The sequence below is a fragment of the Trichosurus vulpecula genome, chromosome 5 (genome assembly GCF_011100635.1).
Source record: "Trichosurus vulpecula isolate mTriVul1 chromosome 5, mTriVul1.pri, whole genome shotgun sequence".
Taxonomy (NCBI): Eukaryota; Metazoa; Chordata; class Mammalia; order Diprotodontia; family Phalangeridae; genus Trichosurus; species Trichosurus vulpecula.
In genome coordinates this window covers 6,155,721-6,299,258 of record NC_050577.1, presented here as the reverse complement: position 1 = coordinate 6,299,258, position 143,538 = coordinate 6,155,721, and the positions used below count along the sequence as shown (strand labels likewise).

Here is a 143,538-nt window from a genome sequence, read left to right as displayed (position 1 = left end):
AAAACTTCACATAATGTTGTCCATGCACAGGAGTACATGCGAGGACCTCACTAGCTACAGGGAATCCAACTCCCATCTAGTCCATAAACCGTGCTCTCTGGTTCCTCTTTATCAGCAATTTTATGTTGAGCTAGAAAGGCAAAGACCACAGACAGGGAGACTAGTTAGGGACCCACATGTAGCAGCCCAGGCTTTAAACTAGGTTGGTGGCAGTGGAAATGAAGAAGAGCCAAACTTGATGACTGATCATTTGTGAGGGGCAGAGGAGGAGGAGTCGGAGTCAATGATGGCACAAAAGTTCCCAGAGTGGGTGACAAGCAGGGTAGTTGGGTCATTGTTGTAACAATCTTGCTAGCAGCTTCTGTGGGGGTGTAAGATCCACCAACAACCAGCACCCAGAAAGCTGCCAACACAGGTTCTTTGATCTGCTTTACTAAGGAAAGCGACACTAAGGGGTTAACAATCTCAGTTTAATCAAACATACAAATATCATTCACAGTTCAGGGGGAAAAGATCAGCCCCCTGAACTTCAAGGCAAATACAAACAGAAATTACAAACATCAACAGACAGACCTTGTCCAATTCAAATCACAATACGCAGTTACCAGTACCAACATCTGGGTTGCAAAGCTGGGGGGGCAGTTTGCAGCTTGCCCAGAGTCTCAACACTCCTTCCATGAGTGTGCCCCAAAAATAAAATGCCAAGCTGTCCTCAATCATATCCAGTTTGGAGCCCTGAGGCCTCTAACCTCACCCAGGCTGGGTCTGGGAAAGTTCTCCATCCCCAGGATCACATCATATACAAATCAAGGACTCCCAGTTGTCTCAGTGCTGAGAAATACTCCAAGACAAAAAGATCCCACTTTATCTGTCCCATTCAAACAAAGGCCAGAATCCTTAAAGGCACTTAAGTGTAGAAAAGCAAAAAGTCCCACCTTAATTACTATTACAGTCATTAACAGAAAAAGGGAAGTCAGAGGGGTTCAGAGAAGGAAGGCAATTTATTTGGTTTTAGACATGTTGAGTTGGACCTCCCAATGGGACACCCAAGAGAAAAGACGCCCAGAAGCGAACCTGTTACTGGTGTTTCATTACATTGGTGAGCTCACGCAGGAATGCAGCATGAGTACTGCACAGACTCTTCATTGCCAGCTATCAGTCTCTCCCCACTCCAATTCATCTGTCAATCACCTGCCAAAGAGGTTTTCCTAAAGTGCATGACTATGTCACTCTGCTTCTCATTAAACTCCAGTGGCTTCCTATTGACCCTAAGATTAATATTATTTCACTTTCTCAGACTTTTTAACTTCTATTTTCGTAAGTTTTATAATGTACTTAATTATGAGTACAGGTTTGTAATTTATAAATGAGTAAGTAAGCACTCAATGGGGGAATACTCACTAATTTTGTTCTAATGGGGGTCCATGATCATCATGATTTGGAAGTCACTGCATTAAACCTCTCTCTAGAAGAAGGGAGTGTGTCGGGGCTCAGGAAGGTGTTGGACTGACTGAAACACTGTTTGTTCCTATCAGCCTGAAAAGAGCTCAGTGAAGCTAGACCACAGATTTTCAGGACCACAGAATGAAAGAGACCTCTGTGGCCATCTTACCCAGAGGAATGCCTTCCATGACACAGGCTACAGGTGGGTAGCTATTCAGTCTCTGCCTCGAGACCTCTGCTATTGCCAACCGCAGCCTTCTTGGCTTGAGGCCCATCTGTCATCTGTAAACTGAAAACTGTCTTAGTCATGCGGCCCACTGGAATTCTAGCCAACAGCATTTAACAAATTGTGGAAGTGTGTGAGTGAGGGGGAGAAAGCAAGCAGCATTGGCTAAGCACCTACTAAATGCCCAGCACTGTGCTAAGAGCTTTACGAATATTATCTCACTGGAGCCTGACAACAATCTCCATTTTACATAGGAGCAGACTGATGAAGGAAGAGGTTTAATAGCCTTCCCAGGGTCACTCGGTTAGGGAGTATCTTAGGCCAAATTTGAACTCAGATGTTCCACCATGGGGCTCAGCGACCAAGCCTTTGGTGTCAGGGTATCTGATGAACCACTCCTCAGAACTTTCCTTCAGGTCCAGAAATCCAGAGGTTAGCTTAGCTGTGTCTACAATCCAGCAATGCGTTATGATGGAATCTAGCAAGTTCTGTTGGCACAGAGTATATAGATATTTACTGCCAACCACACCCTGAGCCCTCACCCTAGAACACCCCCACCCACCACCATCTCAGGCACAGCACCCAAGTGGCCAATGACACCCAGACTCAAGGCTCTCTGCTCTCATTCCACAAACCTGAAGGACATCATCATCATCACAATCTCTGCCTCACCTTTAAGAGGGTTGTATGCATACCTTCCAACCACCCTGATGCCACACAGGACAGCCCTGGAAAGGAAGAAGTGGGCAGGAAAGTAGCTTTGCCTGCCTTCTCAACCCAGCATTCCCAGAGAAGACTTCCTTATTCAGTATACTTCTTCATACAGCATTCCCAGAATTGTGTGGGAAACACCAACAGCTCACCTAACAGTTGCCACGTTAGAATGCTGCTTTGGTGGCACCATTTATCAATGTTAACTCGTCTGCAAACCAGTCACCCATTAAGCATCCATTGACAGGGCTGGCCAGCACTAGGGACCCCAGTGATCAAAAGCCACTCTCCAAACCCACCGGCACTGCTGAGCTCAGGCAGTTTCAACGAAATGTTAGTAGTATGTGTCACCCAAGAGTTACAAGTGTTCACAGAAGCAAGTGGTTTTTCCTAAGTATCTTTAGTAAGTGTTTGCTGAATGACTGCCTTGGAGAGAAGGCCATGGCTACATGGTGTTTCCAAGGCCTTGTATTTGTTAGTTTTAGTTTTACCTTTTCCATCTCTAAACATGACCTAATAACACTTATTACTGATGTCCTGAGACTTCGTATGTAAATGTTAATACTATCACAATTAGGTAATGGCACATCATAAACAGGCCTGGTGAGGTGATTGTAAAACTGTCTTATTGATGAGGGCACAGTCTCTGGGAACCCCCTTGAACCTGGAATACAGTCTCTGGGAACCCCTTGAACTCTCCTTGAATCTTCCAACTAGATCTGGCCTTCCCCTAAGGCCATAAGCCTTACATTATCGTTTGGCCCAAATCTCCACCTAGCCTAGCCCACCCTTAATCCTGATCAAAATATCTATACCCCAGCCCAGTTACCCTACCTCTCTTATTGTCTGTCATCTTCAGGTAGCCTTCAGCTATTTTCCCACCCTGGAGTCTGACCTCATCCTAGTCCCTGGGGTCCCATCAAGCTCCTCCTTAGACTCCTCCTCAAGACCCTCCCTAAACACCCCCTCTAGTCACCCCAGACCACCCCTCAATCCTTCCCACAATCTTTCTGTACATAATCTCCATCTTGCCTCCATGAAGGTGCTCAGGTTCAATCTAGCTCAGCTCAGATTCAATCTAGCTCAGTAGGTTGAATCTGGCCCACTTGTGAAAACAGGCATCACAAAGGGTGGGATTTCTTAAAACAACCCATTATGGTGAATCCCTAATAAACTTCGTCTTTTCCCTTGGCTGAGAAGGCTTGAGTCAAATTCTTTCGGCAGGACCCGGCGTGTTGGTGTTTTGGGGTCTCGAGCACCCCTAAAAGCCCATGGTTTCCTACCATCATCATTTTGCTTAAACCTCTTCATTACCTTTTCTCTGACTCAACAGGCAGGTTATCCCCATAAACCTGACAGTCTGAAAGGCCTTAAGGTCTTTGGAACTTGGTTTAAATATGAAGTTCAGTACCCTATGGGACCTGCCATTTTGTCCAGGAAGGAATTTCCTTTGCCAGTGCTAAATTCAGGTCCCAGCAGCACCAGCCGTAGCCAAGCTGAGGCTAAGCCTATCTGGGCTGAACCAGGCTGGTCCCCAGGCTGTGTCCCAGGCCAGGCTGTCTCCCTAATGAGACAGAGACAGTCAGTATCCAGGCCAGAAGAATGAAAGCATTTGGGATCGTGTCCAAGGCATAGTCTCATATCAATCCTAGTGTCTGGATGGGGGGAGGGGCATATGACTTCAGTGCTGAACTTCACTCATATACAAACTAGAAATCAAAAATAAAACAGAAAGCAGTTGGGAGTCTTCCCTTTGAATAAGAGAATGGCACTTAAACTGGATGTAGGGAAAAATCATTCCTCCGCTGGGCTCTGGGGGCCAGATTCAATCTACCAAGCTAGACTGAATCTGAGCACCTTCATGGAGGCAAGATTGTAGAAGGGACTGAGGGGTGGTCTGGGGTGACTAGAGAAGGGCTTCAGGGAGGGTCTAAGGAGGACGAGATGAGGTCAGACTCCAGGAATCAAGAGAATGGGATTAAGGGTGTGAAGTAGCTGAAGACATGGATATTGATAGTATCAAGGGTAGGAAGTAGCTGGACAATAAAGGGTAAGGCTAGGTAGAGATTTGGGCCTGATGATAATGTAAGGCTTATGGCCTTAGGGGAAGGTCACATCTACTTGGAAGATTCATGGACAGTTCTAGGGGGCTCCCAGAGACTGTATTCCAGATTCAAGGGGGTTCCCAGAGACTGTGCCCTCATCAGAAGTAGTCTTGCTTTTGCAGGCCTATTGAGTACGCTGCTGCTGCTGCTGCTACGCTCCCTTTGAGTTTCGAATGTAATAGAGTTTTTAGTTTTCTGATTAAATGACCAGTGAGTGTCTCTACTAGTTAAGGGTGGCATATGACAAGAGTGGAAGCTCCCTGAGGGGGAGACTGAACCTTTGTACCCCCATTCCCCCCCACAATTCCAGGTCCATTGGAAGTATCTGATAAATCATTGTGGAATAAAGTTGGTTACTGCCCTGCAACTTCTAACGGCACACACTCAGCTACCCACAGAGGAGTCTGAGCCTCTCCCCAGGCCTTTGGAGGCTGTATTTATTCATTCTTCCAAGCCCCAGAGATAGGAACTTAATAGCTGGAAGTGAGACAATCAACCCATGTTTCAGGGATGCTGTGAGGTTCAACTGAGAAGGGGCAAGACAGCCATGTCAACAGGTCATCGGAAAGAATCATTTTGCTGCCAAGCCCTGGCTTCCTTAGACATGAGAGTGTGAGTGACACACATGAAAGATCCTGCATATGAAACAAAAATGACTCTGCAGAAATGTTTTAGAACAGAATCTCCACCAAGACTAAAGAAAACCCCCATATCTGCATATCTGGGACCGGTCGTGGGCTGTAAATAAACAAGACTATCTGAGATCCTATAGCTTACCAATCAAAACCATGGGCAGGGCCCTGGAAGCAAGGCCACATACAGCTGATTATGGTGGTGAGCCAGAATGAAGTAGGAAAGCAGTCTGTGAAAAGGTGCCATGACCCAAGAGCTTATGTCTGATGTTAAGAAAAGGAGCTTCCTGCTTAGGTGCATTCAAGGCCCTCCAACATCACACCCTCTAGGGGCAAATTCATGACCTTATCTCTCACAGAGACATCTCAGAAAGTATCTCCTAAACCCCCTCCTCCCCACCCCAGAGGGAGGGAGGGAATAGAGGAGGGAACGGAGGAGGGAACGAAGGAAGGGGTGCAAAGTACCCATGCTGTATGTTCAGAACCAAGGCTGCCGTGAAGTTGCACGATGCAACACGGGCAAACACTGCCAGAAACACCTTATTATGCCTTTGATTTAGAATTAATTTTTGTTCACGACACATTCAGAAACCTTTTACTGTTGCCATATGGGGTCTCAACCCACAGTTTAAGAAGCCTGCTTCCAAGCACACAAGGATGTGGTTTTGGGTTTTACTCAGCCTCTCTGTTCAGGGACAACGTCTTGGTCAGCTCCGTCTCTCAGCTCCTCTCCCACTCCCCGGGGAGACATTCTCTCTGGTTTTCTGTCACCCTGGCTGTTCTGCTCCAGTTTGGCTGGAAGCTAGGCTCAGACCAGACTGGGGGATCTGGAAAGATCCTTGTTTCAGAACACCTCACGGGGCCATAAGAGTTAGAGCTGGAAGTGGCTGTGGAGACTGTTGCTATTCAGTCATTTCAGTCCTGTCTGACCTTTCATGACCCCATTTGGAGTTTTCTTGGCCAAGACACTGGAGTGGTTTGCCATTTCCTTCTTCAGCTCATTTTACAGATGAAGAAACTGAGGCAAACAGGCTTAAAGTGACTTGTGCAGAGTCACACAGCTAGTGAGCATCTAAGACCTGATCTGAACTTGGGTCCTCCTTACTCCAGGGCCAGTGTGATGCCTAGGTGCCCAATCTTGGAGATGCCTGATTCAATGCCCTCATTTTGATTGCTTATAAACATTTCTTTCAATGTCTTGGGCAGCTGATTGTGAATAGAATGTCAGCTCATTGACGGCAGGAATTGTTTTACTGTTCTCTTTATATCTCCTAAGTCTGACTGTAAACTTTAATCAAGGTGATTAAACTGCAAGTAGCTTCTATGTTTCACTTTCAGGAACACTATAGAAATTAAGTATAAGACCTGAAGTCCTGATGAATATAACAAAAAGAAGCCCCAGTCATCCCTTTATCAGGTGAGAATGCCGATTTGATTACAGAATCAAACGTATGACTTGAGTGTGAACAAGGCCATGGATATTTTTATTGATCCACCAGTCAAATGTGTGAGCCAAGTATCAATGGAATGAAAGAAGGTGAATCATTTCATTGCTGAAGAGAAGCAGGTATAGCACCATGGAGAATGGATGAAACATTAAGAGAATTTAGAAGCTTGAATTCCAATAGCAGATCAGATTGGTGACAGGCAAGTCCCTAAGAGGTCACTGACCAAGAGGGAGAAAGTCTCTGTTGCATTCTCCCCTCCCATTGGCCAGAAAATGACCGTATGAACTTTTAAAAGGTCAGAAGTTGAGGACTCCCCTAAACAATGGTAGCTGTATCCCCAGAAGAGCAGCAGCCAATGCTGCTACACACACACACCCATGTAGGGAGCTGAAGACAAAGGCAACAAACACATTGAAGAGAAGCAGCTCCATGACTCTATGTGGCTCCTAGTGCTTGGGGACCAGATGAGAGCTACAGACATCTATCCAAGGAGAACTTTGTGAGGATTCCCAGTGACCAGGACCTGGGAGGGCTGCCTTTTTACCACATGTGCTCTCTGGATTTTAGTCCATTCTCTCCAGAGTCATTTTGTGGCACAGTCTGTTGAGGGGACTCTTTCTACCAACTGTTTTTATTATACCATCTCAGGAAGTACATTTTTCTAAATTATATAGCTATTGGTAATGGGGGGGGTGGTGGTGGTGGTAAAGAAGACACACCATTATGGGGCTCATGGGACACAGCATTGGAAACTAGCCCCAGTGCCTTAGGGTTACTCCCGGTACCGAGTGGAAGAATATCCCACCACCCTCCAAGGACTCAGACCATCCATGTGGGATTACGGTGAGAATTGGAAAGCAGCCCCAGAAGGAGTGATACATAAAAGCATGAGTTTTAAATTCCCTAGCCCTTTTGGTCCAGTTCAGATCCCACTGAACCTAAATCCCAAAAACATTAAAGAAACAGGGAAAGGACCCATATGTATAAAAATATCAATAGCTATTCTTTGGTTAGTGGCCAAGAACTGGAGACTAAGAGAGTGCCTATCTATCACCCGGGGAGGAATCGAACAAATCATGGTATATTAATATAATGGAATACAATTGTTCTGTCAGAAATCACAAAAGCCTGGGAAGATTCACTCCTATGAACTGATGCAATGCAGTGAGCAGAACCAGGAGAACTACCTAATAATAATATAAAGAAGGACTTGAGAACTTTGTATGATATAATGACCAACTACCATTCCACATGACAGATGACTCAGGGACCCGCCTCCTGACAGAGAGCTGAGGGACTCAAGAAGAAATATTTTTACTTGAATATTCATGTTTGTTACAAGAGTTTTGTTTTGTTTTGTTCTTTTCTTCCCTGAAATGAAAGAGAAAATAAATGATTGTTAATTTAAAAAAAATAAGATTAAAAGAACCTATAGTTGCAGAACATGATTGCAAAGACCTACATTAATTCAAAGACGGGAATTTTCTTCAACTCATTTCTCTGCCTTACACTTTACATGCTGCTCTAACTTTCGTTTAGGAAATTGTAGCTCCATTAAACTTATTAAATTACCTCCTGACAATTATTCCCAAGACTCTAAGTCCGAGGTCTGTTTAACTATGTAAACTATGGCAGCAGAAATGTTGCTTGTAACTTCCCTAAGTAAAGGTGAGGGGAAAACTACTTTTAGGCAATCCTGTCTTAATGAATTTTGCCACAAAATCCTCATCAATTTGCTGAACTCCAACCTACCCCGATTCCCTCTGGCAGAAAGGTCACAAAGGGGAGGTGTGGGGAAGCAGAACCCCAAGTCCTAGAGGAAAGGGTGTGTCCCCTTTTGCTCAGCAGACCTCTGACTCAGGAGTGGAGCCCCATCCTGCCTGGCAGTCTGGCCAGGGACAAATTGGTACAAAAAGCTACAAGATGTAAAGGTTAGTGAATGGAATCAAGCTGACCAGGAATTTGAAGCACAGTAGGTCCACTCCAGTCCTAAACAGCTCCTTCATCCCAGAATGCAGGTGTGAGTAAACCAGGAAAACACAATGTGGGCTCAGAGGCTGAAAGTAGGAGCAAAGCAACAGACGCCCCACATTTTGTGACGCACTAGAAGCCACAGGAAGTTGAGGGACAGTGACGATAGCAAGCATTTATTACTTCTTTAAACCTTGCAAAGGGCTCTATAACTATTATATCTCATTTTATTCTCACAAGAACCCCAGGAGATACAGAAACAGAGGTTCATGGCCTTGCTGAAGGCACACAGCTAACAAGTAGCTGAGGCTGGTTTGAACTCAGGTCTTCCTAACTCCAGACTGGTGCTCCATCCATTGTGCCATCTGCCTGCCTCTCAGGAAAAGGTTAGGAGAGTCTTGGAAAGAAGAGTCAGAATGGAAGGAGGAATAGAAAGAAAACGGAAATAAAACCACAGTCAGCCACAACTCAACTCTTCCTACTTCTGAACTTTTCCATGGTTTTCCTAACTTTGGGGATAATGTCCTATGTCCTATTCTTTAGCCTAGATCTAGTCTCTTATTTTGTTATGAAATACAAACTTTAAAGGGCAAATCATAGAATTGGCTTGCCCCACAATCAAACTGAGTGCCAATTCAGCAGAGATGCTCTGAAAACCTCACCGTTATCTCTGTTGAGATCTCTCCATTAAAAAAGAAAGCTCCCAGGAAGATTGTATTCTACACCAGCTAGAAATGGTAAATAGGTATGAACCAAATTAAGTTAAAACTGATATAGTTATATGGAGGGCAAGAACATAAAAGGATCATGTAAGATCAGGATGGTGGCAGCTTAAGAGCAGCTCCCTTGAATGAGGCACCAGGAATCCACCTGATGTTGAGGGATAAGATCCAGTGAGTCATTAGAAATGAATTTGGAAGGTTCGACATTCTGCTGGAAGGGCACACAGAGGTTCTGTTTCTCCAGCCTCTTCTTGCCGGCTACCTTTCACAGTCAAGCACTGTGCTTGTATCCTGCCTGCCCTTTTCCCTGCCTGGGCTGGGAGCTCCTCCACCTGCAGGCTTCCTTGTGTTCTCCCACAGGGGGCACAGCCCAGCTCCATCTGTGTCCATGAAAGGCACTCAAGGACAGCATAAAAAGAGGAAGCAAGCTCCGGTGTCACCCCACACCTGAGCCTTTACATCCTCTCCCAGCCTCCCTTCCTCTTGTAATTAAAAGAACATGTTCATTTGGCTTTTTTAGTGGCATCCATAGAACCCAGCCCAGTGCCTTGTATTTAGCAGGCACTTAAAAGAACTATGGAATTAAACAGTGACTGTGAAATGTTTTTTTTTTTTGAAAGCTATATTGATGCTTCAATCTGATTTCCAGATGCTTTGAATCTAAGCCAAGACTAGCAGAAAAATTCACACTCTTCCCAGATATGTTTCATTAACCTAAAGCTTATACAAGGCCTCTCTGTCCATTCCCAAGTTTCCACTCTGCAGACACCTCCTGGTGCAGAGTAAGTGATAACTCACCTGAGAGGGCAGCGAGGCTGTTATTCCTGAGCCTCACCCACAAGTACGTGACAATTGTACCTTATACGATACACAGAGACTCCTCAGGGAGTTTTTGTTCTAAAGAAGAAAATAAACAGAAAGGAGAACATGCATCTAAGTGAAATGTTCGGGAGCACTTACCAAATCAAGCCCCTCTCATTTCAGAGTGCTGAAGGCATGGAGGCATTTGGGGGTTAACAAAAGATAATACTGGATCTTGAAAGAAAGCTCAGAGACCCCCTGTTTGTGGTCACCTCCAGACAGGACCCTGTATCTTTGTGATACCTCATCACACTCACATGGTGTTGCAACAGTTTGGCTAGCTGCTGGTGTGGGGGTGAGAAACCAACACAAGCCCAACAAGAACGCAGCCAGCACAGGTTCTTTGATCTGCTTTACTAAGAAAAGCAACATGAAGGGGTTAACAATCTTACTTTAATCCAACATGCAAATATCATTCACTTAGTTCAGGGGGAAAAGCTGGCACCCTGAACTTCAGAGCAAATACAAATTACAAACATACATTATAAACAGACCAAATACAATTCATAGTTTGTGAGCCGGGAGGCTTAGAGCAGCTGCCCAGAGTCCTGACCCTCCAGGAGTGAGAGCCTCAAGCAAATAGTTCTGTTCTCTCTTTTTATTCACTCATTAGCCATCAGCAAACGTTATCTGAGCCACCAGAACTTAGGCTCTTACTACTGGCTCTGGTCTTAGTAACTCCCCTTAGGACCCTGAGGGCTTCACACCCACATTAGAACCTAGTAGATAGGAGTTTGGGCCTGGGGCTTTGCACCTAGTAAGGCTCAATCAAAGACAATTAATTTATCATTCTAAAACAGTAAAAAAGTCCCAACTTACAAGTGGTCAGTCAGGGCCAGCCCTACTGAGAGAAAACGCAAAGGGTGCACTTCCTCAGGAGGAGTCTACCACACTCAAGGTGGCAGGCTGCAGTCCCAGCGTTTGGCTATTCGCTGTTCCTGTGCCCCATGCCAAGTCTTCTCCTGTCATTGGATCCCTTTCACCAGCTGACTGAGGCCTCGAACCAAAACAGTGCTGTCAGACTCAAACTGACACAGGACTGGTCCCTGTGGGCTACATATTGGCATTGCCCGGGCTCTACTGTGTTTGTATTTATTTTGTTAACTATATCCTAATTACATTAAAATCTCGTTCTGTCCACTCTTGGAAATGTTGCCAGGGCAATGTGGTTGGGGCACCATGTTTGGCATCTGCAGCAGCTGCCTCTTAAGTTCCTTTCTAGACCCCAAGATGCATTCACCACAAAGTCCCCAAACCTACGACTAAGCAGCAGTGTCTGGCATTGCTATGGCTAGTCATTCTCTGTAACCCATCCCAGGCCTACAGGTCCAAGCCCCAGAAAAGGTCATACAGGCCAGGCAGAGGTCTGAGTGTTAGAGACAGGTTGTGAGGTGGTTTTGCTCATATTCTCAGCCTAACTCCTACCACCACCCACCCATCTGTTCTCCTCTGAATTTTGTCCCCCATAAATCGCATCTCCATTAGCCTGCCCTCAATGGCAGATTCCAGCTGCTCAGCCAGCAAAGGAATCATGTCAGAAAAGCTCAATGAGTCAGCGTAACATCTATCTAGTTCAGGGTCTGTCTCCCATAGTGGTACCACATGGCAAAATTTCAGGTATGATCCCAAGATCACTTCTGGTTACAGAAAACACCCTCGGTGGTGTCACAGAAGTCATCATTGCCAGCCCCACCCTTGGCAGAGCCCTCCTTATCTGCTCTGTGTGGGAGGACAGACTCCTCCCTTCCTTCCTCCAGCAGCTTGTTAGATGGATTGCTGACTGCTCCCACTTGGAGGGAAGGGGCATCGCTGCCCTTCGGAGCCCCCAGAGAGTCCCCAGAGGCCTTTGCAAAGCTCGATCATTCATGATCTCAGGTGATCCCCACCACAACTCGATGGGGGAGGTGCCAGACTCAGAGAGGGGGCCTGGTCACTTCCGATGACATCCAAGACAAGAACACTGGACTCCAACTCAGCAAGTCTTACTATGACACTGAGTTGTGAAGTAAATTCACTTAGATACTCTGGTACAGGAGAAAGGTCGAGAGCTGAGTTATGGTGAGACTAAAAAGTGGGGGAGATAGCTGGGAAGCAACCGGGATGTGCAGTGAAGTCCCAGACAGGATTTTAGAGAATAACAACCATCTCTGGCAAAGGGCATTCCAAATGTCATTGCAAGTTTTTCCTCCGGTCAAGTCTGGGAGGGACACACTGAAGGTATTATTTTACAAATGAGGAAGCTGAGCTTCAAAAGCTAAGTGAGGTGGGTGGGGGGGAGTGTCACGCAGCTGTCGAGGGTTTAATCACCAATCCCCAGGTCCAGCACTCCATCCACCTGGCCATGCAGGATGCCTCCCAGAAGCTTTCATCACAACTACTGAAACCCCCCACAAGTACAGTCTCCACACACACTTCGATATCTACTCAAAATGCTCAAGAGGAGTGGGGGAGGGGGACATTTCTCCCCTCATGCTGCTCTAACCTCTCAGAAATACCAACTTGGGAGCAGAGACCAGAGCCTGGGAGGCAACCTCCCACCTCCACTGGTTTCCAGGTTTTACCCCTTCGGATCATCAAGAGGGGCGGGGGAGACGTGGTTTTACTCACACCTTCTATTATTCCCTTTTAGTAAGAGATGCTGGAAGGAAGAAATGACCACTTGTAACACATGGAATTTGAGGTTCCTCTGCCCCCCCCCACACACACACAATGTCTCAGGAACCTTGGTGGGGAGCCCCAGGTCTCTGCCCAGTTTCTACAACCATGAAAACATGGACAAGTTCAAGGTAGTAGGGGTGAGGCCCCTTCCCGGGGGCTGGTTGTTGGCCTCACACCCTTCAGCCTGCTGTTTGGAAAGTGATCAGTAACTTGTGAGAATTCCGGCTGCCGGCAGTGTCGAGCCCCCAGGCTAGGATGGCCCTGCCCTTCACTTTCCATTATCATCAGTTTGCAGCCACGTCCGGTACAGACGATTCCTCTCTAGCCCAGAGGAAGAGAGGTCTCGGAATCCCCTCCTTTGAAAACAGTGCACAGAACTGCCTCCAATGGGGTCCCCTGACTCTTGTATTCCCTTGCGAGTCAAGGCCAGGGCTGGGGATGCAGAGAATGTGGGCAAGGGTGGGTAAGGGTGGGTAAGTCCAGGCTATCTGAGCAGAACTGCAGAGACTTATAGGCTCTTAGATTCTGATTCCCCAACCAAAAACTTCACAAACTAATAGACCTCAATTCCATTCAATGACCACTGAAGAAGCTCCTCTGTAAGGAGAAAGCAAGGAGGCATTTTTTTTTCATTAGCAAGACCTGCTCCAGGCCTGTGACTATTCTGACGGCTCTGGGTTTCCTAAATCTCTAACAAATACTTCCCCAAGGGGCATGACACCTACTGCTTCACCCTCATTCAGAATTGTGCTGGTATCAATACAAAGCTGGCACCTCCAGGCCCTACCACACCACAGCCCTAGATGATCACCGACAAAGCTCCCCCCAGGTTTCTAAGAATCAACCACTGCTCTCAAAGATTTCTTTTCAGTGGGAAGTACTTTGGATTGAAAGGGACACGTAGCAAAATATTCAAAGCAGCTCTCTTGGTGGTAGCAAGAAAAAACAACTGGAAACAAAATCTCCACTGACTTGTGAATGGCTAAAAAAAAAAATTGGTACCATCATGAAAGAGGACTCCCTGGCAGGAGTGTGGCAGGGGAAGAATCCAGAGAAGGTTGGGAAGACTCTGTGAACTGATGAAGACAGTGAGCAGAACCCAGAGAACAATTCAGACCTCCACAACAACGTAAAGGAAAACAGGACAAAACGCAGAACTCACCTAGATGCCTCTGAAGGTGGGCCGCCGGGGAGCAGGAGCAGAAGTCCCACGCTGTCAGACCCCGTCTAGGTCCCGGTTTGCTGGCCTTTGTTGAACTCTTTTGTTGAGAGCAATGATGGGGCTGGGGCGGGGGGTTATGGGAAATAAAAACGAATTTTCTTCTTAGGATCCATCAAAAAGCCTAACAAACAGCCTCTGGCTGGCAGACTTTGAGGACGAATCCAGATTGGCCGGCAGCACAGTGATCACAGCTGTTGGCAGTCAGGACATGATATATTAGGATTTAGGAAACGCAGGCTTTGTGCAAACACTTTTACAAATTTCATTCTAACTCAGCCTGGGCACCCACAAAGGCAATTATTTTTTCTCTTCCTTCAACCCTACCACCCCAAAAAGGCTAGCCAGTTCTTTTTGGTGATGGTGCCTTATAACATACTCTATCATTGTGTCAATAGTACCTGCCCCTTTCTTTCCTGCATTGCCAGAGCTCCCAAGAGCACCCCCTTCTCACTGACTCTCCTTCATCCCTGCAAAGCTGTCTAGGCTTGGGTCCCATCCCATCCTTGAAGGCTCAGCCCAGGTGCTGCCTCCTCCAGGAAGCCTTCCTTGATCCTCTCTCAGGAGAGATCTCCCCTCTGAGCCCAGAGAGCTGCTGAGTATCTACCTCACGGTACTTCACGGAATCACTGCGATTAAATTATATTGCCCATAACTGCCTCATTTCTTCTATTAGATTCAACCTTCTTGCAGGCAGGCCTTTGTGTTAATGAGTGTCTACTACACAAAGGTCACTCAATAATGATGACTTAACTGAAGAAATGACTGAATGAATGAATGAATTAGCCCTACCTGACCCAAGCAGAAATGAAGATGCCTATTTGGCTCAAAGGCAGGTAATGTAGGCAGGTGTGAGTGCTTACAATACCCAAGCCAATGGTCCTTTCTTCAAGGGTGCCTGGGGCCCGAATCCATGGCCCTACCATTCAATTAGGAATGAGCCCCTCCCCCCCTAGAGTGGCTTGGACCCTCATCTGACCTGCAGCCCCCAGGCATGGCCCCCAAGTCCTGCCCCCGAGAGGAGGGCTTTCTTTAGTGCAGAGGATGAGCTGGAAAGAAAGGTGGACAGGCAGGACAGGCTTGACTCCAGAGACACTCAGGCAGAGGAGTCTGGACTTGATCAGGAAGGTAATGGGGAGCCATGTTGGGTTAGTCAGGATGCATGGGAGTGCAGTCATGAGAGCAGTGTTTATGCTGGCCTGCAGGGGTACAGGAAAGACTGAAAAGGCCTTTAAAGACTGAAGACAGAGCAGCCAATCTGTAAGTTGAAGGAACTTGAGTATAATAATTTAATTTTTTGTTTGCATCGTTGTTGGATGATGGCCAAGGGGAAAGAGGCAGTCCAGACATGTGATTTGATCAGCAGAGGGAACTCCTGGTATAGAAAGTTATCCTACAATACAAGAAGAAGAAGGGGGAGGGAGGGAAAGAGAAATGATAAGACATTAAAACTATTTAGAGAACACAAAAAGAGCCCAAAGGAGGCACCAACAAACAGGGCCTTTGGGTTGCCAGTGTGTTAAATTAAATATTTAGCTTCTAAAAACTAGAAAACACAAGTCTGTGGTTACGTAAACGATTCTCTTTTTTGTTCTTTGAATGTTCACACGTTAACCTCAGTCAACAAAGGCTAAGTTCCCAAGACAAAAGAAAATTTAATTAAAAAAAATAGAGGACAAAAATGAGGCCTCCATCCACCTATGTGGAAATTCAGCTGTGACCCGAAGGTGCCTCAGGGCACAGGAAGCAGCAGTGACTTGCCCCAGACCATACACTTGGTTTCTGTCCCAGGCTACCCACTGGCGCCTCCATTGCCCCATGCCAACTCTAAGCACAGGAATAAGAGTTCTGAGACATTTAAAGCTTCAGAACTCACATAGCAGGTTTGTTTTGTTTTGTTTTTACTTTACAGCAAAGGACCTACCACACTTGAACTTCATCCACTTGCCCTTGAGGACTGAAAACATGGAGACAAGGGTCTGGACTAATCGGGCCATGGAATGGGAAAGGAAAGGGTGAATGTGAGAGGTGTTTAAGGAAGGGATGACAGGGCTTGGTGACCCTGAACTTAGAGGATTTTTTTAAAAGGGAGAGGAGACCATCCACGGTGATTATAACGTTTCTATCATGGAAGAGAAATAGAGGAAAGATGCCCATGGAAAAAAATGGACCGTCCAAAAGGGGGCTTAGTTTCTTCATCTGCTGAGCTGGGAGAATGAAGGCATTACTTAAGAGATATGTCACATAATCGCCCGTCTTTTTCCTCAAACCTCTCTATGGCCCTCCCAGCTCGGTGCTCTCCCCACCCCGGCCTCCTTCCTCTCTCTCCCCCTTTCCATTTCCCCCTTTATTTACCAGGAGACAGCATTTTCTCGCCCTGCTTTCTTGGGCCTGACCAGGCTCCATCTGGGTCCAGTTAGCTTCCCTTCCCCTGTACAGTCCACCCTGGTCAGGTGTCTCTCACGACAAAGATCGGTATTTCCATTTCCGAACAAGTTCTGCTCTCCAGGGCAGGTCTCACCAGAACTTAATCCACTGGTGACTGGCTCTCAAATACTTCAATTTTCCTGGGGGGGGGCGGGGGAGAGGGGAGGGGCAGAGAGGGGAGGCAGCAATGGTGTTCCTAGAGCTGTCAGGAAGTGAGCGCATCCCTCACAACAGTTATGACCCCAAAAAGAGCAAGCGTTTCTTTTTTCCCCCCTTTCTAAATGGATTTTTAAAAATCCTAGACCACGGAAGTTGGATGTGGGAAACAAAGTTGTAGCAAATCCTTTTTTACAAGCATACTATCAGCCCTCATTTGTTAGTCCAGAATATGGATATTTTAAAACACACACACACATGTATCCACATCCTCTGCCTTCAACCACTCTTCATGGAATGTTAAATTTAAGAATATTTGCCAGCTGGACTCACAGCGGGAAATTCCCCCTCTTTTTCAAGGAACTGAATTTGTTAAAGGCAAATTCACTTTCATAAACAATCAACTCCCCAGTCCAGACTCTGGCCGATAAGAACTGATATCTAAAAAGTTTGAACTTTTGTTTTGAATGAAATGTTCTTAGAACAATTGGGAAAGAATGTTGTTTTTTCTGCAGGTCCTAGGAGTATAACGCCAACTCCCAGTCCGGCAGTACTTAGACTAGCTGTACCTGAGGACCCTCCAAGGTTAAACACCCTAGAAGGCTTCTGGGAAGAGATGCCCCCTAGGCTGAATAACAAAGAAAGCTAGGGATTCCAAGAGGGAGGCATGAGGAGAGATGACCTTGGCCATATCAGAGGCAGGAGAAAAGGTGCTGAGCTCAGAAAACAGCAAGAGTCCAGTCTGACTACAAATACTGTGTGAAAAGGAAGGACGCTGGAGCCAGACTGCAGAAGCCTCTAAATGCTGGAAAGAGGAGCTATGGGAAGGGCCTTCATATTCAGGGTGCTTAGTGATTCCGAGGGTTTAGGGACATCTTTGAGTACATATGGTTGCTCATTCTATAGTTGGTTTTCCTTCTTTAAATATAACTTTCCTCTGGGGTATTGTGAAATACATGCTTAAAAGAGGGAAGCCAACCTCGGTACCCCATGGGCCACTTTGTCTACGTTTTACAAGATTTCCTAGCTGGACCTAAAAGCCAGAAGAGAGAATAATTCCCTCACCCCCACCCACTCCCGTTGTGCCCAGGCCCTTGGTGGGGTGACATAGAAGAGAGCAGCACGTGATCGACATCATTCCTCATCCACCAATTATTGTTGGTGAATGATGCGGACTGTATGGTCACAGTTCTTCCCATCAGCCTTTGGCTTGTCTACAAGTCATTCTAAGTCTTTTTTCAACTGGAGAATTCTGTGTTAAGGAGATGTTACTTTTTAATAGGGACAGGATTAAAGAGCCAACTACTCACCAAAAGAGGAAGAGCTGGCCAAAGAATGCCTCTCCCTCAGCTGAGGTGAGGAAGCATGGCAACCACACAGGTCATGACAGCCAGGAGGGGCCTGGGTGGACACTGCATCTCCCACACTTGGGAGCTGGACGAGCAGGGGCAAGTCCTGTCACTTGAGCTTCTGTTTCCTTGTCTACAAAAGGAGGACACTTCACCCCAGTATCAACCTAAGTCTGGAGGTTACTGGGAGGTTCTAACAAGCAAGTATCTGTAAAAGGGCTGGCAGATCTTCAAGCACGACAGGTAAAGATGAACCAGGATTATCACTCCAGTCAGCCCTTCAGGACGGCAAGTTTCTGTTGGAAAAACAGGCACCCAGCTCCCTACTAGTGAATGCATCAGCTTCATTTAGGCAAAAACCAAGAGACGAAGAAAGGGGGACAGTCATTCATATCAAGTGCCTACTATGTGGTAGGCTCTGGACTAAGCCAGCACAAGGAAAAAACAGGCACACCACAGCTAGGGATGAAAAGTGGGGTGGGAGATGAGAGGGTAGGCCCAGTAGTGTGGCTTGGGAATAACCCCTGAGAACACAGTGGACTCTGACACCAGGCTGGGTAGGCTCAAAGTTCACCAAGGTCCAGGGCCTCACGAGTGGGAGACCAGAACAGAGGATATTTGCAATGTACAGAAAGAGGTGGTTAGTTTGCTTTAGTGATGTTACTTTAAAATAACCATTACATGAAAGCAGTGTTCTTATGAAAAATATAGTGACAGTAGTTAGAATTGAGAGAGAAATGACAAATTTAGAAGATGCCCAGTAGAGATGGTCTCTGCCAAGAGTCCCATCTTCCAATACTTTCTCCACCAACATTTATAAGTTTTATGTCAGTAATTCTCTTCTCCCCCACTCCCCAGGTAGGGATGCTCTCCTGCTCCTTTTTTTCTTTTTTTTGGAGGGGGGAGCTGACATTTACAATTCCAGTTTCCCAACTAACCTGGGAAGCCCTGGTTCTATTTACCCAGCCCTGCAGTTCCACCCGGCCAGCTCATGACATCTCTTAAGCCAATCTGCTTTCCTGAGGAAACTGAAATGAAACCCATTCTTAGCAGACCCTTATCTATTGACTCCTGGTTTCTAAAAGCTCTCTTCATAGTGAGCGATCCATCCAATCCATAATTTTGTCAGAGATGAACTTACTGAATATTGAAATTTCCCTCCTATTATGGAAATTTGGAGTTTAATATTCAAAAAAGTCATTTCTTTCTTTGTACTTACAGCATTTCCAAATTCCTTGAGTACTTTTACTACCTGAAAGTTTAAAAGTTAACGCTGGGAAGTTAACTTTTCTTCATTCTAACATTATTTGGTGGTGACTGAAAATACTGGGTTAATAACTGTCAGAACAGTGAGAAATATCGCTTGTAGAATAAAAAGTCATTTTATCAAGAACAACGAGTAATTATTTTTTCCCTAAAGTTCTTCCAATTTTGTTTTATGAACCCACGTGAAAATGATTAAGCTGGAGCAGGAGAAAGGAAAACAAGTTTTGTAGCTGAACAGCGAATTAATTTTTCAAGCACTCAGGCCTCATGATGACTTTCCATGAAGTAACATTAGCAGTGGTGACTCTGGCCACTATTCAAAATGATGCAGCAGTGGACTGGAACCAGGTTGGGATGACAGAAGAATTCACCATGTCTCCAGAGCAGGTGGTCATGGCCTCCCTAGTCAGCCCAGGCCGGGTGCAGGGATTTGTGGGTCACCAGGAGGGTATGTGAAGTCTGTCCAATAGCACACATCTCTGCCTTATGAGGCCCCAGGCTCACCCCTGGGACCTAGGGAGGTGAACAAGAAACATCAAACACATCCAAATCATTCCAGAGTCCTTAGTGAAGGTGGAAAAAGCAGTACCCTGCCCCCTGCTATGCTCAGAGAGAAAGGTCATTTCAATGTTCATTTAGTGAATTCAGGCGGTGTCACTTACAGGCAGGTCATAGGTAGGTCTGCTTCCTTTAATAAAATGCTGGTGATCTAAGCCACACAATCAAAGGAGGAAAGACATTTCTGCACAATGTATCTTTTAAAAAGTGGGTTTTTCTTCTACGAGGACAAACTGCTGCAAAAGAGGCACAGCGAAGATCAAGGATTACATGATGATAAAGTTACCATAGATGAGATAAGGTGAAGATGAATTTGTTCACCTGGAAATAAACCAGGTGGTCAGATTACACAGCAGCTAAGAGGCTTACAGAAAGCATTTCAAAGGGTGTTGCAGGTTGAGCATTTAAATATTCAATTGTTTTATTAATGACATGTGGATGACAGCTTCCCATTATGATCTAATAGTAAGCATTAGCCCTAGCACAGAAAGTAAAAAGACTGTTCTTTCCCAGAGAGCCCCCCCCATGCCCTCTGGGATGTCTGTGGGTACTTCTGGCCTAACCTATTCTAACATTTCTCCAGTAACACACAACATACCCCAGATGACAACGTTCAGGTTTCCTAACGGCCTACTTCTGTGGGCCCCGTAGACAAGAGGCAAAAGTGGAGTGAAAGGCCAACACTCCTTCCCCAGTGACCGAGGTTGGGCATATTGATAAGAAAGTCAGTCACATGTCTATAAAAAGACATAAGGTACAAAGAACATACAGAAATTTCCACTGGAAGCTGCTGCAGTTTTAACTTTCGTTTATTTAAAGCAAGGTTCCATAAAATCAGCTGCATCACTATAAAACAAAACAAAAACCACCCCTCTAAAGTGCATTTTTGGTCGCCTTAAGAACAAACAGTGGCTGGTTGTACAAATCAAGTCTCTTTACACACAGGAGCAACAGTGATGTTTTCTAAACGCATGGCAGTTAGAAGTCATTGCTGGTTGGTAGAAAAGGATGACTTTTTTGGTAAGAAAAAAAAATCAAACCACATTTTCACATTGAAGTTAGGGGGCTTTTCCCCATTCTGGTTCCCTAGAGCACCTGCACATTTATGTAAAACAAAGTTCTGCTACAGCTTTTTTCAGATGCTTGATCATCAGATGGACTGCACCAACAAGGAACAGGCTTTTTCCCTTTCCCTCGTCCTACCCACCTAACACTGTTTGTCCGCTCTGTAAACAAGAAGGCAAGCCCGAGGGCTGCCCACAAAGCTGAGGTGCCTCCCCCAACACTGAAAAGGTAAACAAACCCCGCACACTCCCACTCCGTCAGCACCATTATCTGATCCCCGATGGTCTGGGGACCCCACAGGGCTAGTGGGCTTCTTTTTCTTTTGTTCACACTGACCCAGATGGTCCGCTGTATAAGCCCCCCACCGTCTGCAGGCTTGTGTTACAGACAGGCGTCTTTCGGGGAAAGGGGAGGGGGGCGTCAAGCAGATCGCTTTCCGGCCCGCAAATGACAGCAAGCCACCTCTTAAAGACAAAGGAGGCGTCCTCGAGGCCCCCTGGGGAGGGGCATGCGTAGCTCTTTCTAAGAAATGAGAACACTACCCACCAAAACATGCTCCGCGTCAGGGTAACTAATCCATGCGCCTCCAGAGATCCCACCTCCCACCGGCATCGGACCGGCCTGAGCGGCTGCCCGACCAACACGGTGGCGGACTTCGCAGACGGTCCTGGGATCCCACCCCGGGACCCCTCCCCCCACCCCATCCCCTCGGGCCCGCGGGAGGACCCCGACAATAAATACCAGTCTCCCGACCCCTCTTCACACTTCCATTCCGGGGCGTTTAAGCCTAAAGGCAGGAGGGCGGGCGGACAGACAGACAGACACCGTCCACAGCTTTATTTCCCTAGGGACTCGACGTCCAACGCCTGCAGCTGCTGTCTGTCTGCTGGTCAGCTCCCAGGCCGCGGAGGGTCCCGGGGCGCGCGCGCGGCCTCATCTCTTCTTCTTCTGCTGGCGCAGCATCTTTCTGCGCTTCAAGATCATCTCGTGCAGCTTCTCGAGCCCCTCGCGCAGGCCGTCGCCGATGATGGCACAGGTGGGCTGCAGGTGCCAGGGCGTGGACGCGGCCAGCTCGCCCACGGCCAGCAGCCGCGCGATCTCGGCCAGCGGCAGCGAGTCGCGCAGGTCCTGCTTGTTGGCCACGAGCAGCACGGGCACGCCCTGGTTCTCGGCCAGCCGCGTGATGCGGTGCAGCTCCGTTTTGGCCTCGTCCATGCGCTCCACGTCCACCGAGTCCACGACGAACACGATGCCGTCCGTGCAGCGCGTGTACGACTTCCACAGCGGCCGCAGCTTCTCTTGGCCGCCCACGTCCCAGAAGTGGAAGGTCACGGTCTTGGCGTTGCCCAGCGTCACGCGTACCTTCTCCGTGTTGAAGCCCTTCGTGGGCACCGTGTTCACGAACTCGTCGAACTGCAGCCGATACAGCACCGTGGTCTTGCCGGCACAGTCCAGGCCCAGGATAACGATGTGGAAGCACTGGAAGGGGGGCAGGCCGGCCAGCAGGCCGGGGCCGGGCTCCGACAGCCCATTGCCCATGGCCGAGGCGGGCTGGGGGCCGCCCCGCCGCCGCCCCCCGGCCGCCTGGTCCGCCCGCTGCTCCGCGGCGGCTGCGCCGAGCTGGGGGGGCCAAGGACACACGCAGTCAGAGGGACGCCCCGCGGAGGGCACGCCCCGCCCCCCCGGCGGCCCCCACGCCTCCCTCCGCCCCGGCCTCACCTGGCGACGGCCTCCCTCCCCGCCCCCGGCGGCTCAGCCGCGGTCCCGAGGACCGAACCCAGACAGCGGCGTAGCACGGCGTGCGCCCGCCTCGGCTCGCGAGGCCGATGTGAGCAGACGGCGCCGCGAAGCCGGATTCGGCCACCGGGCCACGCCCCCGCCTGCGCCCATTGGCCGCCGGGCGCGCCGAGGCCCCGCCTCCTCAACCTCCCATTGGTCGCGTGGCCCCCAGCGGCCCCCGTCCCGCTCCCGCGGCTCGTTCGGCTGGCACCACCTGTGGCCCGCCAGTCCTAGTACGGCGCAGATGCGCGCACGAACACCGGGGCCCCGCCCCTCAGCCGCGCACGCGCATAGGCTGCCGCCGGCACCTCCCTCCCCCGGGGCAGGTGCGCCTGCCCCGCCCCGCCCCTCCCCGCTGACTCTGTGCCCCTCCCCGCTGACTCTGTTCCCCACCTCCACCCTCTCGCAGTCTCTCCCGAACCCGCCACACTCACCTGCACCCCGCCCCGGGCCCGCTGTGCTCGGGGCCGTGGAGATGTCCGGGGCCGGCGCGCGGGCGGAGCGCCTACCCCAGCCCCTGCCCCGCGGCCCGAACCCTGCGCCCGGCCGGAGAGCGCTTGGGCAGAGGCGGCCCGAAGGGCGAGCCTGGGAGGTAAGCGAGATCCGGCGCCTCAGGCCAGTCTGCCGGTCGCCACTAACGGGGGCTACCCTGAGCCCCGCCCCTTTCGTGGCGTCAGCCCCAGCTGGCTCCTGATTGGGCGCGCCTAGACCTGTCGCCTAGCGACGTCCAAACAAGTCGAGGTTCGAATCCGCCTCGCGCCGCCGACCCCGCCCCCTTTCTGAGCCTCTGCCCCGCCCTTCCCGCCCCCAACCTCGCAGCCCCGCCTCGGACCCAGCCCCGCCCCCCTCATTCCACCAATCTCTTTCTCTCTCTCTCAATCTCAATCTCAATCTCTCTCTCAGTCTTTGCCTCCCAGCCCCGCCTTCCTGCCAAGGAGCGGCCCGTCGCCCGACTCCCGGCCCCGTTCCTACTCTCCAGTTCTCTGTGAAGCACCGCCCCCTTTCCGCCGTCCTCCGTCCAGCCTACCGGATTTGGGCCGCCGAGCGCCGTCTCCTAGCAACGCGCAAACACGGGAACGTCTGGAACGTGCCTAGTACTGAGGCCCCGCCCCCTAGGGCCCCGCCCAGCTCAGTTCTGGCCCCGCCTCTGTCCGGTGCGGGCCTTGGGGCAGTCCTAGAGCTCCGCGGGGATGCCGAGAGCGCCCGGGGCAGCCCATGCCTCCTCGTACAGAGGGCGAGTCTGAGTTACAGACTGAACTCCAGCCCCGCGAAGCGCGGGCTTCTCTCGGCATGAGAAGCAGGGTCTGGCCCGGAGGGGCTGAGAAAGCGAATTTGGGGGGGGGCTGCCTGGAGCGGAAGGACCCCCCTTGCGGGGACGACCCTGGACCAATCAGCTGGCTTCAGTGTCCTTGTCTGTAAAACGAGGGATGAGGCGACTCAGTGCCCCCCAGGCTCCTCCCTCGCTCTCAGGGTCCGAGGTTCCAACCCCCCAGGCCTCAGTTTCTCCATCTTTGGAAACAAAACCACGCCGCAAGTCAAATTCTCTAAGGTCAGGTCCATCCCGAGAGCAGTTCTGTCCGTCCTGGTGACCCGTGCCCCCTCTCATTCATCAGAAGAGGAAACTGAGGTTCTGAGTTGGGAAGAGGCGAGGCGGTCTCCATTCAGTCTTCCTCCCCACCCCGAGATCTCCGATGGATTTAAAACCAGCCCTCCTCCCCCGCCCAAACCCGGCTCTGCCGGGAGAAGGGAGCGGTGCTGAACGTCCTGGGGGGCGGGGTCTCAACCTCTGTCCCGGAGGCCCCCAGGGGCCCGGACCAGGCTTGCTGCCCCGCCCCACCGGTCACTCCGGCCGCCCTCCCAGCCCCTCTGCATTCCTATTTATCTGGTCCATAGCTTGCTTCGTAAATATGTGTTTCTGGTTCGCTTGTAAACTCCCGCAGGGCAGGCACTTGCCTCTTTCTGTAGACTTCTCCCCCAGCTCTGTTAGCTCGGGGCCTGGCACTTAGTAGGAGGTTGGGAAATGTTAATTTACATACTGCTTCGAGCCCCCAAGAACCACTTCGTGGGGCCAGATCTCTTCAGCCCCGGAATTCCCACCTCCTCCACACCCCGGCCCCCTCAGTGCTGTGGACCTTCCCCCTCCCTACCCTCTCCTTCTGTGCTTGTCTTAGACTCCAAGAGTCTAAGAGAGCAGGCAGGGCCTCGGTTCGGTGACACCGACTGCCTCGCTGACCTGGGACCCTGCCCCACTCTGACAGTGCCCCAGGCGCCCCTCCCCGTGAGACCAAACAAAATCTCCAAATGCTGGCGGGTCTGCCGAACAGGACCCCCCGACTGGATCAGCCTTCCCTCCAGACACCTGCTGGGGTGGCTCCCATCCTGAAGCTGGTTGGCAGAAGCCAGAGATGGGCCCTCTATGAGAAGTGGGCTATGTCATAGACTCATGGAGCTGGCTCAAGGACCAAACTGGGAGTCCTGTTGTTCTGTGTTCTAAGGAGCCCAAGGCTTGAGCTTGCTCCCAGTGACGGTGCAGGAAATGCCAAGCTGAGCTTGGCTTAATCACAAAATCTCAAGGGACTGGACAGCCAGGGAAACAGATTATCCTTCTAGGCTTTACATCTCCGAAGGCAGCAGCAGGTTGAGTAGCACATCTGGGTCTCCCAGTGCCTGTAAATCCAATCCAGATCAAATCAACAGGAACAGAGGACCGTGAGAGCAGCCAGCACTGTGGCTAGCTACCTTCCTGGAGCTCACATTCTGGAGGAAAGGACTGCGTATACTTTTACCAGTAAGTTAAACCTAAATGTCCAGCCCTTGCATGGGCTAGAGACTGAAGAAGAAGAAGTTACTGACCCTCTTTCTGAGTCCCATCTTCCTGTAGGTGACACCACTTTTCCCCATCTCCTTCCTCAGTGGTCCATTCTTGGGGAATCGCCTTTCTGGCCATGCCCTAATCTCAGCCTCTCACAGGAAGGATATTCCTTTCAAGCCCACCATGGGAAGACTGGGGCACCGCTTCCATGTTAGGTCCTGTTCTGCCAAGCTGCTTATTTTGTTTGCATAGAGGAGATCTGGATCCATATTTGTCATTTCTGCTTAAGGAAGTAACAAAAATACAAATCCATAGTTCTTTTTTTTCAACTCAAGCCCCTAGACATGATTCCCCCGGCAAACATCTGCTACAACTGTAAGATCCATTTCTCTATCTTTTCATCTCTCTCTCCATCTTTCTCTCCTCTTCCATCTGTGTGTTTTGCAGCCTATTGCCTCTTCCCGGTTACATGTGAGTAATGAAGTGCATACAGCAGCAATGCAGTGGTTATTGACATTATCTCAGAGAAACCAGTTTCTTTTGCAGTTGTTAAAAGGAACTCTTAAAAATATTGGGAAGAAGTCCATCTGCCTCCTAAGAGAGGAAGAGTGCAGTAAAGGACAGGAAAGTGAGTAATCACAAATTCTGTTGTCAGCTGCACAAACTGAAGCAGCCTCTTGCTCGCTGGTACCCACTGACCATGCTCCTTCTCATCCATGCTTTCCCTTGTGTTAGGAAGTGGAGAGTCTAGGGTGTGGGTCACAGGGTCTCTCGGTTCCCTGGGGGAATTGAGAAGAGGAACAATAGGGAATTCCCTTATCAGTGGGCACTGGTCTCTAACATCCTTTTACAAATGCAAAATTATTTTACTGTAAGGCTAGAGCGCTTTTTCCAGGTGGAAAAACAACAATCAGGGAAAGCTCCTCAGAGGAGGTATCCTGGAGCTGAGCTGTGAAGGGACCTAGGATGTCCTTGAGACAGAGTAGCCAAGATAAAACAAGGACAGCCTGGACAAAAGCAACAACATAAGAAGTGCAATCTCATGAGCGGACACAGCGTCAGCAGCCATGGGGAGTGAATTGGAAAATATGGATTAGAAGCAGATTATGGGGACTTTAAAAACCAAAGCAAAAAGCTTATATTTCATCCCAGAGGCAATAGGGAGCCAGTGGGGTTTCTGGAGCATGGGGAATGATGTGGTCAGACATGCACTTTAGATAAATCACTTTGGTAGCAGATGGAGGACAAAGCAAAGAGGACAGATACTGAAAGCAGTGAAACCCTTTGGGAGACTTGTAATAGCCTCCTGTAACATAGCGCAGATGAGAGGTCAAAGAAAAAGGTGGGGAGGAGGCAAACTGGGATGATTGTGGTGTAAATAGGAGATGTGAGGAAGCCATGCTATGAAAGAAGAATGACAAGACACGGCAAATGATTGGAAGAAGGAAAAATGGGGGTGGTGGGGGGGTGGTGGTGAGGAACACCAGCCTGGACCATGGAGAGGACAAGCACTAGAACTGAGCACAGACAGCTTTACCATCCCCATCTCATAAAGCAGTTATGGAGGGAGTCAACAGTGGAAACAGTCTCTGAACCTAGGCCCGCTTCCCCTCTGTGCTGACTCTCAATAACGAGCTGCGCCTCCCGTGCAGTTAGAGCTGTGAAGAGCATAGTATTTAGTAGATCTCTGATCTCCCAACTTTTCCTTCCATAGAGGCCCTATCCAACATGGATACCAATGCAAGTACTTTGTTGTCCATTCTCCCTCTTCCATCCTCTCTCTCCCTCTCTCCCCCTCTCTTTCCTCTCTCTTTCTCTCTCTCTCTCTCCCCCCCTTTCCTCTCTCTCTCTCTCTCTCTCACACACACACACACACACTCATATTCTGTCTGTCTCTCCCCCCAACACTGTCATCACCAATGGCAACATACTTCACCATATTGACACATCCCAATTATCAATGATTGGAATTCTACAGAGATTGGGAGGCTGCTTGATCTGTTGCCATGGAACCTAACCTAGAGAATAAGTTTTAACAAGATGGTGGATTTGAGTGTCCTTCCTAGGACTCTATCATTGCTGAAATATAATCCAGACTCCTCTTCTCTTGATCCCCTTCCATGTACATGAAAAGCTTATCCCAGGCACATGCGCCGATGGACTGACACAATGGCTGGCCCATCCAGCTCTGACCTCAGATCAAACCACTGAGTCTTTTCTCTTTGACTCACCTTTGTGAGGGATTGAAGCTCCCTGGGAAAAGCTGAAAGGCTCCTAGGAACTTCTATTGGAATGAAGCCATCATGGCTGTGCTCATTCACTAATCGGGAGGCAGATTATGGGATGAGGACTGAGGGCCCAGGCAAGAAAAGAAGTTTTCAAATCTGTTTAGTCGAGTGGAAATGGCACTGAGTCTAGAAGAGAACTCTCCCTCTGGCTTTGTGGGGTGTTTTCTCTGGAACTCTGGGTAATCACTTCATTTCTCTGTGTCTTAGATATATGAAAAAGTTCAACTAAATAACTGTTTCAGTCCTTTCCATTTCTGAAATGTATGAGAAATCATACGTGAACGAGATAATCCCATCTCCTCAGGTCTCTAGGAATTGCCTAGCTTCCTTCTGCGCTTACCTCTGGTGTCACTTCTTAGGCAAAGACTTCCCTGATCATTATACCAATAACAAGCATTTATGAAGCCCCTACTATGTGACAGGCACTATGCTACATGTTGAAGAAACAAAGACAAAAACCAAAACAGGACTGGCCTTCAAGGGGCTTGGTATTCTATCAGAGGAAAGAATATACACATATAGGCAAATTGAAAATGGATCCAAATAAATCTAGATAAATTGGGGGTGTGCTGGGGGGGGGTCTGAGCTCAAGATTCCAAGAGGAACAGGTGAGAAGGGAAGGCATTCATTCTAGGCGAAGGGGAGAGCATCTGCCAGGGAGAGGAGGTAGGAGATGGAGAACTGTCTGTGGGGATCGGAGAATAGCCCTACCTTGCTGGAATGGATGATATGTGAGAGGAAATGATAGGAAATGGAAGGAGTCTGGGCAGAGAGATTGGAGCCAAATTGTGAAGGACTTTATTTTTTTTTAAGTGTTAGCAATGCCTTAAGGCCATTAGGAAAGGCAAGAGAAGTGGAGCCTCTTGATATATTTGGGGAAACTGAGACTTGAGGAAATGGCTTTTTTTCCCCCGAAGCACTCAACAAGAATAGATTTAGCCTCTCTCTACAATGCACTCTGTCTGGTCCTTTAGAGGACCCAGAGATGAGGGAAAGAGGATGTCCCCCTGCCTCTGAGGATTGTGGTCAGGCTGGGGATGTGGAGAGAGACTTGAGACAGAGAGACCATTTTGGAGGAAATTTCAAATGATGAGGGCCTAAACTTGGGCTGAGGCTGTGTGGGTGTATTAGTAGAGTACTTGGTGAACTGAAGCCTCGATGCCGAAGAGAGAGCCTATTTAATGGGGCTCATAAAGCTGAAGACTATTACAGAAAATTCCTGGGTAGCTATAAACATAGAAATCCTATTAAAATTATTCCTCTATAAAAAGAGAGTTTCTAAAAATAAGACATAATTATTTGTGAAAACAGCAGGCTAACAGGTAGCTCTCCTGGGCCTGGGGGCCCTTCTTGGCAGCAGGCCAGGCAGACCCCCCAATTCCTAGCAGAGAAGAAGAGAAGGAAGGGGATGAGGGAGAGGAGAGAGGATTGGTCCTTTGTCATCAGAAGATGATGGCTGACCCCAGAAGAAGTGAGGAGCCGTGCCATGCCTTCACTCTGCTCTGCAGACAGACCCAAGCCCCAAGGCTCATTGTACCCATTCTTGGGCTCACCCACAGGAGGAGTTGACTTCTGTCCAAGGGGATGGAGAAAGAATGAATCAAAGTGATACCTGAAGAAAGAAAGGTGCCTCAGCGGCCACACTGCCCCTACTGGCTGGTTCATTGAGAGCAAAGTTCAGTGGGGAGGGCCTTCTCCCCTTCCTCTGTGGGACAAGAGATGAATCAACTTTGAATCAAGAGATTACGTCAAGCCATTTAACTTCTGTGCCTATTTTTCACCTATAAAATAGGGCTGGCCTAGATGGCCTCTAAGGGCCGTTCTGGCTCTAAAGCTATGAGGCAGCCAGGTAGGAAAGTGGATGGAGTGCTGGTGTTTGGAAGGTGTGAGTTCGAATGTGGCTCAAGCCAGCTGTGTTACCCTGGGCAAGTCACTCCCCCTCTATCTGCTTCAGTTTCCTTATCTATAAGACGGGGATAATAACAGCACCGACAGCAGGGCTGTTGTGAGGATGAGATAATTGTGAACCTCATTATAATCTCAAAGTGCTAATGTAAATGCTGGCTGTCATCATTATCCTTCCCCATTCTGGACAGAAAGTTGTTCCTCATGCCCATTGGCCTGTTTTGTCAGGGCCCATCTTACTGACTGGAATTGTGTATGTGTGTGTGTGTGTGTGTGTGTGTATGAGTGTATGTGTGTATGTATATGCATAAGTGTGGTCACACGGGCATACACACATGTGAGGGAAGTAAGGGGAAGTATTCTCTCCCATTTCCTTTCCAAGTAGCTACAAAGTCACTGGGTGTCAGTTAGCTGCCATATTTTCAAGGATAGCTAAGCAGGATAGCTCCTAACAATACAATTAAGGTTTACCCTTCTGAACTAAACACTTTACAAACTTGAGTACATTTATAGCTGATGAAGCAATTTCCCATTCTTGGAACTGAAAGGTACTAGACTTTTAAAGGTCAGAATTCTAAAGATCGATCACCATTCACTAGTTTGGATTCTAAACTCTAATTTTAAATGTTTAGAAAAAGAAGCAACACTGATTTCTTTTGTTTATATTTGATCTATAATTTACAGCCTGTCACATCATTGGAGGGATGATGAGGTGATCAGAGATCCTTTAGAGCATTTGAATTTGAATGTGCAGAATTAACCCAAAGCTTTCAGATAGTTCAATTTTGTTTAGTTTGTTTGTGTTTGGTGGAAGAACCTGACTTGAAGAAAAGAGATCCCAAATTTTAGAATCAAATATTTCAGAAAATTTGACATGAAAACAGTTGTCAGAGACATTTGGTTTTCAGCATGGTTCCTGGAGACATCATGCTTGGTGTTGTCAGAGGAGCTGATGTTTAGAGCAAACCCTCTACAGTTTGTTGAGTTTCAAAGTCTTGCCTAGTTTATGACCCAAAATACCAAGGCGATGTTATTTGGAGTTGCTGGGAACCCTGAAATGTCAAGGTACAGGGCTTTGTCTGCCTGGAATGAATTCACACATTCAAACCTTCTTCCAGTCAAGGAACAGATTATGGTAGCTCCAATAGGAGTGGGTGAGATTCCTAGTGAATCTTCACCTTGATGGGGGTGAGATTGATACTTCCATACAAAAAAAAAAAAAGACAAGATTTGGATGGGATCAAGGAGTGGTAAACAGCTTGGGGTGGCCCAGGTGCCATAGTAAAAGCAGCTAAGTGGTCTGGGGCCAGTCCGAGAGCCACAATGAAAGGACTACAGAGCATCTAGGTGGGCTGGGATGAGCCAGATGCCTTGGCAGGGACCGCTGGGATCTGGGCTGCTGAAATGTGTGGGGAAATTCAGGGCCTGGGGTGCTTTCAAAGACATGGTCTTTTCCTTTTAGGAGTTCGGGTCCCATCACCCATCAAAGGCATTTGAGATAGGATAGGATGACGAGCGAGTCATAACCATCTCCCAATAGGCTGGAAATTGGGCCACTCAACAGACTGAAGGATTCACTTTGGGACAAGACCCAGAGCCCAGCCAGCCCACATAACATAATCCAAGAATGGTCTACACACTGCCTTATGATGGCATCAGCAAAGAGCCCTTCATGGCAGCTGATGAGGCTGGGAGGCAAACAGTCACTCTTGCCATTGGAGAGACAGGGAGGTCTCAGTTCTGGAGGCTGCACAGGTAGTTGTCCAAGGGAAGACGGTCTGACGGTGCTGACTCCTGACCAAGCCAAGCCCATGAGGGACGTGAGAAGCACCAGTGTCCCTCCAGAAAGCCTGACCTGCAGGTGTCTGTCTGCACAGAAACACTGATCACACATCTCGGTGACTTCAGCCAGCCAGCAAATCTTTATGAAATGCCTGTCATGTGTCCAGGGGGCTGTTGTTCGGTCGTTTCAGTCAGGTCCCACTCCTCTTGTCCCCATCTGGAGTTTTCTTGGCAGAGATGCAGGAGAGATTTGCCATTTCCTTCTCCAGATCATTTTGCAGATGAGGAAACTGAGGGAAACAGGGCTCAGTGGCTTGCCCAGCGTCACGGTGCTAGTAAGTGTCTTAAACTGCTGGATTTGGTCCCAGGAAAATGTCTTCCTGACTCCCGTCCAGGTGCTCTTTTCATTGTGGCACCACCTAGTGCCCATCCAGGGGATTGCAGCAGTGTATTTTTTTGAACTTTTATAAGACATCTCAACACTTTTCCTTTCACCTAAACCATCCTATCTGAGGCTTCACCATATTGCAGAAAGAGTATAAGTGATCTCATCAGTTTCACATTAGACTAAAATGTTGATGGATTCCTTTCCCACCTAAGTCAGGCTGCCCAGACCTGCCAGGGATCTGGAAGGTGACAGTGAGCCAGGTTCTCTTCTTTCCATTCAGAAGGGAACGGCCCATACCAACAGACAAGGCAAGCCTGTCATTCCCATGTTTCCCTAAACTAGCAGCTTTCGAAATATTTGTGATCAACTAACTGCCAATAACGTTTTTAGCATCCCACCATCAAAGTCCCTGTTGGGGCTCAAACTGAAGGCACAGGAGCAAAGAGATCAGATATGAATCAATGAATAAGTGTGCATCTATTGAGTGCCTACTGTGTGCATGAGATGCCAACAGAAAAGCCCCAGGACTTCCCATTCCACGGGGGAGTTGACACACTGGGAAGTGGGAAGTTCAGCCACAATTCAGGTAGAAAGAGCCCCTGGTGCTCCAGTGCATCATTTTCAATTGCATCTTCTTTCAAGGACCCTTTAGGTGAGCTTTATGCAAGGTTTTCTGCTCAGTAATACAAGGCCAGTGCCATAGAGCGATGCTTCCCAAAGTCAATGGGCAGTGGAGGCTTTGGGGTTTTAACTATATCATAAGGTCTTTATTTCAGCAAAGCCAGATGAACTGGCTTCAAATCCTCTGTTCCTTGCAACCTCCGTAACCTTGGGCAAGACGCTTAGCCTCCATGGCCTCCAGCTCCTCATCTGTTAAATGAGTTGTTGTTGCAGAGGTCCCTACTGGTCCTAAATCTGTGACCGTGGGCAAGGCCATTGCTCCTCATTTGGGTAGGTCCAGTACCCAGGGTGAGACGATCATCAAAGATGGGCCTGTGTCACTCCAGCTTCTCCAAGAGGACTCAGAGGGAAATGGGGGCAGATTGGCCTTTTCATGGGGAGGGGAATGTAAACATCATTGATGGTTGGGGCTGGAAAGCATTGCCTTTTCTTCCTCGACATCTCACTTTCGGACCAGGAGTCCAAGGTTCTGTGTTAATTGCATGGAATATCTTATTTTGAACTATGTTCTCCAATCTTACTAGGCTTGGATATATAGTTCAAGAAGCATTTTTTCTTTTTCTTTTCTTCTTCTTGTCTGTCCTTCCTTTCCTAACAACTCTAACATTTATATAAGGCTTGGAGGTTTGTACACTGATCTCATTTGATTCTCATAATAACTCTGTGATGTGGGGGCTGTTATTGATGGCTTTTTACAGATAAGTGAACTGAGGCTGAGAGGTCAAAGCTGGAAGGAACCTTAGAGGTATGCTCATGCTCATGGGTACACAGGGGTTAAATATCAGGGAAATCTGAACCCAGGATTTCCTGACTCCAAGTCTAACACCCTACCCACTACACCAGGTATTTAATGCTTTCAGAGAGTTTATCTAAGTGCCAACAGCCATCAACAAATGTGCTTGGGAAGAAGAATTTCAAGTCTGAGGAGAGGAAAACATTCTGCTTAACTTGAAAATTCAGTGTGTGTGAGTAATGCTGGCTCCTTGGTGATCACCACCTCTGTGGATAGGCATAAATATTTTCAATGAGATATTCTATGCTGCAGAAATGCTAATGAAAATCAATTAGATAAAGGAAACAACAGGAATGCCTAGGGGCAGTTGAAAGTCCCAGTGAGTGGGATTTGAATTATCATTCCAGCACTCAAACCTTCTCTTTATCTACAGCCAAACTGAACACATTCATTGGCTGGCATGAGAGAGATGAAACTACAGCTCCCAAGACTGCTATGTAGAGGATACATGGAGTGAGACGCTAATATTTCTCAAGATGTGATCATCCTTGTTCACTAGAGAGGCTTAATGATCCTCCCGGGTACTTTGTTCTCCTGCTGTAATGGGAATCCTAAGAAACATGAGGTAGATGCATCAGGTCTTCATTTATACCTATGGACCATACGTGGTATCCAAACATCAAGGCCGGGGAACTGTTGCTGTCATCTCACAGGAGTGGGTCAAGGCTTTTGGAGGCAAATTTATTTGACAGAGTCTCTATTGGGGGCAGCTAGATGATGCAGTGGATAGAGTGCCAGGTCTGGAGTCAGGAAGACCTGAATTCAAATCTGGCCTCACACATTTACTAGCTGTGTGACCCTGGGCAAATCACTTAATTGTGTTTGCCTCAGTTCCTCATCTGTAAAATAAGCTGGAGGAGGAAATAGCAAACCACTCTAGTATCCTTGCCAAGAAAACTCCAAATTGGATCTTGAAGAGTTGAACACAACAAAACAACAATATTGTATTTACTGAACCATGGCCTTTATGGGTGTTTGTGGCCTGGATCTAAACTTTAGAATTATTCTAAAGGGTACTATATCATAGGATCTATATAGGGCCTGACATTCCTTGACTTTGGGTCGTTTCGAAATGAAACAGATACTGACTAATATTAATATTATCCAGCTAGCTACATTGTAATTGACTTATGGTTTGTTTAGATTTTTTATTACTCTTAATACCAGCATTCTTTAATTAGAATAATAACTAATTTTATATATTAAGTTTATGCTTCTAATAGCATAATATCTAAATTCATAAAGAAAAATTAACTGAATTGACAAAAAAAGGACATGGATTGTAACTTGGGAGACATTAATGTTCCTCTCTCAGAATAGACAAATTTAACAGAAAGAAAAACAAAAGGATTATTGTTGTAGAATTGAAGGAACTCTCAGAAAATGAAGAATTAAAAGATTTGTGGATGCTTCTGATCAAACCACTTGAAAATATACATTTTTTCAGCACCAGATGATATTTTTACAAAAATAGACTATGTTAGGTTACAGAGAAATTGCAAGCAAATGTAAAAAGATACATATAATAGATATATCATTTATAGCAGTGATTATAAAACTTAAATATAAATATAGAGCCACTAATCTGTACATAAGGATCCTGTGGGCTGCATATTGATTTAGTTCTAAAATGTAATATCGTATTGTGTTTTTATTTATTTTGTTAAATATTTCTCAATTATATTTTAATCTGATCCAAGCTGTCCTTCGGAGTGTTGTAGGCCACATGTGGCTCATTCACCACATGTTTGACACCTCTAATTTACAGAACATAAAACACACATAAAAATGTAATCAACTTAGTGAAACCAAAAGGTAAACTTAAATGAATACTTAATCATGAAATCCTAAATAATGAATGGGTCAAAGGAAAAATCATAGACACAAGTAAATGATAATTACTATGATAAGACAACATAAAATTTCTGTAATGTAGCTAAAGCAGTACTCAGAGGAGGAAAACATGCCTTTCAAGACATACATTAACAAAGTAGGGAAAGAGAATATTAATAAATTGAATATGCATTTAAGAATTAAAAGCCAGTAAATTTAAATAAAGCAAAACCATCTTACAAAATGATAATCTTGGAAACTGGAAGAGAAATAGTCAAACTAGAAAATTAAAAAATATATATAAAACAGAGAGACAAAATTAAATGGCTCTTTGAAAAGACTAACAAAAGTGATAAAACTTCAACTGACCTGATTAAAAGGAAAAGTGAAGAAAATCAGATTAACAAAATTAAAAAGATAAAGTAACAAAAAAGAAGAAATTAAAAGTTCTATCAAAACCTCTGATACAGTTATATGATGACAAAGGGGGAATCCAAAAGCAATAGAGCATTACCTTCCAAAATAGAAAATTCTATAACTGAAGGCACATTTTTCCTTAAAAGTCTGATGGGGGGTGGGGGAGCTGGAGGCAAGATGGCAGCTGAAAAATAGGGACTTGCCTAAGCTCTCCTCCAGGTCCCTCCAAACACCTATAAAAAATGGCTCTGAACAAATTCTAGAACTGCAGAACCCATGAAATAGCAGAGGGAAGCAGGGCTCCAGCCCAGGACAGCCTGGATGGTCATGGGGTAAGGTCTATTGCTTAGAGCTGGGAGCAGAGCAGAGCCCAGCATGGGCTGTGCCCAGACCAACCAGACTAGGAGCTGGGTGGAACAGGCCATAGTGCCCTGAATCAGTGAGCTATGGCAGTTACCAGACTTCTTAAACCACAAATGCCAAAGACAACTGAACAGCTTAGTGGGAAAACTGCTGGGACAGAGTGAAAGAAGTTCGAGGTCAGCCTCTGCCTCGGGAGCTGCAGAGGTGGTGCAGCTCTTAGGCTGCTTCCAGAGCTACAGCTGCAGTTGCCTCTGGCCCCAGGCCCACCTGGTGGGAGGAATTAAGCAGCTGATCAGAGCAGGAGTACAGAGCTTTCTTGGATCTGAGTTGTACTCCCCTCCTGGTTGGCGGTTCCTGGGGGAGGAGGAGCGCTGGTGTGGCAGAACTTGCTGTATAGAAATAGCTCTGAAAATAGCAGCACTTGGCCCCTAAAGCTTGGGACAAAGTACTCTCTACTCTACAAGCAATCATACCCCAATGAAAAGCTCAAGGGTCAAGTAGTTGGCTGGGAACATGAACAGGCAGTTCAAAACAACTCAGACTCTGGAATCTTTTTTTGGTGACAAAGAAGACCAAAACATACAGCCAGAAGAAGTCAACAAAGTCAAAGAACCTACATCAAAAGCCTCCAAGAAAAACATGAACTGGTCCCAGGCCATGGAAGAGCTCAAAAAGGATTTGGAAAAGCAAGTTAGAGAAGTAGAGGAAACATTGGGAAGAGAAATGAGAGGGATGTGAGAAAACCATGAAAAACAAATCAGTGACTTGCTAAAGGAGACCCAAAAAAATACTGAAGAAAATAACTTAAAAAATAGACTAACTCAAATGCAAAAGAGCTCCAAAAAGCTAATGAGAAGAATGCCTTGAAAGGCAGAATTAGCCAAATGGAAAAAGAGGTCCAAAAGACAACTGAAGAAAATACTACCTTAAAAATTAGATTGGAGCAAGTGGAAGCTAGTGACTTTATGAGAAATCAAGATATTATAAAACAGAACCAAGGGAATGAAAAATGGAAGACAATGTGAAATATCTCCTTGGAAAAACCACTGACCTGGAAAATAGATCCAGGAGAGATAATTTAAAAATTTTTGGACTACCTGAAAGCCATGATCAAAAAAAGAGCCTAGACATCATCTTTCAAGAAATTATCAAGGAGAACTGCCCTGATATTCTAGAGCCAGAGGGTAAAATAGAAATTGAAAGAATCCACAGACTGCCTCCTGAAAAAAAATCTCAAAAAGAAAACTCCTAGGAATATTGTCACCAAATTCCAGAGCTCCCAGATCAAGGAGAAAATACTGCAAGCAGCCAGAAAGAAACAATCTGAGTATTGTGGAAACACAATCAGAATAACCCAGGATCTAGCAGCTTCTACATTAAGGGATCGAAGGGCTTGGAATATGATATTCCGGAGGTCAGTGGAGCTAGGATTAAAACCAAGAATCACCTACCCAGCAAAACTGAGTATCATGCTCCAAGACAAAATATGTATTTTCCATAAAATAGAGGACTTTCAAGCTTTCTCAGTGAAAAGACCAGAGCTGAATAGAAAATTTGACTTTCAAACACAAGACTCAAGAAAAGCATGAAAAGGTAAATAAGAAAGAGAAATCATAAGGGACTTACTAAAGTGGAACTATTTTGTTAATATTCCTACATGGAAAGATGATGTGTATAATTCATGAGACCTCAGTATTAGAGTAACTGAAGGGAATACATACATACATACAGCTATATATATATATATATATATATATATATATATATATATATATATATATATATATATATATATATATATATATGTACACACACACACACACACACAGAGGGCACAGGGTGAGTTGAATATGAAGGGATGATATCTAAAAATTAAAATCAAATTAAGGGATAAGAGAGGAATATATTGAGAGAGAGAGAATGGGGTAAATCATCTTGTATAAAAGTGGCAAGACAAAGCAGTTCGTGGGAAAGGAAGAGGGGGCAGGTGAGGGGGAATTAGTGAATCTTGTTTTCATCGGATTTGACTTGAGGAGGGAATAACATACATATTCAATTGGGTATCTTACCCCACAGAAAAGAAGGAGGAAGGAGATAAAAAAGGGGGTACCAAAGAAGGGAGGGCAGATAGGGGGAGGAGGTAAACAAAAGCAAACACTTTAGAAAAGGGACAGGGTCAAGGGAGAAAATTGAATAAAGGGGGACAGGATAGGAGGGAGCAAAATATAGTCTTTCATGACATGAGTATTGTGGAAGGGTTTTGCATAATGATATGTGTGGCCTATGTTGAATTGCTTGCCTTCTTAGGGAGAATGGGTGGGGAGGGAAGAGGGGAGAGAATTTGGAACTCAAAGATTTAAAAGCAGATGTTCAAAAAAAAGTTTTTGCATGCAACTAGGAAATAAGATATACAGGCAGTGGGGCATAGAAATCTATCTTGCCCTACAAGAAAGTAAGGGAAAAGAGGAGGATGAGGAGTGGGGTGACAGAAGGGAGGGCTGACTGGGGAATGGGGCAATGAGATTATATGCCATCTTGGAGTGGGGGGGAGGGTAGAAATGGGGAGAAAATTTGTAATTCAAAATCTTGTGGAAATTAATGCTGAAAACTAAAAATATTAAATAATAAAATTTAAAAAAAAAGAAAAAAATGTCTGATAGAATTCTCATCTAAATCCACCAGGCCCCAGACTTCTCTTTTTCTTAGTTCCTTATCAAGATAGTTCTATTTCTTTTCTGAGATTATGTTTTTAAAAGATCTCTTCTGTTAGTTCGAGCATTTTCTATTTTTGAAGGTAATGCTCTATTGCTTTGTATTCTCCTGTTGTCCAATAACTATATAATAGGTTCTACTAGAACTTTTAAGGAACAATAAATACCTACATTGGCAGCTACGTGTTATAGTGGAGAGAGTGTCAGGCCTGGAGTCAGGAAGACTCGTATTCCTGAGTTCAAATCTGCGGTCAGACACTTCCTAGCTACATGGCCCTGGGCAAGTCACTTCACCCTGTTTGCCTTAGTTTCCTCCTCTGTAAAATGACCTAGAGAAGGAAATGGCAAACCACTCCACTATCTCTGCCAAGAAAACCCCAAATGGAGTCAAGAAGAATAGGGCATGACCGAAACACAATTGAACCACAACATAACAACAAAAGTGCAGATGTTGTGTTAAGTGTGAGGGGTTCAAATACAAGCAAAAAAAAAGTCAGTCCCTGCCCTCTAGGAACTTACATTCCAGTGGGGGAAGATGATACACAAAAGGCAAAAGAAAAAGAGTAAGTAGCAAGATGCCCACATGGAGGGATGGAGCAGATCCAAGAGGGGAATAAAAGTCACCAGCCGGAGCTCTGACCTGCAATGAAGGTCTCCGCAGGAGCTCACCAAAGGAAGAAGGAGGTTGGCATGACGGAGGGATGCTCTGGGGGAGCTGGCAGCTTAGGCATTATGGCAGTCAGGAGAGCCAAAGGCAGAGTTGGGAGGCACTGTGCCACTAAGAGTGACTTGGTATCAGGAGGAAAATGCTGTGTGGTACTGATTAAAAAATTAGAAAGGGAACTGAATAAAGAAGAATCAGAAATCAATGATACAGGTTCAATTAATCTGAAAATATAAGTTATCTGGCCAAGAATTTTCTGTTTGATAAGACTCCCTGGGAACACTGGAGAAGTCTGACAGAGATTAGGCTTAGACCATTGCACCACATTCCATAAAAACTGAAATTGATATGTGGCCTGAATGTAAAAGCTCCTGCCCTAGAAAACCAGAGAAGTGGGTGCTAGACTTTTTACATATACGGATAGCGGGGAGGAATTCTTAAGCAGACAAGGACAGAGACAAAAGACAACATAAATCATTGTTATTACGTGAAAGAGAAGGGCTTTTTACACAGATAAAATGAATCCATTTAGAAGAAAGTAATCATTCGACCAGTTATGAAAAGAAAAACTGCCAACTATTGACAATCCAAAGAATGTTCCGAATCACAAGTAATTAGCAATATGAAAATCCCAACAAGTGTGCAGTTCCACCTTTCACCCAGCAAACTGACAAAGATGTCAAAAGGAGGCGATAGTCAGTGTTGTGGAAAGACAGGCACCATAATGGTTGTTGATGGAGTTGCCCATTCCGGAAAGCACCTTAGAATTATCCAAATGAAGTAACTAAAACATCCCTATGCTTGGACACAGATTCCACTGCTAGGCAGATACCCCAAAGAAGTTACTGATGAAAAGCTAGACTCCATACGTGCCCAAAGATTTAGAACAGTAGGTTTTGTAGCCCCACGTTGATCCTGGGAACGGCTGAATGAACTGTTGTACCACCCTGTAAGAAGCAATGAGCGTGAAGAAAGCACAGAAAAACTTGAATGAACTGATGCAAAGGGAAGGGAATAGAGCCAGGAAAACAACAGGGATGTCTGTTGTGTAAAACGTTTGAATGTAAAGAACAACCACAAAACGATAGTTGTGGAATGTTGCGAAGGCCTCAAAGAAGAAAAGTAAAAAGACAACGCTCCGTGTTCCTTTTATAAAGTTGGGGTCATGGAGTAGAAGGCTGCCTATCCAGTCACATATTTTTTCCCTGTGTGTTGATTGGTTTTGCCATTTTTTTCTTCTTCCTCTTTTGAAAAAAAATCTTATTTTTATAAAGGATTATTCTCTGAGAAGGGACCGAGAAAGATAAAGGGGGAAATACAGGCAACATGAAAACAAAAAATACTCATTAAAATCTATTCAAATATTATAGGACTTGGAGTCAAGTCATGTTTTGTTATTTTCAGTTAGTGCAAGCTAAATAAAAAAATCATTTTGTTCTGGTAATCATAATAACTTGTTAATATATTAGCATTGAAACTGATTCCTCTAGACAGTATGGACTTTGTCATGACAATTAAATTAAGAAAGAGAGTTTTCACAGGTGATAAAATGCTGTGACTATTGAATACTTCTGACTACATTAGAGGAAAAACATATTTAAAAACCCATCTTTCCTCAGGAAATGAACCATATGCAAATGTATCCTAGTCAATTAAAACCCCAGAATGACAACTGAATGAGAAGCTGATGATGGTGGATCTCCATCATCAGAAAAAGAAAACACAAGATGCTTACCAAGAGGGAAAAGAGTAATGCCGTCGATTCCCTTTCCCCTGATTGCACTATGGGAGGAAATCGCTCATCAGTGTCTTCACTTCTGTGTCAATGCAGAAGGGGGACAAAGCTGCCTTACTTTGTTGGGCGATGTGGCCTCTGGCATTTAAAGCTGGCTGATTGGCTTCAAGATGAACGAATAGGAGGATTGCTGCCCATTTGGCAATGTTTGTGGTAGGAGGGTTTTTGGTATACAATGCCTCTTAATTCTAATGATTTGGGAAGCTGGTGTTCAACTCATGCTGCCTTGGAGGATGGAGGCCAAATAGTCTTCAGCGGTCTGGCATCCTAGAAGTGGTCAAGAAGTCTTTTATAGAATCTGATCTAGAGTTGGAAGCCACCTTAGAGGCCATTGTGTCCAGCCTTTCATTTACAGAGGGGGAAACTGAGGCCCAGAGAGGCCAAGTAACCTAGAAAATGGCTGAGCTGGGATTTGAAACTGGGTGATGGTGCTACTGGTTATCATGTGGGGCCTTGGAACTCCCTCCAGGAGGCAAAATCTAGACCTAACTGCAAGGAGGGTCTGTAGAGAGAATGCAGCAAGGCTAACATTTCAGGGCATCCTCAGCCTGTTTTGTAGTTGAAGGTTTTGTATCTTTAGAAAATAGAAAGTTAAATTTGTAGCTTTGCCATCCCACATGTGGTTTGTGTGATAACTCAATAGGCTTGCTAAATATGGTGGAGTAAAGTACTTTTTGGATAGTCTGCCAGGGGAATTGCAAGTCTGGAAATCTTGGGGAAAAATTGACCAATATAAGCCCCTGGAGACTCTCATATTTGTCCTTTTTCATTCTCTTTTTTGATAAGAACCCATAAATTGTGCCTTGCCCCTCTCCCCAGTGTACCAATGATAATCTAATGGTCTTGGCTAACTGGTAACTTTGAAAACTTGGTGCTTCTCTGTCACCTTCTTCCCACATCCTTCTCTCATGTAGGTACTGGGTTCTTTGCCTTGGAACTTTTACTTGGCCATAAATGGCAAGTTGCTATATGAGACATTCCATGTGACCGCTCATCTGGCTTGGTTCTTCAGGTGCCTGTATCCTCTTAAAGACTTATTGAACGTTCTCATGCTTTAGTCCATCATTTTCCATTTCTTAGGTAAATACCTCCTTTTACATTTAGTGATTTTTTGGTTGTTGTTTGAGACTACTTTAGGTCCATCATCCTCAATTCTTCCATCTTCTTTCCCATTTTCTCATAGTCTGCCCTTTTATATTTTTTGAAGATTTTTTTTTCTTGTTGACTGAACACTCTCCTCCCAAAGGTTGACAGGACAGGAAGCTTGCCATCCTTGTTGGTTTCTTTTGATTTTTAAAAAGTCGACACAAAAATACTAAACTGTAGAGCAGTCTGCATTGATCTGACCTGGACTTGTTCTCCTGGGGCTGTTCACCAAGGAGCCGCTATCTTTGTTTGCCCCTTGCCCACTGCAAGAAAGGTTCCTATCAGTGACACGACACACCTTTGTAGAAAGAGACCATATAGTTCTCTTCACGTTTTCTTGTGTTGACCCTCTGTGTAAATGCTGGCTACACCCGCCTGGTAAAATGGAGGCTGTTGTGGGCAGGTGCTGTCATCTCTTAGCACATGGCCCACTGCCTTTTGTAGAGGAGCATCATCGATGCCTGTTAAATGGAAGAGAATATAGGCTAGGACTGGAACCAGAATTGCTCACCCCACCTCTCCAGGTTCTAATGTTGGCTTTCTCTCATTTGCAAATCTCATTCTGCAATTTCTTCTGCCTCCAAAGAACATGCTGAGAATAATCTCCTGGTTCCATCACATGGATCTTTACATCTTTAGGGCGGAGGTTTCCCATTGTCTCCCTTTTTCTATGGTGTCGAACTTTATTCTATTGACTCAGATTCCAGATTTCCTAATGCACTCAGGGATTTTAAACACATGCTCACTGCGTTCCTTGCTATTTCCAGAGCAATGCCAGCCACAGAAGCTCCAATGAGGCTGTAATGGTCTGTATGGAACCACTCCCAGCTATTTCCCTGCCTTGTGTCTCTCACATTAGGGGTATTTGGGGCCCTCATTGAGCCCAAGTCCATGCAGTCATGGCTGATGTGTCAGGTTCGGCTTCATCTCACTCGTCTGCTGAATTTCTTTCTCTAACCATCTGTTGAGAGTGGAGTTTCTGGTTGTATGTTAATATAGAGTGTGCACATGAATTTCAGTAGGTGCACTTGGCTTTAAATAGTCTTCAGGGGGTTGTGATTAGTCCAGGCTATGGCTTTTCCTTATGTCATGGAAGGTTGGTGCATGTGTTGGTGTAGTTGGCTAATGCAAGATACCCAGGTAAAAAAAACTGGAGGGCACACTTCTGACTGGATTGTGACAACCTATAAAGGAAGAGCCTTGGAGAGCCTGGGCCTGTATAAACATCTTTAATTGGTTCTCTTCCTCCATACCCATGTGGTTAGGAAGGGGATTTTCAAATGGCTCCATACTGGGAACTGGTGGCCCTTCAGAAAGGCACCAGTAGCCAGAACCTTGGACTTTTCACCGGCATTTTGGGCAGTTCTGCTCTTAATATCGCACCTCAGCTTTGGTGAGCAATCACTCTAGAAGGGGAGGAGTTTTGGTTCCTCCCACTGAGGCCAAAATGTGGCCCCATGAAATGTCCTTGGCCTCTGCCTTTGTTCTGATCCATTCAAAGTGAATGGATCAGAGAATCCAGCTTTTCAAGTTTTGAAAGGTCAGGAGCAAGGAGTGACCCTTGGGAGCCAGCCCAGTGGTAGCTAAGACCTCATCTGGTTGTGGGGTGTCTCGACATGAACTTGGTGGGTCCAATGTCACAAGCCTACTCTGCCCAGAAAGTGAGGTGATGTAGGGACATGAGTGTTGGGGGTAATGTTTATACTTGTAAAAGCTATAGGATGTAAAGAATTTAATTAGAACTGGGGGCTACTTACTGACACCTCACAGAGGCTGTGAGGTAGCCCACTGGAGACAGAGAAGGCTAGAGCTGGAGTCAGAAAGACCTGAATTCAGATCCATCCTCAGACACTTAAAAGCTGTGTGACCCTGGGCAAGTCACTTCACCTGTTTGCCTCAGTTTCCTCAATTGAAAAACAGGGATCATAACATCATCTATTTTTTCAGGCTTGATATGAGGATCAAGTGAGCTAATGATTGTAAAGCACTAGCCTGCAGTGGCCCCATCTGCCTGCCATTTTTTGCTGTTGTGTGCCTGCCCTAACCTCACTCCAAGTAACCCTCATTGAGGCCTAGAAGGCAAGAGAAGCTTTGATCCAAAGGTCAAGGCTAGGCTCTGGCAAACTTTCCTATATGACTCATGTCATCTCCAGGTCTCCTCCCCCACTTCCTTGTCTGGTCTAGTGTTTCAGGTGCCTGCTGAGTAAGACGATCTATTAACTCTAAGTTGTTAGTAACTGTAATTACTCTATTAGGAAAATTTATTTCTTTATTAAGAGGACTTCTAGAAAGGACAATGTTTTATTCAAAGGAATGAATCTGGAATGGTAGAATTTCTGGTATTGTGGTGCTTGGAGGAGGGGAGAGATTTTCTAGCAGACTTTCTTTTTAGCACCCTCCAAATCGTAATACATGCAGTCTATGTACTAGGTACTATATATACTCCAGGGCAGCTAGGTGGTCCAGTGGCTAAAGCACCAGACCTGGTGTCAGGAAGACTCATCTTCCTGAGTTTAAATCTTGCTTCAAGCACTAACTAGCTATGTGACCCTAGATCCATTTCACCCTTGTCTGCCTCAGTTTCCTCATCTGTCAAATGAGCTGGAGAAGGAAATGGCAAACCACTCCAATATCTCTGCTAAGAAAACCCCAAATGTGGTCATGGAGAGTCAGATGTGACTGAACCACAACGAAGAACACTTGCCCTGAATGTGACTTGATCCAAACAGGGCTCATAGGAAGGAGCCAGGGAAGGACAGAGAGGATTCGATGGTGAGTTAAGTAACAGGGAACATGACAGCTTATTTATGGACTCTGGACCCTCCTGCCATAGCTGTCCTTCCGCCTCCCACCTAATCGGGGCCAGAGGGCACTAGAAGGGACAGGTGGAAGGGGTGGGGTCCCCTTTCTTGTAGTTTTGCTCAAAGGTAACAACTTCCACGTAAAAGTCAGTTCACTTGAAATCATTTCACCAATGAGGTTAAATACTTCAAGACACCAAGGGGAAGAAATGTAAGCTCTTGAAATTGTTCCACATGTCCAAACAAATGGCCCTTCTGCTCCTGGCCTTGGACTCACTGCTCAGAGAGGCAGCCGGGGCTTCCCAGATGAGTGCTTGACTTGGCGATGGGGAAGAGCCGAATTCAAATCATGCCTCAGACATGTACTAGCTGGCAAGTCCCAAGGCCCCTGTTTGCTTCAGTTTCCTCATTTGTAAAGTGAGATGAATAACAGCACCTGCCTCACAGGGTTGGTGATCCATTATGAACGTACTCTTGTATACATGTAGAGTCCTAGGTCAAGAATTAGTCAATGACATTAATAGATAGAGTACCTGAGGCTGATGAATTAAGGCCAAATTAAAGACATGCTGGATTTAATATTCATGTTTATTCATGTATTTAAATATTTAAACACATTTAATAGTACAATGAACTGAGGACAATCGGATCTGATTGTCACTATTACAAGGCACTCACAGCAATTGTTTCTTTTAATATTCAAAGGCTTATTAAAGATTTCATCTTATGTTACTAAATATATTTCCAAGTTCATAAAAGCAAAATCCTTTTTTTTTTGTTTTTTTGCTAAATAGTCTTGATTTTAAAAAGACTAAAAAAATTGAAGTTTTTTTAAAAGCCCAGGAAAATTAGACTAATAATTAGAAAATGATGCTCTTGTTAGAAAATGTTTGGCATAATTATATAGAAATTTGTTTTGAATAAAGAAGGAAAATAAGCCATCTTAATGAAATCAATCTTCCTCATTCTGTATTCTTGCAAACATCATTCCATTCAATCAACGCTCATAAAGCACTTACTATGGGCAGAATTTTTCTAGGCGATCTCTATGGGAAAACAATGTCACCTGGACAGGACATCCCAGTGGTTTCAGATGGGCATGGGCAGGGCTTGGCAGCCACCACTGAGGCCCATGATCTCCCAGCTGATGAAGCCCACCAGACACACAGAATATTCTCCATTTCTACAAGGTGCTGGCAGGGAAGATTTCTGATGCAGCCCATACAGTGCAGTGGCAAGGTCCTGGATTGGGCTCGAGCCCCGGCTCTGCCACTGAACCTCCTGGGCCTCCCTTTCCTCACCTGTACAAGCAGAAGCTTTGACTCCCCAGCCTCTAAAGTCCCTTTGTGACCCCATGACCCCATAGCTCGTCAGGCCTTAACTTCCACCTTTGAAAAGCTTGTTCTCTAACCCAATGATCTGGCATCCCTATTAAAGTCTCACTGTCATCCTTCCCACCATCAGTGGAGGAAGTCCTGGCTTATGAAGAGAATACAGCAAATGCAAGTGACTCGGTGCCCAAGGTGGTGATCCTTACACACTCATCTCTGACCAGGATTTCTCCTCCCACAAATGTGCTGTGTTTACCATTTGCTGGCATCCCATCCCAGGAACCAGCCCGTGAACGTGGGAGGCTCAGATCCCTGTTTGATGATGACAATGGGAGTTCTCCGGTCTCTCCCAGAAGGATCTGTCTCAAGGTAGGCCTTGGCTATAAAGAGAGGAACCAGCAGCATTAAGGTCAGTCAATCACAATTTAACTGGACAAGAACAAAATCCCCCAAGAGTAATGCTGCCATCCCAAGGAAAGAGCCCAGCTGGCATGGCCAATGTGTGATCCTAAGGAAGTGACAAAGACATGGTTGGAGGAACTGGGGAGAGGGTGTCACATTTAGGCTGAAGCAGAGAAGAATTGGAGATGGGGAAAAGGGACTGTGACGATTGTCTTCAAGAGTGAATGGTTGACAGGTGGAAGAGGGAGGGTGAGTCTCCAGCTGTGTGACCCCAAGAGGCAGAGCCAGGAATATGGAGCCACAAGGAGGAAGAGCCAATTCCAATGAAGCCTGCTCACCCCCCAGGTGGTGAGCTCTCACTGCCCCTCCCCCTGCCCCCTCTGAGCTCCAGGGTACAGCTTACCAGACTTCATGGACTCTGATCTTTCCACTTCATTCGCATCTTTGCCGATCCAAAGAAATATCTAAGCAGACACAAAGTCAAGTCGTGTCATGCTCTCTCATTGTGGGGAAGGACCTTTGAAATCTATCCTCCCTCTCTGCAACTTTGTGAGTGCTGACCAGCCTGGAGGTTAAGGCCCCAAACTCTGAGAGAAGGCCATGCCATCCCTGCTGCCCAAATGGCTAATTTATCTGTTTGTTTTTTTGGCAGGGCAATTGGGGTTAATTGACTCACCCAAGGTCACACAGCTAGTAAGTGTGTCAAGTGTCTGAGGCCATATTTGAGCTCAGGTCCTCCTGAGTCCAGGACTGGTGCTCTATTCACTTTGCCACCTAGCTGCCCCCCAGATAGCTAATTTAGTTCAATGAAGCCTACGGGGATCCTAATCTTGCAGAAAAGGCTGAAACTTTTTGCCTTGTTGTGAGTGGAAGAAGCTTCCAAGTGTTGGTGACCTGAAGGGATGTTGGGAGGTCTGTTAGCCTTAAGCCTACAACATCAAGCCTTGACTCTAATTTGGCATGTGAGGCAATCTTTTATTTATTTTTGCTCTCCTCGCAGTGACCTGACTGGGTGCTGTTGCCCCATAAAGTAGACATGGGAGGGTAGTCAGTCCCGAAGGACCCATTCTTGGCGGTGGTTGGGGCCTGTGACCAGATTCTCAAGGCAACTTGGCCAGGACCAGGTGGGGAACGTGAGGCACAGGAGGTCTGGGTGACTCAGCTGGTCACCTCTGTATCCCCAGTACACAGCAGGGGATTAATAAATGCCTGTTGATTGCCTGACTGGGAATAAAAATCTAAGCAGGCTCATATTTTGTATACAAGGCCAGTGTTTCTAAGCTCTGCAGTGCCCTTCTGTCCTTTTCTCCCCTCTTCCTTCTTCCCAGACATTTGATTTCATCAGGATGTGAGGGGGGCATGGGGGGCGGGGAACGACACTTCCATCACTAGTGCAGGCTGGCACCTTCTCCCCAACTGACGATCTCACTGGGTTGCCTGGGGCACAGGAAGAGACGTGCCCAGGGTCACACAACCAGCATGCTTCAGAAATGGGACTTGAACTCGGCCTTCTGGTTCCCAAGACCAGCTCTCTCCATTCCACTGTACCCCCTCTTCTTCTTTCCTCTACTGCTGGTCTACAGGAAGGGTCAGCAGGCTTTCACCCTGTGCATGCCAAGCTTTCATTTGTTTACTCTAAGCGGAGGCTTTAATATCACTTACAAATTTAACTTCCTAGCTCATCTAGGGGGTGAGCATCCACAACCACCAACCTATCAGGACCCCCAGGCTGAGGCAGCACACGGGTCTTTATGGGGAAACTACGAGGATCTTTAAATCAAACCCCGAGTGTCCAAATGAGGGGAGACGGAGAGCAAAGCCAGAGAAACCTACCAGGGCAGTAATGAGTGAGATGCCTGGGGAGTGCTTCCCCTGAGCCTTGGGCTCCAAGGGCTTCCTGGTCCTGGCCTGAGCAGGAAAGACTGGGGATGATGGGGGTGGTGATGGGCATTCCAGTTACTGCCTCAGTTTATCATGCAACACGTCATTGAATATCAGAGGCTGCTGCCCACTGTGGGGGCTATGAGGTGACTGAAGAAAAACGAAGTACAGAGGCAGCCCCCAAGGCTACATTGGAGACAGTCATCCAGACACTGAGGGTCTGCTCTGCTCCCACATTAAGCCACTTTCTTTACACAGACACCCGAGCATCATTCCTGGGCGAACGTGTTTGGTGCCACATCCAGCTCTGCCCATTATGACACAGGGTTTTCTCAACACCATCTTTCCCTGTGTGAGAATCTCACAGGGCAAGGGCCAGGCCATCTACAGAGCCCGTGTCCTCACCTGTTCCCAAGCATCCAGCAGCATGACGTCATCTTCCGCTAAGTCATCCTGGGTGAATTCTCCTGGAACCTCCTCAATCTGAAACACAGGGCCACTTTTTCTGTAATTCTTCATCCCCCCCTGCCCCCTGCCTTGATTCAGCAAGTAATGTTGAGTAAGACTCTCCAGGCTGCTGTGATGGAACTGGGGATGCAAAGGAAGCCAGTCTTACCCTCAGGGGCTTGTTAGGACTATTCTCACTACTGCTGCTGCTTCTGTTACCGAAACTGTTAATACTAGTGCTTCAGACTTTCAGTCGTCTCTACACGACAGCCCCACCTGGGGGTGAGTCCACACATCACTGGCCCCACTTTGTACAGACTCGGAGTCTAATTCCAACACAAGCTCATCAGGCTCCCTTGAGAGCTGCACCAGGGTGAGTCCAACTGATTTTCCTTTCACTGAAATGACTATCATAAGAAAGTGTACCCAATACGGAGCATCGAGAAAAGCCCCCACTGCTCTGAGAAATGTCACATGGAAAACAGACACCTTCGAACAGAAGGCGCCTGTGTGAACATGACTTTCCAGAATGAGCAAAGTTTCTTCATTCTAGGGGAAACCCAGCGTGTAGAGGGTCAGCTGCTCAGCCTCTGGGTGGCTCTCAGGGCTGGCCAGAGCCTGGACAAAGCTCTCAGCTCCACATCCTAGATGACACACAAGCTTCAAATGGAACAGAGGCATCAGTGTTGCGATTTCTCTGAGCAGAGTGCCTACAGCTGTCCAGGTAGGGGACTGGCAACCCCAGAGCCCTGGGCCAGCACTGACCTGCGCTGACCCTGTGTTCCCATACATGTCAGGGAGCCCAGAGAGCCTGGGAGATACTCACGAGAAACCGGCCGGTTTTGTTGGAGCAGCCGAAGAGCCGAGGAGGGTGGTCTTCCACCTGAGTTTCCAGCAGTGGTGAAGTCTGGTATGCTTTCTTCCCTCCCAAAGCATCCCAGAATTCCTCTGTGGAAGGAACACATATGAGAAGAGGCTTGAAGGGACCCCTGCAACACCGGGGAGCCATCTCTTGCTGTCCCAGAATGCTTTCCACTGTGCCCGCCTTTAACGGCTTTCAATAAGGAAGCTCGAGTCTCATCACCTAACTTCTCAGGGGAGTGAAGCCTGAGTGTGCCCCTTCCTATTGCTTGCCAACCACAGGCTCGGGAGCCACCTTCAGCTGAGCTGTGGGGCACACACCTGGCTCTTGGCCTTCTGGGATCTTCGTGGTCTGGCACTTCAGGACGCTTCTCAGGTACTCGGCTCCCTTTTCCTCCTCCTCACTGGCTCCTCTCCCAATCCACGTGTAGCCATTATTCCGGGGCAATTTCAGGACAAAAACATCATTGGAATTCAATGAATCCGAGTCCACGTCCACCTGGAATCAGGAGATGGTAGCTCAGTGGCTGGGGGTGTATTTCCCCCTCTATAGCCAGAAGCTCCCTGAGCCCCAGTCACCGAACCTTTACAAAGGGGATGAGAGTACCTGCCCGACTTACTGCACAAGGTGATGGAGGGCTCCAACGAGACCGTGAAATGTTGGACAGTTGGTTTTTGGGGTCTGTCAGTGTTGGTATCATGATTAGTAACCCCCTCCTCACTCCCATGGGCTGACCCCTGATAACAGGGCCCCAGAGGTTCCCTGATGCCCTTCATCCGTAGCCCCTGGACCTGAGGCACCCACCTCTCACTCCACTCCACTGCCATCTTGGCACTGGGCCCCTAGGCCAAGCATCTGTCCATCTTTCTCCTTGTCCCAACACTGACGTCCTCAGCTCCCAAGACTGCCCAGCTGCCTGCCCACCACGTCCCTCCACTGCTATTCCCAAGCTATGCCTGTCCTCCCTTGTTACCTCTGCTCACATGCCATGATACCCTGGGCTTTCCACTCCTCCCAGAGGCCTCATCTCCTCCTCCTGTTAACTCTACAGGAGGTGAGAGCAAGGCCTCCTGCTCCTTGCTACCCCCCCTCTCCTCTTCGTAGAATCATTTCAAGCCCTTACATTCAAGACTGTCCCTTGGACTGGGTCATCTCTGGGGTTCCTCTCCACTCAAAATGGCCCATGAATCTATGATTTTGTCCATGGCACCCAGTGGTTTACCTCAGATTGTCAACAACTGTTTGTGCATTTGGCTGGTTGACATCTCAGGGGTATCTGAACAGGGGATGGGGTAGCTTCTGTGGAGGTGGCAGAGTCAAGGCAGCTTGCTTTGACAGACAAGCCTTGGAAACCAATCAATCAACAAGCTTCCAGGAACCACATAAGGGGGCTATGGGCAGAAGGGCAAAAGGTAGATGTGCCCTGCCCTCAGGGAGCTGATGTTCTTCTAATGAATACTGTTTACAAATAAGCAAGTACAGGACTAATAAGAAATGAAAACCTGAAAACCCAGTGAGTGTGTGTGTGTGTGTGTGTGTGTGTGAATAGGGTGGGAGGAACAGCACTAATCAGGTGGAGGGAAGCCTGAGCTTGGGAGAGGCTGAGCTAAAGGAGGGACTTGGGGTCAGTCTATGCAAAGGCAGGAAGGTGGGAGGCAGAATGTCACGGGACATTAGGGAAGAGTGGAAGAGGCCGGTCTGCCAGGAGTGTGGCGGAGTGGCCAGCAGAGGAGCTGGGTTTTCGTCTTTAGGCAACAGGAGTCGAGGATGAGACAAAGAGGCCTTTAACCATATGTGTTTGTCCAGAGCTTCCCAGAACTCACTGTCAGGAAGCCCATTTCTGCTCCTCCTGGAGGGTCACAGACACACCAGGCCAAATCCAAGTAAGACCAGCAGCTCCTGCCTGCCTAGCCTTGGAATCCTGGCAGGGGTTAGACTCCCCACACCCAGATGGAATTCTTCCCTGCCTGGAGGACACTTAGGGTGGGGAGGGTTGTTCTTCCCACTTAATTAACCTCTCAGGGGCTCTGTGACTGGGTCTGACCCAAGAATATATAACTCTGCTGATGGAGGATGGGCTTGGGTGAGGCCCTTCGGATGGTAAAGATTTTGGGAGACTGGGTGGGATCGGCCCCAGGTGAGGGAGGCTTGGTTCAGCCACAGAGCAGGAACCTGGAGTAGAGCCCAGCTCCGGGGAGAGGAGGCACCTGCCTAGTGTTTTTCTCAACAACCACGTAGGGTAAATGAGGCAAGAATTAGTATCCTTGTTCTGTGAACCTGGGCCCTGGGGGTGAAGTGATTTGTCCAGCGCAGGGGTACCAGGCCTGGAATCCCAGGTTCCTGATGCGTCCCCGGTGAGCCCTCCTCTTTCAGCCTCGTGACATCACGATTGTCCCTTCTTTGAGGCAGGAGACAGAACAGAGGCGTGACCCACTTTGGCCGTGGTGATGTTCTAAGGGTCTGACACTTGTAATAACAAAACAATTCTGATACCAGCACCGACAATAACAGGAGCTGCCATTTCCGCGGCACTTCAAGGCCTGTGGAACACCTGCCATTCATTATCTCATCTGACCTCACACAATGCTCAGACGCGCTCCCACAAGAGCGGGTACTAATCTGATCACCCCCATTTTACAGGCGAGGAGGCTGAGGCTCAGGGGGCCATTCTTCAGGGGAGTCACGGTTCCTACCTCCACAATCCTGGTGATGGAGCCGAGGTTTCGGCGGATTTGGAAGAGGCGTGTTGGGGCGGGAGGGGCCTGTCCTCCTTTCTTGGACGTCCCGTTCTTGTAAATGATGAGGGGCTTGTCTTTGAACAGGCTCAGCAGGTGCGCAGGTTCCTTGCCTTGGGAGACGCGAACCTGGGGAAAGAGTTTCTTTTGAGAAAAGGGAGAACTAGGCAGAAACTGCTTCGAGGAATGCGGCCTGTCCGACATTAGAACAGGCAGCTTTGGAAGTAGTGAGCTCCCTGTGACTAAAGGTCTTCAAACGGGCCGGATGATCATTTGTTGGGAATGTTATAGACACAATCCATGATGAGGGAGATAGGGAAGAGTGGGGCCAGACATCTGAGTTTATTTCTATCCCTCTGCCCAATTCCATGAAATCATGAGAACCCCTTAAGTCACAGAAGAGGGCCACGGGGGAACCCCAGATTTAGTGTCTATTGTGTCAAGCCCTTCCGCACCCAGACCCACGTAACCCCGATGATGCGCATCTTCTGTAATCAACCTTCAGTTTGGTCCCCTAGATTGAACTGAATCTTCACTTTGAGGCTTTGTAGACACTCTCCCCCCATCTCTGAGCCCCCACCTCACCCTACTCTCCTTCCACTCTCCAACAATAACAGCCGGCGAGAAGACTGAGAGACAGTTTTGAAGAGGATTAGGGGGGAGGTCAAAGGAACACAGTCAGAGCCCCAGCGAACACCAGGTGTCTCCCAGGGATGCAGCCTGGGACCAGCGCCAGCAAATCCAGTCACACAGGACAAAGTCCACCCATCTGTTGGCTTCTACATTTAACTCATTAGTCACATTTAATTAGTTAAACTTAGTGCTGCTCTCGGCAAGCCTTCCTTCAGCTCCTGCCTTGGGTTTGGAGCTGGGAGTACAAGGAGGAAGTGGATGCCACATGTTCACAGATAAGCAAATGTGAATGATAAACCACCTGTAATCTCCTGGGTCTGGGACCCACCCGGCAAGAAAACTCCCAGCCCTACTGCGGGTCAGCAGCCACTGGGGGGCGGATCATCTCCTAGTAGATGGGGGCGCTGAGCGACTGGTCCAGGGCCATGCCTTCAAGTGTTTTGGAGGCCAGACACCCCACCCCACCCCACCCCCCACTCCTGCCTCAAGGCTGGCTCTCTATGCCCTGGGCCATGATGCTTCTCCCATACAAACTGAGCATGGTGTCATTTTGGAGAGGAGGCTCAGGAAATCAGGGTGGCCTCTCATAGGAGATGCCCTGTGAGCTGAGCCTTGAAGACAGGCCAGCTCAGCTGCTCCTACACTGAAGGATGTGAGAGGGGTCAGAGCCCCGGCCATGCCAGCAATGACTCCTTTACCAAGGGACTGACTAATGAATTTCCTTCACGGCAAGGCTGGCTTCATCTATACAACATTGCAGACTGGGCCACCATCTAGTGGCTCTGATGAAAATCACACTTAAATACATTTGACCCCAGTACATCCAAAGGACAGCTCAATCAACGTTTTTCAAAAGGGACAAAGTCAGGATTTATAAACACCACCGAGAAGTATTCTGGAGCTCAGTTTATGGCTTTTATTTACACTGGTCAGTCATGTTCCCATTCCCAACACTCGCCCCTCAGCACCAACCAGTGGCTTGGCCCATAGACCAAATGTTAGCTCCTTGAGAGCAGGATTGGGCCCTGAAAAGCGCCTGGCCCATAGAAAGCTGGGCCTTGATAAGTGTTTGTTGAGTGACTGATGTTAAAAAAAAAACATGTAAGAATTAGCAGCTACGGAAAGGACAATTGACATTTCATATGATAAATGTCTCTAATGCTGGGTTGTGGCCAGAGTTCAAAACAGCTCAATCTTTCCTTAAGTTCAAATGACCCAATTTAAACATATTCGCAATCAAGGACATCAGTCACAAAGCCCCTGCCTTGTGAAGGCTAGCCCTTCCTAAAATGCCCACTTACTGACTTTATTCTAAGAAAGAACTTATAAACACCGAACTTCTTCCTATCAGGAAGTAACTGCAGAACCAAGCACCAGCACCAAAGGTGGAGGAGGTTCTTTCTGCTAACAGTGCTTGAGACCACCTAAGCCCAGAGAAACCTCATGTTATTGAAGGCCCAGCTTCTCCACCTGTGGCCATCAGTCCCAGGAATCGTATGGATGCCTTCTCAGCGTCATGTTTTCAAATTCTTAACATAAAATATATAGTATTTCAAAGGAAAACAATAATACTGAAATTCATTTGTCAAATTTTTAAAAATGTATCCAGAGCCTAGGTCAAGAATCCAATTTAAGCCTCATGTGACTAAGTAGTCAGTGTGGGTATATAACAAGTGCGCAATGGTGTGTATCATGAGACTGGCACAATGAAAACAAAGCTGCAAGGAACATCTCACAACAAGGAAGAGGCCATTATGATAAAGCCTAGTTGTTCCCTAGAGGCTCAACTCTCCTCTACCTGGTGTTAAAGAAGGTAAGAAGAAAAGGAGGGAGGGAGGGAGGAAGGTAGGCAGGAAGGAAGGAAGGGAGGAATGAAGGAGGGAGGGAAGGAAGGAAAGAAAGAAGAAAAGGAAAGAAAGAGAGAGAATGGAAGGAAAGGAGGGAGGGAGGAAGGAATGAAAGAAAGAAGGAAGGGGAGGAAAGAAAGGAAGGAAGGGAGGAAGGGAGGAATTGTTCAGGTAGAGACAGTGCTGCTCCAAGAGGTTTATTTCTCCTTTTCCAGGATGTGAGGAGATAAATACGGAGGAAAACCAGGAACACTTGGGTCACATTTGGAGAGAGTTTTTAAAGTTGTAGGAAAATGATTCTCCCATCTATGGGAAAAGGAAGGGGCCTCTCTGCATGGGGCTGCCACTGACCTGCACAGGCGTCCCTCCTAAGGAGCGGTCCAACTGAACAGTCAAGAAAGCAGAAGTGGTCAGCTCATCTCGGGTGGCATGAGCCCCCTGCCTACAGAGAGAGAGAGAGCAGATGCTTCCAAGTCATGTTCCAAGTGTCTACCTGTTGGCTTCCAGGTTGGGTTCTAGGCATACTACAGCTGCTTCCAGCCAGAGCCTGAGCTGTGACAGGAGGGAGAAAAGGAAACCATGAACCTGAAGGAATGAAATGGTTCCTGGAGGAGGCACTAGACCCTTCTGAGCACTAATTTCCTATTCTGTAAAATAAGGATCATATTAGCATCTTTTCATGTAAAGAACTATGCAAATGCTTGAATTACTATGTCAATGCTAGCTAATGTCATGAATAGTTAGCTCACCTTTTCAAAGGCATCCCATTCTCCACTGTTGCCTTTATTAGGACCAGGGCACAGGGTTGGAGCTGTGATTTCACTGACCTAGGGAACTCCCAGATGAGGAGAGTCCCTCCACAATGTAAGTTGCCACCTCCTCTGTAATGCATAGTTCTCCAGAGCTGCCTGGAGCACTGACATGTGAAGGGATCAGCCCAGGGTCACACAGCCAGTATGAGTCCATAGGGGACATTCAACGCAAACCTATAAAGATCAAGCTCAGAGCTTCAGATGACAAATCATTTGGGACAGTCCTCATTTGTGTACTATGACCCTGCTTTCTGCCAAGAGGAAGACCACACAGAGAAAAATATTTCTCAACTCACTGTAGAACAGTCTAACAAGCATGAACTTCATGCCCTCATAGACTCCCTGAATCTCAAAGTGGGGGGGGGGCACCAGTGGCCATGAGACCAACCCACTAATGGACATGAACCGTACCCCCCCACACTTCATCCACAAAAAGTGAAAGTTCCAGTGCTGCCTGAGGTCCTCCCAGGAGGAGGAAGCCGCCACATCCCCAAGCAGCCCTCTCCACACCTGGACAGCTCTCTTTCATTATTAAGAAGCATTTTTTCTCCTGCAAAACCTAAATCATCTTCTTGACAATTTCTACACATTATTCCAAAGTCCGGCCTCTAGGACCAAGCAGAATTTGTACCTCACGATGCACCTATTTACTCCTCTGCCTGGAGATTATGCCAAGAAACTTGATGGCCACAAGAAAATTGTAATTTTACAAAGCTTTCCTCTCTCCCCCTCTCCATCACAAAGCCTGTTGGAGTACTGAGAAAACCAATCATTGTTAATTCAACAAATAAACCAGCTATAACGCTTTGCAATGCATAAGGCACATTAGAAATATTACAGCATCCCGGGAGGTAGGTGCTATGATTATTCCAGCTTTTCAAATGAGGAAACTGAGACAGAGTTAAGTGACTTGCCCAGGGCCACACAGCTGGTAAGTGTCTGAGGCAGGATTCAAACTCGGGTCTTCCTGACTCCAGGCTCAGCATTCTATCCACTGCATCACCAGCTGCCTCACAAATCACACCAGCATCCTAGAGGAGGCTTCTGGCTTAGGCAGCGTGATGAAACTCCCTCAGACTTGGGATCGTGGGGATGATGGGAACTTACCAGGTGTAGATGATTTGTCCTTTGGCATAGGTGTACAATATAATGTAGCAGTCACCTCCATAAAACTCTCCGTAAGTTTTGGGGTCCACTGGGATTCTGCCATTACTTTCCACTCGCCAGATCTGAGGTTGAGGGTGGGGGGGTTGGGAAAGGAGGAAAAATACTGACTTTGAAAATCCAGCAATGTGTGTGAGCCCCCTTTAATCAATCCCATTGTTCCTGAGGGGCATTCCCTGAGTTTCCCTGCTGACTAGTCCCCAAACTCCATCTTTCATCCTTCAAACAGAGCCAACAGACCAAGTCACAGGATGCACTGGCATCTCTATAAAGAATTTCACTGGGAAAGAAACAAAACCCTCAGTCCAGGTTGACCTCTCTCTCCTTCTTAGTCCATGTGCTTTATCTAGGTTCTGGTCACAAATCTAGGCCTCACCCTTCTCTATCTTGCCCATGAGAGCATCACCACAGCCCCAACCAGGTGTCTTCCTGAAGTCTACGTGTATACCTATCTGCAGCACATCCCAGAGTTAGACAGAAGGAGGCCTGTGACTGGCCTGGCCTGACTGCTTTTCAGGAAGCCCACACTTTCTTTCCAGATCCCCAAGGATCCATCCATATACTGACATACCATCTGCAGCATCACCTTTTCTAGAATTGGCCTGGGATGGACAAGAGAAAGCTTATGGGCCCAAGTGACCAACCAAACGGCCCCATCAAAACTGAAAACCAGGTCAGTGTGGCAGAAGCCAGTTTGGATGAAGCTGCCAAGTGGCTTCTTTGTGATCACTGCTTCCTTTCCAAATGCTCCCAAACCTGCCTTTTACTAGGAGCACTTGGCTGGGATTAGAGGTCCATCCCACCAGCATAAAGCCTGAAAAAACAGCCTCATTCCCCTCACTGGTCAGTGGCCAAGTCAAGGCCTTCAGGCCCCACCCCCCAGTCCAAGGTCAGCACTCTTGCCTTCCTTCCCCCCAACAAATCCTTACCTCCACAGAACCAGAGCCATCATCTACCATGTTGTGCTGGGCTGCCATCTGGGGACACTCGTGTAACTTGTGGACATCAAATGGAATCTGCTGGACCCTGGCCACTCTCTCAGTGACGTACACCTTTCCAAAGCCTTCACTTTCATCATTCCCTCTCCAGTCATTAAAGAATTGCTTGAAGACTGGTGTTTCACCTCCCTCTGGGAGAACTTGAATCTGAAATGTAAGAATAAATGAAATACAAAGAAGGAAGAAAAAGCCCTATTCCAGCCATGGAGAAACAGAAGGGGTTTCTGAGTGTATAACAATAGCACCAAAGCTGTCGGTGCTTAATCGTGGGACTAGACTGAATCAAGCTGAGTAAGCTGGGTCAAGAATCTATAATCCCCAACTCTCACTTATGAAAAACTAAAGACCAAGTATTAGGAGGTCAACATAGTCCAGCCTCAACTTCTCAGGCAACACCCTGATGCTGACCCTGAGGTTATGACACTTCTGGGTGAGGAGTCAGTATTTGGTCCTATAGGGCAAAGGGGGCCGTAGGAAGTGAGCAGGGAAGTGCCACATTCAGACATGACTCTGGTGCTGGTGAGTGTCCCTTTGGGGCTCCCTCCCTGCACTGATGCAGATCACGAGCTCTCCTTGCAGTGGCTGTTTCGAAGAAAAGTCACAAAGGAGAAATCCATCCCCCAGCAGCCAACCCAATCACAAGGGCCTTCAGATTGACCTAGGACAGTACTTGGGTGAAAGATGTATAATTTCATTGCAGCCCATCAAAAAAGAATTCGGTTCCACAGAAATTAAGCATTTACTGAATATAAGGTACCACACTAAGATTTCAAGATAAAAAGACAAAAGCCAGTCTGCCCTCAGGAAGTTTACGATCTGCCAGGAGGATGAGGCATGTGTATGGCAGACTATTCCAAGTGTCTGTGAGCTAAGTCTGGGGAGGAATCTGAGAGTCCAGGGGCCTGGGGGAAGTTTACAGAAGGGGTGCACCTGAAGTGAATTGTGGAGGAAGAAGAAGAGTTGAAAGGGCAGATAATGAAATAATAATAGGTAACATTCATGTGGCATTTACTCTGTGCAGACACTAAGCTAAGTGATGAGAATAGGAGGCACCAAATCAGCCCCTACCCTCAAGGAACTCCCAGTGTAAGGTAGGAGAGACAATATGCAAAAGACTATGGGAACATACAGAGGGGAAGGGGAGTCAGAGGGTACCGGGGTATGGCCAGCAGGAAGACAGAGTGGGGAGTGAGGGGAATATGGCCAGGAGGCATGTTTACCAGATCATGAAAGGCCTTGAATGCCAAACTAAGGAGTCTGGAGGTGATAGGGAGCCACCTGTGCCTTACGGAAATCACTGATGCAATTCTGTGCAAGGATTGACTCAAGAAGAGAGAGCCCAGAGTCTGTGAAGCCATTGAGGTGGTCATCAAAAATAGCCTAGAGGTGAATGTGGTGGGCAATCAGTATTGGAGAAAAGCCCCTGGGCCACTGTCCTCCAGAGGAGGTGACATGGAGTCCTAGGAGCTTCTACATCATGATTTTAGACAAGTGGGACCATTAGAAAGATGGGGAAGGGATGGGACCAGGGTGCCTACACATGTGCAGAACCTGGCTCTCTGCACTTAACAAGCCCCCTCCTGGCTGTGTGCAGGGGTAGGGGAGGTGTGCACATGTATATGCAGAGTGCTCTCACACGTCCTCAGAGCAGAAGGAAATGGCCTCCTCTAAGGGATCTAAGTTAATAAAAGGGACAAATCCACCTATGGACGATGCTCAGGGAAGGAGGGGTCCCAGCCACCATGACATGGGCTTTTGGTCCCACCAGCTCATGCTGGTGTCAGCTTCTCCCTTCCAAGACATAGAATCCTCTCTGAAGGGGAAGCTTTTCCCAAGCCCCTCAGCTGCTCCTCCTTTCCCCTTCCTCCTCCAATGATCATATTCTATCAACAGAATGTAAGCCCCATGAGGGCAGGACTTTGGCTTTGTGTCCTCAGACCAAGGTCAGCAGCTCCTGGAGTCTAGCAAGCCCTTCACAATTACTTTTGGGTTGGGTTGGGTTAGGCTGCATTAGACAGTCCTGGATCCAACGAGAAGGACCAGGGTCCATAGCTGCCATTGTTCCAGTCCAGAAGGACTCCAGGCCACCTTAGTCAAGAGCTTTGAGAAAAGAGATAGAGTGCCCCCTTCTGGTTGGTTTCTGCTTCTGTTCTTTTGGCACCTACTTGGGTATTGAGGGGATAATTCATTTGCTGCAGGAACTCTTCGGCCGTCTTCATGGCTGCCTTCCTCTCCTCGGGATTGGCGTCTTTGCCTAAAATATAAAGGACACAAACAATGGGCGAAGATCCAGCAGGCCAATAACTCAATCAAATGATCAGAAAATGAAAGAGTCCAACCTGGCACTCTGCTAGACTGTCTGTGGGGACCGCTCAGTGGTTTAAGGGCCAGAGACGGAGGCAAACAAACATTACCGAAAAGCAGATTAAATTTCGGCTTTTTAGAGATTCTTTTTGTATTTCACTTTCCCATTTGCTTCCTCTGAGAAACCAGGGATTTGAAGTCTCAATGGCTGAATCTGATCCAGTCCAATGAGCATGTGTTAGACAGTTACTATGTGCAAAGCACAGTGTTAAACAGTGGGGATGAATGGAGGAAGAGGAAGGGAGGAAGGAAGGAAAGAAGGAAGAAAAGGAGGGGGAAGGGAGGGGGAAAGGAAGGGAGAAAAGGAGGAAGGAAGGAAGAAAGGGAGGAAGAAAGGAAGATAGGGAGGAAGAAAGGAAGATAGGGAGGAAGGAAGGAAGATAGGGAGGAAGGAAGATAGGGAGGAAGGAAGGAAGGGAGGGAAGAAAGGAGGGAGGGAGGAAGTGAGGAAGGAAGGGAGGAAGAATGACTTCCCTGTTCTCAGAGCTCTTACATTTGCTTACTACTGTATGACCCTGGATACATCATTTGCTCTTCCCAAACTGGACCTTCCTAATCTACAAAGTGAGAATTCTGGACAACATGGTCTCTGTGGTCCCTTCCAGCTTTAGCACTCAGGGTTCCAGGGGAGGGGGCGCGATATGCTCAGGGTCCCTGCAGGGTAGGGGGCATGATATAACATCTAGCTCTTAAATAGACTTTACAATCATCACATCTGCTCCTTGCCATGATCTCGTGATCTAGGTAGGTCCAATAAGGACACTAATGCTGCCAAAGGGTAGGTGTCACATAGCTGGTATCTGCGGCAGGATTCAAACTCAGGTCTTCTGAACTCCCAAGTTCAGACTTGCATCATTTCTCCCCTCAAATGGATGAGCACATGCATAACAATGTGAGGAAGAGAGAGGACTGATAACTGAGGGGGTCAGAAGAGGCTTCCCATAGGACATAACCAGTGAGCTTGCTTTGAAAAAAAGCTGGAAAGTTTAAAAGGGGAGGAGGGAGGGCTTTCCAGGCATGGGGTACAGCCCAGTCAAAGGCACAGAGGAGGGAGAGGCCAATGTCACTTAGAACGATGAGGGCAGTCTGCCTTGTGTGAGGCTCACTGATTCTGAAGGGGAGTGATGCGTAACAAGCCTGGGAAGGTGAACAGGAGCCAGTTTATGAAGGATGCCGAACATTACACTGAGAAGTTGAGTGTTTTCTTTCAGAGGCAGGAGGGGGTCACTGAAAGTTCTGAGCAGGAAAGTGACTGACAGTCAGATGTGCATTTGGGCTGGGGGCGGGGCCCTCTAGGGAGTGTTGAGAGCCTTTATCAAAGGGAGCACTTTTCTGTCCCCCAGAGAACTGCTCGGCCAAACCAGCAGCATCAGTACCAAGGACACCTCCTACCTTTCCACACAAAAATCTGCTTTGCTGCCCCATGGTCCAGGATAAAACATTCCTCTGACTTCAGCATCTCCTTGGAGAACGGATTTTCTTCTGCTACTACTGACACACTCATGGTCCCAGTGGCATCAGAAACCTAGGCCAAGAAAAGGGGACCCAGTGAGGGCCTGGGAGCTTCTGTGTGAGTCTCTGGTCCAGTCTTATAGACCTGTTAATGAACTCCCACATATGGAAGGGGGCATGCACCGAAAGCCTGCAGATCAGGAATGGTGTTTGGGGGCTCATAGCAACCTTAGGGCTCATCGGATCCAACCCCTACATTTTAGAGATGTGGAGACCCAGAGAGTTAAGGGACTTGCCCACAGTCACAGAGACAAAAAGCATCTGAGGCAGGATTAGAAACCAGGTATGACTGACTCCAGGTCCAAGCTGCCTTTTCCCCCTGGGAGAGGAGGCATGTTTTCTGTTTTATGATTATTAACTAATTACAGCTTTAGAGAAAACAGCTCCCAGAAACAGAGACTGGAAACAGTTAAGACTGGAAAAGAACCTCTCTCACAGGAACCCTGAGAGGCAGGGTGTGTTTGTATCTTTATGCCCACTTTATAGATGCACTAGCTGAGGCTCATTGAGGGAAACTGACTTACCCATTTTCACACAGTGACAGGGCTGAGATCTGAACCAGTCCTCTATCCACTACACCACAGTAGCTCCGCTTCCTTTCCAACATGTTTCCCACAGTGAAAGATGGGAGGCAGGTTGGTCTTGCTCTGTGTTTCTCTCCATCTCTGTCTCTGTCTCTGTCTCTCCCCCCCTCCCCCTTTCTCTTCCTGTCTTCCTCCCTCCCTCTCTGTCTCTCTGTTTATCTCTCTCTCTCCCTCCCCCACCTTCTCTCACTCCCTCTCTCTCTTTTCTGTGTCTCTCTGTTTCTCTCCCTGTCTCTCTCTCTGAGGAGGAGGAGGAGGGGGAGGAGGGACCAAGGATCCATCACTTAGGGGTGCTTCTCCTCAGTAGGCTACAGAAAGTCTAGAGAATTTCCTTCTTGGGCACTATCAGAAAAAATGGGAAAACAAATGTTCTCTTACAACAGTTGAGGTTACATATCTCTTGTAAGGATCCCAATGTATTACTTTTTAAATTTCCTATTTTTGAGGCTCTTTCTCCTGAGAGGTCATTGAGCAGTGGGCAAAGCGGGTGGGCCTGGAGCTGCTACCCTAGGACCAGCCATGGCACGTGGGGCTCAGAGTCCTGCCAGCAGCTCATTCTCTTGACATTGACAAAAGCCTTGTGTCCAGTGCTTAGCCAAGTGCCCAGCACACGATTCAAACCTAATAAATGCTAATGCAGAACAGATCGATCATAAAATTGTCTTTTAGCCACATCTTTAAGGCTAAGAAGTACCTGTTTTTAAAATTTATTTTGACAAGTGTCACAAAAGTGAGAGTGAAAGGAGGGTTCACATGAGGTCCCCCAGAAATGGACCTTGGCAGTTCCAAGCCTAGGCATCCAATTTAGACTTCTGTACGCTTTGTACGGGGAATCAAATGTTGCAATACTGCATGTTTCCAAAAGATGGAGCCCTGGGACTAGTACTAAGTGTTCCCACCTCATTTCTTGGTAGGACTTGTTTCTTGCTCTACTGGACAAAAAGAGCCAGGGGTGATGTTTCATAAAATGAAACTGTTCTCCTCAGGTGTGGGAACTTCGGCTTCCTAAGAGGAAGCCGCTTTGCCCAAGATCAGGAAGGACAGATTCTCACTCCTCCCTTATGCATTCACTGTTCACTTGGTCCTCCATGGTAAAGCGCTTTGCAAATCTTAGATAGCTATAGAAATGCTGGTGGTGAGGAGGATGGTGAGGATGATGCCAAGAGGCAGCCGGGGCCCAAAGCCAAGGTCGCTGGGTCAGCTCCGAGGAGGAGCTGATTTCCTAGAAGCAGAGTTCCCAGCCCAGACCACATCCGGCTACCCTTAGCTTAAGCATCAACATCAAGCACTGGAGGGCCCCCAAGCCCGCCACTCACCATGTACAGCCTGGCCATTCTTCTGTTGTTGATGTCAGCTAAGGTGTCATCATCCTCAACTCCGTCTCTCAGTTCTGGCTTCTTTCCTAAAGCCTTCAAGGAGGGAAAAATGAAAATGTGAGGCCAGGCCTGGGGGGATAAAGACATGCCTCGTGGCAGGGGTGGGGGGTGACTCCCCAGCCATCACCAGAGACCCAACTTGATTTTAACCCAGTGGGCAGCAGCAGGTTTAACCTGTACCTTCTTGGGCCACATTTATTGTATAATCAGTGTTTCTAGAATTCCAGATTGGGAGGAGGAAGAGAATCTAAAGGAAATAGAAACCCTGCCCTCGAGGCCTTAGAGGATCAGACTACAGGGATCTGAATTCTGGTTCCCAGTCCCCTGTAAAACATGCCAGACTCACATGGATCACAGATATCCGATGACTAACGACAACAGCAGCAAAATCCAGACAAAGCCACAGAAAAGAAGTCTGGAAGGGGAGAGGGAACCCAGCAGGGAAATGCTGTTACTCACTGGCTAAAGTGAATGTATTGTGTGTGTTATGAACATGTGTATACGTATATACGGATGGATGGATGCATGATAGAGATGTTTGGTCTGGATCTGGGGTAGGGAACTCCTAACGTAGAAAGCCCCTCCACTCATGCAGATGCCAAGTGCTTAATAACTCGTCGTCTACTATAAATGTAACAGAAAAGGTGATTGACCTAAAAGCCCAGGCAGCTACAAACAGCAGAAGTTGACCGTCTGACATCTAGTCGCTTAGTCTTCTTTTCTCCCCTTTAGTTCGCTTGTGCATCTGAACACTCATCTTTGCCCTTGGACATGAGAGGCAGCAGGATAGTGGACAGGACCCTGGAGCTGGGGCCCAAAAGGCCTTTGTTCATACCCTGCCTCTGTCCTTCCTAAGCAAGTCATCCCAGCTCTTCTCATCTGGGAGATGAAGGGAGGGGGCTGAGGTCCCTTCTGGCTCCCAATGTCAGAAAAGAATAATTGCCAGTGAGTGACCTTTGGCAATTCCCATGAAGAGTTGGGGCTAAAAGGTTGTCCTAAAACTGCCCCCTCTGATATTGGCAAAGGCCCTGAATCAATCCTGCAGGAAATGCAAAGGGTCTTTGAGGTGGTCAGTCTGCCAGCCACACAGTCCCAGTGGAGACGGCTGCCCCCAGAGGTGGGGCATTCTGCCCCAGGTCAGAGGGCGTCTGGCTGCAGCCACACCCAGGGTTGGTTTTTTTGGGATGTCCAGGTGGCCACCAGGCCCCCCCAGAGACCCAGGAGCCAAGGAGAGGCTCTGCACATTCTTTCCAACGTGCTCCCATGCTGCCTTCCAGCCCTGCTCTCCCCTTTACATAGTAGCAGCTCCTGATGGCAATGGGGGGTTCCACCCTAACTTCACAGAATGATCTGGTTCACTTTCCCTTTTTTTCCTATAGAATTTAGTGGGTCACAGGGTCACAGAATTGTAGCTGGTGCAGCTCTTTGTCCAAGGTCACACAGGTATGTTGGGGCTCAGCTGGGAAGTGGACTCTCCTACTCCAAAGCCATCACACTCACCACTGGACCACACTGCCTCCGAGAGCCACATGCATCTCCTTCCCCCAATGGCACTAGGGCTCAGCTCCTAGGTTTTCTTACACACTGTGGGGACCAGGAGAGTGCCTGGACAGGGTGTCACCCTTCACTCTGTTCCCATCTACCGCAGGACACAGCAGTCGGTGCTCAGGTAAGTCTTAGATTCACTTGCTTACAGTAGCCCTGTGGCCCCTCCAGGGTCTGCAGCCCATTGGAACTCCCACCCTAGAGTGATGGAAGAGGCCCAGGGTGCTGAGGCAGGGCATATGACTAGGGCTTTGCTACCTAAGCTATCACAAATATTTGATCACATGGAAGGCCCGCAACAAATAGTTCTTAGGAAAAGCAAAGGCTGTTCAGGGAGCCCCACCCAGTCTGTATCTCAGGCTCCCACCCTGCTTCTGCTGTCCCTGGCTCCTAATGGGAGCTGGAAGGGACCCCAAGGCCAACCCCCTCCTTTTGCCAAGGAGGAAGCTGAGGCAAAGCTAATCTGTATTCCTCTGGACTGCCTTCCTCACTTGGATGTTTTCCTGTTGCTTGCTGCCATAAGCCAGCCTGGTCTGGGGTTGCCCATCAGTGCTCTGTCCTGAGCCCAGGGGCCATTTCTAGAACATCCTATGGTCCCTCCACATCCACTGTCTTCCTGGAGCCTCACAAAGCCTGCCACACAGGGATTATCTCCACCATTTTGTAAGTGGGGGAAAATGAGGCCAGGGTGGGGAAAGGACCCTCCCAAAGCCAGTCACAGAGCTAAGTAGGAGAACCAGGCTCTCTGACACCTGCAACACTCCTTTCTGGCTGTCTTTGTATTAACAGGGCTTAGCACAGTGCCTGGCACATAGTTTACAATGTTTGTTATAACTGCTTCATTCTGTCACCCCCCAAAAGCCCTCCACAGTCTGTCCCCAGTGCCCTTTTCTGGCCCATGGCCACCCTTTTTCATGCCTGTTAGCACTTGGTGAAAGTCAAATAAAGTTGCTTTCTAGACAATAAACCCATTAAGTAATTGATGGTCAGGGAGGTTGGTGGATGAGTTGTGTAGGTAAGGACAGCGATGTTCATCTCAAAGGAAGAACGTGTTGGCTAAGCTGGGTCAAGGCAGGCTCTTTGGGGGGAGGGAAGGAATTGTGAACCGGCCCAACCCCCTTGGGGAGGGGTCCCACAGGTGGCACAGTCTGTTCTATAAACTCCCTTATCACCAGGGTTGTTGCCCAGGGATGCCCCAAAGTCCCAAATAGCCCACACTGCCCTGTCAGAGAAGACAGACCACACTGAGTCATTTAGGCCAGGCCGATGGCATGTAGGGCAGAGCTATGACATAGCCAGAGGCTCGGCTTGGGAACCAGAATTCCAGGGTTCTGGGCTGAGCCAGTAGAGACAGAAGCACTTTGAAAGAGGCAGGCATGGACCTGGAGGAAGTCCACACTTTGGGAGGATTAGGGTCTTCCTAAATTGGAATAGGCTCGCTGGGGGAGGGTTAATGACCAGCAGGGAATCTTGTTTCCATAAGGGCTGGACCAGACAGGCCCAGAACTCCCTCCAGGCACTGAATCTGACCCCAGAAATGGCCCCAGGTTGATGACCTGGATGTGGTCCCATGTGACCACTATGGATCACTAGGTAGCCAGGTTTTAGCTGGCTTGTCTGGGGAAGTGAAGTCCCTCAGCTCTTACTCAGTCACCAGCCCTGGGTACAGCATGGGGCCCCACCCTCAGCAGCAACAGCCTCCAGCTGGTTCCCCTGGGAATGTTTGCCAAAGGCCACTAATTCAGGGCACTCTCCAGGGGGTGATGGATCTTATCAGGTTGAACTGGGGTGTGCCAGGAAGGCACACCCACTGACCCTTAGATCCCTGCATTTTGGGCAGTGGCCTGTGGTTAGGTGGCTTGTATCAGCACAAATGCCTCTTATCTCCAGGATGTGTCAACTCCACTGCAGGCTGGGGCACCTGGGGAGAACTCCCCAGAACTGGCCTGAATCTTCTTCCTTTGGTTCTCAATAAAGCTTGGATGTGGTGCTCAGAAAGTCCCATCTGCATGGAGCTTCCAGAAATAGATACCACAAAGGCCTTGTCCTTTTGGGGGAGGAGGGAGTGGGAGGTAGATTGGAAGCCATGTGGAGCTTTAATTGACATTTACTGACAGCATGAACAAATGGCTAGATGGATGGGGTGGGTGTTTGGCTAAAAAAGGAGGCTGCTGCTTAGGATCCCTTCCCTTCAAAGCTCTGCCCAAATGCTTCTTCCTACATGAGGCCTTCCCAGATTCCCATCCTCCCCTTGGGGGGAAACTCATTCCTGAAATTATTTTGGATCAATGTATCTGGAGCCATGTTGTGGCCCTGCCCACCCAAGCCCTCTGGGGCATGAGCTTGTCCTGGTGGCCTGGGACTGTATTGTCTGTGTAGTCATACTGGGTGGCACTGAGCCTGGTGCATAGTAGGTGCTTAATAAATGCTTTTTAATGGGATACAAGTCTGTCTCTCTGAATAAGGAAAATCTGAACGTAACATTGAGCTCAGCCCTAAGGTCTTCCTTTATTTAAAAAAAAAAGCCCACCATATTGTCATGACATGGTAGACACAACCCCACAAAGACTCCAATTCCCTTTTCTGGATTATGTGATCACGCCTACCAACTTCACAGGGCTGGAAGGACAGCAAAGGCTTTGTGTGTCACCTCCTCTACTCCTTACAACAGTGTTGGCAGGGAGGTCCTACTGTTCCCCCACTTTATAGGTGAAGAACAGAGTCAGAGAGAGGTTAAGTGACTAGTTTAGGGTCACACAGCTAGAAGTATCTTGTATCCTCGTGACTCCAAGCCCAAAGCACTACCCACTGCACCAGCCAGCTGTCTACACAGCCAGTTCACTTTGAGATGTCAACTAAACACGTTGCAAAGTTTCTAGAGCTAGGAAACTCCAGATAATGGTTTCAGGGCTGAGTCCCTTTGGGAAGAAGGCTTATCTCTAGGACCCCAGGCAGAATAGCCAGGATTAAGGGTTGAGGGTGAACATTCTGGGCTTTGGGCAGCCAGAGGAGCAGGGATGATGTAGGGCCCCTCTGGGGTCAGAGAGAGAGCTCACAGGTATCGTGCTCCAGAGGGAGAGAGGGAAGGAAGCAGACGGCAGAGAAATGCAGGCACCCTCAGGAAGCTTCCAGCCTAGCTCTCTGACCATTCAGAAGCAGCCAGAGCAGCAGTGTGGGGCACAGTGGGCTAGGCAGCATACAGAGCATGACTGGGGTATGACTCTGCCCCTGACCCCCTGGGCTTGTGGATAGCACCAGGCCTGGAGTCAGGAAGATTTCAGTTCAAATCCAGCCCCAGACACTAGCAGAGTGACCCTGGGCAAGTCCCTTACCTTCTTTTTGACTCAGTTTACTCAACTGTGAAATGAGATAATAGCATCTCCTTAGGCTGTTGTGAGGAACAAGTGAGAGAATGACTGTGAGGCATTAACACAGAGCCAGGCTCATGGTAGACGCTATCTAAACGTTAGCTGACATTATCTTTGTGGCACAAAGTGGCAGAGGCAAACTCTTCTGTTGAGTTGTCCATCCGTGCTCTGGATGCCTGGCCTTCTTGGCTGACTCAGAACCCTCTAGCTGTCATCCCTGCAGGGCAAATGCTCCTGCAAAATCTCCCTCCCTTTGGGCTGACACCCAGGGGTTCCTCTGTTTGAATGTGTCAAATCCCCCCCATGAATGGCAGATGAAAGAGGCTGGCCTGGCCAATCAGGAGCTTATCTCAAATGCTTCTGCACCTCCAGCTGCCACGTGGTCTTGGACTCAGCCTCAGGTGATGAGCTCATCTCCCTCTAGGAGACAACCTACCTCTCTGGATGGTCAGCATGATACGGTAGATGGGGCCTGGCTTCAGAGATGAGAGGACCTGTGTTCAGGTTCAACCTTGTGTGACTTTGGACAAGTCACTCTCTTATCTGCAAATGAGAGGGGTGGCCTGGAAGCCTCTGGGACCCCTTCTGGCTCTCAACCCAGGATCCTAAAAAAGGGGCAAGAGAGGCCTCTCCTATTCAGGAGCCCAGCTGACTGATGGGGCGTGAAGAAAGGCCCACCAAGTCAATTCAACAAATCTTTAAGAGTCTATTTGGAGAAGCCATTGGGTCAAGGGATGATGATATAAAGATAAAAAAAAATGTAGTCCTCCCCTAAAAAAGCTTCTGTCTCACTGGCAGGAAGGCAGTGAGGGATCCACGTGCACACAGCAAGCACTTAAATGTGTCTCTGGTTGCCTCCTCCAAGGACAAAGCTGGGAAACGAATGCTCAGCCACACTACATCTAGTCTGTCTGCCCAATGTCCTGGGGCCCTCCCAGGGTGCCAGAGGACCACTCGCCTGCCCTGGTACCAGCTCACCCTCTTCTCCACACATTTCCCATGTGCCATGGCCTATTCCAGGTCCTTATTGGTCATGCACTGCTGCCTGCTCCCCACCTCCCCATCTGCCTTTGCATGATGCTCATTTGCAGGGCTACAAAGCCCCATGTCTCAGGGGGATTCCACATTACCTATCAGTTGGGGTGAAGTACAAAAATGGATGGACCCCTGCCAGGGATGGTGAAGGAGGAGGCTCCCTTGGGGAGGGACGCACTGGACAGTCTGAGGGCCCTGCCCACTCTCACATTCCTCTCCCAGCCACTAGCCTCCCCAAGGGCATTCCTTCCATTGGACCTCTTTCTCCTTCCCACCAGGTAAGCATGTGCACGTATGTGGCAGGAGGGTATCCCCACAGGACATCAACAACAGAGGTATTTCATATCAGTCCTGCTTTGGACATCCTCTTTCCCTCACAATCAAAATGGGTCTATTAAAATGCCCACATCCTCAGCTTCCTCTGACATCACAGACGCCCAGAGATTTGTAGAAGGAGGGAGGAGACAGTTATCTCTCAGTGAAAACAAAAACAAAAACACCAAACCCAGGGCTGCTTACATACTTGTGACTTCCCTTTAAAAAGTGGAGGAAGTGATAAAGGAACTCTTCTGGACCTGTCTGACCACCATGGGAACATGGTTAGTAAAGAAGAAGTTATGAGGACCCTGGGACCAACAAGGCCTTTGATCACAGAAGGAAGGACGCCAGCTCCAGTGGGACCTACAGAGTCAGTGTGCAGAGGGCATTCTAAGAGGTTCTGGAAATAAGCGAAGGAGGAACTGATGCTCCAGGATTAGTAAGGAAGTCAGCCCCCCCAGAGGACGGCATCCTTCAAAATGACAGCCTCCATTCTGGTTTCTTGAACATTAGAAGCTATCAGAGGTAGAAGGGACTTCCATTTCACAGATGGGGGGACCAAGCAGCTAGACGGGAAGTGACTTATTTCAGGCCACACAGGAAGCTAGTGGCAGAACCAGGATTGGACCCAGATTCAGCACTCCTACCATCATGCCAATGACCTATATTAACAAAGTCACTCAGAAGGTGCTTAAGAAATGGTGGCATCATGCAGCACCTAGATCAAGCCAGTTGCCTTCTCTATGGGGGGGGGTGAGAGGAGGGAGAGAATTGGGAACTCAAAAGTGTAAAAAGCAAATGTTAATGGCTTTTACATGTAATTGGGGGGGGGAATAAAATATTAAATAAAAAAGCAAAAGAAGTAACTTCAATGATTTACTAGTGAAACAAAGGAAGAAAGACCCCAACTCAAGGGCTGGAAGAGCCTATGGGAAATAAAGTTGGAAAAGCCAAATCTCAATATGGCGCCAGAGACCAGAGCTTACTCATGGTGCTTGAGCCTCACTCAGACTGTGAGTTTTTCTTTGGATCACGAGCTCACTTGGAAGGGACAGATAAAGAGCTCTCTCTACAGATGTGACCAACGACGAGTCATCTACCTCTGACCGAGGACCCCAGAGACAGGGCCGTAGCTTGAATTCTGCCCACCAGGGCTGCACCAGCAGGCTCCTGCACCTCCTCTAAGAGTCTTCCTTATCCCAGGCCCTTCAAATGGGGCCCCTCAGACTTGAGTTTGGATCACCTCCCCCAAATGCCCTCTAGCTGAGCACTGCCTTCCTATACTGATGCCCAAACTGAAATAAGATGGCAGGTGTTGTCTGAGGTCCAGAGAAGTGAGGTCACAGAGATGGTAAGTGACAGAAGCAGCCTTTGAACTCAAGGCCTCTAACTCCAAAGCCTGAACACCCTCCCAGATGCTAGCAAGCTGCTTGTCCACAGATTAGTTACATTAACTTTACCCAGTGAAGGTGACTTAAGAGATACAAAACAAACCAGTCAGTGAGGTCAGCACTATGGGAGAGGAGAAGGGGAGAAACCAAAGGGGTCCTTGTTGCTGGCTCCATTTGGACCAGAACCTCAGGCCCCTGCAGCTGTTTAATGTACTTCCTCCCATTTCCCAACCCCCCACACTGAGGCTATGCTGGACCAGGAGTCCTGGTGAGCCCTCAGCCCTGCCCTGATGCCAAGAGCCAGGTGGCCAGTGGGGAAGTGAAGGAAGGTTGCTGCCAACAGGCCAGCTCGACCAGCTGCAACAGTGGACAAATGGACCCGTGTACCTGGGGGACAGCCAGGAGGCTGGTAACCTCTCCAGGGGAAAGACCATTCTCTGGTGATTTCTTAAAGCAAGTAAGTGACCTGCCTTGACCTCATACATGTGAGCACAGAGTTTAGATTTGAAAGGGACACTAGAGACCATTGTTTGGTCCAAATCCCTCAATTAACCAATGAGGGAACTGAGGGGCAGAGAAGTCTGTTTGTTTTCCCCATGTCGTAAAGAACCAGGATTCCAACCTGGGTTCTTCTTCCGAATTGATGTAAAGCACTTAGTAAGTGTGTGTTTGAGAGCAGCAGCAGCACTGGCATGCAGTGTAGGTGTGGGCTCAGATCTCTAACTTAAGGATTCTCTTGCATTTGTATCCTTAGAGGAATCCAAATGATGGGTGCACCAGCAGGCCATGGCGAGGAACATGGTGGACGTTAGCAATCCTTACCTGCCCTCCCCCCAAACTGCCTTGAATTCACTTTGTGTCAACCTCTGTGAACACATTACGTCCCCCCCTTAGAAAGGAAGCTCATGGAGGGCAGAGTTTATTCGGCCTTCATCTTGGCATTCCCAATGCTTACCACCAAGCCTGGCCCAGAGCAAGCACTTAATTCTTGTTAATATTAGTGTCGATGTGTACACAAGTCAACATCATGCAGAATTCAAATTCGGCAAATGTTTATTGGCACCGACCATATGCCAAGCATTTGTGCCCTTTGGGTCACACCCCTGCTGCCTGCTTCCAAACACGAAAGCATCAGAGCAAAGACTACTTGGCCCTGGCATTCAGGAAAGAGGCCAGAAAATGTCCCTGGACCACCCCTGCCAGAGGTAGCCTGGGAACAGCCTTGCCTGGTTCACTGGGGGATCCATCGAGCTTGGTCATTCCACAAACACGCATTGTGCATCTACTGCCTTGTGCTGGGCACAGAGAACCTACTGACCAGGTACTCCATAATCAGCCCTGGTAAAATGATGGTGCCAGCGATTAGGGGAACACCAGTGAGGTCTTCCCCTTCCTCCCAGTAGGGAAGGAAAAAAATAAACCTTAGGACCCACGGGTGGGGCTAAATAGTTTAGGTTTTGTTTCATCAGGGGATGGAAGTATTCAGAGATCAATCTCAGGTTGGTGCTCAGTTGGGGGCATCCCAGGAAACAACCACATGGCGCCATTGTGGTGGGGGTGGCATTGGGGTGGGGGGATTGAAGTGACTTCCTTTGAATCCTTAGAGACCACAGACCCTTCATTTGGTTCCCCAGCAGACTCTAAACATCTAATCACAGTTAATGACTATGGGCAGGAGACCCAGAGATAAAGTCTGACTTCTTTAATTAAGATCAAATTGCTTCCATGTGGACATTAGCACCGCTCTTTGCCTGCTGATCAAACTAAGAGAGTCCTTCTGTCTGAAGACAGGAGCTAGATTTAGAGAAGGTTCAGACTACCTGGCATCAGCCTCCAAGTACACATCTGTGGCCAGTGGAAAGCCAGGATGGCTGGCTCCTGCCTGTTCTAATTTTGGCAAGGACCACCCACAGCCTCAGAGGGAGACAGCCTCCTCCCCATCCCTCCTTCTCACCACCGACAGATTCACAAGAAACCACCCCTGTGGTACCTGGAGCTTAACTGGTGGAGCTTTCCTCTCACCAGACCCGTGAAGCCGGCAGCACAGCTACTATCATCCTCATTTCACAGATGAAGACTGAACCACTCTGGGCATGGGGCTAGTGGGTGCCTCCTCTGGGAATTGAACCTCCAGGTCAAGGGCTCCTTCCATTACACAATGCCATCGCTCAGCTCCCAAAGCCTCCATGAGGCATGGTAATAATAAGGGGCAACTCCCATGGCTGAACAGTGGACCATGGCATAGACTTCTGAAGGTTTCCAAAGGCCTTCAGAGACATCCTTTCACTGAGGAGGAGGAATTCTGGGAGAGAACAGGAGGCTTCCATGGAGGAGGAATCCACAGGAAGCTCTGCCAACTTGAAAGTGCCCTCAAAATGTCAGCACCTGTGATGATGGTTATTACTCAACTAAGCCTGAATGTGGCCATTCTTACCACCTTTACAACATCTGTAGTCTATGTCACAGCCACATGTCCACATTCAAAAGCACTGCAAAGTCCCAGGGACCTGGGGGGCAGTGGAGAGTCAGGGTGGGTACGCAGAGAAAGCAGGGCATGGCCTAGAGTGACCAATGGGCAGGAGGGGAGGAAAAACAGACCCAGAAGGGAAAGAGGACTGGTGGTGCCCAGGAGACATGGCCTAGACCTGCTCAGTCACTGACTAGCTGGATGACCCTGGCCAAGTCATGTGGCCTGCCTCAGTTTCCTGATCTGTAAAACAGGGATAATGATAGCACTGCACCTAGCCCCCAGGGCTGAGGATCAAATGAGATAATGCATGTAAATGGATTTCCTTAATTAAGTGCTTTAAAAATCTGAGCTACTGAGATTCTTCTTATATTATTATTATGGCAACAGAGGAGGGTTCCACAACTCTGAGATCAGGCATCCATTAAAGGAAAATGCTCGAGTTGTGCTAATGGTCCTTCCCTAATTAGACTCCAGGCCCCTTGGAAGAAGGAACCTTGCTGACCAACATCCTTGTGTCCCTGGGGGCCTCTTGTGCACGGTGAGGTACATGGTGGGCATCTGTAATAGACAGATGTTCATGGGGGAGGGAAGGAGAAGCAGATGGAGGAGGGGGGAAGGGAGAGAGAGCAGGAGAAGGGGGAGAAGCTCCTCCTGCCCCCACCTCCTCCAGCTGTTTTACAATACACACACAGCCCAGGACCACACCAGGCCAGGATCTGCTCACCACTGCCCCCAGGTTGTTTGCTCAGCCAATGGCTTTGGCCTTGCCCAGTCCACCAAGTGACCTTAGAACCAAGTCCTTCCAGTCTGGAAAAATACAGCCCAGCTTTCTTCATGATTGCGCCTAGCCATCTGTCCAACTGCTTCCTCTTTCTTGTTCCCAACACAGCACTTTCAAGAAATACTTTTTGTGGTAGTTTCTAAAACTATTTCTTTTTCCAGAGAAGTCCCCAAGGGAAATAGCCCAAGTATGGCCCCTCATTGGGGCCAGAGAGTCCATGGGGACGGTGGCGTGCTTCATTTGTCTTCGCTTTCATTATTTGCTTTTCACATAACAAGAAGAACAATGAACCAGGAACATGTTTCTAAATAATTTATATACCACTGAATTTCAAAGGCAAAGACAATGTTTACAGTAAAGAGGGAAAAAAAGTTGTGTAAACAGGAAGGTAATAGAGAGAAACCAGGTAGAGAGGCCAAGACTGAGGGACAGGTGGCCTTGAGATGTGTCCAAGATGAAGATGCCCGAGACAGGGGACAGGGTCAGGCGAGAGCTCAGAACCTCAGCCTGGGCTAGAGGAGCCGATAGTGGCCCTCTCCTCCATCCTCCTCCCTCTCACAGGGTCCAAGGACTGTCCCTAGACTTAGGGGAGGGGTCGTATCATAGGGGAAGGGTAGTATTAGGGGTCCCAGCTTCCATGGCTAGACTGAGCCAGAAGAGAATGATCATTATCATCAAATTTCACAAGAGTTAGCCTAAATGCAGCACTCAGGCTTCACAAAGAACTTCGGATGAGTTGTCTCACTCAACTCCTCACAAGAACTCGCTGACGTACATGCTACCATCACCTCCATTTTACTGATGAGGAAACCGAGGCAGACGGGTTAAGTGATTTACCCAGAGTCACACAGCTAGTGTCTGAGGGAAGACTGGAACTCATATCTTCGTGACTGAACAGAGCAGTCAGGCTCCTCCAGCTCCCACATGAGAGATCAAAGGATCCTTTTGGGGTTCAAACACCAGACCCTTGGCCATCCTGCGTGGCCCCCTTTGGAAATGATCGACACCCTCTCCAGACTGGGGATGGATGTGGCCAGGGCACAGTGGAGTGGAACCACCCCCCTCCCTGGCCCTAGACTCTGCACTCTCTAAATGAGACCCAACAATCACAACCACAATGAAATTAGGATCATTAGAATTTCTGTAGCATCTTGAGGTTGGCACAATGCTTCACAAACCCTGGGAGGGAGGGGCTCTTATTACCCCCATTTTGCTGGTAAGGAAACTGAGGCAGACAAGTTCCTGCCCAGGGCCATGGTAGGCTTTATGGCCTGGTCTTCCCTCTGTCAGCTCAAATTGTGCTTCCACTCACTAAAACTCTGATCTCCACTCCCCCTCCCCATCTTCCTAGCTTTTACTGAGGAAGCTCATTGTTTTTAAACACGACCTTAACTATATGGTTATTCCTATTAAACGGCTTATTTAATTTGGTCTCATTTTTGAGCTTATGTTGAGATCTTTGTGATTCTGCACATTGCTCAAAGACTCAGCTCGCTCTCTCTCTGTCTCTCTCTCTTCACCACCCCTCCTGTGATGTGTCACAGAAACAAAGATGTGATGTTCATTCCACAACATAGATAACAAAATGTTAAAAAGTCTTGAGCCAGGGACAGATCCCTGGGGCACCCCCCCACCCCGCCCCGGGAGACCTCCTTCCAAGACACCACCGGACAATCAGTAAGAAAACATTTGGGAACAAGTTCTTCCTGGCTCTGGCCCTTCAGCCAGTTCCGGGGCCACCCAATGACATCATCGTGTCATTCCCTGAAGAAAGACCTTGGGCTTTGCTAACATTTGGGTAAGGGACACTAGCAGCCCTATCACGAGGGGAAGATGACTCACTGGGTCTTTGTGATCACTGCTTCACGTTCATTAACCACCCCTTTAATGACATTCTAAAACAAATATTTTCCCAGAGAACAAAATCAAGCTCAGGGGCCTTTCTCTTGAATATTCGAGGTCATAAAAACTGCCTTGCGAATGTTACGTAATCATCTATACCTTCTGAATTAATCAACAGAAATTGGTCAGAGGATGGAGGTACAGTGGCAGGATGGGACCCCCAAATCTGGGGAGCAGCTGGCAGTGGGATGTAGGGAAGTCATCAGAGGCAAGTCTGGAAAGGTGGGTTGGAGCAGACTGTGTGGGGTTTTAAGTGGCCAGGTGAGACTCAGGTAATAGGAGCCAGGGCAGAGTTGGGAGCAGGCCGGCGGCATGCCCTAGCGAGATCCTCCCCATCCATCCAATATTTGGGGCAAGGGAAGTGCTCAAAGGCTTGGCCTCTTAGAGCCAGGATGAAGGCCAGGATGCCAAATTTAGAGCTGAGGATGCTCACAGACCATGGAATCCAAACCTCTTGTTTCATGAAGACACAGAGATAAGGCCCCAGGCTCCATGCCTTTGCCAGTCAGGCTGAAGTGGAGAGCTGAGCCTCGGCATAGGTAGCCAGACCACCCAAGGGTCTTTCCCCCTCAAACATAGGGAGCCTCTGCCCTGGGATCACATGTAGCTCCCATTCCCCCATCATTCCATTGCGCCCTCTCACCAGCCTACCTGGAGGACCTCAGGGGGCTCATTTCCATCTTCCACGATAATCAATTGGGATCGTCCCTTCCTCTCGGTGTCCCGAATGTCCATGGCAACTTGGTTGGCCTTCAGACGTTCATACTTGTTACAGAATGAGCCGCACCACTGGTAAATTTCCTAAGAAACCAAGACAGAGATGTTAGCTGAGGTCAGAGGACTCAGATGGCATCTGGACCTAGAAACCACCCCAAGGTTTAGACTTTCCTAGACCTGAAGTTTGGGTGCCTAGCCTGCTCCCCCTGATTTTCGAAGGCTAGCCTATTGTGATAGGCTGATTGCATCACTCCTTGAGACCAAGTCCAACCCTCTCATTCTGCAGATAAGGCAATAGAGGTTCAGACTGTGGAAGGGACTTGGCCAATGCTACAGAGAAGTAGCCAAGCCAGGCTTCACACCAGGAGTCCTTGGACAGCTGACCTAGTGTGCCTTCCAAGATGGAGTCAGCACCTTGGACACAAGCCCCATCACTCTGCCCCCACTGTGACTCTGGGGCTTCAAGCCTGAGGGGCCCCCGTGTCCATCAAGGCCAATGGCACCTTTTCTTGCTAACTCCCCATGTTCTCAAAACTGCCCAGGGTTACTGGGAGGGGGCATTCGACAAATCCTGAAGCAATCCTGGCTTTGGAAATTAAAAGGTTGAGATAAGACCCAAAACAAGATCAGACCTCTGACACAAGCTTTCAGGGGCCTCAGAGATCTTGGGGTCCAACTGTCTCACTTTCCAGCTGACTAGCTGAGGCCCAGAGAGGTTTGGGGATTTGCCTAGGATCACACAGCTCATCCTCATGGAGTTGTACAAGTCAAATTCAAACAGGGGCCATCAAACTGTACAGAATGATTTCTGTGGGTGCATGTCTACCACATCCTAACATTGTTGCATTTTTATTTGTTTGGTTAAATATCTCCCAAGTAGGCCCACAGTACGCCTGTTTGACCCCTCTTGTATGATAAGAAGAGATAGATCCTGGGAGCTGGGGATGGAGAATGAGTCAAAATCCTTAGAACCAAGTTTCTAGGGAAAAGAGCTTGTGGCCTCCCCCTTTCCCTGTGCAGCATGAGCAGAGATGGGTTCCTCTTGAGGAAATGAGAAGACCACGGCCAGATCAGAAGGGTACAGAGAAGGACGCCATGGGCCCAAAGGCAGCCAGCACCTCAGTCTCAGAGTATGTGTGTGCCTGCACACAAATCATGAAACAAATACCTTCGCTTGTCAAAAAACGTTGGCAAATGGAGCTGAGCCAAGGATGTTCCAACACCCTCCATCTCATTCTGTACCATGGAGCTGGCTCAGCTCTTCCCTACTCTCACTGTTATCCCCAAGGGGGCCAGACCCTTTATGGAATAAGCTGTTTTTGTAGAGTTCTTTAAAATAGTATCTCCTGGAGGCCAAATGGACAAGCTGTCAGATCAAGCATCTGCTGAGCTAAATATATATCTGAATGTTCTCTTTTAATCAGTTTTTTTTGGGGGGAGGGCAATGGGAGAGAGAAATAACACCCTACTCATTTTAAGCTAACTCTTTTCCGGTGGTGTTGACATTTTAAAGGAGTTCCTGCCCAAACCCCATCCCCCAACTCTACCCAGTCTAAAGAACAAGCTTTAATACCTAATTATAACCTTCCCTTGGCATTCCAAGGGAAGGCTAAAGGCACAAACAAACAAGTAACAAAGAATCTGCAGTAGGGCTGGGAATAAGGCATGAGCTTGGTCCTCCAGGCCACTCTGGTTCTTCCACCATATACAAAAGTGACTCATTGATGCACCTTGTTTCCTTGGGTGACCTCCATGGCAGGTGGGGCTATCCACCTACTGCTGAGGTTGGTATCTACCCACAAGCCCCCCAGTTTGTATTTGTGGAGCCCTAAGAAATCTTGCACCAGGAACCACCCTAAAGGCAGCTCAGGCTCCTCCGTGTTCCAAGGCTTCAGTCCCGGGACACCGCCACATCTCCCCATGGATATCCCTTCACTGGGGAGCTGTCACCTGGGGTGACCGGTCCCTGAGAAACTAAGGTTTCACGAGTGTGAAGAATGTGAAGAAAGTTGAGAGCTTGCATTTTTGGAGACTTCATTTCTCTGTTTAAATCTGCATCAGATTGAATGGTAATGGGTAATTCTCTCCACTGTGCCTATGGTATGCATACATGGTCAAGAAGATGAGTGTAGGTGCGCCCCACCCCCACCCCCCACCCAGGATTTATGGGAAGATGCAGGGGAGCCAGCTTCTGAGAAGGCAGAGGGGACATGGTCCTTGGAGAGAGGAACTCACAAAGCCACCCAGCAAAGGTCTGGGCCCTCAGGGTCTTCTCAGAGGCAGCCTCCCATCTATGTGCTAGCCCTCCCTCCCTCCCTGCTTCTTTCCCAAGCTGCACAGGAGAATCTGACCAGCGTGTAATCTATGCCTCTGACTATGGGATAATCATGATAAAGGGTACAGGGTCAAGCCTGGATCCCATCCCAAGCACGGCGAGTGCGAACACACCCATTGCGAACACGCTTGGTATGAACACAGGCTGCTGGGCTAATGATGATATACCCAAAAACCCAATGTGGGCTTTCAATCCTTTTGTTTCATTTCTCATTTATTTATTCAGCACCTACTAAGCACCAGAGCCTTTCTTAGGTCTGAGGCCCAGAGACAATGACGGAACAGGCCCTGCCCTTAAGGAGGGGATACAACAGGCACATAGGAAAGTCAAAATAAAATATAGAATGGGTCAGTTCTGAGGAGAGGGCAACAATCAGAAAAGGGGGCAGTGCCTGAGCCCAGCCTGGGAGAGAGCTGGAGTGTGCCTAGAACCATCATTCCCCGTGTGTATGTGTGTATGCATGTGTATGTGTGTGTGTGCATGCACTTAGCTGTCTTTGGCTTCTCCTGCCTAACAAAGCCCTACAGTGCAGGGCCATAAGCGTGTATAGACCTATTAATAAATGGAACCACCCAGACACTTACTCAATTCACTGATGCTTTGAGCAACACCATTTCCCGACTCTGCGTCCACACAAAGTCACTCTGTGTTCCACGGCAGGAAGGCAGGGTTTTTTTTTTAAAGTTGCAACAACAACCCCCTGTCCTTCCTATAAATGATCAACCCTGCAGGCTGGCAGAAGTATGGGAGGGCAGGCTAGAGCAGGATGCACAGAACATGCAGCTCCCATCTCTAATCCAGACTGGCAGTCTAGAACCGGCGCCGGGGAGAGGAACATTTCAGGGGCTTTCGCTTTCCACAGACCCTAGGGAACCCGTCCAACACAGATGTTTCAAGGAGACATGAGCTTCGGAGCTGGTGGTGATAACAGCATCATGATTCAAAGCACTGATGAACCCAACATTGAACCTCATCTTTTCTGGCTAAAACACCTTTAAATGACAGCGAGTACTAAGGTGGCCGGGCCACATCAGTTAGGAAGCCATGAGTTCAAATCTTCCCTCAGACATTCCTGGCTGGGAGACCCTAGGCAAGCTGCTCCCCCAGCCTCAGTTCCCTCCTCTTTAATATGGGGGCAAGAGCACCCACCGCCCAAGGTTGTTCTGAAAATAAAGTGAGATATTTTTAGAGTGTTTCGCAAACTTGAAAGTTCTAGCTTTAATCGAACCTCAGTTCAGTCCAAGAAGCATTTATGAAGCACCTGCTGGGTGCCCATCACCACGCTGGATCTCGGGGACACGCTCCCTCCTCCCTCAAGAAGCTGCCATCCTGTCAGGAGGCATCTGTACAGCCTGTCATTGCTGGGGCCCGCTTGAGAAGGGAGTGAAATCATGGGGGCCAGTGTTTGCCAGCAGGTAAATGCAAGGCGTGCCCAAAGTGGACTGAGAATGGGAGTGAGAAAGGTTGAAGCTGCTGCCCCCACTGACCACTCAGAACAAAGGGCTTGCTCAGGAGCATGGAGACTGTGAACACAAACACACAAGCATGTGTTTGTGTGTAGTCACATGCACACATGTATGTAGAATGGTACATAGACATTCTGACTCATCACACAGAGGGGGAGTGTGTGTGTAAGGGGGAAGACAAAGCAAAATTCCCCATTAATGGCAATTTGTTCAATCCACCGGGAAACAAGAGTTAAAAGCCAGTGAGCTCCAAAGCCTTCCCCGCACCCAGGGGCCTTGGAAATGGAACTGTAGCGTTTGACTTCAAGTTTGGTTTTGATTTTTAATTTTAAACTCTGCGGTTGGAGTGATTCAGTCTAATGCCCCAGCAAACCATGGCCCAGCTGACAGTGGGGTATTAATCAGGAAGTACAAATGCCCCACCGTATGCAGCCCTTTTTAGAAGGAAGCGTGATCATGGGGGCCTGAGGACCAGCCTGACCGGCCGGGGTGCCCGCATGAGGCTGACTCAGTCCAGTCTAAACGCCTTCCTGCTCTCCTCTGTTCCAAGTCAACAACTTCTTTTAAATGAAAGGCCACAACTCCCTTCCTGGCATGCGGGCAGATTGCCTTTCTTAAGTTTCCATTCTGGTTGCATTTGTTTGCCCTTCAATCAACATTTTCATGTGGCCCATTGGCTTTCAGCGTCATCCAAGTGGGACCGAGAAATCCCTCGTGTTCCCCTCATCCCTTACCCCCCCACCATAAACTCTAAAACAAGGGACCCAAGAAAAGGAAGGGAACTGGAAAAGGCTTCATACGGAACACGGTCCTCAATCTGTGTCTTACTGATGTTAGGAAGAGAACAGTTAAAGTTTCTATTTTTGTCCTGGAACATGAATAATTCAGCTAGGAGAGAATAAGCATTCATAGAGAGCCTACTGTGTTCCAGGCACTGCACTAACTACTTACAATTCTTATCTCATTTCTTCCCTACAACAACTCTGGGAGGTAGATGCTATTAACACTTCCATTTTACAGAGGGGGAAACAGAGGCAGGCAGAGGTGCCATTACTTGCCCAATGTCATGCAGATAATAAATATCTGGGTCTCCCCGACTCCAGGCCCAGTGCTCTGTCCACCATGCCACCTAGCACCACCCATGGGGAAGTACACCCCTCTCTTTTGTTAGGGGTCAGTGAGAGCCAATAAGACAAAGGCCCTTTTTCTTCTGTCAGAGTGGTTGAGAGCCCTGAAGCTTTATCTTTACTGCTTGTCACTATTTTCCATCTGCCAAGGGTTGAGGGGGAGGGACAAACAATGAGAAAGTCTTGACTTCCTGAAACTAGTTGGGACCATCAGCTTTGCTGGTTCTTGGAGTCTCCAGGTGCCAGCCATGGAATCAGGGGCAGTGTCAGAGCCCTCCCCCAATCCCAACCATATTTAGAGGTTCAGGGAAGGTGAATGGATGGGGTCATTCTAGCCCCAAACCGTGCAGGCACTGCGTCCAACCTTGAGCTTCTCCTGAGAAGCCTGGAGTTCAGATGATTCACAAGGTACCAGGAAGGGCTCAGGAGGAGGGCAGTCACTCTTTCTGGAGGCCAGAAGTTCTTGTGGTTATTGGGTGGAGGCACTCGGTTACCATTACCCTTCCATGAAGGGTAGTGATTCAAGGACCAGTGACTTCGTCAGTGCAGGTACATCTGACCCTAATATAGACGCCTGAGCCTCTGGGACTTAGTAAGCAGTTCTCAAGAACTCAGTGCCTCCTTCACCCCCTCCCCCCACAAAAAAGCATCTAGCATCTTAGCTGGTAAAGAGGCCCTCCACAGATAGTGAGGCAGGTCCTCAGAAAAGAGACGCCCAGTCCATCATGGGGACAGTATTGGAGGTCATTCTGTATCATTAGGAATTGTTAGAGCTTACAACCTCACTGGCACAGGTCTTGGGAATCTAGGGCCACTTATTCTCTGAAGATTCCGGTAGAGAAAATTAGCAACTATTAAATAATTGACACTATCTCCTCTTAGCCCTACCCCTACCTGCCTGACTACTACTTCTCAGTCTCCCTTGCTGGTGTATCCTCAGTGTCCTACCCTCTACATGTGGGTAAACCTAAGGCTCTATCCTGCGCCCCTTCTCACCACACTGCCTCTCGCGTGGTGACTTCATCAGCTCCCACGGGTTTAATGAGTATCTCTCCAAATGCCTCCTAGTCTCTAGATCCAGCCCTGGCCTTTCTCCTGAGCTCTAGTCCTGGATGGACAAGGCATGTCTCCAGTCAGATGTCCCCCAGGCATCTCAAACTCAATATGTCTGTGAGGGAGCTCATCATTGTCTGCCAAGACCTCTTCCTAACCTCTATTTCTATGGAGTCCCCACTATCCTTTCAGCCCCTCAAGTCTGTGAGTACAGAAAAAAGGATTTCTTATACTGTTTGGGAAAATTTATTATGCTGTTTAAATCCAACTTTATGTGATTAAAGGTTGTCCACACCGAGAATGGCGCCTGACCCCAGTAACTCTAGGAATGCCAGAGATGATGACAAGGTACTTCCCATTCCCCCAGACCTAGAATCCACTCAAAGCATTCTTGTTTTGGGTTATCATACCCAGGAGCTCCTGAGGGCTCCAGCCCGAGCTTCTGTTCTGGGTTACAGCTACTCATTTCTATCTCGATCTACCTTGCTTTCTTGGCTGCTGTCTCAGCAAAGTTGCTTCACACACATGTAGGGTTCCAATGTGGGAAACTTTTGTCAACATCCACTATGATGTAAATCTTCCACAATCTGGGGAAGAGAGCCCCTCCCTTTCCGTTCAGTCTCTTCTACCCAAACAACATCATAAACCTCTTTCTCAAAGTATTTTGGGTTTGGGGGTCTGGGAGCTCGAACCACACAAGCTTGGAATCCTCCTCCAGTCTTCCCTCATCTTCCACCCTCACATCTAATCACTTAAAATTTCCTCGTTGAGTCCACTGACCTAATATACCTTCAATTCACTCATCCGGCCGCCTCCCTCACTCAGACCTTCTCTTGTCACCTCTTCATTGGCTTCCTCGCTTCATCTCTCCCCTCTCCAAGTCATCTTCCACACAGATGCCGGTGACATTCCTAAAGCTCAGGTCTGACTGTGTCGCTCCCTAATGCCAACTCACAGGTCTGGCATTTAAGGGCCTTCACAAGCTGCCTTCAGGCTACTGTTCCTGGCTGATTGCACGACACTCTCCTTATAGCCGAACTAGTCTGCCAGCGGGCCCCATTTACAAGAGCCTACGTCCTGTCTCTGGACATTAGCATGGGCTTCTCACGAGGCCTGAAGAGTACTGTTTTCCCACCTCTGCCTTACAGAATTCTCATTTCCCTTCAAAGCTCAGCTTCGGCAGCTTCCATCGCTGACCCTCTCCAGCTGGGATGCTCGTCTTCCAACAATAACTTTGTCTCTTTCGCATTTAATTTTCTAAGTGCATGTTGTTCCTCTACCTGCCCCCCCACACCCCAGCAAAGAATATAAGCTCTTTGAGGTCAAGGCCCATTTGACAGTTTGTCTTTGTATCTCTGGTCCCTTAGATAGTGCCTGGCACATACTCCGTGTGAACTGAAATATCATTACCAGAGTTAACAGTTACCACGCGCGACATAGGTAACTTCATGACCTTGTGAAGGATGGCCAGTCTTCAAGAACAGGACCTCGGGACTTAACATACTCGTTTCATAAATGACAAGCCACAGGCTCAGAGAGAAGTCATATGCCTCCATTACCTGGTTAGTAGGGCCCAGGCCAGGATTCACATCCAGGTCTTTTCAGTCCACCTGTGCTGCCCTTCTCTCTCTACGCCCCCTCCCACCCCCCCATAGACCGTGTCTGTATTGATCAGCAGACCCAAAATGGTTAACACATTTAAAGGTCGGTCCATTTCTATGCTTTGGCCAACAGTTCATGCTGGTCTGGTTCTTAACACTGACTGGACCTCGTTCTGAGCTCTTCTGAGCAGCCTAAAAGACGAGAAATCCTCCAAATCCTCAGTGGGATTTAATGAGCATCTCTATCACAGAAAGGAGACCACTGGTCTTACCTGGTGCTAAAAGTCTGTTACTTTTGGAAATCAGCACAGATCAGCACAGGCCACAATGAAAGAACCACAGACGTGGAATCAGGCAAGACTTGCGCTGGAATTCTGGTTTCAACGTTCACAGAAGTTCTAGATCTTGAATTTCAATAAATTTAGGAGAGTTCCATCTTGGACCAGCCTATGCTCAGTGAGAATATAGGGTCTGGGATAATGGAAAGAGTGGTGGATGTATCTTCAGGAGAAGGTCTGGGTTTGAATCTCAGCTCTGACATCAAGGGACCCCATAGGGAGCACTGGCAGCTGCTGAAAAAGACACCCCATCTCCTCCCACACAGACTCACAGTGTTTGTCCAGTTAATATTTATTGGGTGAGTGAATGAACGAATAAACTGATTGGAAAGCAAACAAATAATCTTAGCCAAATATTGACCCCAAGACCAAGCCAAAAAAAAGGAATGTTGCCTCCCAGCGTTGTAAGGCGTGTGTGTGTGTGTGTGTGTGTGTGTGTGTGTGTGGGGGGGCATGAGGTGAGGCTTCTATTCCAGCCTAATGGATGATCAGGTGCCACCCTGTCTTTTCTACATGGGAACTGGCCTGACTGGCCTGGTGGCAGTGAGGTCCTTTCACCCTGGCCAGGAAAGCTGATGGCAAGAGATTGTAAGACAATATTGAGCTTCAAAGAGATGCAGAGATTGTGCTGCCCTCCAGCCCCAGCAGGCAGCTTATCTCAGATCTTTCCCGTAACTGAGGAGGAATCTCAGGGACTGAGATAATGAAGACAACAGAGAAATCCTTGATTCTCCATTTTCTGTTTGTTTGAGGGCTCCCATTTTTAAAATCTCTGAACATTATGTGCAAAGGATGTAAAAATATTTATCAGTCTTACAAAGACCAATTATACAAGATCATTAAATGATGGAGAGGGACCCTTGGTTTTCCAGCTTGATTGGGTCAAAGGTAAAAAGCCTTTGAGGGTCTTCAGGGGCTCACAGTGAAATTATTTGGGATGGAATTGCCTCAATTCCCCACCCTTGTATCACCTCCATCATCCCTTTAAATAAAAAGGGTGACAATTTTGGTTAAAGTCATCTTATGGCTCATCTTACCCAGCCATCTACCCAATTGAATAGTGCCTTCTATGACACCTTCAACAACCAGACATTCAGCCACTATTTGCATGTCTCCACCGACATGGCACTCACTATTTGTGGGCTCTAGACAATGCTAGTTATTAAGTACATTTAAACAATGATACTACCGCCTTGGTCATGTTTACCTCCATGGCTTATTTTGTAGATGTGACCCTATAACCTCTCTAGGTTGTCCATTTAGGGCACTGATTGGACTAGATCTCCAAATGCCTTTCCTGTTTTCAAATTCTATGACTTCTTGAGCAATTACTTATTCCAGGGAATTTCAACCATTAAAAAGGGGCCAAGGTAATTCATTAGAAGCTGAAAGTCATTTGTGCCAATTCATTACCCCACAAGCAACCCATGAAGCCATGAAAGCCCACTGAGATGGCCAAAGGTTTGAGAGCTGCTGGCTATCCTATAATATTAAAAATCATGATAATAATAAAGAACGCGCATTAATGTTTAAGGCTTTCAAAGAGCTGAGTACTTCCCCTTTGTCAGGGCCAGTGGTAAGATTACCACCTCCCATTTTATAGATGAAAACCAGAGGCTTAAACAAGGGGAATGACTTGCTGAACATCACTCAAGGAGTTGAAGTCAAAGTCCAGATTCAAACCCCCATCTCCCTGATTCCAAGTATAACTTTCCTTCTTCTTCCCTAACCAAGCACTTTCCCCATTTTTCTTTTTACTCCAGATAATTATGGTTGGATGATCTGTCTCAACACTCTCGTATCTCTATCACTAAATGCTCCAGGAGTGCCTTAGCCATCCCACCCCTCTCTGCCAACAGCCGATGCCTTCTCCATGACAGCCAGAGGTAGTCTGTGGAGACAGGTGTGGGGCACAAGAGATCTCAGAGGTTATCTGACTCAATAACCCTCTCATTCTTCACATGAGGAATGCAATTTGCCTGCGGGTGATGGAGCACACCCAAACCACAGCTAGCAGTTATACCCAGAGGCTCAGATTCCAAATCTAGCATTCTTAGATATAAATGAGGGAGCCCCCAACCCTGGTGTTCCATATCAAGTTACATAGCTCCTCCAGAGAGCCCACAGAGCTCAGGGAACCACTTTTGTTCAAGCTCTGTTTTTACCCAAACTCAGGAAAAGAAAACACAAAGAGTGGAAACCGTTAGTCCTGCCTTTTATGACTTCACTGAATAAAGCAGAGGAAGACACTGCAATAAAGAAATTATTTGGGAATGTTATTTGATCATGACCATCTGGCAGGAGCAACAACCTTGGAGGTGACAACTGTCAGTCTTTGCCAGTTCTCCCATTCGTCTTCACCCACGCTATATTTACATCCCCTCACAGAAACCTTGCATAATGTCAGTTAGGCTGAAGGGGACCTGATCAGTGCCACATTAATCGAATAATTCTGTCCCAAGCTGATTTTTTTTTTCCTTTCCTCTTTCAGGATCCATGATTTTGTGGGTGGGGGCTCTCCTAGGCTCCTCCCCCATGCAGATCACACAAACCCTTTACCACTTAGGAAGCATTGTTGCTGAGGCCAAACATCATTGCTCTACAACCAACCTAATGATGGCCCTTCAACCTCAGCAAAGCTGGCCCTCAGGTGACGGATGTTCAGCATATTTTTTTCTTATCCCTCATAGTGACAAACTCACCAGTCCAAGATCAATGATGAAGCAGTCTCCCTTGTTGAAGCTGGCCCAGCTGAAGGGGACCTCTGTGGCACGGACCACCCGGCGGCCCTTAATGTGCAAGAGTCTCTCGGCAGTCAGATCATTTGTGATGACGTGATTGAATCCGGATGCCACACCTCCAACCTAAACAGAAAAGGAGGGTCACCGTAACACTGCTGAAACGAGGCTTTCACCTTATCCTTTGACCCAGAGGTCAAATTGCTGGTTATATACCACAACGAGGACCAGGACCAAAAAGAAGGTCCCCAAAATGACAAACCACGTGCTGCAATCCCCAGTATGGTGGCAAACAACTGGAAACAAAAGGGCAGGAATTCTCTAACAAATAAGGAATTGCTGAACAAATTAGGCTACATGAATATAAACAGGAGATTCTTGTACTTTAAGTAATAATAATGAGAAATTCCAAGAATCCTGGGAAGTCTCGTATGCCCTGAAGCCTAGTGAAGAAAGCAGAACCAGGAGAATGATAGGCATAACGACTTCAGTAATGTAACTAAAGCAATCCAGAAAGGCCGATGGACATCCATTAATTGTAGGAACCAAATGTGACCCAAGAGAACAGTTGATGAGGCACGTCTTCATTCTTTTGGCAGAGAAGTCAAGGACGTGGACAGGGAACGTCTACATTCACAGTTTCTCCTTCCTCTCCTCCCATTCCCCAACCCTCTGAGTTCCGGCTCCAGGTGTTACAAATGATCCCTTAATTGGCAAACCTGAACACCATTAATCCTCATTCAACTCTTTGCTGAATTTGACACCACACGGCAAGTAGAGGCGGAAGTGGAGAGAGTGATGGTCTAAAGAGTCTGGAAGCCCTGAATTCAAATCCTACCTCAGAAACTTACTGTATGATGTAAGATCCTAGGAAAGTCCCTAAAGCCCATTCAGCCTGTTTACTTCCCTATAAAAGTGGGGCTAACAACAGCATCCACCTCACAGGTACCGACTAGGAGGATCCATCGCAAAGCACTTTGCAAACCACCGTAGAAATCCTAGCGATGATCACCATTGGCTGCCTTCTCCCCTTGGATGATGATCACCATTGACTGCCTTCTCCCCTTGGATGATGATCACCATTGGCTGCCTTCTCCCCTTGGATGATGATCACCATTGGCTGCCTTCTCCCCTTGGATGATGATCACCATTGGCTGCCTTCTCCCCTTGGATGATGATCACCATTGGCTGCCTTCTCCCCTTGGATGATGATCACCATTGGCTGCCTTCTCCCCTTGGATGATGATCACCATTGGCTGCCTTCTCCCCTTGGATGATGATCACCATTGGCTGCCTTCTCCCCTTGGAAGCTCAGACATTTACTAGCTGGGTGGCTCTGGGCAAGTCACTTAACTTGTCTGACTCACTTTCCTCATTTGTAAGATGTGGCTAAGACTATCGCCTGAACCCCCCTCAGATTACTGTGGGGATCAAATGATACAGCACAGCCCCGACCCCGGAACACGCTTAATAAACGCTTGTTTCCTCCCTTCCTCCCTCCCTCTCTTTCTTCCTCCCTCCCTTTCTTCCTCCCTCCCTTTCTTCCTTCCTCCCTCCCTTTCTTCCTCCCTCTCCTTCTTCCTTCCTCCTCCCTCCCTCCGCCCTGCTTTCTCATGGTTCTGCTCTTATCCGACTGCTCCTCCTCAGACTATTTTAATTGTCTTGGTAGGTGACTTTACTCAACAGGGTTTTCTATATTCCATGCCGAGGTGCAGCGGGGGCAGGGCAGGCTATTGGGATGTGACTGTTATATAACAATAAACAACAACAAGCATTTCTGCAGTCCTTTCAGTTTTGCAAAGCACTGTACATGTTATGTCATGTGTTAAAAAAAAAGTTTAGATTTTTAGAAAAATTTATCTGACTGGATAAAACAAAGAGGTCTTGGGACACCGATGAAAGAACCAGCCACTGTGAAAAATCCAGTCCTGACTGAGATGACACTCCTTGGCAAGCCAAGCTCTTGCTGGCTCAGAGACTGAAATCTATCCTTCTCTTTAAAAGGATTCAATGTCTACAGAAAGACCACAAAGAGTCAAGAGGTCGGCAGCTCTTCCTTTGCCAAACGGAGTTCACCTGTCACCTGAGCCGGGCCATGGGCACCCAAATCTGGGAGGTCTATTGGATCTCAGCCATTCACCCAGGTGATGTCCAAGGTCCCAGGCAGGGAGCAAATGCACCTACATCACCCTGAAGGCAGGATGGAGAGCCACGCTCCAGCAACAAAAGGATAGCAGAGGAATCCCTTCTCTCCCCCTGCTTCCTTTCAAGCATCTTTTCTCTCATGAGGAAAAAGGAATAGGGCATTTTATTGATTGCCTTGTCCCATCAGGGGTGTCCGAGGGGAAGGGTTCATGCTGCCTGCCTGTTTAAATCCTCACATTTGATGGCCCAACATTCCCCAGCTGATTTTGCTCCACTAGAACACACTTAGTTTATTACCACTCACCACCTTGGCTAGCCTCTCCCCGTAGCACCTAGCTAGGCTACTAAGACTGGGCTGACTCTCAATCACAGAGAAATCCTGCTCGAACATTTGAGACAATCTGCCAAGTATTAAGGATCAATTTAGTAATTCTGGGGGCCCCTGTGCATGCTAATTCTTTGCATTTTAAATTAAGAGCTCACCTGGTGGGGTAGGGACAAAGAGACAAAGCAAATAATTTTCTGGTCTTGGATGTTTTCAGTGCTCCCTTATCTCCATATGTGCATTTCCTATCAAGTACAGCTGTGGTTTCAGATACTGTTGCGTGTGTGGTGTGTGATAATTCTTAATTAATTAACAGGGCATGATCTGAGCTCTTAACAGAAGCTTTTATTTATGGAGTTTCCCCTTTTTGGGGAGTTTCATGCTGGTGACTAAGGCAGAGATCTCAACATGGAATAAAGCTAGACTACCTTTATGCCTGCCTTTCAAGGAGATGATGAGCAGGGCTGGACAGTCCACTCTTATCAACAGCCTGCAGGATCCCATGTGACTCAGACTTAGTGGGCTCATTTGGTCCATGTGACAGGAGCATGATTTCACATGTTGACACAGTGAGGTACAAAGGGAAGAGAATTGGCTGTGACCTTCTGAGGTTCCTTCCATCTTCATGTCAAGAGGCCAAGACCCCGACACACTGTTCAAGCCCTCCTTTAGTTAGGAACGATGGGAAGAAAGACCAATGTAAGGCATTGATGCTTTATAATGGCAAATAAGCCAGGAGATGATGATCTGGACAGTTGTCACATACACAGTAGCCAAAAGGACTCTACAAAGGGATGGCATGAGGTCTGGGTCCCAGAGTGATCAGAAGGCCTTCTGGGAGGACTAGCTTATGCTGTGGCTGGTTAAGATTGAGAAAACCTTAACTGAGTGCCATCATCAAATTTTCCAACTCTTCTCATCTTTTGAGACTAAAAGGAAACCTTCCACAGAAGAACAGAGACTAAACCTCTCACTTAGCATCACACAGACTTTCTTGAGGCTGTAGGGTGCCAGCAACCCCATGAAATGTAAAAGCTTATTTATACTCTTTTTTAAGAACCCTGACAAGTACCTGCAAGTCAACTGCTGAGCTCTAACCTCCCTAATGGACTCTAAGCTCTCTTCCAAGGTCAGACTGGGAATCAGGCCCCACCTTTGGGTGTTGAAGAAAGAGCTGGGAGGCTTGTGCTTTACCTTGTACTTCAGCCCTCCTTTGAAATAGCCGACAAAATCAGTGGATTCATAACCTTGCAGTTCTCGGCTCTGCACAGGCTTTCCACCAAGGTAGTCATCCATCTGCATGGTAAAGATGGCAGCAGCTCCACTCTCATCTTGAGTGCATTCCTTCCCTAAGAGGCAATGATAGAGCATTAATTCAGTGGGATCCAGATCTGAGGCCATCAATGCATGTACTCAGGGTCTCCGATGGTCAAGGAAGCCAGTCTATGGGAATCCACCTGATAGCCAGGCTTGGGTCCTTTTAGAGGGCTTCTACTCAGGCTCAAGAATACGTTAATCCTGAAGGAGAGCTTTGAGATCCTTTGGACAGCTAGTGAAACACGAGAATACTGCAGTCTTCCCCAGTAATGATGGCCATTAGGGGATTTGTTTTGTTTTATGATGGGGAGGACAGGGACAAGAGGAGAGTTATCGCTATCCTACGTTTGGGTGAGTGCCTGAAAAGACAAGCCATGGTTCAAATACCAGTCCTGTGATCCCCCCAACTATCCCAGGCCTCCGTTCCCTCAGCTGTAAAGACAGATGCCTAGATTAGATGGTCTCTGAGGGCCCTTGCTAACTCTAGCTCTGTGATCTTAGGATCTTCCCTAGGCCTTCTCTGCAGAGGACCTCTGAGGGCCATTTACAACTGCAGAGGTACGGTCCACTGGTCAGGGGTGGGAAGTGGGGGGATGGGGTATTGCCATTAATACACGGGGCCTCCCACAGGCCCTCACAGCCAAGAGAGTGCCTAGCATTTGAAAATAAGTCACCTCATACTTAAGGGATTGGGATAGAGTTGGAATGGTCCTCCGAGGTTATCACGTCCACCCTCCCCTTTTACAGATGAAGCATCTGAGAGCCAGAGATGGAAATCCGAGCTCAAGAACACAGTTATTAAACATCAGTGCACACGCAGGATCTCTAAGGCACATCTGTATTCTCCAAGATAACCTTTGTTCCCCAGACAACCTTATCTCTCTATGTACACAATAGCAAAAGACAAACCAGCCCACATTTCATCAAGAACATTCACTTGTTCAACCTTCTAATCTAGCCAGCCTAATGGGCTTCATTTAAGGTGAGTTAGGACCACGGGCTCATCATCTATGTAAGGTAGTATTCCCACCATGACTCAATCCATGACCCCATCCCTTACTGCCCCCCCCCCATTTTACTAATGAGAAGACTGAGGCCCAGAGATGGAGTGACTTGCCTAAGATCACTTGGGTGTTGAGTGGCAGAGCCAGAATTTGAATCCAGGCCCCCTTTCTCCAATGTTCTGTTTTGCCATCAAATCACCATTAACTTTCCACTCCTCTCATCCCGCCCCACTTCAAATCTTTTATTCTACCTCTTTACTTAAAAAACAAAAAACCCAAGCCTCTTAATTCCCCCACCACAAAATAAAAACTAAAAGTGGCTGAAGAGGAAAGGAAGATCCAGACTGTTCCAGGCCTGATCCTCCTGCTCTTCACATTTGGGGGCACTCACCCTCATCAGCCGACGGTCCCAGCCCACCACCCTGCCAGCCAGCCGAGAGCCCCCCTTCTCTCTGGGGAGAAAGCACTGCCACTCCCATAGCACTCAGGCCCTGCTGTTTGAGGGGCCAGGTCTGTCTGCCCTTGCTCCTCATCAGCACTGTTGAGTCTCAACCCTCCCAAAGCTTCTCTTTCTGGTCTTTGTGCTGGGGAAGAGGAGCTGTAACCCAGCCAACTCAGCACCGGGTGGAGCTGATACTGAGGCCTGCCCCTCCCCTACCAGCCCAGTGATTGACAGATGGGGCCTGCCAATGATTCGTGAATGATGGTGAGTGATCCGTGCCAACCACTCAGCGGGTTATCTTTTGGTTACGTCCTCAGGTGGGCCCTGGTCTGCTGTCCTATTACAGATCCTCAGCAAGCAGAAAGCACTGGGTTTGGGATCAGGGAAATGGGGTGGGGTTCAATCTGGCTGCTGATGCTAGCTGTGCCCTCCTGGAAAAATCACTTAAGCTCTCAGACCCTCGGTTTCTTCATCTGTAAAATATTGATAGCACCTTTCCCACAGGTACAAGAGTCAAAAGAGAACACCAACCAGTCCACCCACACTCATTAAGTGTTTGCTCCGTGATGAGCACTAGGAATACAGAGAAAAAGTCAAGATCGTCCCTGCCTTCAAGAGCTTTACATCCTGGGGGCAAATAGCCAAGCAAATGGAAGCCATGCACAGTGGCTGGAAGGTTATTGGCAGCCCAGGGGAAGGCACTGAGGTGGGAGGAGACCTAAAAGCAGCTCTGTCTTGCTGAAGGGGAGATTTGAGCTGAAGCTCAAGGAAAGCCAGGGAAACCCAGAGGAAGAGGGGATCAGGGAGGGCATTCCAGACCCAGGGATGGCCAATGAGAAGGCACGGAGATGGGAGAGCAACCAATGAACAGAGAATTTCCAAGTTTGTAAAGAAAATAGCAATTACTCTTCCGTCAGTAAATGCTGGCCAGGATCAGCCACAAGGATGGGGGTAGGGAAAGCAGCCCAAAGGAAGGTCTCCAGGAGTGGGATCCAGAGGCGATTCCTGGAGAGACGTGCCCAAGGAACACACTGAATGAGAATGCCCAGATGGGCTGCGATCTAGACAGGGTGAGCTGCCAGATCAACGGTGGCCCTATCCAAGACCAACAGACTTTTCTTAAGCTCTTGTCAGGCTTATGGGATGTTCTCTTCTTGGAATTCCCAGCACCCCCGCAGATGAAGAAGTACATCTCATGTCCAAGAACTCCAAGTCTTGGCTTCCACCTGGAGCCATGGCTTCTCCAAGATCATCCTAACTTCCTGGCTCCTCCCCACCCCCACCCCCCTCTGGCCATGGATCGGTATTTGTGGTTGTTGTTCAGCCATGTCCTTCTCTTCATGACCCCATTTGGGGTTTTCTAGGCAAAGACACTGGAGTGGTTTGCCATTTCCTTCTCCAGCTCATTCTACAGATAAGGAAACTGAGGCAAACAGGATGAAGTGACATGCCCAGGGTCACAAAGGTAGTAAATGTCTGAGGCTGAATTTGAACTCAGGTCTTCCTGACTGCAGGCCCAGAGCTCTAACCACTGCACCATCTATTTATTAAATGCCTCTTATGGGCCTCACAGAGCTGCATGAATGGATCTTGGCTCTTGTTGAAGTTCTGAAGGCAACAATTAATAGTGGGTAATAATTATAACAACTTGAATTTATAGCGAATTTTAAGGTTTTCAAAATGCTTTACAAACATCTCATCTGATCCTCACAACTCTACGAAGTCGGTGCTGGTGTTCTCCTCACTTTACATATGAAGAAACTGAGGCAAAGTGACCTTCCCAGAGCGACCCGGCTTGTGAGTGTCTGGGATTGGATTTGAACTTGGGTCCAGCACTCTGTCCCTATGCCTCCCCGGAGAAGGGGCTTTAGAGGAAATGCCTCCACCTTAGAATCTGTGACAGAGAATGAAGCTGAAATAGTCAGACATGCAGCTGAGCTTTGGGGGAAATAGATTTCCAGGAAGAACTGTATCCCTCCCATAAACTGGTTGGTTTTTTTTTCTTCCTTTCTAAGTAAACAGGAGAGCTGATGACCCAGGTAGTTATTTCTTTTTTGCTAACAGCGTCTCCCTTTCCTTAGAGTACGATAATCTCACCATTTTTCATTCCATTCTTTAGAGGCTGCGTTGTCACTACCTAAATTCAAACCCTTTAACAAAAATGTGAAGCAAACAGACGGGGCAGAGGGAGGGGGGCAGGGACAAAGCCAAAAAGACAAAATCACCCCCAAACAGGAAACTGGATTAGGAAAAAGACTGGAGCAAAGACTCCAACTGTTATGCAAAATACGAGAGCACCGCAGAACCTTGGAATGAGTCTTTGAATTAGAATCTTAATGGGTGTTTAGCACCCACACAGTAGGATCCAAAGGAATGCAGCTTCACTGGTGGAAGTATTTTCCCCCATAGTCATCCCCAAGTCTTACAAAGATTCTCCTTCCCAGGGATGGGGAAACTCACCACCTCCCGAGCAAGCCTGCTCACTAGTACAGACCACCTCTCATAGGAAATTGTTTTCTCCACAGTAGACTGAGCTGAAATGTGCCCCCTGGAAAGCTCAGCCAATGGAGCCATGACCGTGATTCATTCCAGGTGCTCCGGGTTAAGTCCAGGACCCACCATCACAGCCAGCTGCCCTTTTCCCAGAGCCAGCTCCAAATGCCAGTGGTTTCTTGGGGGCTTGTGGCCCAATATATTTACATAACGTTGTACAAAACAAGCCCCAAAGCTCATGAGCATACAGGAAAATACTCCCAGACCAGACCTTGGCATAGCACCTGGCACTTGGCAAAGCCTCTTAACTCATTAAGCCTGAAGAATTAGATACTTCACAGGATATCATCCTTGCCTTACAGATGAGGAAACTAGCCCAGGGAGGTTAAGGGATTTGCCTATAGTCAAGCTGTAGGTGGGAAAGGTAGAATTTAAACCCAGGCCTCCTAGGCTCTAAATCTAGAACAGACTTCAATACACCCCCAGGCATCTACAAAAAGTCTCCTCTGAGCAGTTACAATGAAAATGAAGTTCTAAGAATATGGCTTGCCATGGAAATCATTAGAAGAAAGACTCTCTTCCTCCATTCCTCCTCATCACAAAACTAACCTTCCCTGGCCAGACTGAGTTTTTGCCATTGGTACAACCAACAAAGAATTGGTTTGTGCCCGTCCTGAGCCCTCCTCGGGAGGACGGCATGAGATTTGGATGCAGGAGCCCAAAGATGCTGCTGTCGGCTCCTGGCAGCCCCGATGTGTCAGCTCAGGTGATATTCTGAGCCCCTGGCTTTCTCAGCTGGCAAATAAACAACCACACCTTCTAAAGAAATCAAGTTGGGGAAAATGCAGAGCTTGGCCTGGGCTGGCGTGCTCCTGGAGGCCAGACACAATGATCCGAGGCAGTACACACTGTCACAATGAGCAGAACTGTAAGAACAGCCCTCCTCTCTGGCAGATCTGGCTCTGAGGGCTCAGGCCAGCTCTGGAGCAGAGCTCCTTTGTAGGCCAGGTCCCTCCCTCTTGTCCCAATTCCTGTTTCCTTTTAACCTGCCATGTCTACTTCCTGGTCAGTTAGAAATAAAAGATGTTGCTCTTATGGGCACGGAAATGTTTTGGGTGCATCCCCAGCCAAGGGGGTCCCACACAACAGCTGGTCCTAAAAATCAGCTTAAGACATGCCTGAGATCATTGCAAGGGTGTGTCTCTGGCCACCTTCCCTCTCAGAGAAGCCTCAGGGAGGTTTTTAACAAATCTAGAAATAGGAAGTAAAATTAAGAAGAAGCTTTCTGTGATATCACAGGCTGAGCTAGAAGGGAGTAGAGATCATTTAACCCAGTGGCATCAAACTTCATAGAAATGGGGTCCATTAAAGACAGATGCGTTGACTTAGACAACCACATATCAAACATCATCTACGTTCTATTCTACATTTATTTTGCTAAACATTTCCCAATTGCATTTTAATCAGTAGCATTGCTGGCCACAAGCATTCGACACCTCTGAGCTAATCCCCTTCATTTTGCAGATCTGGAAACTGAGGCCCAGGTAAGTTGTGACTTGCCCACGATAAGTATAGCAAGTGTCAGAGTGAGGACTTGGACCCAGGTCCTCCGACGCTTACTAGGTGCTGTGTGACCCTGGGCATGTCACTTAACTTGTGTGCCTCAATTTCCTCCACTGTAAGTTATCGCCTACATTCCAAGGCTCATTAAATGAGATAATATTTGTGAGCTGCTTAGTACAGTGCCCAGCACATAGTAGGTGCTTATTAAACACTTTTTCTCTTTGGGATGACCCTCAAACCTTCCAGACTCGGGCTCCGCCTCCATATAGATGGCTGTCTGGGATCATCCTCAAGAGAGGACACCTCCCAGCAGGAGCCTTACATCCCAACAGGACTATGGGTTCAAGGGTTGGGGGGCAGTGCAGTCTAGTGAGGAAAGCACTGGCTGTGGGTTCGAGTATCAGCTCTGGTAATTAACTACCTGGGCGACCTTGGACAAGTCTCTTCCCCAATATGGGCCCCCACTTAGTTCCTCATAGGTAAAATGGAGGGGCTGGACAGGTGCTGCCTAAGCTCTACCATCTTATCAAAGGGCAAAATGAGGAAGATAAAGGACAGGGGTGGGGGTGGGGGGAACAGTTTTCCTGGTCCCCAGCTTCTTTAGGGCTTCAGAATGATTGTCCTCTAGCCCTCTGGCAACAAGTTTTGATGAGCTGTGGAGCAGCCATCGGACAAATATTGGAGCCCCACCCCCTTATCAGGTGAAGACATGGAGGCTCCCAGAGGAAGGGACTGTCCCAAGGTCACACAGCTGTCAGGCTGTGAAGCCCCAACGCCATCAAGTCGATGCAATTCGATGACCTTTCCTCAAACTCCAGCCAATGCGAGGCCGGGGAGGATGCGGACGAAGGGGATTAAAATAGGCGAATCTCTGAGGAAACCTGGGGTGAATTAACAGCCTGAGGAGGATTAGGGAAAACTTCCATTGGAATGTGGCACCCGAGCTAAGCCTCGAAAAACGTCGAGAGGGAAGCAGAGCGGGCCAAGGAAAGGGTGCGGGCTTTACAGTCCGAGCCCGGAACATCACCGCCCTCCCACTACGGCTCCCGTGACTCTTCTGAGCCTACGAGGGGCTTGAGTTCTAAATTCCCTTCTGGAACTAACAATCCTTTGATCTTGGGCCGATCCCTTGTCTGCTATGAGCCTCAGTTCCTTCCTCTATAAAACGAGGTCCCTTCCAGCTGTCCGTCCCCGAGCTCCCGAGGAGCCCGGGTCCTCTGCCTCATTCCGCGCGGCTGCCAGGAGGAGTGGCTGGCGCTCACCTCTCGGACCTGAACCCCAGCCCCTCCCAGAGGATTCGAGGGGCAGTCACGGAGCCGGTACTCTCAGCGGTCGGCACTCACACCCTCCCCTGACCGCTCCCGGGGTTGACAAAGCGAAAACTCGGTGGGAAGAGAACGCCCAGTTCTCTGGCTGCGAGCTGCCTACCGCAGCTCCTGCCCCGGCCCCAGCCCTCTACCCCTCCACCCCCCACTCCCTCGCCCCCATCCCTACCAAGCCAGAAGTGCAGGCGGTAGGCGAGGTCTTTGCGGGAACCCTGGCGGGTGCAGAGCACCAGGTAGGCGTCCCCCACGTAGAAGCTGCCGTACTGTTCCGTGGGCACCGGCACCAGCTCCATCTTCTCGATCCGCCACACTTGCAGGCCTGGCTGGAGGCCAGCCCGGGCGAACTCTTTGTGGTACAGCTGTTGCGGGGGCATGACGGGAGGTGGGGGTCCGCGGGGATAAAGTGGGAGAGTGGCGACAGGGGAGGGGTGTAGCGCAGAGCCACAGGGAGAGCGCACACGGAGGGCAGACGGCGGGATTGGGGCTGAACCGAGGAGGCACTCCCACCCAACGGATGGGACAAGACAGAAGTCACTGGGACGCAGAAGGAGAGGCCGAGTGTGCGGACCTACGGCCGCGCCCAGGTTTATAGGGCGCCCGGGGGCGGGGCTGCGCCCTTTCTTCCCCCTCACCCCGCCAGGAGAGGTGGGGCGCAGCCACTGACCCCCGCCCCTTCCCAGAGAGATGCCCGCCCCCTCTCCTAAGGCAGCCTCTGGTCCCACGGCCCTTCGGTGGGTGGAGGGGGCGTGTCGGGGGAAGGGGCATAATGTGTGTGCTTGTGTGTGTGGGGGGGGTGTGTGGGGGGGGGGTGGGTGTGTGGGTGTGTGTCTAAGAAGGGAAAGGCTGTGATAACTGCCCTCTGGCCGGACCCCCCATCCCTCCCCCATCCACACACAGACACACACACACACACACACACACACACACACACACACACACACACACACACACACCCCTCCTCTGGGGAGCCTGTCTCGGGAGAGGGCCCCGCCCCGGACTCCAGGTGTTCGCTGATGGAAAACAGGAGCCAGGCCTGGGCAGAGCAGCAGTGACACAGTTTCCCTTTTACGTCGCAGCCCCCAGCTCCCTTTCTCTCTTGAGGCCCCGTCCGAGGACCAGAGCCCTAACCTGCCTGGGAGGGATGAAGGAGGCAAGGGGTGGTGACACTTGACACTGACCCCCTGTGGCCAGTGGCTGCTCCTCTCTGGGTCTCTGTAGCCCCAGCGCCCAGCGGCACACAGTGGGCACGGAGTGAAGGCTTTATGGATGCGTGTTGAGTGACTGAGTGACTGATGCTCAACATAAGGCTTCCTAGAGGGGCTTGCCTCTATCTTTGCTGGGTAACCTAGCGCAGCGCTGTGGGAAGTTACTGGAGTGGGGGAGGTTGGCGTAAAAGGGTGGGGCTAGAGGGGGCAGCTGAAAAGGGGATCTCGGAGCCAGCCTCCAACTGAATGAAGTCTTTGGTTTGCCTGGGGCTAAAGCCTCGGCTACCTGTTAACACAAGAATGCCCTTGCTGGGCCTGGGTGTCCCAACAATCCCAGGTTAGCAAATTGTAGAGCCCCAGTCACTTGAAAAACTAGAGAACACGGGAGTGTCAGAAAAGCCCAGACCGAATCTTCCATCTGGCCCTTTTCAGCTGGGTGACCCTGGGAAAATCCTCTCTGCCTCAACTTCCTCCTTGGTACAACAGGGCTAAAACGGGGGCCTAGTGTTTGGAGTCTCAAATGGCAGCTTTTGAGACCTTCAAAGTCCGACACGTGACCGTTGTCATTATTAGTGAAAGCATCTCTCACACACATCCCCAAGGGTCCCATTTCCTGGAAAGAGCACCAAACCTGGAAGGTTCTCTCCTGGGGCCAACGCCTCTCAGCCATCCCCAGAGTCCTGGCAGGGCAGGAGCAGAAAGGCCCCTTCCTTGACTTCTCCAAGGAGCCCCAGCAGAGGATTTCTCTTGGGGCTTCTCCCTGGGGAGGGAGGGTTGTTTATGCGGCTGACTCCACACGGGCTGGTTCTCACCTCAGGAGCCTGGATGAAGCCCTCCCTGGCTTTGCACCAAAGCTGCCCTGATGTTCCTGTTTCTTCTGTCCTGGCTGGCAGAGGCCTCACCTTGCCTATGTCCAGAAAGACCACAGCAAAGAGTTTAAGCCGGGCAGAGTGGACAGGATCTGATTTCAGATCTTCTGAGTTTCTTCTTCTCCCCTGATGCCAGGAAGGGCATGAGCCAGCCACTCATCCTGGCTGCACAATTGGACTCAGAATAAATCCCTTTTGGAAGAATTTGACATAAAAATAATAATAATAAAACTCTGTTCTTTTTCAAATCACGGGTTTTTCGAAGATACACTCATAAAAGCGTAGATGCTTTAGAGCAGGAATTCTTTCTTGTGTCATGGGCCCCTTTAGTCTGGTGAAACAGGAACTCCTTAGAATAATACTTTTAAATGTATATGTGAAATACAGGGCCTGAAGTCAGGAAGACCCATCTTCATGTGTTTAAATCTGGACTAGCTGTGTGACCCTGGGCAAATCACTACCCCCTGTTTGCCTCAGTTTCCTCATCTGTAAAATGAACTGGAGAACGGAATGGCAAACCCCTCCAGGATCTCTGCCAAGAAAATCCCAAATGGGGTCACAAAGGATTGGATGTGACAGCCAAAAGTACAGAGGATTGTAGAGGAAATCAATCCTATTGAAATACAGTTAGCAATATGTATGTATCTATATGTGTGTATGGTGTGTGTGTGTGTGTGTGTGTGCACTCGGAGAACCCATGGTTCAGGACCCAGTCTTCTCCAGCCATGCCCAGCAGAGCCAGATGACCCAACAGATAGCAAAGGGAATCATGATATCAGTGGTCATTGGCCTAGGGTGGGTGTGTTGGTTCTGGCTCCCCTTCTGTTTAAAAAAAAATTGGCAACCAGAGGGTTAAAGGTAAGAGGACACTTAAAAGTCATTCAGCCCAATCCCTTCATTTTATGGAGGTGGAGACCAAGGCCCAGGGAGATAAAGTAACTTGTACAGACTCACACACCTAGGAAGGGGTCCAGGAGGAGTCAAACCCAGCTCTTCTGACTCCAGACCCAACATTCTGTTGAATGCTGGGTTTAGCAGAAAGATCATGGGACTTGTAATCAGGTGAGACAGAAGTCTGCATTTCTACCTCAGGTCCTCCCTAGCTGCATGACTGAGCCCATCAGGTAATCACTCTGACCGGCCATATCCTCCTCTATAAAATCATCATCGTAGTTCTTTCACTGTGGGCCTTCATCTTTGAAGCGATGGAGCTCAGGGTGCCCCTGCTGGTGTGTGGACTCATCGATCTTAGAATTCTTGGTTGGATTCCCTTGCTATTTCAGAACAAATTCCACTCAAACAAGGCAAGGTTGTTAAAGAAATGTTGGAGCAGAAGGAACTGGGCTGGTCATACGGGAGAGCAGAGGTTGAGCCCTGGCATCCAGGGAGTTCAGCCCCTAGGGAAGGTTCCAGCCTCCAGATGGACCCATTGGGGTAAACCTCCAGGGCAAGAGTCACACCAAAGATAGGCTGGTGTGGAGAGGCGAATGCTTCCAATCCATGAGACCATGGACCCTTGGAGAATGTGTTTCTTTCCCAGGGGCAGCTCCTCTTTCCTTTACCAAGTCACAAGAATTTCCCACATCCTAGGAAGAGGTAAGAGGGAACTTAAGCTTGATGACAGGAAGAAACTCCTCAAAATGAGAGCTGTTCCCCAGGGGGATGGGCTGCCTCTCATGCCTGGACACCCCTGTCAGAGGCTTGCTTTGGTCCCTGTGGGAGGAGGTGGCCTCACCAGCAGGTCCCATTCCTGATTACTGAGGGGCACATCCTTCCTGTGCCTTCAAATGCCACCACAGGTAACAGGTAAACTATCTTTAAAACAGATTTTAATTCCAGAAATAAACAGGTACATAATACAGTGACTCACCAAGATGATTTTAGACTAGAAAATGGAAGCCAAGTGTTTCCAGCGGTCCTCCTTCCTCGATGCGTCTCATTCGCTGCCTGCACCAGGATTCAGTAAATGGTTATCCAATGTTAAGCTCCAGTGCTAAGGGACACAGACCTTGAGATCATCTGGGATAGTGGAAAGAGCAATGGGCAGAGGGGAGAGGACTGGCTTCTAATCCAGCCTCTGAGCTCTGTGGCCATGCGCAAGTCAATTAAACTCTTAGAGCCTTGGTTTTCTCATCTGCAAAATGGAGGTGATCATAGCACCGATCTCACAGGCTGTTGTTGGGTTCAAACGAGTCATGTATATGTATATGTATATGTATGTGTTGTATATAGAGATGCATATATTCAGTAATGTAGAGAGACTTGTAACCCACACACGCGGTGACCCGTCGGGTCCCCAAGGTGAAGCTGGCTCCATCATCTCCCCTCTGAGGAGGCAGTCGGATTCTTCCAGTGCTATCCACCTGGGTCCCCACTTCACTGTGTCCTCTGATAATATCAGTCACTAGTGCCACTTATTATCCTCCCACTATAATGTAATTGGGCAGCTAGGGAGCACCATAGTGGATAGAGCACCAGGCCTGGAGTCAGGAGGACACGAGTTCAAATCTAGCCTGAGACACTTGCTAGCTATGTAACCCTGGGCAAGCCACTTCACCCTGTTTGCTCAGTTCCTCATCGATAAAGTGAGCTAGAGAAAGAATGGTAACCATCTCAGTGGTTTTTCTGCCAAGAAAACCCCAAACGGGGTCATGGAAAGTTGGGGACAGCTTGACACATAGTGCTACCAGTTGCTGTCTACTTGCCATCACTAATAATAATAAAACTAATAACAGCTAGCGTTATGATAGGAAGATTCTGAGGCTGGATTTGAACTTAGATCTTCCTGACTCCAGGCCCAGAACTCAAGAAATTGGCCTCAATTTTGCTTCTACAATGGAGGCAATTGCTGAAAAGCCACAGCCAGACTCAAGTACCAAACATCCCTTGAACCAGGCCACATGCTTGCCTCTATTCCTCGGGTCCCGGCTGAGAGTTGGCTCAAATGTAAAATGTTAGCTACAAAGGCTTCTTTGGCTCCCAAGGGCCCTTTTGGGGCAGGACAGTCAATGAGCCAGTTGTTTACGTGCAGGACAAGGGATTCCAGCTGCCAGCTTGATCTACTGCTTGTCCCGGATCAGAGGTCACTCCTCAGGGCTGACTCCTTGGCCGCTGGAATTCTTGGGGCTCTTCTGAAAGCCCTGCACCAAAGGAGGAGGTGGCGCCCCCTTGGATACCAGCTCGCTCAGAGACCACATGCTCAGGGGCTGTTCCGGTGGGGAGAAGCCTCTGCACCCACCAGCTCAGAGTCATCCTCACACCTTTTCATCAGGAGAAGGAAAGAGAGGTCTCCCCAATGCTTATTCTGTGGCATCTCAGAAACCAAATAAAAGGCTTTCTTCTTTTTTTCTTCGCAAAAACCAGTAATTCAACAGGAAAGAGCCACACCATGCCTGAGCAGCCTCTGAAGGAGAGGCCCACTGCCCATCCCTGCCAATTCTAAATGTAGTCTCACTGAGCCTTCCACTGACTCTCCTAGGGATGTAAAGTGCCAATATAAACATCTGATGGTGCTGGGATTCCATCAGGGCACAGACAAAGCTTTCCTGGAGCTGGAGAAGGGTACTCTTGATTGAGGATGCTTTGACTCTTCAATTCCCGCCTCTCACTCATGTGTGCCCAGATCCAGGAGAAGGGGCCTTCCTTCTGTTCCTTAGACATAATTCTCCCATCCTGAACAGCTTTGCCTCTCATTGGCAAGCTGCTCTGCTTGGAACTGTGTCAGAGCAGGGGTGAGCTTGTGCTTAGACAAGCCTCCCAGGTGAGCAAGAGACTAGTCTAGGCTGGTATAAGCCCGTTCTTCTCACCCAGCCTACCTGAACGCCAAAGAAATCCGTGCTTCCCAGATAAGGACTTACTTTTCCAGCTCAAAAGACTTTCCAAATTGCAATTTATTCTAAATGGCTTATCTTTCTGGGTTGAAGGCTTTTATTTTCACTGTATTTACTGTTTAAAAAACTTTGACACTGTTTTAGCTGCTCTGGGGTCCGGAGTTCAGTGCCAAGGTGAAAGTTGTTCTGATGACTCACTCCCTGCTGTGGGCTTTCCTAAGCCCACGGACCCTCTCCTTGGTGGCCTGGCCCTTTAAATACCTCTCCAACACCAGGTGGTCACTGGTTACCCTAACCGAGGCTGCTGTGCAGTATCGTAGCTGCCGCTTGAATAATTATCATATCAGGCTTGGCTCCAAAAGGGAGCTATCATCTATGCTCACTGCACAAGCCCATCACCCACTCTTTTCTCAGCCTCTTGTAATCTGGCCTCTGACTACATCGCTACACTGAAACTTCTCCTAACTTCTGGAACCTACCGGCTTTTCACAATCCTCATCAACCTTGACTCTGCAGCCCCCTTATCCCATGTACTCCAGCCTCCCCTGGCTTCCATGACACGGCTCCCTCTTGGTCTGCTGCTACCTGCCCACCTTGCTTCAGTCTCCTCTGCTGGGTCATCCTCCTATTCCATGCCACTGAGTGTGGGCATCATCTCTCTCTGTCCGTCTCTTTCTCTCTGTCTCTGTCTCTCTGCCTCTGTCTCTCCACCTTTTCTCTTGGTGAGCTCATCAGCTTTTATGGGTTCCATTACCATCTCTCTGATTATCTTCTCCCAGATTCATCTGTAGCAATAAGAACCCCACACCCCCGCTTCTAATTTCCCTCCCCTCCCTGGGTTCTGTGGGGTTGTAGAGGAAGGAATCAGATGCCAGGGTTAAGGAACAAAAGGCAGGTTAGTTTCAGCTGCATACAGTACTTCTGGAAAGGCTGGCTGGAGCCAACTCATGGATGTCTTTAAAGGCCAGGGTGAGGAGCTTATGGAGAAAAGTTGGCTGAGTCCTTAGTCAGAGCCCTGGGGATCCTCTCTCTCTTGTCTGTTTTCACCTTTCATGGAGGAAAGGAAAGCCTTCGTTAGGTCAGGGAAGTTATTTCATGTTGACTAGGAAACTTGGGTTACTGATTGACTTTTATTACCAGCTGGTTTGATTGCGCACATAAAAATACCAAGTTTAATGGCATGAAATCCTGCCAACCCCTGAATTCCCAGTCGAGAGAATTTCAAAGAGCTAGTGAGATGAACGTGTACCATGTTTTTATTCTTTTTGAATTTCTCCTCCATCTGGGTTAAAAGGTTATCATTATTTTTTAATAAATCAAAAATAAAGATAGAATTAAGGAAACATTTAGATGGAGATCGAGTTTTAGAGAAAGAAAAACCAAGGAGAATCTTGTTTCCTTTTAGCAAGAATCTCTCCCTATCATCTTCTGTTTGTCTTTTTTATGTGAGTAGCCTTTCATTGCAGCATCATTGATAATGAAAATGATCTTGTGTAAACACTTCCTGACAAATTAAAGTTCAGCAGGATGAACACATGGTCCCTTCTGCATCTGGGCTCCAGGCAGCGGTGAGCGATCAGACCTCAGGAGGAAGTTCATTCTAATCAGCTTGTTTGTTCTACCGGCCAGAGGATCATGGTAAGAAAAAGAATGGGAATTCTATTAAGTACTCGAAGAGAGTAATTAGTATCAATAGAACAAAAAGAATAATAAAAATTGAGAAAGAAAACATACTGCCAAAATCTTTACATGACACCAATATTCTTCTAATACCCCAGGGAAGGACAAAGCAAAGAAAGAGAAACGTAGACCAAGGTCACTGGTGAATATCAATTTTGTGTCAAAATCTTAGCAAAGGGATTACAGCAATCTTTCTAAAATAATTCCTGATGACAAAGTTGGATTTATAAGGGGCTTAAAAGGACAGTTCAATATTAGGAAAAGCAGTCAGAATCATCAGTCCTATGAGCAACCAAACGACCTCATGATCATGCTGTAGACCGAATACTGTACTGTTTTCTGTTTTAAAATCCTAAGAAAAAGTTATCCTTCTTTTAATAGGCTCAAAGGTAGGTATCTACGATGAAGAGCTGGAATTGTTTTCAATGGAGAAATACTTGCCATTTCCTCAATCAGTGCGGGAGTAAAGCAAAGGTGCTTGCAGAGTTCTAGCTCTATTAGCAATAGCAATAAAACAGAGACAGAAATGAACAGTAAAAACATGGGCAGTTAGGAGACAAAATTACCCCTGTTTGTGAACAATATTGTAGTTGGCTTAGCAAATCCTGCACAATCAGCGAAGAAACTAGTCAAGATGCTGAAATAGCTGCCCTAAAATAGTGGAATCAATACAAATTCCAAACCATGCCCCGTCCTCTCCGGCCATCCTTCTTCCACCGCATGCCACTGTAAGTCAGTAACAGAGGATAGGTGATCTAAATATATTAGGACACGTTATCCAAAAAAAGGAAGAGGAGAAGATGTCTTTCAGATCTCTCCATTCCAATTAAACTGGCCCATGACCCCTTCCCTGCATTCCAATATAGATAGTCCCTCAGGTTTGGAATATACTCTCTCCTCACTTCTACTTTATAGAATTCCTGACTTGTTTAAGAGCACAGTTCAGGTTCTTCCTCCGCTATAAGATCTTTCCTGCTCTCCCTTGCCTTACTTAATAGCATCATCTCCTTCCCTCTTGAAATTAATTCCTATCTCTTTATGTATTCTTTCATTTATTTACCTGCATCATTGGGGTTTTCCTCCCGCTCATCTTTAGAAGGCAAATTGTCATCAAGGGCAGACAGAGATTGCTTCATTTTGGTACAGTGCCTTGCAAATAGTATTTAAAAAAACACATATGTGTTGAATTGAAGCTGAATTCATAATCAAAACACAAAGGACATCACAAAAGACAAACTGGATCATTGTCATTATACAAAGTTAAAAAGCTTCAGTATAAACAGTATCAATGCAGCTAGAATAAGGAGAGAAATTGCTGCCAAAGGAAGTGTTTTTGCATCAAATATCAGTCACCAGGAAACATCCACATCCCAGATATATGGCAAAGCAAGACAAACAACTAAGACCCAAATGCAGGTCCCTGTAAAGAGGTGCTCAAGGTTTCCAGCTGGAAAAGAATGTTCTGAATCACTGATCATAAGAAAAAAACACAAATGAACATAACTAAGATTTTACTGCACACTCATCAGTTTGACAAAGTGAGAGAAGATAGATAGATAGGTGATGCTGGAAGGATTATGGGAAATCCAGACCTTTAGTAAACTGTGGATGAAGCAATGGATTGTTCCAGCTATTCTGGAAAATATTTCAAAATTATATGAGAAAAGTCATTAAGCTCTTCCTGCTCTTTGAACCACAACCACAAAAGAGCAAAGGCAGAAAAGTTCCATAGAGACCCAAATCTCCACAGCAGGAACTTTTTAGGTAGCAAAAACCTGACAACAAAGAGGATGCCCCTCAATGGGAGAAGAGAATAGAAATATAAATGGAATGTGGTTTGGTTTGGTTTTGGATATTTTTGCACCATATAAAAGGGTGACTAAAGGAATTCAGAAAACCAGAAAAGACTCCTAGGAAGTGATGCAGAACCAAGGGAAGACCATGCAAAATGATGAAAATCATGCGTATGAAAGCAGGGCTAAAAAGTGGGCAAAGAAGATGAACTGAGTAATCTGAGACTTGGGAGAGGTGAGGAAACAGTGCCCTGGGAACATTGCATTGGCTGTCAGAGATACCAGGCTGTCAGTTAGTTTTATTCTCGTTCCATCTTCTATACAAGGGCAGAATTCAGTGGAGCGTGGGGTGGTTTATTAGAAAACATTTGACTCTGATGGGAAAATAAAAGGCAGAGGTAAACCTTTTCTAATAAAGAAAATTTACTTTTATGCTCTATTTTCTTTTCTATTTCTCTTTCCCTCTCTCACTCTTGCTCTCTCTGTCTTCCTCTTCCTCCTTCTCTCTCTCTTCCCTCTTTCTCTGTCTCTATGTCTCTTTTCCTTTCTACCTTTCTCTCAGTCTCCTTCTCTTTCTCCTCCTCCTTCTTATCCATCTCTTTTCACTATCTCTGTCTCCATCTCTTTTCCTTTCTTTTTGTCTCTCTTCATTTCTCTGTCTCTTCCTCCTCCTCCTCCTCCTTCTCCTTCTTCTTCTTCTCCTCCTCCTCCTTCTCCTCCTCTTTCTCTTCCTCCTTCTCCTCCTCTTCCACCTCCTCCTCCTTCTCTCTTCTATGTCTCTATCTCTTTCCCTTTTCCTGTGTCTGTCTCTCTTCCTCTCTCTGTTACAGATAAAGCAAGGGGATCTCAAAGGTCCTGTCCAACAACAAAGTTCTGTGATTCCAAGTCTCACGCTTGAGTTGACTTTGGTCATGAGTGCCGGCCTTCCTCACATAATGAGGGGATGAACCAGCAAGTGATTCTGCAGGATCTCTGGGACTCTGGGTCTCCATCCAGATCTGGACCTCTGTTATCAGATCTTAAAGACTCATCCACACATGTGTCACCAGATACAGCACATACATACCAGCGTACACACCAACATACACACACACATTACCACATCCAATCAAAGCATTATTCAGAGAAGATGACAAACAAGTTTTTAGCAGTTTTCTACTCTCTACCAAAGAACATTTTTTGTAAACCTGCTTGAGTGCCAAGGTGCCGCGGAGGGTCCGCTGTGTGATAGGTGCTGTGCCAAGTGCTGAGAATACAAGACATGGAAAGCAGTCCCTGGCCCTCAAGGAGCATCAGTCAGTTCTACTGAGGAGAAACCTGTGTAGCCAAATCCATATGTCCAAGATCATTTGGGGAGGGAGAGCCCACCAGCATCCTTGGTGTGGTGGAGAGAACCCTGGCTCCGGAGTCTCTGACCCAATAGATGAGGAGAATCTTGCAGGAGGGGAGGGCTCAAGTTTGGCCTGGAGGTTGGTGGAGAAATGGTTCTATTTGCAAGACACCTCCTGGGAGGATTGAAATGAGAAAAGGTAATGAATGGATGAAGATTCTAGAAAGTAAAATAAAAACATGGTCTCTTCAGTGATTTAAGACACCACAGCCTTGTATCCCCAGGCCATTCTTTAGCTCCATGGTAGATTCCAAACCTTATTGGTAAGTATGCTAGAAAATTGACAGACATTAAAAAACACCTAAAATTATTTGTGGGGAAGCTAGGATAAAGGTGCAGGTGACAGAGCCCTGGGCCTGGAGTCAGGAAGACTTGAGTTCAAATCAACCTCAGACACTTCTTAGCTGTGTGACTGGGCAAGTCACTGAGCTTCAATTTCCTCACCTGTAAAATGAGGATAATGATAGCAACTGCCTCATAGGGTTGTGAGGAGCAAATGAAGTTAGACAGATGGATAGATAGACAGACAGACATAGACAGACAGACAGAGAGATAGAGAAGAGTTTTGCAAATTTTAAAGTGCTCCATAAATACTATTACAAAGAGTTACTTTCACTGGGAAATCCCACACCCAGAAGAGATGGGGGCACTGCTTCTGACAGGTGGGAGGACAAGCAGTCCCCGATTCGAGTCCCGCAAAGATGGGCTACAGCCCTGCGATGAGGAGGCATGCTTCATCAGCATGTAGCTAGAAGCAGGATGCTCTCAGCAGGTACCAGGCAGCCAGAGCCCTGCTCTCTGTCTGCCTTTTTTCCTTCCTGGCTGTGTTCTAGGACCATGGAGGCAGAGACCACAGGCCCTCCTCATCCAAGGCTGGCATGAGGCCCATGAACGTGGGTCTCAGTTCTTGGCCCGTCCACATTTCTTCCGTCTGCTTCTAGGTGAAGGAGGCTGGAGATGAGGCTTCAACCTTGGTGAAGAGATCAGGCCAGTAAAAGTGCAGGAGCAGCTTCCATGCCAGGATGGACTGAAAGTTGGCAGCAAGGAGGGAGCTGCCCAGCCCAGGCAAGCTGAAGCAGAGATGCAGACCCAGCCAGCCCTACCCTCCATGCCACATCTCCAAGTGAACTCGGAGCCACCCTTGCTGTGCAGAACTGTGTTCAGGCTGAGCCCACTGTCTCCTGGGATTAAAGTCGTGTAGGGGAGATTGTGTCCCTGGGTGCTGGGAGGGAAGGAGAGTAACTTCTGTTCTCGATAGAGCTTTGCAGCAAATAGCCCTTTGCAAGAAGCTAATTAATCGTAATTGGTTAAATGGAACTGCAGCTCTAATCACGGGTGGTTAACAGTGGGAGAAAACACCAGAAGAGGGGTTCAGGCTGATCCCAACCCCTTGGAGGTCCCCCTGGATCCCTTGGGGGGAGGGGTAGCTGGCCTCCCTCTGGACCAGGAGAACAGAGTGTCCCTATGTACTGGATGCAAAACTTGTCATTAAAATCATTGCAAAATAATAGCGTAGAAATGCCCGAGATTCAGCCTGAAAACTCCCATTCAAAGTTGCTGTTCTTGCTGAAGTCTGTTTACGGACTTTGGAACATCTGTGAGTAATTTTCCTGACAGAGCTCTTGAGGCTATTATGCAAAGTTACAAAACAATCCCATCTACCCCAAGGCACATGCCTAGGCCAACAGCTTGGTTTCTCTTGATTCTAACGTGGGGTGACGAGATTTGGGAGCTGGGAGGGGTCTCAGGGTCTTCTAGTCCACGGGTTCTTCCTCGGGGTCTTGAACTTGGTGGGTTCTTACAGATATTTTGATACATGTCTTTCAGCACAATCTGTGATCCTGTGCATTGTATCTTACACATATTAACTCCATTCTGAGGAGTCTTGGCTTCCCCAGGCTGCCAAAGGAACATGACAAAAAGGTGAAGACCTCTCTCCAAGCATGAACTGACTCCCTGGTTTTCCCTTTAAGAGAATGAAGGCCCATAGAGAGAAGGTGACTTGCTCAAAGTCATCCAGATAACAAAGAGCCGAGAAGGATTCAAACTCAAGACATTTGGGGCTCTTTCCAGCAGCCCCTTTATGGGGAGTCTTCTGGCAGTAATATGTGGCAGTCTCACCTCTTTTTATTCCCCCACTTAATAGCATTTTATTTTTTCCAATTACATGTAAAGATAGTTTTCAACATTCACTTTTATAAGATTTTGAGTTCCACATTTTTTTCTCCCTCCTTCCTTCCTCTCCTCCTTCCCCAAGAAGGCATGAAATATGATATAGGCTATTCATGTACAATCATATTAAACGTTAGTCATGTTGTGAAAGAAGAATCAGAACAAAAGAGAAAAACCATGAGGAAGAAGTAGAAAAAAAGTGAAAACAGTATGCTTCGATCTGCATTCAGACTCTATGAACTATGGTTCTTTCTCTGGATGTGGACAGCATTTTCCATCATGAGTGTTTTGGAGTTGTCTTAGAATCTTGCATTGCTGAGAAGAGCCAAGTCCATCAAAGTTGGTCACTGCACAATGTGACTGTTACTATGTACAATGTTCTCCTGGTTCTGCTCACTTCACTCTGCATCAGTTCGTAGAAGTCTTTCCAGGCTTTTCTGAAGTCTGCCTGTTCATTATTTCTTGTAGCACAATATTCCATTACATTCATATGCCACAACTTCTTCAGCCATTCCCCAATTGGTGAGCATCCTCTCAATTTCCAATTCTTTGCCACCACAAAAAGAACGGCTATAAATATTTTTGTTCATGTCGGTCCTTTTCCCTTTTCTATGATCTCTTTGGAATACAGACCTAGAAGTGGTATTGTGGTTCAAAAGGTATCCACAGTTTTATAGCCCTTTGGGTATAGTTCCAATTACTCTCCAGAATGGTTGGATCAGTTCACAAATCCACCAACAATGCATTAGTGTTCCCATTTTCCCACATCTCCTTCAACGTTTATCATTTTCCTTTTTTGTCATATTAGCCAATCTGATGGGTATAACGTAGTACCTCAGAGTCATTTTAATTTGCTTTCCTCTAATCAATAGTGATTTAGAGCATTTTTTTCATATAGCAGTCTAATACTGGAGACAAGGTCTATTGTTGAGGTAACACATTTTTATTAAGGCCATAAGCATTTATTAAGCCTTTATGTTCTCTATGCCAGACACTGTGCTAAGCCCTGAGGATTCAATTACAAGCAAAAAGAAAGAAAAGACTCCCCTCTCCTCAAGAAGCTTACATTATAATTGTCTATTGCCAATATTCTAACCTTGAAAGGACTTTATGGAAAAAAATAAACTGCCAGGTGGGCCCTGGGAAGCCCAAAGAGAGTACTGGAGCAGATGGGCTGCAGTGCCCAGAGTACCTGGGGAATGGCTACCATCTTGAGCAATTTAGTTTTATCTCTAGACTATCAGTTTCAATGGGCACTCATCTCTAGAAGTCAGTGGGACAGCTGGCTGTTTTACTGTTGACTCTTCTAGGACACAGCTTTTCTTCGAAGCAGGGGACACTCACATTAACTCAGGGCTTCCATGGATATTGCTCTTGAAGCCTCCTCAGAGTGTGGAGGTGAAGCACCATTCTTGCATGCTTTCTTTAGGTTGCAGGCTCTGGCTCATCCTTCCAAGCTGGAAAGTCTTTCAGGATGGTCCTGAGATCAGACCTGGCCTTGTTTCACAGGACCAGATTGGCTGAGTAAGGTTATGCTCCCCACTAGGAGAATGGGCTTGAGACAATGAATTCTTGGGCCACGACTCCTCAAAGAGATGCTATTCTAGCTCTTTTCAGCTATTTGGGGGTGGGGTGGGGAGGGGTGCTTAAAAGAAAAAACCCACCAATAGCAAGCTTTATTGTTTGTTTGTTTAGCAAAACAAAGCTAAAACAAAAACAAAGTGACAGGCCTCTATTATGGGTACACTATGTGATAGACTGATCCAGTAGGTAGAGTCAGAGGGCTGGAGTTTGTCCCTTAATACCTGTGTGACCTTGAACAAATGATTTTTCCTCCAGGTCTCTGTTTCCTTGTCTATAGAAGCAGGGGCTTAGATGACCCACCTCTGGGGTCCAGCTCTAAGTCTATGCTTGACATCCTATGATTTCACAGGAGGGAAAGGGTTTAACTGGATGGAAGGCTGAGGATGGAGGTGGCCAGTGGGGAAGGTAAGAGGACGCATCATGGCGTCATCCTGGGAAATAGGAGTCAAGATCAAGAAGTGCCAGACATGCACCCTAGAAAGCCTCTCAAAGAGGAAGACTCTCCCCTCTGCAATGGGGGTGAGCTTAAACAACCTCAGGAACAGAACTGACCTTAACAGGCAGGAAACAAGTGACTCATGTGAATTATTTCAGAGGCAGCTCTCTGTTTGCCAGGAGACTCCTTAGAACCAAGTTTAAAATCCATGCCAAATTAGGAGTGAGGATGGAGTTGAGAAGAAGACACTGGGGACCTCTGCCCTCTGACCTGTTTGAACACTCTGGAAGATGGGGAATGGATCTCAGCAAAGACCCAGACTGGGGCTGTCATCATTTCTTAGTTTTTGGCCCAACCAAGCAGTGGCAGAGGAGGGAACACACCCAGGACCCTGCCTGGGCTCACACCCACCTTGCTCACCAGCAAAGGGAGGTGGTAGCCCAAAGCAGGCCCGGCTCTTAAGAGGAGTTCATTTGAAAACCATTCCAGAAGAGGACCCAGAAGACTACCAGCAGCAATATGTAACAAGATGGCGGAAGTCATCTGCCAGAATAGAGGGTGCGTGGGCCAGATTCACAAGGCCTGGGTTTGAGCCTGAGCCAGAGCCATTTCACACTGTCAGGCCTCACCTGTAAAATCAGAGGAGAGTGCTTGGCTCCCATCACTTTTTGTGTCCCTTCCGCCTCTAAAATGCTGTACGTTGAGGTAGTTGTGGGAAAGGGGGAAAGGTCTTGCAGAAAGCTTGGCAGGAGATCCAGCTGGACTGCATCACACTGAGAATATCTAGAGACAAAGGATGACAATGATGAGCCCGAAGTGGGACAATTCTGCTGCTTTCAGAGAATTTAGAGGTGGAGAATACAGCAATCTTTGGTTCGACCTCCTCAGTTTCCCAAAAAGGAAGCAGAGACCCAGGGTCTAACCCCCACTCCAGCCCAGTTGCAGTGAGATGATTGAGTCACAAATCTGAAAGTGCCATTTGAGTGATCTCCCTAAGAAGGACCATTGGGAAGCTGCTGTTTGTTTCCAGAGCCCTGAGGGAGCTGGGAGGGGGCATGACTGGGCAGGAGGTTCAAAGGGGAGGGAGGGCTAGAAGGAGGAGGTGGCCCCTGGGTGAGGGAGAAGAGAAGATTCCCCGCCATGGACTCCCCTCCCCCTCTGAAATGGTGAGGAGCCCCCAGGAGGCCACCCCACCCCCACCATGAGCCAGCTGGGGAGCCCCTTCCCGTCTGTGCTCACTCGAATGCATGCGTGCATGTGTGTGTGTCTGTGTGTGTGTGTGTGTGTGTGTGTGTGTGTGTGTGTGTGTCTGTGTGTGTATGTGTATCTGTGTCTGTGGAGGCTGAACTGTCATCTGGGTGTTTGGAAAGTTAAAGGAGGTGAGGGAGAACCTGGTGAGAAGACTGGGTGAAAGCCAGCTCCAGTCCAAAGGTGCCTTCTTAGAGAATGACCCCCAGGCCCTGAAATGGCCTTGGGACTTCTGAGGTTAAGAAAGAAGCCGCCAGACAATGGGTTGTGTTGCTAACTGTCCCACCTTCCCCCAGAAAAGATGGAGAACAAGGAGTCATGCAAGCATCTATGCACGTGACAACCTCCTCATTTCTGGAGCCATCTGTGCCTGTATCAAAGGTACCACCAATAGAAATCTGAGAAGGGAGCTTCGTGTGGGCCAGAAGAGGCAGCCACCCTCCTGAGGGATGTCCTGAGCAGGATCCAAGTAGAAATCGGGCTCCCTGATGACACGAGGTCCTGGACGTCTTCTGTTTGGGGCTAATGTGGTGTTGACTCCATCAAGCCCCCAAATGCCGGGGGGCCTTCTCACCTAGGCTGAGCAGCCCGATGCCACAAATCTTTATTAAGCACCTGCTTCATGCTGAGCCCTGGCAATACAAAGACAGAAACAATCCCTGTCCTCAAGGGGCTTATGGTTTGCTCTGGATCTACGTCGGAAGAACCAGCTAGAGGAAGAAAACCATGACACGCCCATCATCAATATTGTGTCTTAAGTCACTTCACTTCTGCCTGCCTCCATTTCTTCATCTGTTAAAAGGGCATAATGACAGAGTTCCCCCATATAGAAAATAATATCTGGTACATTATAATATAAGAAATAATATGATATATTTGGACAATATAACATGATACAATGTGATATAACAGAATGTAACCTAATATACAATATAATAATACAATGCAACATCTGTCCTCCGGCTTCTCAGGGTTGTTGCAAGGATGAAATGAGATAATATTTATAAAGTGCTTTGCAAACCTTAAAACACTATGTAGATGTTACTACTACTACTACCACCACCACCACTACCACCACTACACTGTCCAGAACATCTTGGAATCTCAGAGACAAGATCCCCTTGACAACACTTCTAACAAGTGCTCATCGGCCTCTGCTGGCAGACCTCCAGGGACAGAGAACTCACTACCTGCACTATGCCACTTTTGGACAAACATAATATTGGGGAAGTTTCTCCTAACTTGAAGCCCAACCTTGCCTCTCTACAACTCCCATCCATTGCTCCTAGGTCTGCCAAGCAGAGAGAGGCTCATCCCTCTTCTGTGGCCTAGACCTTCAGATACCCGGAGTCAAGCATCTCATCACTGCCAACTTTCCTGTTTTCGGGGTAAACCCCAGCTTTTTCAACAGACCCTTGCAGGACGTGGTTTCCAGGCTTCTTACCATCAGAGGCCAGCCCCATGTTCTGGAAGGGAGAATTGAAGCTGGAGTTAGGAACAGTTCTTTCAGCCTCAGCTCCCTGGTCTATAAAATGGGGGCACCAACCCCCTAGGGTTAAACATCAAGTTGTTCGCAAATGTGTATTTGGGGCCCCATCCAAGGGCTGCCCAGTCTTCATCACTGAGACTGCTGGCCTCTGCCCATGCTGCCCCGACAAAGTAGCCTTACTCCAAGGAGGCATCCATCAGACAAGCCCCACGCCCACCTAAAGTGAAGCATCGGGACTTATTTCCTCCACGTGAAGCATTTGTCAGATGAATGAAGTCCCCTCAGCTGCTGGCTCTTCAGTATTCAAAGATGTGCTCTCTCTCTCTCTCTCTCTCTCTCTCTCTCTCTCTCTCTCTCTCTCTCTCTCTCTTTCTCTCTCTCTGTCTCCCTCTCTGTCTCTCTGTTTCTCTCTGTCTCTCCCTCTCTCTCTCTCTGTCTCTCTCTTGTGTACTCTCTCTGTCTCTCCGTCTCCATCTCTCTCTGTCTCTCTCTCTCTCTTCCCCCCAGTCTGTTTCTGTGTCTGTCTCTGACTATCTCTGTTTGTCTCTGTCTCTGTGTCTCCATCTCTGTCCCTCTCTTTTTGTCTCTCTGTCTCTGTGTCTATCACTTCCCCTTCTCCCACCCTCCCCAAAATGGAGAAAATCTGAAAGGGGAAAGTTTTCTGAACCTCATCCAAGTCAAAGTAATTGGAGGACACTTTTTATTTCTTCACTAGTGGGAGGCACAGTGAGGATCCCATCACATAAAACTTTGACCTTGACCTGGGACAACCTCAGAGATCATACAGTGGAATAGCCCCCATTATACAGATGAGGCAGCTGAGGCCCATCAAGATGATACAACTTGCCCACTGTCACCCATATAACAAGGGGCAGAGTCAGGGTTCAGCCCCAGGCATCTTCTTATTCCACACTCAGGGGTCTTCCTCTGTATCATCCTCTCCTCTGTCATTTTTGCCGATAGCGCCTCTATCCCCTGGGGTCCGACCACAGCCCTAGTTTAAGCACTCTGTTGGCCAGTGAATAGGGAAGAGTCCCACCAGTGCTCCTGACTCCTGTGGGAGAGGGAGGGACTGGGGAAGGTCCTTTCAGTGGGACAACAGCCAGTGAGCAAGTCCTGGAAAAGTATGGGAGGAAAGCAGGCTGCCTGCCCTAGTTTAGAATGGGAACCAGGCCCACCTCTACACACACACACACACACACACACACACACACATGGAAATGAGTTCATTCCATTGGCCCCTCTGTGAGCATGCAGAATATGGTTTCATATAAAAAGGATCTATGTGCAAAAGTGCCCTCCCCAGCAAACCAGGCAGCAGCGTCTGGAGCATTGGAGGACAGGCTCTTTATTCAAACCCACGCTGTTTATGCCAGGGCTAGGCGAGGTCTGAGATCAAGAACATTATTTTTCAGCACAGATTTTTATATTGAAAGGTCTCTCAGGTCTATTTGATTACCAATTACTTAAAATTCAGTTTAAAAATTCCATTAAAAGCAGCTGGTTAAGGCTCTGATCTCTCTTTAGGGCCAAATGCACCCCTAGATGTCTTTTTAAACAGAGTGGCTTCCCCTCCCAGGTGGCAGGATGTCCCCTTAGAGGAATAAAGACCCTTATGTCCCTTAGTCTAAAGGAGAGAGAGAGAGAGAGAGAGAGAGAGAGAGAGAGAGAGAGAGAGAGAGAGAGAGAGACAGACAGAGGCAGAGAGAGACAGAGAGAAAGAGACAGAGAGCAGAGAGAGAAAGGAGGGAGGGAGGAGAAAACAAGGGAGTGAGGAAGAGGGCAGGAAGGAGGGAGAGGAGAAGAGACAGAGAGCTTTAGTTTTCTCTCCCAAAAAACAACACTGTCAAAAGTTCATTAGAAATGACTCCAGGGGCTTGGGGCCTTGCCAACGCTTTTGAAAACAGGGATCCCCAAACACTGGCAGCTAGTTATAAAAGTGGACTTGAGGCTATACACACATTCACACCCTCAACCTTCCCAGCGGAACATACCTAAGGCCTGGAAACTGGAACTTTGCCCCAGGGTGCTGACAATACTCAACTGTGCAGAAACCAGAGCTGAAGCTCTAGTGAACAAGGTTAATTAGTTCAGATAGAAAGTTGGCCAGACAGAAGGGTGGGGTGAGCTTTTCCTCTGTCCCACCGGTTCCTCCCCAACCTGTCCCTTTTCTTCCCAGTCCTCAGCTGAGGCTGGCTTTGCACCTCTTGCTCAGGACCCAGTTGGTGGTGTTTGTTCTAGATACAAAAAAGTCCCCAATCCCGGCTGACCCTAGTGCTTCTGAGATGGTAGCACTGCAAAGACCAGAGGGCTCCAGAAAGAGGTCTTACAGCTGTCCTCATGTGAGAAGGGCAGCCCTGACCCTGAGGAAGACCTAGGAGCTTCGGGAGAAGCAGATTAGGTTTGACAGAAGGGAACATTCCTAGGAATTGGAGCTGGCCAAGAGTGAGATCATAGTAGCCTAGTTCGACAGCTTTAGAAGTCACCAATGATGACCAATGGATTCATTTTAAGGACACCGAGGTCTAAGTCAAACTAAGTGACAACTAAGATCACACAGGCAGAAACCAGTGGAAGCAAGACTGAGCCCAGGTTCCCCAGGCCTGAATGTGGTGCTTTCCCCACTGGGCTGCCCTCTGAGTGTGTGGAGATGCAAGGCTCTTCAGGAGGGGAACTGATTTCAGAAAAAAAAGACAGTTCTCTGTTGCAAAATGTCATTGAACAAATATGTTTCATAATAAAATACTGTTTAGAAGTGAACCAAGTCCAGGTTTATTTTGTAAAGAATAGACTTGGACTTAATACATCCTGAATATGTTTGCCATTAAAACAAAGACCAAAATAAACTCCTACACCCCCTAATTGGAAGTCAGGAAGAGAAGAAGAGAGCATCTTCTTCCTTTTTTTCTCTGTGGGTAGTACCGTCCTCATAGTCCCCTGGATTCTAAGCATTAAAGTTCCAGTCCACATTTCCCCAGTCTTCCTGAATCTTATTCCACTTGCTGAGTCACCATCCTACAGACTGGCACAGTGACAATAAGGGAGGACCTAATGCCTCCTCACACCTGGAAGGCTGGATCTAGAGCTAGCACTCTGGAGGAGAAAGTCAGGGTCTACAAAAGTCTAGCATCATTGAGCTGAACCAAATAAGATGATAGTGAAATTTATCTGGGGAAACACTGGGTCAAGAATCTTAAGGGAAGTCATGAAAAATAGGAAGTAAGGGAGCATAGCAGGACCAGATCTCAAACTACTATGATATAGGAATTACAAAACAACTTGGTGCTGCTTAAAAAAATGAGAAGCTGAGGAGTAGAAGCGATGAGGTCTACAATCTGTGACAGCAAATGGATCTCGCAGCCTAGAATTGGATAAATCCAAAGACCTAGCTATTGAAGAAAGGATTCGCTGGTATACAAAACCTGCTGGGAAAGAAACCTGGCAGAAAGCAAGTTTATACCAACGCCTCACCTGATATATCAAGATAAGTACCAACTGGAACATGGCTTAGATATAAAAAGTCACATCATAAACAAATTAGAGGAACAAGAAAACCATCTGTCAGATCAATGGAGAGGGGAAGAGCTCAAACTTGGGATAGAGGGGAATCACAAAAGAGAAAATAAACAATTTTTATTAGATTACATTTAAAAAGATTCTGTACCAACAAAACCAATGCAAATAAAATTAAAAGAAAAATATATAAGTAGGGGTGAAGATTTTGACTGCAAGTTTCTCTGATAAATGTCTCATTTCTGAGATACATAAAAAACAGATTCAAATTTATAAGAATAAGAGCCATTCCCCAACTGGTAAGTGGTCAAAGGATGGGAACAGGCAGTTTTCAAAGAAAACAATCTAAGCTTTCCAAAGCCATGTGAAAAATAGTTACAGACCACTAATAATTTGAGAAATGTGCATTAAACCAGCTGTGAAGTTCTATCTCACACTCATCAGATTGGCAAAGCAGTTAAACAGAAAACTGTCAAATGTTAGAGAGCCTGACAGAGAACAAGTCACTGCTGATGAAGCTGTGAATTGGTCCGAACTTTCCGGAAATCATTTTGAACAATGCCTCCCAATGCTTACCCTTCGATTCAGTGATAGTGTTACCAGGAGAGTTAACCCAACAAGATTAAAAAGACAGGAAAAGGACCCATATGTACACAACTATTCATAGCAGCTTTTTTTTTGTGGTGGCAAAGAACTGGAAACCAAGAGTGTCCATCAATTAGGGAATGGCTGAACAAGTAATGGAATATGAATCTGATGGAACATTATATTTTCAGAGAAACTTGGGAAGATTCGATGATTCGACAGAGTCAGAATCAGGAGAACCACTCATACGATAACAGCAACGTAAAGAAAAATCAGAGTAAGAACTCTGACCAGCTATGATTTTGGAAGACTGTTGATGGAATATTCTTCCCACCTCCTGAAAGAGGTGATAAACTCAGTGCAGAATGAGGCAGATGTTTGTGGACTTGGCCACGTATTTGTTGTTAGAGTTTTCTTTTTCTTTTTTTCCCCCAAAGTCGGGGTTGAAGTGAGAAAGTGAGTAAGTATAGTGCTCTCTCCTCCCTGCCACCAAAAAAAGGGAGAGAAGATATAGGGGAAAGTTCAGAGGGAATCCCAGAGGAGGAGGTGAGCTTCGTACACTATGTGTCAAATGTACATTTAATGAGACAAACCCTACAAATCAGAGATTCTCAGTTTCATGGCCCAGTTGCTCCTGATCTGCAACGTAGATGGACATGCTCATTTCACTTGATGTTTGCCAAGATCAGATAAAAAAAAACAAAAAGAACAAGAAATATTGAGAAATAAAACAGATAATGAGTTATTTGGAGGGCAAGGTCAAGTGTGAGATGCCTGTGGAGCAACCAATTCAAAATTTGGTGAAGTGGGACTGGAGCTGAGGAAGGAGACCGGGGCTGGATAAATCCATGTGGAATCATGTTTAAAGAAAGACTAATGGAATCCATAGGAGCTGATGCAATCGCCAAGTGAATGAATGTAGAGACGAGAAATGGGGCCAGAGCTGCGGGGTAGAACTACAGTTAGCTGGTGCTTTGTGGGTGAAAATTCAGTAAAGGACCCCAAGAAGGATCATAGACTCCTGGCTCTAGAGCTGGAAGGGACCCCAAAAGCCATCTAGTCCACTACTTTGTTTAATAGATGAAGGCACTAAGTGAGTCCCAGGGAGGGGAGGTGACATTCCCCAAGGGACACGTGTAGTGGGTACTGGGTGTGGTCATACATGTAGGAGAACTTAGAGAGGCATGGCACAAAAGGTAGCCAAAAGGAAAAAGTGACCAGCAGTGTCCAAGGCTTCAGGGAGATCAGGAAGAATGAGCCCTGAGAAAAGGCCACCAGATTTGGCACTTAGGAGATCACTGGGGACTTTGGAGAGAACAGTGTCTGGAAGACAGATTACAGACAGGTTGGAAGAGAGGGAGAGGAGAGGAGGTGATGGAAACAAGAGTAGGTGCTTTCTCAAGGAGACAGATACATATATTGGGTGTCCCCAAACTCTGACTAGTGTCACAAGCAGTTTTAAGCTTTACTAAGATCTTTGGGACACCCTATATGTACCTGTACAGAGAAGTCAGTCTATATGACTGACAAAAGTTGATTTGCCTTCCACTTTCCAGGAGCACAGAGTGAACAAAACCAGGGACATACCTGTACTAAGTGATTTCTTCTCTTAACAATCAGACAAATGACATGGTAAAAACACAAAGTCTCCTACTTGGAAAACAATGTCTTTCATGTTCTGCTTAGAATTATATTTAGTTAGTCATGCTTGTCTTCTGTAAAGTAATCCCATAATTGTCCCCATTTAACCCTGGACAAAAGCCTTCTTTGGAGAAAAAGCAAACAAGGCTCCCATTGGCTGCCCCCAATGTGACATAGCATTTCTCTGGATGCCATCTGATTGTTGTAAGTCATGCACAAAGGAACTTGACCAGTTGGTGCTGCAGCCACTGGCTGGAAGGAAGTGTTTGCTGCATTTTTTACCCCCAACAGACTAGGTGATCTGAAGACATTGTGGCTTATCTTTCCCATGTGCATTTCTCTGATGGTGCTTGGAAGCATTTTACCGATGTTGAACCACAAAGCCTCCCAACAGCTCTGAGTCATAATTTGGTTTTACTGTAGCAAGAACAAAGCTACTCAGGATGCTGGACTGCCAACATCCTTCTCCAGAGCACAGCCACCTGAGACGCCCTCAAACATGGGCCCCTGAGAAAAGCCCTGTGCTCCCGGGTGCATCTTGGTTCATCGTCCCTTCCAAATCCCAACTTGGGAGCCCCAAGGAAACTTCTCCTTTACCAGCCCAAAACAGGGCACCCAAAGTAAACGTACAAGGAATTTGATTAAAACTGAATAGCCAGGTAATTTACAAGGAAAATCTCTGTCCCTCTCCCATCTCCACTCCTTAAACAGGTGCACACTCTTCCTTGGATCCCTTAGCTACTAGCAGGAAAGGGAATGCTATTGGAAGAAAGATCACATGGAGTCCTAATAACTCGCACAGCTGGGGCTTGGTCCCAGTGGTACTATGACGTCCTGAGCAGCGCTGACATCATCTAGTAGCCTGGTGATGTCATCAGCAGGAATGGTTTCTCCATTGTGCTGCCACCTGTTGGTTATCCCCTCCATTGCAGCTTCTCTGCAGGGTCTTTTAGGACAGTGCGGAGGGCTCTTTAGGGCCCTAGCGCTACACTGTTTTCAGCTCTTTTATGGCTCAGCCCCCTAGCTACACCCACCTAGCACAACAAAATTCAACTAAAGTATTAAGCACTTAGGATGCACCAAGTACTATGCATTCTTTGCAGATACAAGTAGAAAGACTAAAACAATCCTTACTTGCAAAGAACTTGCATTCTAACAAGGAAGACCATGAGAATTTTATGCAGAACTATATGGAAAAAGAAAATAAATAGAAAAAAGTATGAATACAAACAAATAAAAGTTTGGGAGGGGTGGCACGGATAGTTGATGGAACAGAATGAGCTTTGGACAGAAGATGCTGTTTGTGCTGAGTCTTGAAGGCTTCTAAGAAGTACAGGAAATAAGGGAACACATTCCAGGCATGGGGTATGGCAGATGCAAAGGCATGGAGGGAGGAGCAGAGAGAAGGCTGCTTTTGCTCACTTACTTTAGCTGAATGGGGAGAAGTGTGTCTAAGAAGCCATGAAGAATGCTAGCTCAAGTCTACGTTTCATAGCACTTTGCATCTCTTTCCATAACCCTCCAAGCAGGCTTCCTTGCTATGTGGGTTGGGGTAACAAAATTCCTTTCAACTCCCCTGTGCTTCTGGCAGCTAGCACCCAGCCATGCAGATTATGCCATAGCCTCCTTTATTCAAGAAGCCCCAGGAAGCCGGTGATCCTTGTCCTGCAGAAAATCACTGCTTTCCCAACGGTGATATTTCTCCCCTTGTGCATGAGGATCTTTACTTCAAAAGTCAAATGAATAAGTTCCCTAAAGTTTAAAATTCCATCAGGCTCTTCCTGGGATCCCAGAGGTTAAAGCTAGTGTACATGGCTAGCTCTATAAAAAAAAAAAACCCTCATCAAAATGGAGGGAGCAACAAGACAAACGGAAAACTACCGCACCTGGGACTCTGGAAGGTGTGGGTGTACAGGCTGCTCAAGGCTTAGCCTCAGTTTCACGGCGTCTGATAAATCATTGAATCCATTGTCCTGCTTTCGGTCAGATCTTTCTCCTCAGGCTCCTCTACATTCACAGACTTTTTAAACTGGAGAAGAGATTGCCAACAGTAGATTTCAGAAATGGGGAAAACAAGGCAGAGAGGTTCAAGGACATGCTTAAGGACATTCTAGTCCATCCCATTCTAGTCCATCCTCCCCTCCTCCACTATCCTGAAGCTCCAAGGGCCATACTAGTCTCCTACATCTTGATAACTACCCTTACTGACTGGTACATTTCAGCCATGTTTTATATTCCACCCAAGAGGCAGATTGGTGGGCTTGCTGTTCCTCATTCATGACACACCATCTCTCATCTCCATGCTTTTGAACAGGCCATTCCCCCGGGCCTGGAATGCTCTCCTTCCTCAACTCTGGCTCAATGAGTCTCTAGCTTCCTTCAAAGTCCAGTTCATGTGTTCCCTCCCTCCCCAAAATCTATACTGATCCCTCACCTATCCCTGTTGCTAGGACCCCCTCTCCCAGAAGAAATTCCTTAAATTTTATTAATTAAATTATTAATTAATTAAATTGTATTGGTTTGGTATTTAATTTTCTATCTATTTATTCCAGGAGCCTTACAGCAAATGTAGGTACCAGTAGCAAGCTTGGGTTGCTATGGTAGCACTTTCTACTCTCACATGCTCAGTTGAAGTACTCTTTGCTAGGCTACTTTACTTATCCAGCAGCCTCCCTCCCTCACTGCCCCTTCAGTGGCCATTTCCTTTGGAGGGCCTTGGGAAGCCTGTGAAAGTGACCACCACCTACGGCCTCTCAGACTAAAAGCAGGCCATTGAGTATCAGATCTTACAGACTTTGTGAGATTGGGATTTCCCTCACAAAATGAACAGAGAACAGGACCAGAGGAAGGTTCTATTTGGTTTCCAGTGCTTCTCTTGAGAAAGTTGAATACTCTCTCCTCCACCTGCTTTTCTCAGCTCTAGCTTCCCAACTCACTCAGCTGAACAAAATGTCTCTCATCTCCAAAAATCTCTTATCTAGTTGGTGCAGAGTGTGTAGGGTACATCTTTTTTTGCACCCTCATCATTTCTGTTCCTATCCAGACCACACTTATAATGAAAGATACCTTTGTATTTCTTTGCTTGTTCTGGGCTATCAGCAAGGTCCCACCCAAGGGTCCAGACCTTTGGTGCCTTACGCCCTGTTTATAGTTTTGGAATGCCCTTCTCTGCTGGTCCACCTGTGAGGAAGGGGCTGTTATGTCCTTTCACTTAAATCGGAACGGTCTGAATGGCGGCTTTCTTAAATTTGGCAACATCCTCATGTGTTGATGCTTTTGCCCTGGCATTGTTTGCATTTTCAACATATTCAGACATTTCCAACTATTTCCAGGAGTTCAGCACAATTTGGCATCTTTTTTCTCCCAGCCAAGTGCATCCAGATATGCCTCCAGCCTCTAAGTCTGTGCCCCACCTCAACACTCTCTCTCCAATCTTTCATCATCTGATTGTTCAGGTTTCACTCCTCCCTCTGGCAGTCTTGGAGGTTGATTAGCTCCAGACCCAAAAGGTATTTGTGGTATCCTTTCACAGGATGAGAAGTCAGATAAAATTGGCATATGCCCGGCGGGGTGTCCCACCAACCCCAAACCGCTTTTGTAATGTCTGTAAACATTCTAGCCAAATGCCTCCTGGTAGAACCATGTTTTATGCTTTGCATGATTCCAAATGCTAAGCCCCTGAGACTTTGTTACAGTCTCCCTCCCTTCCTCCCTTCAAGGAGTCATCACCACTAACAGTTCTTCAGTTACATTTTTTGGGGGGAAGGGGGGAAGGCAGGACAATTGAGGTTAAGTGACTTGCCCAAGGTCACACAGCTAGTAACTGTGTCAAGTGTCTGAGGTCGGATTTAACTCAGGTCCTCCTGACTCCAGGTCCAGTGTTCTACTCACTGTGCCACCTAGCTGCCCCTTCAGTTACATTTCTAACCCAAATATCTAGGAGTGCATTGAAAATGTTTAACGACCAGCTCTCCAGGAAAAAGGGAGGGGGTCGTGACACATTTTTAAGTTTCATCAGAATTATTGAAATCTTCTCCATTTCTTTCTTAAATCTGGACAATCAACAAAGCGATAGCACAAGCCCTGACTCAAGCCAATTTTCAAGTTGTAAATGCCCACATTAGTAATTTAACAACTGGCTCTGGTACATGGCTAGGGGTGTCCCTTCTTCCCTTAGAAAAAGCCCAATTTTGGTCTGGGTTTTGGCTGTGTCATGATACGCTCTATGGTAGATGGAAGCCCATGAACACCCCATAGCTGTCTCTAGCATTTCAAATGGCTTTCCTATACTCAATGAATTCTAATATATCTTCAGAAAATCACTCAACGATTAATGTAATTTTTAACTCTATTAAGTATTTTCTCCTCTTCTTAAGAGGTTTTACAATTAGACTCTGAGTACTTGCTCAAACCCCTGCCCTATCAGGACTTTTTGAATGGTTGGCATCTCCTATTTACAGAAATCGACTACAATCCTAATTTCTCTCCATGCCTCTTAGTTTATACTTTACATTTCCTGATGCCTTCCAAAATTTCTTTTAAAATATCTTTATTACTTAGATCAGGTGGGATTCCCTTAAATCAGAGTCCTCTTTGTGTTTCTCTCCCCATTGCTGCGCATTGATGCTGAGCTTCGGGGTATCAAACAGCGCCTGCCAATACTCTGAGGACAGCAGATTAAAATGTGACTGGGAAACATGTCACGAAATCAATACACGCACAATAGATCATAAGTAAGGTGAACATGTGGTTTTCTGAGTTAATCTGCCTCCTCAGGGATTGTGGGGTAAAGTTGGGTGGCCCTGGTTCTATTTGAGGTGGACCCTGCTGCTCTGAGCACATCAGCTTCTGGATTAACCAGAGGTTGGAAAACCTGCTTTCCCAGGAGTGGAGAAGGTGGAGGAAGAAGGGATGGGAAAGCATCGCATCACTGTACTTCCCGGCTTGGACTGGGTAGTAGCACTTACCTCTACCAGGTCTCCTTTGTCTGGCCCTCAGCAAACAATACTAGAGAACATTTTGCCCATCTTTTCTCCAGTCCTTTGAGGCATTTCCTGTACCACCTCCCATGCTCTCCTTGTGTCCTGCTCAGGATGGCTTCCTCCTCCTTTTCCGAGTCTAGTATTTAAGGCACTCAGAGTAATTTGCCCCAGGCCATATACAGCAGCAGCACCAATCACCCAGCCCCTAGGTGGCCTCCATCCCCTCCCACCTCACAGTGGTCAGGTCTCCACTCGTGGGGTGAAAAAAGATGGTCTCAACCTATGTAGTGCATCCCCTTCTCCCCTCCTCCCCAACACATGTAAACTCCTTGGAGGAAGGGTCTTCCCGGATCCCTAGCACTTAGTGGAGTGCCTGGCACATAGCAGGCACTTGTAAAAATGCTTGTTTAATCATTGAATTGAAATCAATCATATATTCCATTGATTTTTTACTAGAAAACAAGGTGATAGCCATATGAAAACATTTGAGCCCTTGTCCATGTAATCTACCAAGGCAGGAGGATGAATTTGTAGGTCCCTGTCCAGAAAAGCTTTGGCTCTGAGGGATGATGGAAAAAGCCGAAGGATAAACATTTTAAAAGGGGAAATGAATTGAAGATGAGAGGGAGTCTTGGGGAAATGGCCCCAGTGACCTAGGCTGTTCAAGCACTACAGAAATCCCCTCCTCTCACACTTACCAGCAAGAAAGAGGAAAAAGCAGGGTGTGGCCATGGGGACTGAATGGCAGAACTAGGGGTCTAGGAGAGGAAGGCATCGTCTGACCTAGACTGCCCGCAGAACCAGGTTCAAGGCAAGGGGGCTGGGGGAAGGGGTTAGGGGAGAACAATAGATTGTCCCTGAGGTCCAGAATCTTCACTGACTGGACACCACTACCCTTTGGGAGGTTTGCTCTGAATGGGAAAACCCCAGCTTGGACACTTCATTAGCTTCCTATGGGAGTGGCTAGGAAGAAGTTCTCAGCTCCTAGATTTGGGGATGACTGTGGAAAGGGAAGTTAGGTCAGAACCTGAGGCTCACTGCAAATGCCCGTATTATACTGGGTGTGCAGACATATCAGATTTTTATCCACTTTAACTTGTGATCAAAGGGTTGGGTACATGTGCACCTTTGTAAATGACTCCACTGAGATGGATCAGGAATGGGGCTATGGGAGGAGTTTAGTTAGGATGGGGGCTGGATCAGCATCTGATTGGGCAAGTGCACAAAAAGACATGTGCGTACACACACACACACACACACACACACACACACACACACACAGACACAGCCAAGGAAGCATCGGGACCTGCCAATGGGGTTAGGTAACCCCTGGGAAAGGGTGGATACGTGGATTTTGACCCAAGGGCCAAAAAGTGCCCACCATCATTCCTAGGGTCTCATTTGTAACAGTGATAAAAGGTAAAAGCAGTTATTTAAAAGGGTAATGAAAACAATCAGGTAGAACCACATCCACAATGCAATTTATAATCCTTTGTCCAAAATGTCAAAAGCTGAAAAAAAGCTAGCCAAAAACAACAAGCTTTGAGTATAAGCATCTTTCTTTTTGAGGGGGGGGGGAAGGCAGGGCAGTTAGGGTTAAGTGACTTGCCCAAGGTCACACAGCTAGTGTGTCAAGTGTCTGAGGCCAGATTTGAACTCAGGTCCTCCTGACTCCAGGGCCAGTAGTCTACTCACTGTGCCACCTAGCTGCCCCCAAACACAACCATCTTTCCCCCACATTGGGCTCCACGGGCTATTACCTCCCACAGGAGAATTAGTCGCTAAAACTTTTACAATTTTGCTAAATTTTCAACCATTATCACAAAGCCTTAGCATTGAGATGACTGAATTTGAGAAAGCCTATGTTTCTTCACCTGAGTTCTGTCACTAACCAGTTCAATAATAGTTCTATAATGGGGGGAAATTACAGAACTGCTCTATGCCTCACTTCCTTGTTCTGAGAAATGGGAATAAGAAACCACATTCTAACAACCTGTAATGATCAGGTGACATGATAACTTCAGGAGAGTGGGGGTCACTAAGTTCACTTTCAGTAGAAGGCACTTTTCTTTTCTTCTCTTGACCTCCAGTATAACCATAAAACCTCTTTCCTCTTTCCCACATTCCATGCTGGGGCTGGGGTGGGGGGTGGGGATCATGGCTCTGGGAGGTGACTCGAGACAAATTAGAGCCCCCTTCTGCCCAGATGTCGAGGGTTGGGACGTCTGAGTCAATCTAGACTTTGCATTTTTAGGAACTTCTAAAGAGGCTGTGGTTGTCTCACTTATAGAGAACCTCTTGACTTCCCCAAAAGTCTGAAATCTGCGATCTCCATGCGGTCAGGCAAGAACACCATTAACTTGGTGGCTACGTGACTTATGATGATAGGTAAGGGGAAGAGAGGGTCACACTGAGGACTTCCAGCATTTAAAAATAGCTCAGAGAAAAGGAGAAATAACAGATCAACCACAAAATTAAGTCTGAGTTTGACCTCTGCTTGAGCTCCACTGCAGACAAAGTCGAGCTGAGTTACCGCATGACAAAAATATCTGGCTAATGAGAGCCCAGCATGCCCCAGCCTCATGGGGTATTGAGTGCAATTCAGTTCCAGACACCTCCATCCGTCCAGTGCCCACTGGGTGCAGACAAATAAAGACTGAAGAATGATATATGATCAATCCATTAGAAAAGAGTAAACCAAGTGCCCTATGAGATCCAAGGATTGCTACTGACTGCAGGGAATCGGGGCAGGGGTGGGCTGGAGGAGGTGGCTTTTGAGCTGGGCTCTGAAGGGTGGGTAGGAATTCAACAGATAGAGGGAAGGAGGTGGGAAGAAGATGGCGGGAATGGGGAATAGTGCAAGAAAAGGCATTTCATTGGAACATTGTTGCATTGCTGGTGGAGTTGTGAGCTGATCCAGCCATTTTGGAGAGCAGTTTGGAACTATGCCCAAGGGGCTATAGAAATGTTCATACCCTTTGACCCAGCAATACCACTTCTAGGGTTGTATCCCAAAGATATCACACAAGCGGGAAAAGGACCCATATGTACAAGGATATTTATAGCAGCTCTTTTTGTGGTAGCCAAGAATTGGAAATCAAAGGGATGCCCATCAATTGGGGAATGGCTGAACAAGCTGTGGTATATGAAGGTAATGGAATACTATTGTGCCATAAGAAATGGGGATGATGCAGACTTCGTAACAACCTGGAAAAACCTACACGACATAATGCTGAGTGAGCGGAGCAGAGCCAGGAGAACGTTGTGCACAGCCACAGATATATGGATTCTGTGAGGACCAACCCTGACATACTGCGCTCTTCTCAGCAACCTAAGGGGCAAGGACAACTCCAGGGGACTCATGATGGAGAATGCTATCTTCATCCAGAGAAAGAACTATGAAGTTTGAATACAGATCGAGGCGTACTACATGCTTGCCTTTTTTTTGCTTCTCTTTTGTTTTTGTTTTTGGGCTGGTCTTTTTTTTTTTGGTTCTGTTTCTTCTTTCTCATGATTCATTCCATTGGTCAAAATTCTTCTCCACAACTTGACTAGTGCATAAATTAATTCAATGCGAAGTTATACATGACAGTTATATGAGATGAGATTCCATGCTGTCTTGGGAGGGGGGAGGGAGGGCAGAAAATCTGGAACTCAAAACTATGTAGAACCGTGTGTGGTAAACTAAAAATAAATAAATAAATTAAAAAAAAAAAGAAAAGGCATTTCAGCAGAAAAAGGTAGCATGTGTTTGGGGTAACTGACCATAGTTCAGTTTGGTGGAATTGTACCAGAGAGGGAGGCTGGAAAGGCTGAGAGCTCCACAGGTTGGAGGGAGGGTGTTGAGTTGGGACATGACTCCACAGGCAGTCAGGGCTACAGTTAACCCCCCAGGTGCTTAGCACCAGACATCTGCAGGACTCTGATTCATGGAGCTCAGGGTAAGATGTGGTCCAAAGGAGAAGGATGGGCATGTCAAGGAGCCCAATCGTCTCTCCAATGTCCACTTTGCTGTGTAGGCCCATCATTTAAAGACTTTTTTGAGTTCTATCTCTCAAAGAAAGGGGAAAACATGGATTGTAGGGTCTGACAATTCCTTCCACACGCTGCCCCCCTCAAAAAACAACTCTATGGTGTGAAATAGAATTAACTCTCCTCTCTCCATGCTTGTGCTCTGGCTGTCCCCCTTGCCTGGAATATCCTACCTCCTCACCTTCATCTTGAAGAATCTCTTCATGAACAATGCAGTTCAAGCACAGTCATCTTCATAAAGCCTTCCCTGATCCAGAACTCCAAGTGGCTGGCTCATATTTATCTATTTGTGTTTATTTTCTGTATGTGTCTATTTGGTTAGATGTGCCCCTCCACCATAGTATGTGGGTTTCATTCACACTCGGTGCCTGGCATATAGTGCTTAAGGAATCCTTGTGGGTTGCGGATTAGTAGCTTGCCCCAGGTCAAGCGGCTCAGGCTAAGTGACCAAGAGAAAATGGCCCAAAGGCAGATTTGACTGGAAGGTAGGAAAGCCTTCTTCCGGCTAGAGCCCCACTAGGATGCCCAGGACAGTATCCTTGCTCTTCTAGGGTTTAGACTAGACACTGTTGAGTTTCCTTCCAGCCCAGGGAGTCTGTGATTCTAGGTGCCTTTTACATCATCTCTTGTGGTCCGTGAAACAAACACACAGACACTGAGCATCCCTCAACAGGAACATCCATTTGTGGTCTTCCAAGAGCTGAGTCAGATGTCCCACAGTCAGGTTGAAATCTCTCTCTTCAGGTCGTGCTGTTATAAGAGTGACATCTGGTGGCGAGAGAAAGAAATTTCTCTGGATGAGAATTCCCCTATTTTTAAAGTACCTATTATGTACCAGGCCCTGAAGAGAGAAAGATGGAAAGAGACATAGGTCTGGCTCTCCAGGAGCTTACAGACCCCCCCAGGCAGGCTTACAGCCTTGGGGCTAATCATTTTCATTGCAGCTACCAAGAGTGTGTGTATTTGCACGTGTGTGCATGCGCGTTTGTGGAGTATGCCTATGTATTGTCACATGTCTTTGTGTGGGGTGCAGAGGTGAACGTGTCCATTTTTTTTCATTTTTTCCCCATTTAAAAAATTCTGAACTTAGTAAACCTCAATTAAAATGAGCATTTCTTTATGCCCGGGAGAATAGAAAAGAGGGTTATCCGTGAAACTACAAAGTTCTATTGCATACAACTTTCATTTCTTTTTAAGTATATAATGAATTCAATCTGTAACTTTCCAAACTCTCCTTCTTTCTGGCCTTCCTGCTTTTCTTCATTGAAATGCTTCCTGCATTTCAAAAACATATTTCAACAGAATGTCAGAAAGGCACACGAGGGCATCATAAAGAAAGCTAAATCCAAATAAATTAAGACTGAACATCTAGAAGAAATCCCTATGGGGCTGAGAAGCTTAATAAAAATACTTTGAGTCAGAAATGAGGAACAAAATTAGAGTCCTTAAAGAAGATTTTGGATAGGAGAAATGATGGCTTAATAGAGAAGGTCAAAGAACAGACCCTCAAAGAAAGAAAGGCAGAAAGAATGAACAATGCACTGCTCCAGTTAGAACTAACATTAGAATAAAATCACTTTGACAACACTGGTCTGTGGATAAAGGGATGACATGGACTGAAAAAGAAACAGAAAATATATACAGAGGAACTTGAGAGTGTGAGCACTACCAACTTTTAAAGATAGCATGTCAGCATTCAACCCTGCAAGCCTGTTATGTCGCGATCGTTTGGGGGACAACGTTCCAGGGGAGGTGGAGGTCATTTATGCAACCTGAAGCAAACTCCAGTGGCCATCCAGGCCGGCTCACACCTAAAAGAGAATCCTCTCTAGCTTATCCAGCAAGTGGTCATCGAGGGGGTGCCCTCCAGCATCTGGGGAAGTCCTTTTCACTCTGGGACAGCCCCCATTGATGCAGTCAACTTAAATTTGCCTCTTGGTGCCCTGTCTTCTTGTGGCTAATGTTTCTGCCCCCTGAGGCCAAGCAGAAAAGTGAAGTCCTTTTGTAGGACAGCCCTTTAAACACTTGAAAATGGTTCTGTATTCCCCTAGATCTTCTTTTCTATAGGCCAGATATCTCCACTGTCTTTGATCAATCTTGGGGCACGGAATCAAGGCCTCCTAGGCCTGTTGCATGTGAGTTCTGAGGGTGCAGCACAGGGCAGCAGGGCAGGGCCTCCCCAGAGGCTGGCACAGGAGGGTGCGAGCCAAAGGAGATACTCAAGTAAAATTCGAGCCGTCCTCCAAGGACGATGCACTTTCCAAAGCAAGACCTCTTTCCTCCTGTTTTATTGGCGTTGTAGTGGGGTGGGGAGCTCACTTTGGTGTGGGGGTTTTCACAGGCCATGATGGTGGAGCTGGAGCCCTGAAAGATCCTGGCAGCTGACTGCGTCTGTGAGTCTGTCAGCTCATCCTCATTTCAGAGAGGAGGAAGCTGAGTGTTAAACAACACACTCAGTGAGGGGTCCACCTAAAGAGGGAAAGGGCTGAGAGGCCCACACCTCAGGATTCAGGCGACCTCCTTGCCACTTCATCACATCTCCTGAGGGCACAGGCTGAGACCTTTCTCTTGCTCCCCCTAAGATGTCTGCTGTAGCAGCAGGCCCCTCAGCTCCCATGCTGGTACCATTTTCAGATATTTGTCTTCCCTGGGGTGAAGATACAAAAGGCTGGAGATGTGGCTTCTCACTTCAGATAAAAATGCCAGGTTCCCTCATTTCTGTCTGGGCACGCTAAACGCTGCTGCTTGGCCCTTGGCTCTTGCCAAACCATCTTGAGGCAGATCCAAAATCATAGGAAGAAAGAGATTATTGGAGTGATGGCAGCCAGGATACAAGGAGCAGTCAAAAGGTGACCCAAGCTATCCTTGGCCAGAGAACCAGGGGAGAGTGGGCAGGCTGGCAGCTGCTCTGGTGCCTCCAGCAAGTTCAGTGCCTCAGAAGAAATCCTGGAGTGCGTGGGCTCTCAAGTGGAGTATGGCGGCAGGGTGATGGATGAGCCCTGAGAAGGAGGCATTGGGTGGGTTGTCATTGGTATGGCTGGACACAGTGCCTGCCTTGGTAAACCCACAGATCCACTGGAGGGGAAGTGAACAAGGAAGAACAAGATGAATGTGGGCTTGTAAGTGAACTACTGTCATAATTATCTCCTTCCAAGGAAGCCCTCCTTTCTCCGAGGGCAGAGTCGGGGATGAAAGGCAACATCCTTGCCCTTGCCCAAGGCTCGCCATTAGCTACTGATTATAACAATGAATGTCTCTGAAACAAGCTTTTTATTGTAAAAATCAGAGTCCAACAGGAAACAGTTAAGTATCACCAGACTCCAAAAAGGATCATGGAGGATCATGGATGCCCAGGGGTTCATCACTCAACCTGGTGTCTGAGGTAGATTGCTTTAGGGCATTGGTTTCTTTCTATCTCCCCAAGGATGGTGTGTGTGAGTGTGAGTGTGTGTGTGTGTGTGTGTGTGTGTGTGTGTAAGTAGAGAAATAAGGAAAGGCATAGATTAAAAACCCACCTTGAATTTAAAAAATGTAATCATCGTAAACAAAATCCTGCCACTAGATGGCAGCATGTAATAGTCTTTCCTGGCTGCCCCTAACTGGCGCAGAGGAATTCAAAGCAGTTTTTACATTAAGCACTCACAATGTACCCAACTTTTCGCTTGGTGCCCAGGATGCCCTGGATCAGGCACTGCTCCTGCTCCCTCGGAGCCAACATCTCTCCAACCTGGCCCATGGCTCTGGCTCTTTTCCCACATCACAGAGTACCCCTGGGTTCTCGAGACATTCAGTCAGACTTATTTCTACCCTTTAAAGAAAACGTTCCCCTATACCTATTCACTTTCTAAGAGACAGGGGTCTCCTGGTCTAGTTTGAAGCCAACAATCCCATTGAGAAATGTCTACTTGAAAAGGGCAGTGGTCTCAAGGGGCTGTGAGAGACAGAGTATTTACTCAGGTTTCCTGGGTTGGGGCACCAAGACAAGAGACTGAGAAATCCTTTGTGTCCTGAAAGGGTCTCAGACACCACTGGAGAGCGGGTTTCTCTAGAGTTCACTTTTACTGTACTCGGGGATTATACTTACACACATACATAGACATACATGCATAAAACTGTCCATCATCTATCTCTCTGTCTATGTCTATATCTATCATCTGCCTAGCTATTATCTGTCTTTGTCTCCCTCCCTCCTTTTCTCTCTTTCTCTTTCTTCCCTCTCCCTCTCCTCCCTCCCTGCCTCCCTCTTTATCTTGCCTCCCCTCCCTTCCTCCCTCTTTATCTCCTCTCCTGTCCCCTCCTCTCCCCTCCTGTCCCCTCCTCTCCTCTCCTTTCCTCTCCCCTCCCCTCCCCTCCTCTACTCTCCCCTCCCCTCCTCTACTCTCCCCTCCCCTCCTCTCTCCTCCTCCTCTACCTTCTTCTTCTTCTTCTTCTTCTTCTTCTTCTTCTTCTTCTTCTTCTTCTTCTTTTTATTCTTCTTTTTCTCTCTCTCTCTCTCTCTCTTTCTCTCTCTCTCTCTCTCTCTCTCTCTCTCTCTCTCTCTCTCTCTCTCTCTCTCTCTCTTTCTCTCCTCTCTCCTCCCATCCTCTCTCCCTCTCTGTCTTTCCCTCTCCCTCCCCCCCACCACTACCTACCTAAGCAAGGGCAGTGTGGTTCAGGAGGAAGCTCATTCGACTTTAGTCCAGATTACCTAAACAGTAGCCCTGGTTCTACCACTTATTTACTCACCATGTGACCTGAGGCAGTTCACATCAAGACCCCTCCCTGAGACCCAGATTCCTTATCTTTAAAATAAGGAAAACAGTATTTGCACTTCCTGCTTCACGGGAATGTTGGGATGAAAGGCATATAGGAAGAGGATGTTGATTGACCTTTCTTAGGGGGCAGTGAGGCGCAGGGGAAAGAGTGCACGATTTTGAACAAGCAGACTCAGGAGCTCATTCCGCCTCTCCTATTTACCAGCTGTGAGTCTTTGGGAAGATCCCTTAACCTCTCTGAGCCTCAGTTTCCTCATCTGTCAAAAGATAAATTCAACAAGTAGACAAATCAACGGGTCAAAGGAAGAGAAGTTTTCAAAAGAAGAAATACAACATCCCTCCCCCTGCCAAAAATGTTCAAAGTCACTAGTAAACAGCCATAAATACAGGAGGGGGCAAATTCATTTCGGTGGAGGGAGGGGTTGGACAGAGGACAATCTGACTTAGAAATAGGTTGGTCCAGGGACTCTGGGGCCCTCAACTGGGAAGAAGGGTGCCACAGTTCCAAGACTCTGGGGCTGCTGCCCAGGAAGGGGGATAATGGGGGTGGATTAGCAGGGTGTCAGTCCGATGGTGCTTTTGGAAAGTTTAGATTATCCCTAGAATGAGAATCAGTCCTAGTTAAGACTCCAGAACTCAGGAAGACACCGCGTGCCTTGTGTAGGAGTCTCTGGGTCCTGATTGGCAGGAAGGCAGCAGTTACAAGGCAAGTGCCATGTTTCTCCTCTTTTCCCTTTCAGGGATATAAAATCTGGGCTGTACTTACTCTCATTCTCAGTTTCCAGTAAGGGCTGAGTCTTGGATGATGAAACAACACTCCCAGGTCTTCTAGGAGCCACCCACTCCTAGTGCCCAAACCTACAGGCTGTGGCAGGATTCAGCTCAATTACTCTCAGGCCATGTCTTAGAACCACTGACATCAACAGCCTTTGACTCCATTTAGTGGGTTTACAAATAACAAAGGGCCACACAAACATGGGCTACTCCTGTGGTTCTCACTGAAACTTACTCCTGACCTCCAATAGCTAATTTGCTAGATTAATCTGTGATAATCAACAAGGATTGTCGCCACCCACCATGGACATTTTAATTTTGATTCCCCACTGCTTGTGACTATGGTGTGTCCAACTTCATGCCTGTGTAGTCATGTTTGGTCCCTCAGATCAGTAAGCATGTGGTCAGCCTGGAGCTGGGCTTGGAGGAGACAGATGGGGAGCTAGGCACAGACTCTCGTCTTCCTCAATAAGAGCTAACTGTCGATAGTGCTGTATTTCTATCATCTCATTGGCCATTTCCAACGACCCTATGAGGCATTGTGCCCATTTTACAGATGCAGGAATAAAATGACTGGCCCAGGGTCACACCAATATTGCCAAAGGTGGAATCCAAAGTCTGGCCAATCTTGACTCAATGCCCACTTAGGCAGATGCAAGGATCCAAGAGGATTCTTGTTCAGGCACAAAGTAGAGGATGGCCTCTAGGTCCCTTCTAGATTTGTGCTTTTGCAACTTGGCGATATTTATTGAAAAGCTAAAATATAAAATACTAAAATATATATTTTTTAATTTGACTAGGTAAAGAGGCCATTCTCTGTCTCATTTCTTATTAAGGCTTAATCACTGAATAGCTGTTGTCTCAGTCAAACTGAGACCTGTTAAAGACCTTGGCTTGAAAAGGCCAAGGTTCTCTACTACGTCCTGGGCCATCTCTGGTTGTCCTCATCTATATCTGGCCACTGAAGCCAGATGGCTCTGGAGGTGAAAGTGAGGCTGGTGACTTTCCAAAGCCCTCCCTCACTTACATCCAATTCACTTGCATGTTGTGGCATCACCTCCCTGATGTCCCAGTCCTCTTCGAGAACAAAGGACAAACAACAAAATATTAAGGCAAGGAGTTAGTTTACACCAGATACAGAATAGTGTAAGACACAGTACCTATTTTCAAAGAGCTTACAATCTGACAGGTGCCATGGACACAAACATCCTAACCCATTTTTTGAAGCCTGAATGTCATAAGCAAATTCTCGATTTCTAAGGAAGAGACAGACTGAAGTCCCTTGTCTCAAAGTTATCTCCCAGGTGCCTTCCAGAATCTAGAATTCTATGGTCCTCCCTTTCTCAAGTGGGCTAAAACTTAAGAGTGCTGGTTTCCTAGAAAGATATTCAACTGTCATTGTAGCAAACATTATTAGGAGTAATTCCCACCTGCAAACAGGGTGAACAAAGTATTGACACATTGATTATTCCCCTTAGAAGGACAATTATTTGAGACAATACAACATAATAAGCTCAATTACACTTTGACTCTCCAGATGTGAAGATACTGAGTAGCTGTGCTTTTATCACTATGGAGAACTCTTTCCACCCAAGTAGATCATACAGATTACAATGTGGTAGATCATTTCCAGGGAGTCACCTGCAGCTTGGGGGTGGAGTGACTTGGCCAGGGGAGGGGAACACAGCTGGGACTGGAATTCAGGTCTTCTGGACTCCAAGGCCAACACACTACCCACCATGCTATGCTCTTTCTCTGCTTGATATCTCACATAAAATGAACAGAATGTTCTCCCCAGTGATTTTCTATTCCTCTGTGAAATCCATCACCACAGTGCCCAGTTATTTTGCTCTCCCCAACAACATTTACGTGAGAAATTTTCTACCTCACACCTTCGTGACTCCACCAGTGCAGCCATTTCCTCCATCAGCACAGATGACAACATTTCCGTATCTCAGCACATGGTCACCCAGAGGTGCTATGGCTAATAAACTGTTGCCCTCACAGTTAACGTGGCAAGAAGCCTTCCTGAGCTCGGCTTGGCTCACCCGGACAGCAATCCATCAGTCTGTTACTGGCCAATGTTAGAAGCCTTTTCAGCTTGGTGGAGTCTGCCAAGGCTTGGGGTATACTGGCATTGCCCTCAGCTACATACATATCTGTCTGTTTATACCTTCCCAAACACCCAAAGAAAAGCACACAAACAAGAGATGAAAAGCTACCCTTCTCACCCCTATTCCACCATTAAGGCATTCATTGGCTTGATTCCTTTAATAATCACTGTCTACAATGCTTTATGCATTGTAAAGCTGTAGGTTTCCCTATGTCATGAGAAACAAGCAAATAGCCATGGGTACAAGAACAAGGGACAGAGTTTTCTGGCTCTCAGTAATCAGAAATGACTGGAAAGGGTTCTGTGGCTGTCCTCTTTATGGCTTCTTTGGAAGGCCCAGGATCCTCCTGAATGACTGCTGGTATTTGGAATTGCTTAGGATAATGATAACAGAGTGGCCAGAGGGGTAAGCTGCCATCACATCTTTTAGGAGGAAGAATAAGGGGCTTCTAAAGGGCACCGTGAATGTCAGGTTCACCATTAGAGCCGCAAAGTAGGAAATGAAAAAGCAAAAGAAGGTAACCACAGTCCTCAAGGCATTGACATGGGCTTCTCCACTGGGATTCCCCAAGCCAGAGGAACTTGTTTGCATCCGGCGAGTGTGGCTGTAAAGAGAGGCAAATAATGTCACCGTACACATGACAAACAGGCCAAGAGGAAATATTAATATGAGGTTGACTAGGATCATGTCACTGGCAATGACTCTTTCAGAATCAGGGCTAGTCAGGGAACTATTCTTGGATCGGTTAGTGTAGGAATCTGAGGAGGAATCCCACATATAGGCACATAAAATGGCAGTGATCACTGAGATCAGCAGGCTTCCCAGGAGCATTGAGGGCATTAGTCTGGAGACCCTGAATTTCAGCCACAGAAAACAGGGATGTGTGAAGTCAGAAATCTTAAGGCAGTAGAAAATGCCAAGGCAGGTGGCAAACCAGAAGCTGGAGGAGTTTAGAAACATCCAGATGAAGAGGAACAGAGATCCATAAATGTTCTTCCGATACACATTGGCAAAGAAGACGCTCATGACACCTTGGAATGTCAACAAAATCTGCAAGCCAAGACGTGACATCCCAAGGCAGGTGAGAAGGAGCTCAATGGAGATCAGCCTCTTGTTTTGAATAAGTTTACTGACATTCACGACCACTAGAAACCCATTTCCAATAATCCCTGTAATGAACAGAACTGTCAGGATTGTGATGTGAGAAATCCCTGCCAGAAAGATCATATTTCCTTTCAGAAATCCCAGTCTCTCTTGGCAGACTTCTCAGATCCCCAGAGCAGACGATCTGACTGATAGGGGCACGGTGCTGGCCAACCTTGACCTTCAGTCAGTTCCTGGACCAGAGGGCAAGGCCAGGAAGAAGAGAAGTCAGCAAGAATCCTTTGCCCATTTGCTCCTCTCCAAAGGTTCCACTAGGGCAGGAGGAATGCAAATGCTAAGGGGAGGGACTGGATTGGTGACTTTTATTTGCCAGTGGCATCTGAGTAAGAATTGCTTAAATTCATTCTGAATTTCTTCCTAAGAGTGTAAACTTTTCCTCCAGATTACTGCCTGTTTCTTTCCCTCTTTGTGTTCTTTCTTGAAGGTGATAAATAACAGGTCCCTAGCACTGGTAGGCCACCACTCTTTGGTATGGCCACTGATGGTCGTGTTCAAACACAGTCACGAATATAGGGTAGGAGCCATACTTAGGCAGAGCTATGTCTGGGAAAAACTTAGGAGTGTGTGCGTGTGCGTGTGCGTGCGTGCGTGCATGTGTGTAGGGCAGTTTAGAATGCATCAAGCAGAGAAGAGTTTATTAAAAGGAGAGGAGGCATAAGGTGGGCAAAGAATAATCTGAGACATAGTGGGAAGAGTACTATATCTGGAGAGTACCTGGAATCCCTTCCAGCTCCAAATGGATGTTGCTGTGATACTATGATAGGGGAGGGGTCTCTCCACAGGGGAGGCCACAGAGGACATTATCCCTGCTAGTGAGGAGATGCTTCTGTTTCTCCCCTGTTGAGGTCCACAGGGCAACTGTACCCCAGGCAAGACATGGGCCTGTCACCCTGGGGAAGAAGCAGCTGCCCCTCATCAGCACCTGGGACAGAGCCCTGCATGGCCATACTAGTTCTAACTGGATGCTTAGTACCTGGCTGGCACCTTTTCCATAGAGGCCTCAGGCTTTGCACACACTCCCTAAAATCCCCTTCCTTTGGCCTCGGGAGGACACTGCTGAGTGTTCACAACTTCCAGGAACCACATTATCGGTCTGGAAAGCAGGACAGCTGACCAACCTGAAGGCAGGGACTGGCTATCTATTGTCTTTGCACCCCTAATCACCAAAATGAAGGAAGGAAATAGAATTTATCAATAACAACCACCTGCTCTGTGCACACACCACACTAAGCACTTCACAGGCATTGTCCCATTTGACCCTCCTGATCACCCTGGGAGGTAGGTGCTATCATGACCCTTATTTTACAGATGAGGAAACCGAGGTAGGCTTGCTTAGGGTCTTATTTAGGTCAGTAAATGTCTGAGGTAAAATTCGAACTCTGGTCTTTCTAACTCCAGGTCCAGTGTGCTATTTAGTGAGGTGCCGCTGAGCTCCTAGGTCAGGCTACCAAAAAAGGGAAGTCATTGGTTCATAGTAGGGCTTAAGAAACGTTTGTGGATTGATTGATAATTCTAAGTTGTGTGTGTGTGTGTGTGTGTGTGTGTGTGTGTGTGTGTGTAAATCAGATCTGCGATTTCCTCTATATGAGGCATTCCTAGTGAGGATCTCCCTCTGTCAATGTGCACTGACATCTTCTCGGTCATTTACAGTCTTAGGGAGCTGCTTGAGGCACTGAGTGGTTAGCTGACTTGCGCATGTCCAAACAGCCAGTGTATGTCAGAGGCACACCCAACGAAAGTCTCCAAGGCCAGCTCCCAACCCACTGCTGCATGCTGCCTCTCACATTCTGAGTTAAAAGCTACAGACCCCAGAAGCCAGTGGCACAAAGCAATGGTGCATGATGTTGTCCAGGCAGCCCACTCCCTCAGGGAAGGCTCATTTGAAATGCCTGAGTGAACGCCCATCAACATTGGCAGAATGCCATCCATGGCATTTTGAGCTGAGTTAGGTCTGATGAATTTGCATGGCCCATTCACCCAGGTGCAGCTGGGGCTTCAGGGAGTTGATAATTGATTCATCTGCGGATTTGAATTTATCCAGAGTAGTTTGTTCTCTGAAATCACAGATGCTAGCCCCTTCTTTGTCTTTCTACAGGTGTTGAACTTTTCCTGGTCCACACCCCTTTCCCACCAAGGCATAATGACCACCTACCTATTGCGTTCTTGGGCCATATTTGCATTTATCATTTTCTGGCAATAATTGGCCTGCTTTGCATGCAGGCTCAGTGAACTTCCAGCACTCCAATGAATCTCCCTAATGTGGACATTCCCTCCGGTAGAGTACATTGCAGTTCACACATCCCTGCCCAATCCATTTTTGTCCTTCATGAACTCTCAGTAGACCAGGGCCATCCCTCCCTACCCCAGGTCTTTTAATAGTAGATGAGTATCAGTGCCACACTCCATCTCTCCATCTCTCTATTGCTCCAAGACCAGTTTGTTTCCAGTTGGAGTCCTTTATAGTCATCTTTGGTAATGTTACTGAATCCCACTCAGAAAGTGAAAAGCCATATGGCTTTCTCAGAGTGGAAGGAAGATTCAGGCAACCCTGAAGGAGCAGAACAGCCTTGATCAGTCTTCCTGCCTCAGATCTCACCTGTCTTCAACCCATCCTCCACATGGCTGCCCCAGTGATCTTTCTGAAATGCAGGAATGACCCTTGACCCTGCTTGAGACACTTCAGGTGCTCCCTCTAGCATGAAACACATCCTCCCCTCCTCTGTCTGGCATACAAAGCCCTTCACAATCTGACTCCAGTCTCTCTTCCATATTCTCCATCCACATACGCTATGTTCCAATACTTGCTCTTCCTCAGACATAATTCCATTTCCCACTTTCATGCCCCTTTCCTTCTCTCTCTCATCCGCTCTGCCTGTTGGAATCTTTAGGTTTCTTCAGAGCTTGGCTCAAATGCTGCTTCCTGCATGAAGCCTTCCTGGACTGCCTGTGCTCTTAGCCTGACCACCAACCATGATTACTTTTCATTTACTCTGTGAATATTTTGCATTTACTTACATGCATGCCCATCATTTTCCCTGATAGAATATAAGCCTTTTGAGGACAAGGACTGCTTGATTTTTGCCTTCCTGTTCTCAGGGTCTCACATGGTATATGTGAGGGCATTTAGTGAAGGCTCAATAAATACTTACTGATGACTAACTCTTCGTGTACATGTCCATCAGTGGGTTAGAGACTTTGACTCATGACCAACTAAATGAGGAGGATTCATTTTCAAATGAAGTGAGACTTAAAGCTTACTCTACAAAAAGTAATTTATGGGGGAATGGGGAGACACCCCACCATTGTTCATCTTTGAGCCATGGAGATTCTAGGTTGCAGTCCCGAGACTAACTTTAAGGCTTCATTGGGTTCATCCTCAGATAATGATCATTTCATCTCAAATGTTCCTGGTTATTGGACACACACACTGCCTTTTGGCTCTCAAGGCACACATCAGATTCTGAATGACATCTGTCACCCAGAGCCATTGGTTTCTTAGGATTGAATAGCTGGCACTAGGAGGTACAGCTAGTGTCTAGAAAGCAGTTGGAAGTCCTTTCA

The 143,538-nt window shown here is 47.4% G+C and overlaps 3 protein-coding genes across 3 annotated transcripts; all 3 read right to left on the bottom strand.

Annotated features, from left to right (window-relative positions):
- Nucleotides 1–21,530: 21,530 nt before the first annotated feature.
- ARL4A (ADP ribosylation factor like GTPase 4A) lies at nucleotides 21,531–22,379 on the bottom strand. The gene has a single exon (XM_036758663.1). The coding sequence runs from the start codon at nucleotides 22,354–22,356 to the stop codon at nucleotides 21,751–21,753; it is 606 nt and encodes a 201-aa protein (XP_036614558.1). The 5' UTR covers nucleotides 22,357–22,379; the 3' UTR covers nucleotides 21,531–21,750.
- A 23,444-nt stretch (nucleotides 22,380–45,823) lies between these two features.
- On the bottom strand, nucleotides 45,824–99,267 carry SCIN (scinderin). The gene is made up of 16 exons (XM_036762164.1): nucleotides 98,892–99,267; nucleotides 91,773–91,927; nucleotides 88,073–88,234; nucleotides 77,385–77,534; nucleotides 63,864–63,956; nucleotides 61,844–61,976; nucleotides 60,253–60,341; nucleotides 58,019–58,234; nucleotides 57,033–57,154; nucleotides 55,465–55,555; nucleotides 52,592–52,762; nucleotides 50,219–50,396; nucleotides 49,863–49,984; nucleotides 48,995–49,072; nucleotides 47,112–47,172; nucleotides 45,824–46,686 (listed from the first exon to the last, which is right to left on the bottom strand). Exons 1-16 carry the CDS (start codon nucleotides 99,094–99,096, stop codon nucleotides 46,559–46,561), a joined length of 2,154 nt encoding a protein of 717 aa, XP_036618059.1. The 5' UTR covers nucleotides 99,097–99,267; the 3' UTR covers nucleotides 45,824–46,558.
- Nucleotides 99,268–139,128: 39,861 nt separating this feature from the next.
- Nucleotides 139,129–142,685, bottom strand: LOC118850180 (taste receptor type 2 member 7-like). Its single transcript, XM_036759392.1, has 2 exons — nucleotides 142,574–142,685; nucleotides 139,129–140,075 (listed from the first exon to the last, which is right to left on the bottom strand). Exons 1-2 carry the CDS (start codon nucleotides 142,683–142,685, stop codon nucleotides 139,129–139,131), a joined length of 1,059 nt encoding a protein of 352 aa, XP_036615287.1.
- Between the last annotated feature and the right edge of the window lie 853 nt (nucleotides 142,686–143,538).

Coding starts and splice junctions, on each gene's coding strand:
- SCIN (XM_036762164.1), bottom strand. CDS start 99,096: ATGCCCCCGCAACAGCTGTACCACAAAGAGTTCGCCCGGGCTGGCCTC. Junction 88,235..91,772: donor AAGGAGGGCTGAAGTACAAG/GTAAAGCACAAG, acceptor TTTTCTGTTTAG/GTTGGAGGTGTGGCATCCGG. Junction 52,763..55,464: donor TAGGAGGGACGCCTGTGCAG/GTCAGTGGCAGC, acceptor CTCTTTCCCCAG/GTTCGCGTCTCCCAAGGCAA.
- LOC118850180 (XM_036759392.1), bottom strand. CDS start 142,685: ATGTGTTTCATGCTAGAGGGAGCACCTGAAGTGTCTCAAGCAGGGTCA. Junction 140,076..142,573: donor GGAGGATGGGTTGAAGACAG/GTGAGATCTGAG, acceptor GGATCTGAGAAG/TCTGCCAAGAGAGACTGGGA.
- ARL4A (XM_036758663.1), bottom strand. CDS start 22,356: ATGGGCAATGGGCTGTCGGAGCCCGGCCCCGGCCTGCTGGCCGGCCTG.